The 117,887-nt window shown below is 41.9% G+C and overlaps 3 protein-coding genes across 3 annotated transcripts; 1 reads left to right on the top strand and 2 right to left on the bottom strand.

Moving 5' to 3' along the window:
• Window positions 1-6,305: 6,305 nt before the first annotated feature.
• Window positions 6,306-9,022, bottom strand: RPL37 (ribosomal protein L37). Its single transcript, XM_030969203.1, has 4 exons — window positions 8,865-9,022; window positions 8,072-8,207; window positions 7,670-7,754; window positions 6,306-6,420 (listed from the first exon to the last, which is right to left on the bottom strand). Exons 1-4 carry the CDS (start codon window positions 8,865-8,867, stop codon window positions 6,351-6,353), a joined length of 294 nt encoding a protein of 97 aa, XP_030825063.1. The 5' UTR covers window positions 8,868-9,022; the 3' UTR covers window positions 6,306-6,350.
• Window positions 9,023-23,409: 14,387 nt separating this feature from the next.
• On the top strand, window positions 23,410-46,442 carry C7 (complement C7). The gene is made up of 18 exons (XM_030969462.1): window positions 23,410-23,415; window positions 23,717-23,772; window positions 24,484-24,556; window positions 25,458-25,599; window positions 26,408-26,549; window positions 28,553-28,691; window positions 29,347-29,469; window positions 30,619-30,862; window positions 31,594-31,707; window positions 32,115-32,281; window positions 33,319-33,547; window positions 34,119-34,290; window positions 34,657-34,744; window positions 35,962-36,094; window positions 36,667-36,858; window positions 39,076-39,172; window positions 44,141-44,325; window positions 46,255-46,442. Exons 1-18 carry the CDS (start codon window positions 23,410-23,412, stop codon window positions 46,440-46,442), a joined length of 2,490 nt encoding a protein of 829 aa, XP_030825322.1.
• Window positions 46,443-61,368: 14,926 nt separating this feature from the next.
• C6 (complement C6) lies at window positions 61,369-83,830 on the bottom strand. The gene is made up of 18 exons (XM_030969461.1): window positions 83,801-83,830; window positions 82,121-82,278; window positions 81,152-81,308; window positions 78,798-78,942; window positions 78,031-78,172; window positions 77,048-77,186; window positions 74,911-75,111; window positions 73,021-73,261; window positions 72,244-72,366; window positions 71,094-71,260; window positions 69,893-70,118; window positions 68,542-68,713; window positions 67,512-67,623; window positions 66,943-67,075; window positions 65,784-65,975; window positions 65,159-65,249; window positions 63,468-63,709; window positions 61,369-61,550 (listed from the first exon to the last, which is right to left on the bottom strand). The coding sequence occupies exons 1-18, from the start codon at window positions 83,828-83,830 to the stop codon at window positions 61,369-61,371; spliced, it is 2,853 nt and encodes a 950-aa protein (XP_030825321.1).
• Between the last annotated feature and the right edge of the window lie 34,057 nt (window positions 83,831-117,887).

The following is a 117,887-nucleotide window of genomic DNA, read 5'->3' as shown; positions in this document are numbered from 1 at the left end:
TCCATTAAAAAGTGGGACTGAGCTCTTATAGTATATAAACCACAAATATAAAATGATTGTCAGCCAGATGTTTCTAGGTCACCTGTGTCACCTCATCAGCCTTTAGCTCAGCAGCTTTATTTCAGTTATCTGGATCATCATTTGTGAGTTCCTTTCTCGGGAGCTTGGCCACATCCTCATCAGTGCCAATTTCTGGCAGGAAATACTGTTTTTCACATCCTCAGGATATTTAACTTTGAACAGTTGAGTCAGGCTGGTCTCAGCATTCTTCAACACCAAAAGCAGCCTGACACCCCTCCTCCATCCACCTCTGATAACTTTTGCTAACAAGACAAAGTTTGAGCAGTTTTACCCAACTTAGAGCATCCTGCTATACTACAATTACATTAGTAATTGTAACATTACGCTACACTACAATAGAATTGTACAAGCTTTGAAGTGTATTTATAAGAATTATTTTGCTTGATGTTAGCTCTTTGACTTTAAAAATCTTGTACATCACAAGTAATAAACATGCACACAAATCAGAATATACAAACTAACAGTTCATGATCTGAGATTCTGGGGAAAAATATTTATTGTCAGGCTATCAAATTTCAGGGTAGGATTGGATAGCAATCTAAAATCAGGAAAAGAAAAATTCTCTTTTGTGGTGCAAAAAGCATTACTTTAACCTTTGGAAGCATGTATTGTAGTATGAGGAGAAAATTATGTGTTGAATATCGCACTGGGGAAAAAAAGAATGGATTAAGCCATAACTAGATGAAGAGGGAAAAATATTTGGGATGTCTGCAGAGCTTGTTAGTGTCTTGATACCAAATGATTGCAAGCTATTTTTGGCTTTAACTCAAGCTGCTGTCCTGAACATGACAATGAGAATTCAAAAAGCTCTACAGGTCTATACTATAAAATTATATAATTTCATGAATTACGAAGTAATCTCTTAATCACTTAGATACCAGAACATTTTAGAAAATGAAAATAAATGAGCTGTTAAAGTCAGACAGGAACTAGATTGTAGAAGCCATTCTTTACTTTTATATTTGCAGAGAAAAGTGAGTATTACCAAAATATTTTGTCCATTCGTACTGTGACTTTTATGCTTATATCACTGCATTCAATTTTACTCAAAGTTCTTTGTCATACCTTGAGCATTAAGTTGCTTTTAAAAAAAGAATAAAAGCATAAAATCCACAATAAAGTCTCCCAGCCTGAGTCAAATCAAGTATAATCTAGGCCAAGCCTTACAGTAAGATCACAATGGATTAATATTTTAATATTTGATACTTATGTACAATACATATGAACCTACACAACTACTTGAGCTTTACTCAGTGTGAAGGTAGTGATAAACACTTTACAACACTAATCAGCAGCATTGCTTCCTCTCTCGCCTTTTGCATGTTAGAGTCATGTTAGAAGATTGAGGGTTTTTTGGCCAACGGCATAACTTTAAGTAATGTATTGTTAGGGTGTGGGGTGCAGGTTGTCCTCTCAGAATAGCTGTAAGAACAAAACATACCAGAGGAATTCCTCCATGAATCTTTGAGTCCAACCTACTTTCTGATAACCTCTCCATTACACTTGAAAAGCCCATGCACTACTTTAAAAACACTTTTTCTATTTGTTTATTCACACTGGGCATGCCTCTACTTTTAAGACAGAATTTTAAAACAGAAAATTATTTCAAAGCTGACTTAATGATTTCTGTCAGTTATCTCCATAATCTTATTTTGAGACAGAAAATTGCTGCTAATTTCCCCTAGTACAGTTCATTTCTTTTAAATGCAAATTGTTTCTATATTTTCAATAATTTATTCCCACATGTGGGAAGAATCAAGGTACTCTAGTGTAAATAGAGCTGCTACTCTGTGGAAATACCCCCAGCACTGTGTTACCCAGGGTGTTACAAGTGCCACCAGTGTGGACACCCAGCACGTGTGCCCTTTGTGACACACAGGGAACCAGTGCTGTGGTTCAGGGACACAGCAAGGCTTTCCTGACACAAGTCTGCCCAGACACTGCAATGCCATCAGGGCCCTGGACAGTTCAGGGCCAGCAAGGAGACCGGGAGTGGTAGATGATGTAACAATTAGACAGTACAAGAAAACAAAGGATTGAAGACAAAACAGAAAACATTCTCAGCTTTACTAAGAATATGAAAGGGAGAACGTTAATGCGGGTTGTTTTTACTAGCTGGCATTAAGACTTCCTTGGCATCATTGGTGCATTTTGCAAATAGGCACAATCTTCTTGCCCTTTTCTCTTTGACTTCTGACTCTACATAACCACTGAATGTACATTTCTTCTGCAAGCACTCAGCACTATTTCCACTTTCCCTCTCCTCCCCCTAAAAGAGTGTGTTTTGCCCAGCTCTAGGCTTCTATCTCTTCTGCTGTTTCTAGCTTCTAAGTTGAAAACATTGCAGAAATCACACAGTCACAGAATGGTTTGAGTTGGAAGGCACCTGTAAAGATCCACTAATCCAACCTGCCCTGCAATCAGCCAGGACATCTTCAACTAGACCAAGTTGCTCAGAGCCCAGTCCAATCTCTCCTGAAACACTCCCAGGGACTGGGAGTATTATGGCTTCTCTGGGCAGCCTGTTCGAATGTCTCAGCAGCCTCATAGAAAAAGACTTCTTGCTTTTATATAGCCTGAATCTACTCTCCTTTAGTTACCCCTTGTCCTGTAACTGCAGGCTCTACTGATAGGTCTGTCCCCATCTTTCTTCCAGGTCTCCTAAAAGTATTGAATGGCTTCTTGGAGCCTTCTATTCTCCAGGCCGGACAATTTCAACTCTCTGGGTTCATAGGAGACGTGCTGTAGCCCCCTGAACCTTCTTTGTGGCCCTTCTCAGGGCATGGTCCAACAGAAACACATCTTTCCTGTTCTGGAGACCCCAGAGCTGAATGCAGCACTCTGGGGTGAAGTCTATAGACGGAAGGACAGAGGGGCAGAATCACTTTGCTTGACCTGCTGGCCACACTGCTCTGGATACAGCTCCAGATGTGGTTGGCTTTCTGGTTTCCGGGCTGCAAGTGCACATTGCTGGCCCATGTCCGGCTTTTCAAGCACCATTACCCTCAATCCTTCTTCATAGAGCATCTCTCAATCCCTTCATCTCTCAGCTGGCATTTGCCTTGAGTGCAGGACCTTATGTTTGGCCTTGCTGAGCATCTTTAAATTCACATGAGCCAGCTTGATCTCGTCCATGTCCTGCATGGCGTCCTGTCCCTTGGACATGTCACAGCTGGACCACTCAGATAGGGCAAATTCTCAGAGGGTGCACTCAATCCTACTATGTCACTGATGCCACGTTCACTGTGGGGGAAGTTACACTTTGACCTTCCCTTATGGCTCACATGCCTACAGAAGCCTTTCCTCTCCCATCCCTTGCCAGGTTTGCTTTAGCCACAGCTTGCCTTCCCAGCCCTATCCTATCACAACTGAGCAATGTCCCCATGCTCTTTCCAGGATACCTCCTCCTGCTTCCCTGTCTTTTTATTTCCTTCTTGCCCTTCAGTTTGGCAAGCAGGTCTTGACTCAGCCATGCTATTGGCTTTCCTTTCCTGGTTTCTTACAGATGGAGATTGAGAGCTCCTGCTCCCTGTGGAATGCATACTTCAAGATCTGCCAGCTCTGCTCCATTCCCATGCTGACAACAGTGGATTCCATGGACTACCTCCTAGAACCTAAGAATTGCTGAACTCTCCTGCAGAGGGATGCTCATGCAGCCTGCTGTTGTGCCAGGGAGCTCAAAGAGCCTCACTTAGGACCACTATTTTTAGGGTTGCAAGATGACTGACTTTAGTCCTCAGGCAGTTTCCATATTGGCCACCATCCAAGACAGTAATTACTGGAAATTTTCTGAAGTCTGTAACCATGTTGTTCCTCTCAGGCTATGTTTCAGGCAAGTAACATTCCTAGGCTACCAGTGGATGACTTGCTGTCTCTTGTCACCTTCCTTGGTTAGGCAACAAAGGTCCTGCTATGGACAGTGTTTCTAGTAAGTTCAAGGGCAGTTTTGGCGGGAGTGAGGGGGGTGGAGAAGGTGTTTGAAGAAATAATACATCACCACACAAGGATCTTTACCAAAGGCAATCCATCTTTCACCACTGTAGTCACTTTAACACCTCTGCCTTTAAGAAACCTTCATCCAATAGACTTCTAGAAAGTGAGACTCGTACACTGAACAATAGGAAATGTAATTTCTGATGTAATTTGGACTACACCATCTATCAGTCTGTAGGATGCAAAATTCAGACATTACAGACTGGGTATGACAATATTACTGGATACATAAAGTATACAGTAAGCATTATGCAGAGGTTCAATAGGTTAACACTCAAGTTAAAATGCTTAATGAGATTTCAACAAAAGATTATACACTGAGCAACCTGCAAAGCAGCCTTTCAATATTTAACAACACACTACAAAGAAGAGAAAGGCATCAAAATCTACTTCCTGTAAAATGCAAATATAACTGACACATGAAGTACACAATCCTTTCTGAACAGGACGAAAAAACCCACAAAAAAACTGATTTCCTGCCCCTCACCAAGAATTTTAAAACAATTGAGAACAGCTGTCAAAATTCTCATCCATAAAATTCATCCTTGCTGAAAGTAAAATTCTTCCTGAAATAAAGGGTTTCAGTTACTCCAAGTCATTGGAAGTTTCAATCACTGTTACCATGGTGTATTGCTTATTATACTAATGTTCATTTTCCAGGAGCAGAATTCATGAGAAGCTGATGGGTAACAGCAAGCAGCTAAGCACCTGCCCTTTCAATGTTTTATCATGTCGGCAGGTCAAACAGGCTGTTCAGAGCAAATCCCCAGGCTACAGAAAGATCACCTAAGACTTGTCAAGCAAGGGCTTTCACTCCCACCCATAGTCAGAATACCTGCCATACCACCAATCCAACATCACTGAAAGAGCCTTTCCTTAGAATCCTGCTAACCTGCTTTCATAACCGCCTTGAGTTTATTCTCAGAGAATAAGGACACATTTATGATTACTTCCTCCCTACATGTATTTCCCTATAATCACCAAAAACATTTCAGGGGCACTCCTTAGCCCTGGGAATACATGGCCAATACTGTGCAGTGTATTTTAAGAGCATCAGTACCACTTAACATTCCGACTTCCTCAAATGGACCAGTTGAATCTAGAGCAAGTAGAGCCAATTTGTTACATCCTACAGAAGAGCAGCAAATTACTTCTTCTTGTTTAGAAACAGCCCAAGTTGATAAGCTGAATTATCCAAAAATTCTATCTCTGTTTTAAAACGTAGGAAAATGCTGTCAGGCACTCCAATTTCACCTGGCTGAAAATTTCAGTGATTTTGAAGGTGACACATTAACTGCTGATCATACAGAGACAAAGCAATATTCTGCTTCTGGAAGTTCATGACAAAACTAAGAGCAGTGAGAACAGCCTCAGAAGCTTAAAGCATCTCAAGTTTTTCAGTTTCTAGTATTGTCTCTGCAAGGCAATCTGAAAGTCCTGTAAACCCTCACAGTAACTACTGCAACTCCCCAAACTATCATACCAGCACCTTATAATCACTTTCTTAGTGCGAGTTTGAATGCCAGTAACACACAACATAGGGTACAAATTCATTTATCTATAATTTTTATGTAAGTCAAACTGACTTACTGTCTGGTATTATTATTTACATGCAACACTGTTAACTCAGATCTGTTTATCAAGCTTTCCACACCAACCCCATCAGGCCATTCAGGCAATTTTGTCCTACCCACAGCAGATCTCCAACCCCCTGTATCTGCAGTACACACTCTCCAGGCTTGGGAGTTTCTTTTTGCCCAAGAAGCAATGATCCACACAGAAAGTAATAACTTTGTAGGCTTTTGAGTACCACAGAGCAGTGAAAAAAGAAAAGCACTGAAAATCCCTCTTTCACTAACGCCTCCCAGCACAGCGCATAACTATAGTTACACAGTAACTATTATTATAGTTACTACCTTCAAAACAAAATTCTGGCTCTCCATGCTACAGCATACTGAGATCAGAGGCACACAGGGCAAATCCACAGTACTGACATTCCACTTCTCTAGCTGGAGACCTCCTTTGAGTAATACATACAAGCCTCTTTTTTAGTTCAGTGCAGAGATTATGGTCCTTTTCAAGACAAAGGTGCTACCTAATAACTCAATAAAGGATTGTTTTAAATTAATCAGTTCAGAATTTATGTTTCAAGTATTTATGTATTTTCATGAACACTACATTTCAATGAGTATGTAAAAGAATGTAATAAAAGTATGTAAAAAAAGGTTGACAGACTTTCTGGTTAAGACCATTTATTTTAACAAATAGATGAGTCTTTAAGATGAACTGGAGGCTGCAACAGCTGCTCTCTTGGGCTTTGGTGTGGTTCCCTCACGGAATCCATTCCTGCAAATAGAAATATGGTTACCACTTTTTGAAAAGTTGATTCCTGCTCCAGGTTATTTTCTGACACTCATGTTTTAGATGAAGTTCACTAGCTTTTTTCAATTTATCTCATTAATGCAATGAAATCACTACAAAGTTCACCCATTCAGACCTTTTTTAAAAAAACCACATTATTAAAAATTGTCTTGAATAAGCAGTATGATTTTCATTCTTGTCTGCTGAAGTAAATTTGACCTCCTGAAACAGGAAGATTTCATTATCTGAGTGAACCCTGCAAATATAGCTCCCCTGCTGAATGCACATCTTAGTTCACACTCCTTCTAATCTGGCTAAAAGGGTCCCGTTTCTGTAGTCTATTGCTTACAAAAATCCTCTATGCCTCCAACCACACTCTTCAGCCCTGAGCTTGATTTTGGATGGCATTTCTACCTGAGCAACACTCAGTGGAAAGCAAGCTACAGCTGCACACTGGATGGTGTTTTATGGCTGCCACTGGAAAAGAATGAGCTAACCAAAACAAATTGATCCCTCAACCACACCCACGACCGAGACTTAAAAATCTCTTACCTTTTGCTATTAAAACCAATCTACATTTTGATGACATCACTCCTGAATTACATGATATCTTTCATACAGCATTCTTGTGCAGTGGACCAGAAGCTACAGAATTCCATGGGACTCACAAAAAACGGGAATCGTACAACACCCCCACTACCTCCCAAGAACAGCTCAAAAGTTTTGTAACAAGTCTTAGAAACTTGCAACTGAGGATCTGATGTGATAACTAATTAAATGCTGACTGAACTCTAAATATTAAAGTGAGGGACCAGATGTTATTCCTGTCCTGAACTTTTTTCTGAGTGAGCAAATGGGGACTGGAGTGCATTTTGAGACTTATCTCAATAAACCCTATTAAATCACAAATAAACAAAATACCACACAAATAATTTTTAAAAGTGAGGTTTTTACTACAATAACATTTATGTCCTGTACTACCTTCATTTGGTAAGAACATCTGAACTTTCTGCACACCTTTTGTCTTACCAGTAAGGTTTTTTTATCCTCAAAGGAGGATATAATGCAGACAACTACACAAAGCACATTATTTCATGACATACTTAAGAAGATTGTACTCCATTAAATGGTACTAAAACAAAATTAAAATATCAACTTTGAGTGGTGAATTTTGTCATTAAGTAGTGTCTATGCAGGATTTCACAGCATGTTAGTTGGTAATAAAATGTTATACCTGAACCGACGGTAGACCTTTTTCAGGTGCCTCATGCGACCAGTTCCAGTGGTGTTGCGTCTTTTAGCCTTTGCACTCCAGTTATCTAAAATATGTAAGTCACTGTTATTTACCTGCACCAAGTAATTTTGGTTGCATCTTACATTTGTATGCTACAATTATTCAAGCTGACAAAGAAAAAAAATCGACTATAATTTAAGTCAGTTTCTATGGAGCAGTACTGCATATTGGCTGGCATATAGTTAAATCATCATTAATTTGAACAAAGCTCCAAAATGCAAAATGACAAAACTGCAAAACGATACTGTAAAAAGTTTTCCTCCTTGACTGGAAAACAAGTCAAACTACTGAAGAAGAAACACGATTTTTTAAACTAGAGACAGTTAAAAGTTTGTTACTTACACTTTCTCTTACGCTTAGCAGGGTAACCACATTTCCCACAGGTCGATTTTTGCAGATGGTACGCCTTGGACCCACATCGACGACACAGGGTGTGTGTCTTATTTCGTCGCTTACCAAACGACGAGGTACCCTTCGTCTGAAAAGCATTTCAAGACATGGAAATATCACTAACACGTCCAAGTCACAAAGCTAAAACAACAAGCCTTAAAAACCGAGCGCAAACCGAGTCATATACATACGTCAGAGGCACATTCAACTCTAAACCACAACTCAGTTTAAACTACGAGCAGCCTCCATTTTCAGGAACCGTTGCCGCCATTCCTTATGCGCCCCCGTCCCTGTGCTGATATAGAACGGAGCCACGGCGCGCTTACATGGGCGCCCCTCTCCCCACACCCATCACCCTAAAGCAGCAAACTGCTCTCTCCCGACGAGAAGTGACTCGCTTCACACGCAGCAACCGCACACTCACCCTCGGCGAGCGAAACCCCTCCTGCTACGTTACCGCCCGGCTGCTCGGCCACGGCGGCAGCAGGTACGAAGCCGGAGTCACCGGAGCGTCCGCGGCCCCACACCGCACGACGGCCTCCCTGCTCTGCCCGGCAGCCGCGCCCGCCGCCAGCCCCCGGCCCCAGCCCCAGCCCCAGTCCCGCCGCCCAGCCCAGCCCGGCCGCGACACAGCGCGGGGCCTCTCCCCGCGTCCCGGCCTGTCCCCGCGGCGCCCCCCGGCCTGGCGCGGCGGCGGATGCCGGCGGATGGCGGCCGATGTCCCGAGAGCGAGCCCAGCACTCACCATCTTCGCCGGCCGCCAGCACCAAAGAGGCCGCGCCCCGCCCCGCTTCCGCCACAGCCCCGCGAGCGCTTCCGGGGGCGGCCGCTTGGGCGGCCCCGGGTCGGGCCCTGTGTGAGGGGCGGCTGGCGAGCCGAGACCGCGCCCGGTGTGAGGGGCTGCTGGGGAGCCGAGACCGCGCCCGGTGTGAGCGGTGGCTGGCGGGCACAGACCGGGCCTGGTGTGAGGGGCGGCTGTCGAGCGCAGGCCGGGCCCGGTGTGAGGGGGCGCCTGGCGGGCGCAGAGCCCGGGCGGGCACTGCGGGCACGGTGCGGGGCACCCTGGGGGTGCAGCTGTGCAGCAGCGGCCGCCGTGCCAGGCGAGTGGCTCAGCGCCAAGTCCTGACCCTGCTCGCACCGGCAGTCGGAGTTGCTTTTACAGAATCCAGACTCACCAGTTTTGGAGGAGATCTACAAGTCCATACAGTTCACCGGTCTGCCCAGCACTATCCCTGTAACCCTCAGCCCTTAAACAACATCGCCCAATGCCAAACACAGTCGCTTATTGAGCACTTCTAGGGAGAGGATTCCACCACCTTCTGAGTAACCAGTTTCTGGCCACCTGAGCAGTGACAAAATTTTTAACGTGAATCTCCCATCTCTCAGTTTACACCATTTTTTGTTCTCTTCTGTGTAAGCACAGTAGAAGATACCGGTGTCACCTCACTACACCTTCCTTTCAGGTAGCTGTAGAGAGCAGTAAGGTGTAATGGGTGAGTTTTTATGAGTGAAATTCAGGCACAGGGTACTCCTGCCTGTAATACACGACTTTCAAAGTAAGCTGCCTTGAAAAGCAGGCCCTGCTGCACTCTGTTTGTCCATGTCCTCCCCCAGACCCCTCCATGGTGCTACACAGTCTGCCTGAGATCAAAAGCGTTGCAATGGACATGGGCACAAAAAAGGGAAGTGGTCACAGCCCCTACCCTGAGTCCAAGAAACATTTGGACATTTGGCATCAGGACAATGCTCTAGATAAATTGTGTGATTCTTGAGGCTGTCTTGTGCAGGGCCAAGAATTGGTTGATGATCCCTGTGGGTCCCTTCCAAATCAGCATATTCTGTGATTCTCTGAAAATCTACTATTTAAATTCTCACATGCCTGCCTACTATGCATCTTCTGTAGACTTACAATCTATACATAATTTTATCTTGAGAGAGTTCATTTCAGGGGAAATTGGAGAAATTTATGTGTACCTTATTACCAGATCATTACCTTGTCATCTCAAACAGAGCCAGAAATTGATGCTATAGCCAGTTTATTTGTCTTTGATGGTAGAATTATGTAACTTGTCTCACAGTACTTGTGCAAGAATGTCTTTTTCTGGTAGGCTAGATGTCAGTCTTTGTCTACTGACTAAAAATGCAGCTTTTCCCAATCACAACTGTCTGGGCCCACCAGAAGCCAACAAACTGTGAGCCACCCTCCCACTATGAATGAGTTGAACCCCTGTGACATGGAGCTCATTGATCAGAAAAAGGGGTAGTCCCACGGCACAGTCCCCAGATTAGTAAAGCTGTGTCTGACTGGCTGCATTTTCACTCCTAGACAAATCATATTCATATGGTTGTCTAAATATTAGTTTGTCCTCATTTCTTTTGGAGTGCGGCCTCTTGTTGCATTCTTTTGTTGCTAATTTATGTAGTGGGAGGCCTTTGACTTCTGGTAAGGTTGAGGGATGGGGGAAAAAGCCATTTTGACTTCAGCAGCATGGCTTCCAGACCCAAAAAGGTGTGGCTTAGGCTATTCACTCAGTTCTCTCATTTTTGGGTGGCAGTTTCTCTTTCTGAAATAACAGAAATCCTTGCCTGTATTAATTTTACTTCACATGAAATTCAGACATTTACTCCATCCATGGTCCTGCAGTAGTTAAAAAGGAGAGATTGGTTCCAAATGGTAATTCATCCCACCTTAAATTAGGTGCCTGAAGTAGGGTGAAGAATTGATCCTTGGGAGGAACCCTTCTTCCATGAATTCTAAGAGAGAACTGGGCCCATTAGGCTGGGCACATAGGTAGCTGAATTTAGGTAAAATTAATTTTACCCTGACTTGACTCAATTAAGATATTTTATAGCAATTCTGTCTTCCTTACCAGAAATCAGAAAAGAAATCACTATGTTCTATGGATGAAGTACCATTCAGAAAAAAAAAAAAAAAAAACAAACCACTTCACTCAAATAGTATGAATACATCCTACAGGCTGAACTGAAGACATATTTCTCCCAGCGGCCTTGCTGTGTGCCTTTTATCTAGTGCGTCCTTTGCTCTTTCTTTCTCACTAAATCTCAGAAATCTGGAAGATGGCATGGGCATTGGACAGGTGCCATGGCAACAGTCTCCAAAGGAAGTATGTTGGTTTGGCTGCCTGCAAGAATATGCAGGAATTATTCCTGTACTTTGTGGGATAAAAATAATCTTCTTCATTTATTTGTCTTAAAACCTGTTCAGAAAGAAAGACTGTTGCTATTGTCATGCATTTCTCTTTAGTAGTCAGGAATACTTTTAGGGTAGAGAATGGTCAGAGCTGTGGCTGACCCAGTACCATTCCAGAAGGTCTTAGCCTGTGTGAAGTTCACAGGGGAGAGCAGAGTTCGTTGCCCATTGCTCAGAACCCACAGGCTCATGTACTGGCAGCTGCTGAGTGGCACCAGTCTAAATTCAGCACTGACTAATTCATGCTGCTTCTTTGTTGCATAGGAAGTAATCCAAAATTTAGAAAGTGACATGTCTGGATTTCAGAACTGTCTTTTTGATGTAGGAAACAGGAGTCTGTCACTGCAGCTGATATCATGTCACAGCTTCCGTACAGCAATTTTGGTCCAGACAGGTTTGTTGATGGAAAAAAATCCTTTGTTATGCCAGTAAACAGTGATCCTATTAATCTTCTAGGCTAGGGTTTATTAAATACCATGTTCTGCACCATGTTCCACAGCCCGGCTGATCTGGTTGGAGTTAAAACACTGAAGTAAAAAACACAGATATGCCTTTAGAAGTAAGGCTTAGAGTTAAGTCTAGTTCAAGGACAGGGAGACCAGAACCAGGACTGGCTAGGCATTAGAGAGGAAGGGGTTTGTGAGCCACAAATAATCTCAGTGGCATTTGTTTTGCTCAGGTTTGATGTCACGTTACTACATCACACCATCACTGGTGTGCAGTACAGCCACACACACCCTGTGGTGTGACACAAAACAGAGGACTTGAACTGGTTTTACTGAACTTGAACTGCTGAAAGGACTAGTGTGTAATAAATGAGCCACTGATATCCAAGCAAGTTCTGTCTAATGTCATCATATGGTAGCACTCGTTTGTGCACGTGTAGCACCCTTTGCTCAAGCAGGGATGAGTTAAAGGGATGGGAATAGTGACAATGCAACCTTCACATATAGATGTCTGAAGCTAGTCAGCACTAAATATTATCTTCAATTATCTTCTGTGGTGCAGACAAACTGAAGTCTTTATTCTTAGTGTGGTCTCGTAGATCAAAGGCATGCCTTTGGTATCCTCCTGAATATCAAACAATTTAACATAGGTAACAGCATCTCAGGAATGCTGCAGGAAAACTAATGAATTCAAGGGCAACATTTTCATGAGAGTTGGTTTGGTTGCCTTTGTGTCTGGTTATCATTCTGATTTGCAGAGGTAAATATTTCGGTTGGAATTAGTGCGGAAAACACTAATTATTTGTTACCTAGCAGGCAGAAGCAGCATAACTTCATCTGTATAATATCCAGATTCTTCAGTTTGAAAACTTTTGTACGTGAGTTTGAACCAGAAACATCAATCACCACAAGATGACAGTAGAGTTCAAGTAAAACCTTCCTACTAAAAAACTCTCAAACAGTAACAGTATATTAGGTTAATAAATTGAAATATTAATGAATATTATCTGTACAGTTCTTACATCTTTATGACAATAACAGAAAATTTTAGCAAACAACAGTGCTTATGAATAAGTCTGTTGTATCCTGCTAAGAAACTAATAAGCATAATAGAGAAGTCTTTCTGTTTGTTTAAGATGAAAATAAATACAAGAAAATTAAACAGCTGACATTAACTTCTGAAATTGCTTGTTAAAATACAGTGGAAGTGATAAAATTTTTTAAACAACTCATTATTTTTTAATTACAATTCTATGGCAGTACCTAAAGAGTACTTACAAGTAGGATGAAGGGAGACTTTTTACAAGGGCATGTAGTGGTAGGACAAGGGGGGATAGCCTTAAGCTGAAGAAAGGCAGGTTAAGATTAGGTATTAGTAAGAAATTATTTACTATCAGAACAGAGATACGCTGGGACAGGTATCTTGCCCAGAGAAGCTGTGTGTGCCATACTTGTAAGTGTTCAATACTAGGTTGGATGGGGCTGATCTGGTAGAACGTGTCCCTGCCCGTGGCAGGGGGGTGGAACAAGATGATCTTTAAAGTCCCTTCCAACCCAAACCATTCTGTTATTCTATTGCCACTCCTCAGCCTCAGAGAGAGAGAGAGACTAGGTAATAGCATTCAGACCACCTTGGGAGTAGCACTAATACTTGTAGATGATGGCAAAAGCATGACTACCATCACAAACACAGCAGGAAGAGCTCCCCGCCCATTTCCTCAGCTGCCCTTAACCTTTATCTTAAGAGTCGTTGCAGGGAGGATCCTGGTTTCTTCCCCGCTAGAAATCACACTAGAATCTTTCCTGTTCCATCTGTCTAGGGGAACAGGGAGAGCATATCTCTTCTCAGCAGAGGTAGGAACAAGCCTGGGACATGGCTGCTACACAGTGCAACAGAATTCAGAAAATCCAGAATTTTAAATTGACCCTATTTTTTGTTTGTTTGTTGGTTGGTTTTGGTTCTGTTTTTGTTTAGTTTTGATTCTTTTTTGCTTTCTATTTAATCTTATACTTAGATACAGTCCAAGGTTGTGGGGCTTTGTGGCACCAAATTCTCAGAGAGGGTTTCACTGTTTGCAGAGGTTGGATGGCAGTTCAGGCTGAGCACCAAACAGGGTGCATGCGAGAAAGTCACAAGTTCCTTTATAAGGTGACAGCCATTTACTTCTCAGTTCTGTAACAACAAAATGTTCTTGTTGGTATTATTTTGATTAAAAACAACCTTTCTTGATCTTGTCTTGTTTGACACTGCTGTCTTAAAACTTTATTGCAATATTCATGCAAAAATGTGTGCACACACAAGCCTGGAGCAAAATTTTCATTGAAGAGGTACAAAAAGCATTTGAGCTACCACCATCTGGTATTGTAATCTGAATCACATTCCAGGTAGAAATGCCTAGCTTCTAACCACGTGCCTCTTACATTGCAGCAGAAAATATTTTAGTGAGTTGTGAGGAAAATGTTTGTACCAGTACAGACTGCAAAGTACTGGACTTAATTGTCCTTCAGATGGTTCTGGAATTTTTGAGAAAAGGCCGGTCAAATGGTTGTCTGAAATGGCATCGATTTGGTGGATCTTTTAGTGGCAAGGCAAATAAGCTGGATGACCTTCTGAGGTTTCTTCCAGCTGTACTTCTGTCATGCTGTGATTTCACAAAAGGCCTCTAACTATAGAGACATAACTGTATCTCTAATCTCTAAGGCTGTCATTTTCTCAGAAAAATGCATTTGACCAATTTTATACTTGGAAAAAAAAGGTCAGATCTTCATTAATTCTACTTTCAAATTTTGTCTACTTTTCTCATAGTGGTAGCTTTTTTCTTGTGGTGGCTGGCCAAATAAATGCTATGTCCCCTTTCTTACATGCCCACTGACAGACCTTCATTTTAAACATCCATCCTTTCCCCGTGTTATGTAAGTCTCTGAATTGCATTTTTGGAGTTATTATATTAAACCCAAAAGATTTATTATTGAAAATTAATAATAATTATATAACTGAAGAGCAAATGTTACCTAGTCATGATCCTGCGATTAGCTCAGTAGGTCAGAGCATTGTGCTAATCACACCAAGGTTCTGGTTTTGATCCCTGTATGGGATAAGACTTGGGCTCGATCATCGTTGTGGGTCCTTTCCAACACAGAATAATCTGTGATACTTGTGTGTGTCTTTTTGTGCAGACACATACACAGATGGTACACACTTAGCTGTTCTAAAAATGTTTTCTTTCCTTTCTTTTGTACTAAAAAAATATCAAAACTTGTCTCACTTATAGCTAAACACAGCCTATACCTAGGCCCAGGCAATATGGTTGAAATTTGCAAACTTGGAAGCCGAATGTCTAAACATAACTTACAATGTCAATTCTTTTATATTTCCAAATGTTCTGTATGAATGATACATGGGCATAATCTTTGGAAAAATACAGTCTTGACTGGTTGGGAAAAAGACTTATCTTTCCTGCAGAAGTGTTAGGAGTAAAAGTCTTTGGCTCTTTTACTCTCTCAGTTTTCTCACTTTTTACATGGAATTAAACACTGGGCTAGGTATGTCCTTGGTATTATATTCCCTCCTTGTGTTTCTCAGCTATAAGTGTGTATGTGAATGACTATCTTTCATAATAGTCTGATTTTACTAAATGTGAATGATTTTACTTCTCACCACCCATTCCGTAGAACATGACTTGATATTCTCTTTCTGGAAATGCTGGAGAAATACAGAGACATGCCTTTTTACACTGCTTTCTGTCTCCCAAGGTAAATATTTAATTCAGTTTTACAGGACTCATCCAAGTTTGGCACCTGTAAGTGTTAAAAGAACTGCTACAGCATATACATCGTAAATTTTCAAATTTTACATGTATATTGCAATTAGAAGTATCCACCTATGTGAGTAAATGCAAAGCTGTCCACAAAATATAAGGTATCTGATTGTCTTTTGGAAAAATCAATTTCTCACAAATATTTATTGTTTATAAGTTTCAAGTTTTGCTTTAGATCTAATACTCAAGAATAAGCTCACTTTAAAGTATAAAAGCCTGTCACTTATTTAACATTTTTTGCCTTGTATGAATTTGTGGGAGTTGCTTTTCATTTTTGGATGTGAGACACAAGCTGTAAAAAAAAAGGCTTTGCAGTGGAACAGACAAATTTAAGTTTTATGTTTACTGAAGATAAAGGCTTATTCCTAAGTTCACTTTCCTTTTTCAAAATCAGTGTTGCATTTTATTATTTTCACTGGCTGAGAACCTTCCCTAAGTACAAATGAATTGCTAACAAAGGTCAGCTCAACTTTGCAGTTACAAATACTATCTTCTGTTTATTCTGGAATATTTTCCCTATATCAGGCATTTTCAGCTTTGCATTTACTGGAACTGAGGCGTACTGGCTCCATCAGGGAATTCCCCTAACACCCATGTACAATTTCCCTCTTACACTAATTCACTTTACCAAAAATAGAAGACAAATAGTGCATAACCTTATTAGTGTGTGTAAAGAGGACACAGAAAAGAAATGGAGCTTTTTTAACTTTTTCAGTTTTGATCACAAAATGGAACTTTCAATCCTGTGGCCACAAGACCTAGATGAGACTAACAAACACACGTACAGTCTTCCAGATGATGCAGGACAAACTCAACTTCTCTGGCAGATGGCGGAGACTATGCCAATATGTACAGTTTCAGATTTGGGTTATCCATTTAGTTAGTCCTTGTTAACTAATTGCACAGTTTTGAGCAGAGCTTGAATATACGTTAGGAAGATATGTAGCCAAAAAAGTGTCTGCTCAAGTAGGGAAAAATGTCTGAGAGAATGTTGCGCTGTTTAAAGGTCACAAAACTATGACAAGTCTAAGCCTACTTATTATATTTTAACAACAGAATAAATATGGTAGTTCTCCCAGTAGCAACATCAGTAATTCACTTTTTCTGCTCCATGTCTCGACCATTTCACAAGTTTGTAATTGAATTCAGTGCAAAACTGACCACCGACCTTTCTCAAGGTACCTTTCTTATCAATGACACATGCTTTTACATGGAAGTATTTCCCTGTCCTGGTGTCCCAGTTTAAAGCCCAGCTGGCAACTGAGCCCCATGCAGCTGATTGCTCACCCTACAGCAGTGGGATTGAGGAGAGAATTGGAAGGCTAAAAGCCTGCAATCTCATGGGCTGAGATAAAGAGTGTTTAACAAGGGAAAATGCTGTGCAAACAAGCAAAGCTAAATAAGGAATTCTTTCACAGCTACTCATGATCAGGCAGGTGTTCAGCCATCTCCAGGAGAGTAGAGCCCCATCATACAGAATGACTATGTCTTGTGAAGACAAACATCATCCTTCTAAATTTCCCCCAGTACCACCCTCTTCTCCCCTCCTTATGTACTGAGCATGATGTCATATGGTCTGGAATATCCCTTGGGTCAGCTGTTCCAGCTGTGCCTCTTCCCAACCTCCCACAAGGCCCAGCTACCTTGTCAGCATGACAGTAGGAAAAGCAGAAAGGGCCTTGGCTGTATGCAATCCCTGCTCAGTAATAATAAAACATGTTTGTATTGTCAGCCCTGTACTCAGCACAAATCCAAAACAGCCCTGTACTAGCCACTGTGAAAAGATTAACTCTACCCCAGCAAAAAACAGAGCACCTGCTTTCATTACTGTCTCAGAAGACCAAATATCTATTCACCAATAAAAAAGCAGAATTGTGTACCTCTCTTGCCAGAGGCCCTACAAAGGATGAATCAGGAAGCTTCCTTGTCTGTTGCTATCACAAACCTTAAATTTTATATTCTCTCATTGGAATTATCAATATTTATGTATTTTTAAAAAATAATTTATAAAAATCTCAAAGTTATTTGCTAGTTCTGAAAAGTTTGGAGATTGCTATTTGCTGAATACTTTTTTATAGCTATTAGAAGTTCTACAGAGCCTCCACCTATATTAAAAACACCATACTTTTGATTACTTTCATGATGGTCTTTCAGCCAAATAAGCACAGAATAGGATGTCTTAGTGGGGACAAGTCTAATCTCCAGAAATGAACTTTCTTGGAGAGATGTTTAGTGACATGTTCTCCACTCTCAGATAAAGCATTTCCTATTTTATATAACTCCAGCTAATCAAAACTGTTACATAAAAGTAATTGAATGGCTGGATAGGAAGAAGTTTTCTGAGAATTTTATATCTGGAAATAAAAAAGTACATCGTTAATATGGTCACAGTGACTCTGTGCTTCAGTCCTTCTCCTTTTGACTGAACTGCAAGTACAGAGAGAAACCAGAATAACTCACTACACTTATAAGATTGTTGTCAAAAAAAATAGCAAATGTTGAGCACATCTAAACTTCTCTGGGCTCAGGTGAATATCTGCAACTGCATTATCCCTTTCTTATTACTGGTACATGTTTTCAATTATCACAGTCTGATGGTGGTTGTATGCACAGCCAATCCAGAATGAGGGAGAGCCAGAGTCAAGGCTGTGTCACTTCTGCTTCTACACAATGCGCTGCATCTCTGTTGCCTCTATGAAAGTTTGCAAAACCTTACTTTATCTGTTGAACTTTGTTTCCAGGTAGAAGATATCCACAAAAGCTTATTCCAGGAAGTTTCACAGTAGCAGTTGGGGTTAATTACTGACTTCTCAAGTAAGCTGAGAAAATGAAAATGAATTTCAGCTGGTCCTAAAAATGCTGTAGTTCAAAAAGATATCCTAGTAAGATCTGTTTCTTTGAAGTCCTGCCTTCCTTTTGTTCCCCAACTCTCCTTTATAGGAAAGGAGACTTTGTTCTGCTTATTGGAAAACATTTTTAAGGTTTTAATTTCAGGATATGTGGAAATTTTCAGAGGAGACTAATGGACTTTGATGAAAGATTTTGTTCCAGGTTTGGTGCTTGAGGGATTTTAGCTTTTCAGCTAGTTACAATAATAAGTCTAGAATATATTCACTGGTTCAGAAAGAACCAGAAATATAAAAGCATGGGCAAGGTTGCTAATGGTTGATATTTGACATTCTATTCACTCTACAGAGAAATCAGAAAGAGATGATATTTTAAAAAGCACAAAGACCTCAGGCTAGAAGAGATCTGGATTATCAGTGTGAGATACTGCTCTCTCAGGCAGTCATATAAAGCACCTCATGAATTTATTAAACTGTAGGAATTAAACTTAGGGTAAACAATGTAGAAAAATACAAGAAAAAAAATTGAAATAATTGGATTCTTTTGAAAAATTGGCTTTCTTTGGGCCTGAGGAGTAATTGCTTAGAACAGAGTCTGCAGTCCTCCCTGTAGTTTAACCTCTAATACATACCTTTAAACACTGTGTGTGGTTCTGTGTCACTATTAGCACAAATGGAATAATACTTTCACTCTAGTCTGTTTCAAGTGACTCTGTGTTAGCATATTTAAAGTACTAAAATCATTATACCAGCCCTCTGGTTCAATAAATTCACCTTTTTATGTAGGTGTGCTGTTGCTGGACACACGAGAGCATATAGCTCTGCTGTAGACACAGCACCGCTGCTTCTGCACACAGCTGGCAGGTGAGCTCTCAGGAGAGCTTGTGCAGAAGCTGTTGACCCCTGTGAGCTCTGTGGACGAAATTTTCAGGCTGAGAAGGACTCAGAGTGGATCCAAGCTTTCTCCCAACCCTTGGTGATGAAGACCATTGAAAATCCCTCTCATGTTTATTAGCCATACTTTGTTTGCTGTCATCTCCCCAGACAGATGGTCTGAATCTGAGCAGTTTTTGTCAGCCTGAAGGTAGAATGTCTCAGGAGGCAAGTATCAGTAACAGTAGCAATGAAAGATAAATATTCACCTTCAACGAACAGCTATCAGGCCTGTCTAGGCAACTGATTGCTAAGATAATATGGTGCATTTGGATGCCACAGTCCTGTCCCGGGGAGCCCTTTGAAGCAGTGAGCACTATCTGCTAGTCTAGGATGAACAGAAACCAGAAGAATTTGGCAACGGGGTGGTTCGCTGGCTCTTGAGCAGATGCAGTGGCTAGCTGCATCTGCAAACAGAAAGTTCTCTTGCTCTCCTTATTTTCCCACTTTCCACCTCTTGCCCCATCTCTCTTTTCTGTGACTGTGTATGTTTTTACCCTCTCTGTGGGTCTGTTGCTCACCAGACCTTTCTGGGAGAAGACCAAACTCTTAAAAACAGTTCAAACCCACCCAGATTTTTTCCCCTGGATTTATTTTCTGCTTTTATGATAAATTAAACTGGCTCAGAGAGGACTGAAGTTGAAAAAGCCAGCACCAGACATGCAGAAGAAGCAAGCACATGGTGGTGATTGGGAATAAAAGCAGGCGAGGATGTGGAAAAAACAGAACAGTAACTTAATCTTGGGCAGATTCCAGCTGCAGAGTTTATTCACCATGTCTTTTGTTTTAAGATCAGAACATAACTTAAAGAATGGTAATTGTTTGTTTGCCCAGGCATGACCTTTGTGTATACACAGCCTGAAATGTCTGTGCTCTGGACAAGTCTCATATATTGCCACTATACCATTGAAGCTTTCTGAGTTTTGAATCCTAATAACTTGGGCTCTTTTGTTCTAACCCAGCTCTTTCAAACCAGAACCCTCACAGCCCTTATTTGTTTGGTGTAGTTTCTGCAGCATACAAATTCCAGTATCTAAGGCAATATCCTTCTACAAGGTCCCCTGAGAGAGAATCATTTGCATTAAAGTTAGCACAGCAGTAATGCTATTTGACATATTTCATGGCGACACATCCCAAGGCATTGTCATTAATCCCTGAAACACAGCAAATACATTAAAAGCAAAATAGGCAATTAAAAAGCTTTAAAAAAAGAAAGTGAGATTGCCTTAGCATACAGAAACAAATACAAAAACTCTCCCAAGTCAATTTCACAATTCAAAACCATAATAACAGGATGTTCTTTCTCCACTCAGTTGTCATTGAAACCTTGGCATTTGCAGCAGTCACAGAGCACAGACTGTCTTTAGGGCTGTAATACATAATGAACTTGGACAATGAAGACATGAGACTATTTAAAGCTTGGTAAACTATTGAGTAACCTTAGCATCAATCCTATAAAAGGCCAGAAGTCTACAGGGAAATATCATTGATATAATTATATTCTGGCTGACCTTAGTGTGAAGTAGAATGCAGACAATACCATTTCAGACTGTCTCTAGACCAGGCAGGATATCATTAACCCAGCAAATGAAGCATTGCATTAATCACTTCTGTGTGCTAGGACTATCTTTGATGCAAGACAAAAAGTGCCCTGGCTTATGGGTAACCCTTTGTGTGTCTCAAACTACTCCAGTATCAATCCCCTAAAACATCGGTTTTGATTCTAAAGAATTTATTTATTTTATTAATTCTAAAGGTTTATTTATGAATAACACAGTAGAAATGTTTAGCAAGAATAAAAGTTGCTCATGAAACAGTAAAATGGTTACTAGATTGTTGCCATTTTCACAAACAGTGAGGGAAAAATCTGCTTCCAGTTCTCTGTAAGTTGCACTCTGACCTTTGCTACTCTGCCATCAGGGGAAGTCATTGGGGAGCTCCTCAGTCAAGCCTTGTATTACAATTGATGTTATTGTAGAATCACATGTCAGTCAACCTGAGACTGTACTAGGTGTTACACAGTCACAAAATTCAAGTGTAAGTAGATGTTTATGCTATTGCATATTGCCTTAAGTGTCAATAACACACACAAAAATGTAGGAAACTATATGAATGGTTCAGAGCTTAAATGCTAAGTAGAAAAAAGCAGCTGTAAGTACCCTATGAAATGAAATAAGAATCAGCCATTCCCAGTCCCACTGCTCTAGAGGAGAGACTAAACACCCATCTACTGCAAAGCAGTGAAGTGCCATTTTTGCAGTCCTAGGAACAGCAAAATTCCAGCTCTGCCCTCCCTCTGGTTTGCATCATATTGGTTCAGTTTCTTTGCTTTTGTTACTCTGAAGACAGGATCAGGAAAAATCAGGGTCCTGTTTCCAAAGAAAAGAAGATAAAATCTTTAGGTTGAAGTACCTGAAAGTGTGTACTAAAAGGACTATTATACAGCATCTGCCACAGTAACATTTTTGTCTTGCTGAAATACTTTTTCTAGGAAGACAGTCTATCAATATAAACTCATTTGAATATGATAGCAGTACTAGTAATGATTTGACTACCTATTAATTGAGACCAGATCCCTGCCAACACACACACTTTCTTTGCTAGCTCTACTTGTCCTTTTTTTATTTACTTGCATGTTTTGTTTGGGACCAAATTACAGTATATCTTGGTCTTGAGGGTCATTATAGCTAATGATATACTTACAGAAAGTGAAATTGCATCTAAGCCTGTTTTAATAACAGCTGACTGAAAGATTAAGACATATGTCTGGATGCATAAAATATTTTTTGCAGTTCCTGTATTTTGGGCCAGCTATTAAAGGTCTAAACTCAGTTTTAATAATTTCATTTGTAGGCAAATGATCACTGTTAGTGTTGCACAAATTGGTCATAAACTAAATGAGAGCATAAGGATTTTGATGCGAAGCAATAAAATATGTACAGAAGTGTCAAAAGTCTGTGAATTACATTATCAAAGAGATTCATAGTTGCTAAACCTAAAAAGTCCCAAAGACAGGTTCTGGCTCATCAAAATTGGCTCTGAAGCATGGACATAATGTGACCCAAGATCTAGGCATCTTCTTAAGGAAAGCAGAGCATGCCAACAGAGTGCAGGGCTTAGAACTCACCATATTGTGATGCTATGACATGAAGCATTTAGTTTTCTGAGGACTGTGTAAGCAGTTCAAAATTGGTGTAGTAGCTGAGATCTAGTACATAAGGCATCTTCACATAGGGGTGCTTTTCTGTGAGGGCTTTATCTGGGGTCCACTAGGATAAATTAAGGTAAATTTCCTCAGCATTTTCTTTGGCATTTTCATGCCATTACTGCAATGGATCAGCTCTGAAAAGTGGGGAAAAAAAAATCAAAACTAAAAATAAGAGGACATGGCAGGATAAGGAAAGGGAAAATTAAGTGTTCTTATTTCTTTATGAGTCTCATATCTCCACAAAAACATGCAGAACCAGGCTAGAATTGAACAAAACTTGCATTCAGATCCATAAGCTGATTTTCACTGTGAAATTTGATATGCAAAAATCAGCATGACTTTGGAAGCGGAGAATGAATACTTGTGCTTAAAATGAAACCTTAGCAACATCAGCTTTATCCTAGAGCAGTTCTTCTGCTGCAGCCATGAATTCAGCCGTGGTGTAGTGCATGTGGCCTGGGATCTCTCAAAGGTCTTGTTCAGAGGAAAGAAACTATGACAAGATAAAGAAAAGATGATGCTTCTTTCAGTAAGTGCTCATAATTTTCTGCCAGCCCCTGTTAGTATATCCAAGCCTTGATTTATATGTCTTAAAAATACTGAGCGGCTCCCAAAGCAGGCTGTGTCCCTGGAGAGAACTAGATGGGTTAAGGTTAAAATTCCTTGGCAATATTCAACCCTTTTAGGGAAAGAAAAGCAGAGTAGCAAGGCAGAATGAGGAGATGAACAGCAACAGACAGACTGACTGACTCCTTTGGCTTCCAAACTGACAATTCTAGAAGTGCATTTTCCCTGGTAATTGCTGTATATCTGAGTATTTTATCTAACATGAAGGTAAGAAAATTGCTTACTTAATTTGTACTGATGAAGTGAATATGAAAAGTGCAATGAAATATTAATTTATATGGAGAAATAGTTAGCTGAAAAAGTAATTGGACAGCATTGCAAGAAAGAAGAAAATTTAAAATCAAGCTTGAACAACAAAGCTGAAAAATCTATGTGACATTTTCCTTTTATTTCTAAAGCTGACTAGTGTATAGATTGCAGAAACCTTGAACAACTGCATGACCTAAAGAAGGAAGGGAAAAGTAGAAAAGCAAAGCAAATTTGCTTTTACTTCCTTGTTTTTTTTCAGGTGCTGAGGATTTTTCTGTTGCTGGAAGTTTCAGGCTTCTTTCCTATTCTTTCCAGGTGAATATTTGTTTAATAAAATACATGCTGAAAGTTAAGCATATATAATTGTGGTGCATGATGTGAGGCAGGGTTTCAAGGGGTCATCAGGTATATTTCCTGGGCGAAATACACACTGTTTGGTGTCAGCTCTGGTGCTGCCGCCAGTGACAACAACAGTGAGGCATTATCGTGTCCTTTAACTTCTGCCCAGAGGAGTCAGCCACCCTTGGGGAAAAGGGTGCCCAGTGGTGGTGTGAGGCACAGCAATGCATGCCTATGGAACACAGCACAGCTTACTCCAAGCCAGCCCCTGTCCCAGGGACAGGTTGCACCCCCAAAACCTCCCATGGGAACTGGCAGTTTGTTTTGTTGCTGATCTTTAGGCTAGGTGTCTAGTTTCTTCTTTCCAATGGCCAGAAAGGCCAGGCTGGGCCTGATTTAATTCTTACACATGAAAAGCAAATCCAAGTGGTTTTATACATACCCCTAATTATTATTGAAAGTTTGCTCTGCCTTTTAGGAAAGTTTTGCACTCATGCTTATGGATGGAAATCCCTGATGATTTTCCTCTGTCTTTTCTTTTATTGTTGGTTTGTTATTTGGTTGGTTTTTTCCGGGGTGGGGGGGGAGGGGGGGGAGGGAGGTTTTTGTTGTTTGGTTTTTCTTTTGTTGTGTTTTGTTTGCTTTTTGTTTGTTTGTTTTTTAATGCAAAAACCAATACCGGAACAGCCCTTCTCCAATCCATTGCCGCTGGAATTCTTTTGGTCCTTGGTCTGAGTGCAATGGCTGTACTCAAAAACAGGTATAGAGGGACACATCTTTTCTGTATTCAGAACCTCATTAGCATATACTTTTCCCCCCAGTAATTGAGAAGCCACTCTAACATTAAATCCCCAAATCAGATTCTCAGACAAAATCCCCAGCAGAACAAGAAGGCTGAAGAGCCTAAGTCCTCTGGTCTGTCCCAATATGTTTCCTTTCAAAGCTATGATGTTCATGTGGTAAAATAATTTGTGCTCTTTTTATTTTGGTGATAGTTTCAAAAAGCTCAGCTGAGCTATCTGGTAAACACAGATATTCCTCCACTGAAGGTTTGTACCAATTTCACTGATTTTTCATTAGTGGCACCGTGCCAAGGGAAGAAAACTTGGTTGAAAAGTGTTACCTTCAATGAAAATAAATTGATGAGTTTTCCACTGCAACTCTGTAGATGTGCAAGACACTTGCATTTGATTTTCCTTCTCATTTACTTTGATGTTGCACCAATTAAGGAGGGATTAGTCAAAATTAAAGATGGGCGATGAGACAGTACTTACTATTTTTAGAAACAAAAACTAGCCCACTGGATGTAAGATTTTATCATCTTCCTTAATGACATTATTTACTTTGAAAAACATTAAGAAGTTCACATCAGGCATGGTTAGTCCTATTAAAATTTTTTTTAAAACCCACCTACATTTCTTAGCAGCTTTCTCTTGACTTCAGTTACATATTCAATTTTTGACTAAACCATGCACCAGGCTAAGGACATTGGAGACAAAAGTGTTGTCTTTCTATTAACTTGAGAGTTTGGTGGTAATACCAGATGTGGCTGTTCTCAGAAAAAATAGTGAATGTCTAGAGTAGTAGCAGTGTCTTCATAGTAGCAAACTATTCTGGCTTTGCATTTGTATTTCCGAAGTTATCCTTTGATTTGCATTCAGATTAGGAGACGGACAGTGGCAGTTTATGGCCAGTATGGGGGAAACCCCTGCTCTGGGCATACCTTTGAAACAAGACCATGCACCCCCACAAGGGGATGCCCAACAGAAGATGGCTGTGGTGATCGCTTCAGGTGTTTCTCAGGTACCATCCAAGACAATTTTTAATATTTTCTACTAATGAAGTTAAGAAAATAACCTTGCTATCTTTCAAATTCAGTAAATGGGGTAATGTATCTGCAGTGTTCTTTATCTACAGATGAATTTGATTTAGGTGAATGTTTCCTTTGTTTGCAGCCTCAACTATGCATGCTTTTACTTTTAATCTGGAGTGTTGCAGAGCATTGAAGATAATATGCTGTAGCCCTGGTACCCTCTCTAACTCATTCTGCCTTACTTGTTTGCCCCAGAGAACAGGTTTTTTTTCATTACAAAGAGGTAGTTAAGGAATGCAAGCTTACATTGATGTCTTGCAGCTGTTCTAGGCTATTTCCAAATATAAAATTACCTGGATTATGAAAACTAATGCTCCATAAAATGTATCCAAGCATCTCCCATTACCTTCACAGAGGAGCACATTATCTCATAGGTAGATATTTATCAGAGAGGACCATAAAAAACACGTTTTGGTGCTACTAGGGAGACAATCACAGTTAATCACCAAAGGGATTTGGGTCAAAGGGTGAGAACTTAGGAAGCAGATCTAGAAGTCAACTGTTTCACTGATATATCATAAGCCTTGAATGGCTATGGCTCTCTCAAGTGTGCTATTCACTATTTCTTTATGTCTACATTTAATGCTTCATAAGCCCTCATGGGCACGGTCTGTTCATCATGGGAGTGAATATGCTAATTAATGTAGTAGATTAATAGGACTTCTGCTTTGATTTTAGGTGATCTATTTTTAAACTAGCAAACACTTCTTTTTTCCATGCATGTTTGTCCTGATTTAGGTCAGTGCATTAGCAGATCCCTAGTGTGCAATGGCGATCAGGACTGTGAGGATGATGGTGCAGATGAAGATCGATGTGAAGAGAGGAAAACTGTATGTGATATTGACAAAACACCTCTGAATTCAGAACTTACAGGAGCAGGGTAATGTTCTGTGCCAGACTCAGTAGTACTGGTTCCAAATGCACTTACATTTTGATGTATTTGCAAGCTCTGGGTATACAGATAGATTTTCTGGGCCTATGGTAAAACATCCTATATGCAAAAGTGTTCAGTACAACTGCTTCCACCATGCCAGCGGTTCAGTGCAGAATGTACAGGTCCTTTGACCTGAAGCACTGAATAAAGGTTTTAGTGTTTCATTCCTGCCATTGAAGGACAGCTACTAAGATATTAAATCAAATTTCATCTAGTGACACACGATCTTCAGCATGGAAAAAATGAGCCAGCAATGTTTATTCTTTTTGTTCATTGCTGTTGAATTAAGCACTCTAGATTCAAATGGATTTCTGTTTCTACATCTAAACTGCAACCTGTCGAAATAATTGTTTTAAGTTTCTTTGGTGTTGATTTATTACTTGCTATGCTACACCTCAGATATAATAACCCTCCCCCTCTCCAGCCCCCTTTTGGAATGGATGCCCTGCTGTTCCTGTGTTGCAGTAATTGTTTGAAAAATAAAACTTAAAATCAGTTGAGATAGGTATAAATGTCTTAATCTATAGAGATAATGACATTGTCGTGGGTTTACAGGAAGCAGGTTTTCTGGGAATGGAGTGGCCAGAGGCCAATAGGTGTTCAGATTTTAAATTGACACCAGGCTTGGCCACTGAGGGTGGATGCGCCTCTGAGAACACAGGGGTTAGAAGCAGAGCACTCCCTTGGGCTCTCTCTTTGATTTCCGGCCAGCAAAGAGGCAAGGCCTCCCCTGCCCGGCTTCGAGCTGGGCAGGGGAGGGGAAAACCTGCAGCCCGGCAGAGGTAGGCCTGACCCCTCAGGATGGAAGGGTGGTGGGGGCACCAGGAGGCGTTGGGCAGCCCCCCCCAGGAGAGACAGAGGGAGAGAGGCCCCGAGAAGATTTGGGCAGCACCCCCCCCCCCCCAGCTAGAAGAGAAGTGGGGAGTGCAGCAGGGAAGGAGCCTGGCCGAGTGCAGGAGTTTGTTAACCCCTTCCTGGACAATGAAGACCTCACAGAGCATTTGGACCTTTCCCGGAGGGGAGATGGAGTGGATGATAAAGAGGAAATGGGCAAGAGAAGGACAGTTGGAGCAGTGAGTGAGGCTGGGAGAGTAAAGAAGAGGCTGGAAAGAGATGATGGAGTAGCTGGTTGCTGGACTCTTTTTGGTACAGCCATGGACAGAACCGTGCTTCCTCGCGACACAGAGGCTGCATGCAGGGGGGAGGCGATGGCTCAGAACTGAGAGGGTTCAGTTTTGGAGACCCCCCGGCCCCAGGGGGTAGACAAGTATGGGGGGGATAAGAGGTCCCGAGAGTGAGAGAAAACTGTGCTTTTTTTGGAACTGGTCAAAGCACCCTTAAAAGGACAACCCTCGAAGCAGCTCTGATCCATGCCCAGTGGTGAGAGCACTGGGCATGCAAGGAAAAGGTCACCATGGCCCCAAGAAGGACTCCTCTCCTCTTGATGGACTGAAATTGAGTATTTACAGGGTGATGGATGGAGAGTTGAAATTTGGAAGATGTATTGGAAATGTGGTGGGGGGAGGAGGAATGCTTTTTGTGGAGTTTTCATTTTCCAGGTGTGTGTGTGCGTGTGTGTGTGTGTGTGGTTTTTTTCCTTTTGTAGTTTAGTTAATAAACTTTTTTTTCTAAGGTAGAGGCCTGCTTTGCTTATTTCCTGGTCACATCTCACAGCAAACACCAGGGAAGTATATTTTCATGGGGCACTGGCATTGTGCCAGTGTCAAACCATGACAGACACGTTAATTTTTGCTGACAAATCAAGACCAACATTTCCCTTCAATGCTATAACATGCTGTGCATATTGCAGTTCTGCATGTATAAAAGTCTATCAGGTGATAACCCCATGGTTAATCAGCCTGTGATCATGACTTGCAGATACAGCACTCAGTTATAATGGCTCTGTAATTTTTGTCTCTGTCTTAATGACATATTTTTTCTTCTTGTAGCTTTGATATTATTACTGGTGAGACTAAGGGAAGAGTCATTCATACAAAAAGCTTTGGAGGGCAATGCAGAAAGGTCTTCAGTGGCGATAGGAGAGAATACTACAGGCTGAGTGAAAGTGTTCTCGCTTATAATTTTCAGGTATGTTTCCATTAAGAATAGCTTTGTATTTTACAGTCAGGATTAAAACTGGGAGAATGATGCAAATCTTGCAGGGGCCTTTGGCAGGTACACTTCCCTAAACACAGCTCACTGACACCTGTATGCTCTCTGCAGTTGCTTATTATTTTGAAATATAAATTGGTGTATAGCTTGCTAAAATAAAAGGAAAAAAAAGAGATTAATTTCTTAGATGTGATTTCTAAATCTCTCACAGTTAGACTGAATGTAAAGCTAATCTCCTTAGCATAAGCAGTGACCTGAATCACCCTAAGAAATGCTTTATGGAGGTGAAATACAGGGCTTTGACATGCTTTGTGTAGATCTTCCAGAAATGTTTTGTTTGAAGTCCGTCTCAGTGATTTGGTTTGCCTCACATTTATCAGAAGCATGCCAAACAATCCATACTATATTTACTGCATAGCGTAAATACTTGATATTTTATATATATATATGTGAATGCATTTCCATGCTTTTCCAATAGTGTGCAGTACTTTTGATGAAATCTAAAATGGATTCAGCCTGAAAAACACGTCAGCTTATTTTGCATCAGAAAGGTCTTGCTCTACTCTATACATTATAGTTTTTAAATCCTACATGAAGTTCTTCATAGAGATGTCTATCTTTCACCTTCTAGGTTAAAGTTCAAAATGATTTTAGTTATGAGTTTTTCAACAGCACCTGGTCTTATATGAAACAAGTAGAGAAGTATGAAAATTCAAACAAATACAAGCAGACAGAGAATAAAAATCAGCAAAAGGTATGTATAACTTGTCACTGTAGGTTAGTACTTTGCATAAATATTTTCATTCTTTTATGCATGTATTTTTGTAGTGAGAAGAAAATGCTTGTTTTATAAAAACATTTTTGTCACAAAGTGCATTACAGTAAATATCCCATAAAACCTTTAAAAAGAGATCACTAGTTTGCTTATCAATCCAGAGGAGTTGGCTGCTGTTTCTACTTCCTCCCTATCACCTATTTAGTAGTAATTTATTTATTTATTTACTATCTGTTTTTCTCCCTATTTAAGGAAGAAATCATTGGCTTCTTCTCATAATTGAGTTATCTTTTTGTTTTTTTCAAGTGGTTTATTGTCCCCTTTTTTTCTGCTCCATCTTGGTCAGTATAGTGGAGCCAAAAGATTGAAATACTTCTGTGGTTAAAATTAACTTATTTTATAATGCATTTTCCATTAGTAGAATTCCATTAAGAGAGAAATCTGATGTCTTTAACAGCCAGAAGGTCACAGTGCTTATGCCTTTAACTTATTTTAAAAGAAGCATTAGATAAATAATTTGAGAGTAATTTTCCGTTATGAAGTACAACCTCTTTCTTAGAGAAAATAAAATCAAGTAACAAATGTATGCATTTTAGGGCCCCCAAGCAGACACTAACAATGACATATTTTGAGACTCAGCATAACCAAGTTCAAAAGCAACTTTGCGAGTCTAAAGTGAACAGTATTGTACAGGCATATTGGATTTTATAATTAAGCAGCATCCTCGAAATGGCTAGAGCCCCTTACAACAAAAGCCTTACCTAGTCAAAACAGGGCGCAAAGAACAACTGTACCGCCTGTGGTGTGCTTTCAGACAAAGCTTGTTAACCTTCTTCTGCCAGGCTTCTGAAAGCCTTCTGGAAGCCACCATTATCTTTGAACAGTGAGATCTCACTTGTTCTTAGTACACAGGAGGAAAAGAAAGATGTTGCAGCAATTATAAATAAAGGTGCAACCATATTTCAGGACTTCAGGGTGTTCTTTTTGCATTTACTGTGTTGCTTAGACATATCTAACAGCTCTATAAAGCTGTTGGTTAGTTGCCAATAGAATGTGTGTGCCATCTGGCTATTAGGAGCCACTCTGATAGTCACATGGAGCATGACTGATGGCTTTTCCTTCCCCCAGAGTAAGCAGCTGATGGTTATTGAGAACAGTGTGGAAGTTGCTCAGTTTATTAACAACCGCCCAGACTTTCTCACTCTTGCGGAGCCTTTCTGGAAGGAACTGTTCAACCTTCCAGTCATCTATGAGTACAGCATCTACCGAAGACTTATTGAACATTTTGGGACACACTTCTTACACTCTGGGTCTCTAGGAGGACACTACAAAGTTATTTTTTATATGGATACTGACAAAATGAAAGCAGAAGGTAGAGTACTAGAGTGTTTGTTGCAGAAAGCAAAGTCAATAATCAAGAATAAAATTTATATGTATGTTTTTCCAGCTAATGTCTAAAATCAAGTAACAGACTTCTACTTCATTCTACAGAAAGTTCCTACATTCTCTTCATTGTCAAAAGAAAGACTGAAAAATGTGCTCAAATCACAGCATTTAATTCTAGATCCATGTTTGTGACCTGCAGTGCTCTGGGTATATGTATAAAAAATTATAGTCAGTTTAGGACCTCCTCAGGCTGAACTTGAATATAAATCTCAAAGAATGTTAAAGTTTAAAGGTTACATGGAGATCAAGGTTGAGTAAAACTGTGTAGAGCAGAAAAAATTACAGAGCAAACACCAAAATGGCACCTATAATGGTAATCAGTTGGAGCTGAGGTGAGAAAATAAATGATACTGTAAACTATTCCCAGATACACCTCGCACCTCTGAGCATTCATTCATAAGCTTTAGCAATGTATGGACCTTCCCACAGCACACAAATGCTAGTTAGTTTCCTCTTAGTTTAAGTGTAGTAAACTAGGAGGTAACTAACTAGCATTTGTGTTAGTGGGAAGATCCACACATTTCTAAAGCTTATGGATCATAAGCTTTATGATCTCTCATGAGGAGAGATCATGACCTCTCTAGCCAGTGGAAAACTCAGAAATGAATCCAACACACTTTCTGTGTACAGTGTTGTTAATGGATGGATTATCTGCAGGTGTCAGCATAACAGACTTGTACAAGTGTACCTCATCAGGCTGGAATGCACTCATTGTGAAAAAGAAGAAGACGGAATGCACCAAACTGGATGAACTCCTACGGACTTCTTCAGGTAAATGTTCAGTGGTGACTCACACAGTTGTCATGTATCCATCTCTCTTCTCATCCTAAATTGCTATCAAAATGAGGAGCAGGTGTTGATAACTTTGATGAATTCTGTCCTGATATGCTAAACCCAGACATCAAGTGTCTGGTTTAAAAGGCTCTCTAGCACTTGTCAGTTATTGCTAATGCTTTCCCAGAAAATAGCACTTTTCTGAGCACCCGAAGTTAGAGCTGCCAAGACACCTGGAAAAACAGATACCACCTATATATGATCAGTGTAGGCACAGGTGGTTGAATTGCACCAGTGAGTCCTTTCACTACTTGCTAGCAGAGTTTTTGTGTGCATTGTTTCTATTTCCATTTGTAAGCATAGCAACGCCTACATTTTATCTATTTCCCATCCTGAATCTGCAGGAAGCACTGGCAATAAAATTAAAGGAGACCCTTACATAGAAGGAGGAAGCCCAGGTGCTGTTGCTGGCCTTAGTTATCTAGACTTGGATAATCCTGCTGGGAACAATCGGATGTACACTTTGTGGGCTGCATCAGTGACAGACTATCCCAGAGTAATTAAAAAAAAGGTAAGGCTGTTTTCCTGAAGCAGAGGTGAGTAGATGGGATAACCTCAAGGGGAGAAATTAGTAAGCTTGTGATTAATCATGCCATGATCTACACTCATTTTGTTTTCAGATCACTGTAAAAAAGGAAAGTGCTCAGGAAGAAAATATTGTGAAGCTAATATGAGCAGGTGCATCACAAATCTAGGTCCATTGACAGGTCAATACCAGCCTTCAGTGACTTAAGTGGAGCTCTGGTTAGGAATAGAGGGTCATGTTAGCATTGGAGAAAGACCCAATTCGAGATAGCCCCTTTCCCAAAGTGCACATGGGCATGTCTGTGTGGCTTCCACTTCACTTGCCAATTTCTGCATATCCCTTTTACTTCTCCTTCACTTTGAATCCAGAAGTTTAGCATAACTGGAGATTCTCCAAGTCAGACACTTCAGAGCTGGGCATGGCCCTATTCACTGCTACCTTGTCTATGTCCCTTTTGGGAATCGCCCACATACTCAAGAATGGTATAAACTCCAAATATTTCTGTTGGGAAGTTTTTAGCTAAATGTAAAAGCATATAATATCATAAAGTAATCAATTTAAAGGCAAAATAGTTTCAATTTCTGTTTCCTTTGATCACTGTCCAATGAAATGCCATAGTGGCTCTTTAAATGTCTTTATTTTTTTATGCTGGGAACATCTGGTTGACAATTCAAGGATTCAAGTTCATTGGTGATCTGTGTTATACTTTATCTCACCTGCATTCTCATAGCTCAAATATGTCTAAACATGACTGATATACCAGTAGCTTTAAAGGATGCTTTTAAGCAGGACTGGCTTTTCATAAAAAGGCTAATATTAAATACTAACATAAGACTTTTGCTAATTGGCAAATTAGAGCATCTAATGTGCTAACTCCCATGTGCAAAAGCATATGTCACAAATGGTTTTGCGTGATGAAATGTGCTTATAAACTCTTATATTACAGTAATAACTATTACTGTAGTATAGTAATACATGTTTGTATTGTTTTCCTACTGTGCATGTTTTCCTACTGTGTGCAGCTAACACCACTATATGAGCTGGTAAAGGAAGTGCCCTGCTCCTCAGTCAAAAAGCACTACTTAAAACAAGCCATTGAAGAATATATGGCTGAAAATGATCCCTGCAAATGTCAACCTTGCCAGAATGGTGGTGAGGCAGCCGTGGAAGGAACACAGTGTGTGTGTTACTGCAAGCCTTACACCTTTGGAGTGGCTTGTGAGCTGGGAACCCTCGTGCAAGATCAGCCAGGTCAGCACTCTTTAAACCTGTGAGAATTTAGAAGTGGCAAAATGTGCTCTCCTGCTTCCAGAGTCTGTCTGTCACACTGCACACCCATGCAGTGGCTGCTGGGGTGAGACATCATTGCAAACAAACAGCATGGGGAGGGTTGTGCCAAGCCTGAGTCTTTGTTTAGCATGTCTAAACAGTCCTTAGCAAAGAACTGGTTTTGTTATTAGTGTTAAATACAGTGGACAATACTAACTGCTCAATGCAACCACCTATAAGTACATATCCTACATTAATTATCAATGACTTAAAAAAAATTTCCTTTTAAATTTTATACTTAGTAGTAGCTGGTAGCTATTTTTATGTTCTCTCAGACACTGATAATACGTAGCCTCTGTAGAATAATACCTATGTCAAAGCTGGGTAAAGATGGAAGATTAGATTTTTACAATCTGGAATTTTCTGTAAGGGCGCAGTTAGAGCCATCACTAGCTTTGAGCAGCCTGTGCCTTTAAAACCTCTCAGAGGGAATGCTTTAAAGAGAGAGTGGTTTAAAGAGAGTAGCTGTCACATTATACCAAACATTCCACAGGCGTTGTTGATGGACACTGGAGCTGCTGGTCTTCCTGGAGTCCTTGTTCAGGGGGAAGGAAATCAAGGAGTAGAACCTGCGACAACCCCTCCCCACGTGGTGGTGGGAAGGCCTGCCTGGGAGAGCAGCATGAAAGCAAAGCGTGTGAAGATGAAGAGTTGCAGCATCTTCGGTAAGTTATAAAAAATGGTTGGAGATAACTGCTGAAAGATTTAAAAATTTGTTTCAGAGGGGTGCATAAACTATTGAATTCAAGGAGATCATGTACTGAGCTTTAATATTTAAGTTGAAAGAAAATGAAATTCAGAAGCTGTGAATGTCATAGAAGATAAGGCTAGAAAATGGGGTAAGAGCCAGTAAACTTGACAGCATTCTATTTACCACTCTCTTGGATAGCCTGGCAGGGCCTGATTTCAATATAATCATGATATAAATGTACACATAATAGTCTTGAAAATGGGCTTCACTGAGGAGTGTAGCATTTTGAAAGGAAAGAAAACTAAATTCAAACTAAACTGTACTTTTGTTTGCTTCACAGCTTGATTGAACCACACTGTTTTGATTTATCCATAAATCCTACAGAATTTTGTTCACCTCCTCCTCTCTTAGAAAATGGATTTGTTCAAGTGAGTTATTTCTATTGCTCTGTTATCTATTCTATCCCTACCTGCAATGTCTTTTCTACAGTTAATATAGATGTTCACTTGCAAGTTTGTATTTCTCTTGGCAAGCTTAGTATCTGACCAAGTCAATAGCCACTCTTGCAGCATTTTTCACTGTCTGGTGTTTACATGACAGTATCCAAAACTATTCAAACTAAAAGTTAGATAAGACCAAAAAAGCCCCACCCTCAAAACCAGAGCAAGATCTTTGCTTCTCTGGATCATGGTACCTACACAGAAAAGTCATCTATTTGTCCTTTATTCCATATATGTATTAAAAATTTACTGAGCCACATAGATTACACACAAAATTACAACAAACTAGAGAGAAAAATGCTCAGTCATTCAGGAAGTCCATAACAAAATCATAAACAGATTTTAGGAATCTTCCCTCTGTAACTCACTATTCTGCTTTTTCTGGTGAAATGAAGACCTGGCAAGGTACTTGGCTCACCATTGCTTAGGCCTATTTTGACAGGGGGGAACTAATTCCTCCCTTGGAAGAATGGATTATGCCTTCTACATGTTATCATGCTGTCATAAGTCTCTTTGCTCAATAAATACATAAAAGGATTAGTTCAAAATTCATTAGTTGTCTTTGCACAACTGCAACCTACAGCAAGATCCACAATCTTGCCCTCTTTCTTTTGCTAGTGTTTTTTTTTTGTAACCAATAGTTGTCTCCTACATTGATATTTTTGTTTCACAAACTAAAGGTAAACCTGCAATTCATGGAGTAGTCTCAATTTTTCATAAGATCTCTCCTTAGAAGACAGTGTAATATAAAATGAGAAAAAACCTTTGTCTTCAAGTCCATGTTAACCTTTAGAAAGCTGATAACATGCCATCCTAAAAATTGGCAAAACCAGTGCAATCACTATGATCTCCGCCCAGGCCAAGGCTGTTCAAGAGCTTATCCTGCCCTGCTAACGTTTCATAACAGCCATATTTGCAGTTTGTTTATACACCATCAGGAGAACACTGTTCTATACCCCCTTTGATCACATTTAGTGACTTGATAGCCAGTATTGCCCCCGATATTCCAGACTCTTTCATCACTGTGTTGTAGAGTAGCAATACTACTTCTCACTGTCCTCAGCTGCTGCATTCCAGAATCAAAGAGTGCTGCTGGTAGTTCTTGTATTTTATATCCAAAATTTTGCCTGTTTATTTTCTTTCAGAATGCTGAAAACTCATACCCAGTTGGGAAAAATATTGTTTATGCATGCAAACATGGATATTCTCTTGTTGGTGATCCTGTTGCTAAGTGTCGCAGTAATTTACAGTGGCAAGTTGGAGAGAGATATTGCCAGGGTATGTCTAACTGATTCTTCTTTTGAACTACAGCTCCATTTCTGAATTCCAATGGAACATCTCAGAGCATCTGCTTTCCGTCTACAATATGGGGAAAAGACGCACCTGTATTTCCCAGTTCCCTAGATGCAATCAGGTCTAAACTGACTTCTAGTGTGAATCTGGATATTGTAATGCTGGATCAGAAACACACTCACAAAATCTAGTTTTAAGGCTATCTCTGTGTGTGCCAGGACATGTTTTTCCAGGGTCCCTTATGTGTGATATCCCTCTACTAGAAAGCTGTTGCCTAGTGGGAACTGTCAACAGAAACATGGGTCCTAAGGAGAGGGAAGCCCTCATAAAGCTAGGGCTGCACCTGCAGGCAGTAGGAGAATATACTGTCTGTGTGTCCCTAGTTCTGCATGTTTGACTGGTGCGATGAGTTAATATCCTGACTGATACATTTCTACAGGAAAGTCAGTTAAACTCACCATTCAATTTTTTATAGAATTTTGGAGAAAATAAAATACATGACTGCTTTATGCAATCCCCTGATTTACTGTGGCTGTCTCAAATGCCTCCATCCACAGAAACCGCTTGTCTCCTGCCTGAGCTGGAGGGGGGTTTGCAAGGAGAGCCATGGAAACCTGTGTACGAGATTGGTGAGAGAATAACTCTGTCTTGTCCACATGGCATGCACTTGGAAGGGGCACAGTCCATTTTGTGTGAGCCCAGCCTCAAGTGGTGTCCTGATGTGAAGACTATCCAGTGCAAGAGACCAGGTAAGCCACTGCAGTCCTCAAATACAATGCAGGAGTTTCTTTCCAGCTAAGCTTTATGCAGTTTAGATATATAAAGAGCTATTGCTGAGATAGTGATAGAGAAGCCATACTTACATTACCAGCAAGAAGCACAGAAAGCCCGGGGGTGTGGTCTGTTCAAACAAGATACCTGAAGGCATTTCATTGAAGTTTCATTAAGGCTTTTTGCTTCCCACTCCCTATTGCTATCGAGTGTTGTCACTAACTATTTTAAGAGATTGCCTGGGATTTATGCTGTCCCAAATATCTTTCACTTTTCACACATTGTATAACACTACCACCATATGAACTACACCTTAAGAGTTTTTCTATCTGGAAGCTGTTCAGTGCATCAGAGCCTCTTGTGAAAGAGGATGACAGGGTTGGGTGACTGCTTTTGCTGATCTGGCAGCCAGACAGCTGATATGAAGGAACTGGAAGCAGTGGGAAAATGCTGCTTTAAGTTCATGCTGTTTAAGCTCTAGTTTGATATGGGCAGGTAGTGGCAGAAAGGGAAATAGGCTATAGCTTCAAGCAGCTCTAAGTCATCTTTTCCAGTCATGGAAGACAGACAAAAATTTCTCTTGAGCACTGTTGTGATGCTGATCAGTGTCACAGAGGCACCCAAGCAGCGTGTGCTTCAAGCATACCACATCCTCACCTGAGGTCCCACATATTCACCTCGGGAGACCCTTGACTGGGGACAACAGGCACTGCTCCAGGAGACTAGGCACATCTCCTACATTTTTTTCTGTCCTCTCCTTATCAGCCAATGCTGCTGACATTGCCTCAGCTGCAGAAAAAGGAAGGTGACAGTCAGGCTTAGACTTCAAAAGGCAGCAGTCCTGTGAGACTGCTGGTGTAAGTCATCTGCTGTCATAAACACATCAACAGAAGTGTAGTGATTTCTGAAGGAATGGCATAGCTGTCCATAAATGGCTTGCTGCTGCTAAACTGCCAGAGCAGCAGTGCTGTTACCAGTTAGTTAGGCTTAGCTTCAGTGACTGATTTTCATTCGGTTTTTGTTTTTTTGCTAATATCATGTTCTCAAATTCCAGCAATAATTGGAGAGTTTCAAATGCTTCAGAAAGTAAAACAGCTTGTGCTTGGCTGTATGGAAGCATTGTATTAGCATAAAAGATAAAAAAAATAAAGAACAACAATTGGATTAATAACAGTTAAAAACTCAAGAAGTATGAAATAAGAAGGGTAAAAATTATGAAGATAAGTATTCACAGACACAATGGCATACATATGTTTGGATGGGAGTGCTTAGTCACTATGCAACCAACTACGCAGGGGATAAAGAAAATGCAGTGATTTTTGGTGAAAATTTCCCCTCTGCAGGAAGACAGGGTTATGCTTGCTATCTATATCATAATGCACTGAAATTCTTACTTTTTCTTTTCTTTTTTTTTTTTCTTCTTTGCTGATAATTTTTCTGTTTTGCTTAGCAAGTCAATCTGTAAGGGAGCTATTTTTTTAGGAAAGGCAATCTGTAGTACTGAATTTTCATGTTAGCAGGCATGCAATCTGAAAAAAAATCAGGATAAAACCTCCTTGGAAATTGTGTCCACATGGATTTAGCAAAATCTAGCTGTTAACATGCTACAGAAACTTATAAAGAAATGTTTTGCAAAATTTGGAGTACAACTCTCTACTTAAAGAATAGTACACCTGCGATCATGACAATTCCCCAATAATTTCTATTATTTTTATTTCAAAAGTTGATACAAAACTGAGGACTGATGATGGAACTTGTAATTTTCATTACCATCAGTGTATAAAGGTATTTGGGTTCACATGGGGTTTTGGATCCTTAGCTTTTCTAGTGACAACAGTGAAGTCAATAATTCTGAAACCCAATGACAAAACTGTTCCCAGCTATGATGCAGCAGTGCTAAATTTAGCAGAAACAAATAACTGCTGCAGAAATGAAATGAATGTTTTAGTATAGTACCTATCTCTTTCCATCTGGCTGGCGACCCATGGATAAATTACTGAACAGTAACTTTGCAAAGTGTATCATATCTTTTTAATATTGTTGATTACTTCCCTGTACTAGATACTTTTAATGACCATGTAGGATGTGACTTTATGTCATGACTATATAATTCAGTGCCTTTTAAACTCAACTGATAATTTCAGAGTAGATCTTGTTTTTCTGACCCTTAATATCTGTGTGTTCTTCTACTTCAGTGCCCAGTGTGAAAACAGAAGTGACAGAGCCTAAATGTCAGCCATGGGAGAAAGTATATCAGTCACAATGTGTGTGCAAAATGCCCTATGAGTGTGGGTAAGTTCAGGCTCAATTTGGCAATTAGATTCTCACTTCATTCAAGACCAATTACATTTCTTAAGTTTTCAGTCTATGACAGAGGAGCAAACCTTACTTACATGAGGAAGATACATACTTGGTTTGCTCTACACCTCAATCAATGTCCTCTTCATCACTTACCTGCCTTGTCAGAACTGTCAGTGGGTTTTAGCAGTGCTAAAATTTGGTTGGATGAGAGAAAATGAATGCATAATTTTGCTTAATCTGTGAAGCAGATGAAAAAAGATAAAATTATATTTTCAAGATTTAGAGGATTGAGGAAAAGTCACAATAGAGGCCCTTGGGACACAAACCATTAAAGCAATAAGCTAGTGAAATAAAGCATATTTCTTTTCACTGCTGAGAGACTAGGGGGTTATGAAAGGCACAGTAATCTAATTCATCTCACATTTACACAGCAGTTTTCACAGACCACTCATGTCACTTTTCCTGACTTCATAACTTACAAATTAGTTTGCTGTTTCCTGTTTAATCTAAGCCTATATTCTGCAATAAGCAATGCAGAAGAAATAATGTAAGGGAATGAGTAAGTCTCTCAATTCTTTGAGAGACACAAAAGGAAAAGAACAAAAATGGAGGAATAACAAGAAGACACCTGAGACCAAATGGCGCTGATGAACAAATGTCCCAATGAGTTCAGCACTCCAGCATCTGGGCGGTTTGCATAGACCGGATGATGTCTCCTATCAAGTCACTCCTATAAAGTGGGTGTGGGCTCTAGATATGAAATCTGGCCATATGTATGTGACTGAGTTGAGTAGTTTGGAAGCTTCAGGATAACAGACCAAATATGTCTTACCCATGTGTAATAAGAGGAAGAAACTGTGAAGATGTTTCGAGTGATTTCAAGGTAGAACTTTCAGTGGAGCATGGGTACTTCCCATCAGGCACACAGACCAAGAGTGCTCTCCATGATGATTCTGATTTTAAGACAAGATTAGCACTCTGAACATCTGAAAATTAAAATTGGTGAGCTTAGTTCAAATGCAGATCCGCTGGGTAGTTCCCTAGGGTCAGAGGCCATTGACCTGTGTGCAAAGGTAAGTGCCAGGTTTGTAATAACTCTGCAATCTAATGCTATTCCTGTGCTTAAACACCTAAATGCTTCAAGTAATCTGGTCCTGCTCTTTTCCGTCAACAGTTATTTAAAAGGATCAGCAACTCTCTTTCTGGTTTATGTATGTGTTGAGGTCAGTTACACAGAATACAGGGGAGTCAGAGCTAGGGAAGGCCCTGGGCAGAGTCACAGTAACATTTGCAGTTTAAATGAATTACATTTAGCTACGCATTGAAGCTTCATTTGTAATTAATCTACTACTTGCCTGTTTCTATTTTTTATAATTATGTTTAAAATTGTAAGAATATAGATAACAGTCATTTTTGTTACCTCATGCCATCTTTTCACTGTCTTGAAATAATGCATCTGATGATAGAGGGATAAACCATCAGCTGTCAAAGCAGACTAATCTTCCAGCCTGTTATAAGGCCATAGGAGTAAAGCATGTAAGCAGATCTTGGTCCAACCTTTCCTCAGAGAGCAGAATTAACTTGCTTTGTTTTGGCAGTGACTTTAGGCAGTAGCCTCTTCTCTGAAGAGTCTTTGGAGCAAGAAGAGTTCATGTGGTAATTCAGGAACACCATGGTTTCAGACCTCTACTCCATCCTTTCACTTTCCAAGAGACTAGCTACAGAGACTGCCCATAACAGCACAAAAACCCGAGAACAGGCTGGTAATTTGTCCCTCTTGGTGGGGTGCCTTAGGCTACATCTGTCCTCATCAGTGAGAGCAAGGGAATGATCCCTAGGCACCAGAGCAGCTAAATTGGTATAGAAATTCTTGGTAGACCTTTGACAAGAGCCAGTTCCTGTATAATTCCCAGGCACAGCTCAGGAGTGACCAGGATGAGAGACCATTCCAGTTCTGATGTAGTCCCCATCTTCTGGGGCAAAGAGGGACACCAGCTACTCTGTGTAAATTGTCCCTAACACATGGAAGGAGCCAGACCATGGTGTGTTAATACAGGCAGAACCTCAGCCTCCTGTAGCTGAGACCTATCTGCACAGTGAAACATGAGATTTGATAATTTTGAAGTACTGTCCCCTCTTTTTTTCTTCAAATTTGTTTGCAAAACATCTATGTCTCTCCTGAGAGTTCTTGGACTGTGTTACATTAAAACTTCTCATCTCAAATGGAATTCCAGGAAACTAAAATCATTCCCGGCATGATGAATTTTTCACTAAAAGTTTCCTACCTCTTATTGCAGGTGAAAGGTAGTGAAGGTAATTATGGACTTAACAGATATTATTTAATTTCTCACAATATGTGCTTTAGTAAAATATTGTTCTTATCCTTAACCTTATTTTTTCAGGTAAAAAGTATTGAATTTCTCACATTCACTTTACACAAGGATTATTCCTTGCCTCTAAAAAAATTTTATTGCAATGATGTGATATTCTCAGCCTTGGGAAATATCCTTGCTCAGCAATGAGTGCAAATTATTAATTTCTCTTATGAGTGAAGATTCTCCATCCTTTTCCTTATGCATCTTAATATGTTGATTTCCACTGTCTTTCTTCTGCTGACCCAGCTGTAGCAAATATGTAAATCACTCTCAAGACAGTATGAGGCATCGAACTCTAGTGAGAGTTTGGCAGCATGGTTCCTGAACTCCTTGGTTCAAACTTTGGCAGCTGGTTAAATCAGCTCCATTTCCTCTTTTGGGTGTTTCTGAAGTGGTGCAAAGCAGACAGATTAGTGCAGATGTCGGATCTCAATATTTTTAGGTAAATTAAGCTGTCTTCTCTGCAAGATTTTGACCTTAAGACTCAGATACTGAGATTTATCACTTAGGCAAGTAAAGAAGACATCTGAACAATTTTAAAAATAATAAAAAATTTAATTACAGATTAAATACAATTGCTTCCCCTGGAACTCACTTTGTTCTTTAAGAAGAAATATAAACAGGGATTTTTACTTTACTTCTGTCTGTAAAGATAACTCTCACAAAAAACATCAGGGTCCCACTATCTTAGAGACTGTGCAGCCAGATGACCAAACAGTACAATGCATGCAAGTGCACCTGTTTCCTTTATCAGGTGCTCCTGCTATATATCCCTGGGCTGTTCTCTTGTGCCTCAGAATAAGGGGGTTAACCTCATTCTTTCTATTAACAAAAGAAGGTTAAGGAAAATTCATGCAACAAACTTTACTAGAGATTTAGTAGCTGTCATTTTGACCCAGCACAGCAGTTAAGGGACCTCAACCTGTGTTTGAGGATGCTAACCTAAGTGGAAGATATAATACAGTTCATAAAAATATTTGGTCACAGGTAGATGCACCAAATTTTTCAGGCTCAGCTAATGAACTCCATGCTATATTTTAAATACCTTAAAGAGGCACTATGCTACAGATATTTTAAAATTTTTGTAAAGCCAGCTTTTCTACAAGGCTTCAAAGTCATCTTTTTAAGAACGATTCCCAAAGCTTGGAGAAGGCTGTTTTCCTTAGTGCCTTACTTATAGATCAAAACCCACTTCCTAATTCAGGGGGAAAAAAAGCAAAAAAAAAAAAAAGAGGAAAAGAAAAAGAAAAGTTACCTTAATGCCTGACCATTAAGTGAGTAAGGTTTGAGTTCTGGCATTCTTACGGGACTTTTCTCTTCCCTCCTCCTACAGGCATTCCCCTTCCCCTCAGTAAGCCTCATGGAGCTCATTAGGGCCATTTGCCTGTACGTCATCAGCCTCTTCTCCCCACCAAGCACCTGTTTAGCTGAGGTTGATGTTCAGAACTGGCCTATTAGATACCAAAGGTTTCAATGGAAGTGTTTGTGAGCTTAAAATGAGGAGCTGTGCTGAAAATTAGGCTTTGGGTTGGAATTTCAAAGCTCTCCATCCCCTGGGAGCCTATCTCTGCTCTCTGGTACCCTGTGAAGTCCCTTCCCCATGGCTGTAAAGTGCATGCAGGAGAGCACAGGCATGCTCTGCTCCAGATAGTCACTCTTTTGTTCATTCCGCACAAATACTGCTGATTGCATTGAGAACAAGTGAAGAAGCTAGGAGTTCGAGATTAAAACTCAGAAGTAATGGAAAGGGGTTTTTTTCCTCCCCTCCTACACTTGGAACATGAAACACAAATAATGACAGCTTCTTGGAATTGAAGTAATGGAAGGGTTTTTTACTCTCCTCCTACACTTGGATCATGAAACACAAATGGTGGCAACTTCCTGGAACTGTCCCCAAAGCAAACACCATTTAAGGTTGCCCAAGAATTATTATTACCACTTTTAAAAGCTCATTTATGTGGGTGTTAAAGCTCTACCTCATTTCAAGAAATAATCAATTTTTGGGTAATTTTTTTTCTTAAAATTTCAGTGGAGATGTATGTATATTTCCAGAAATATCTTTGGTTTCTAATGGTCGATTATAAGGTATTATTTAGTAAAAGCTGAGCATTTTAAAAGACAGCAGAATAAAAATCTTAAAGTATATTTGAACACCTAAAAATTAAGAAATACTTCCAAAATATTGTATGTGCATGTTTGTATATGTCATATATGTATAAGAAATGCTTTCTGTATGTGTACTTATGTTCATGCATGTGTCATAAATTAGAGAATAATTGAGATCTGAAATACTTTTAAGTAAAGTCTCTCTCTCTCTCTGCTGCTGAGGTCAATGGCAAAAAGATGGTAATATCCCTGTCCTTGAGATGGGGCAAATCTTGACTCTGCTGAGCATGCTGTAGAAAAGGAAAAAGTCTGGACTGTCTGTATGCCTATGTCTTGAGTTCTTTGCCGCCTCTTAGGAGATACTTACGTGAACAGAGAAGTTGTAACTAGACTCTGAATGTTTTCCAGTCTCTCAGCTGTTTTTAAGTTACTGAGATAAACCACATTTAAATAGTGCAATTCCTGCTTTTTTTTCCAGTCCTTCTCTGGACACTTGCGCTACTGATCAAAGAACCAAGAGAAACACACCTTTAACTGTTTGCAAGATGCATGCCTTGGAGTGCATGGGTAGAAAATACTCTCTGACTAATGCAGAAAACTGCAAAGTACCTCAGGCAGCTGAAATACCATGTGGATCATGCCGTTCATGGGAAAAATGTAATGGTAAGAGAACTTAAAAACTGTAAGCAAAATTGTTCATATGCCCAAAAGGATATCTTTATCCCTACTTACACATTAGTAGTTGGGCAGTTGGTCTGTCCTGGTATGGCATCTGCAGTCCCTCCCAGAAGCACCAGGCACTGCTAAGCTGGCTCAAATCATTAGCCAAGTCTTTGGTATCCAAACATGGCAGGCATCTCCACCAGAGAAAGAGAACCCTACAGGATATTGTAAAAAAATGTACTATGTACAGGAAAAGCTTATTCCTAGTCCCTGTTAAGTGAATCATCCTTTTGGTCCACTTTGTCCTCTGGGTAAAGCCCCTGCTGTACTCTTTTTCACTGGATCTACCTGTTCAGATTCCTTAAAACAGCAATTGCAGGAACTCTTACTGCCCACAGGAGTACCTAATCCTCTCCTGAAATTTGCCAAGCTGTCTCCCCAGCAGGATCCTGTGGTTAGGAATTAAAAGTCTTATTGTATGCTAGCTGGGAAAGCCAGTTGTAGGTTTGTACAGTTTGTTCACTGTCTATCCCCAGTTTCTCATATGATGATTAAAGGTGAGGTCTCTTCCCTCAGAGGAAATAGTTCCTGTTTTTTGTAATCAGTCTGCAGTGGAAGTTTTCAAATCCCTGATTTATTTTCCCTGAGTGTTCTACGCTACATTGCATTTAATGAAGGTTGCCAGGAATGGAAAGATGAACTAATAAATTAGGGTTTTAGAAGTGCCCAAGCTAGAGGCATGGTTATTGTCATAATTTGAAAAGAAAAAGGATTACTAGATAGGAGTTAATCTGTTTTGTCTAGCAGGGTTGAACAGACAAAAATAATAACAACAACAAAGTCAAAACTGTCTGTAGCTTCAGCAAAGGCAAAAAATTGCATACAACATCAAAAAAAAGGCACATTTATGAAAAATAAATATCAGGTGAAATCTTCTTACCTGAATGTCACTGATATAGCTGCACACATTTATTTATAGGAGTAGATCCTTTGATCTTCATGAAACTGTCTGTATGAAAATATAGATACCAGTTGTAAGGGTTTGCACGATCTATTTGTTAGTGTCCAAAGACAGATCTCTCATCTTACAAGTTACCTGAGCTCTAGAGTAGTAGATACATGGACCAGTTCAAGAAGTAACATCAGAGAAGGCTTTGAGTGCAGCATCTGAGACAGCTTGAGTAAGTTTTTCCCATAAGCATGATCAGCCTCTCCAAGCAGAGGAAGCCCCAGCAGTGCACAATTTGTTTCCACTTCTAGGTTTTTCACTGAGCCTGAATATCAGCTAATGTTACTGAAAGAATTAGGGAATTAGGTTAAGGAAAGAATGACAGGAAGCTTTGGGCTGGAAGGGACCAGTAAAGATCCTCTAGTCCAACCCCCTTGCAATCACCCAGGTTATCTTCAACTGGACCAGGTTGCTTAGAGCCCTGTCCAACATGGTCTTGAATGTTTCCAGGGCTGGGCTTTAACCATCTCTCTGGCCACATTGATCCTGTGTTTCACCACCTTCATCCTAAAAAATTTCTTCTTCGTATCTAGTTTGAATATGGTCTCCTTTAGATTAAACCCATTATCCCTTGCCCTAGCATTGCAGTCCCTATTAAAATGTCTGTCCCTATCTTACTTACAAGCCCCCTTTAGGTGCTGGAAGGTGCTATAAGGTCTCCCCAAAGCCCTCTCTTCTCCAGGCTGAACAATGGCAACTCTCTCAGCCAGTCTGTGCAGGAGAGGTGGTCCAGCCCTCTGATAATTTTTGTGGTTTCCTCTGATCCTGCTCCAACAGGTCCATGTCTTTCTTGTGAAAGCTGACCACCCTCCAGAAAATTGCTTTCAGTCTTACAGATTTCCTAGAAACGTTTTAGTCTGGGGGTTTTTTTGGTGACTTGGTTGCTATCCTGAGTGTTTTTCCTCTGTGCTTTTGCTTAGTGCCATCCAACACCTGTGTTTGTGATGAAGATGGGCTGTGTGAGGAGGGAGGTGCCCAGGTCTGTGCTGAAGTGAGCGGCTCTGCTGCCCATCGGACCATGACCGAGTGCGAGGTTGGGCTGCTCAGATGCCGGGGGGAGACTGTCACCCTTGTCAGCATAAGGCCCTGTGACACGCAGAGTAAATAAGATATGTTACACTTTATTTTGCTTATTGCTGGAGGATATGTCAAAATGTGTCAGCTCTTGGTCAGGGCATACTTTGAACCTTGCTCTGCCAAATGTAAGCTCTGCTGTGAAATCCATCACAGCTCATGAGACTCTGCATCTGGTCAGCTCTGAATCAAGGCTTGAGGCTCTTTGTTAGACCAAGATGCACTTGCCACAACTGCTGACAACAGAGCTCTTGCTTAGGCACTAGCCTTACCACTGCCAGATGTACTTTTTATTTCCATCAGAATTAAAAAGTATTGCTGAAGTGCGATTGCCAAAGTATCTATTTTAGTGATGGATTACTATGTCCGACACTGTCAATATGTTTTTCTTAAAGCCACACAAACATATGCTTGCAATGAGTAGATTTAGATTAGCAAAACATACAGACTAAGCTTTACAGAGTAAGTGGTATGATCCTTCTCTTTTAATAAAGCAGCTTCTTTCCACCCTACGCTACTCAGTTGAGCAAACAGTCTGCACAGAACTGAATGTGTTTTTGAACCTGATTAACTCAAACAGAGAAACAATATGCATTAATAGTAAAGCCATATTAAATTAATGAGAATACATCTATGCTTGAAGCTTCTTATGCACAGAACCACTTGATGAAAAATCACCATTTTACATTGTCATTATAATTATTATTATTATTGTAATGAGCTACACCTGTAAGCGCAGGTAACTCAGTTATATTTGTCACATGCATTTATGTTTGTGCCAAGGCTGGTTTCTTTACAGACAGTTGCACAAAGAGGCCTTCTGCCTTACCAAACCTTTCTCAAAGGCAACTATTAGAGAAAACACATCTTTACAGCAATGAAGACGTTCTGCCTGCAGTCCCCTTGGAGATACCACTGGATAATCTTCAAAGATTATTCCTGAATAAAAGAAGTCTCCTACACTCTTTTCTTACAGAGCTAAGCATTCTGTCTGGCATAGCTGGACCATGACAACTTTGCTTACATATTTCAAGTCCATTCAGGTACCCATGCTGGCAGTCCCATCCCTTCTGACTATTCTTGGATACAAACAAGGACAAAGGACTGGATAGCAAGTGGATGTTCAACCAAGTGCAGTACTATCAGCATGTATGATACGTATGTACGCTTTCAAAGCAAGAGATTTTATTTCTTACTATCAGCAATATAGTAAGATTGAACATCTCTCTTGTTTATCGTGTTTCTACCAGTAGTTTCCTTGCATAAACCTTACCATCAGCTGGATAAAGCTTTGCTTTCTTTAATGCTGTCAATAAAGAGTAAGCCAGAACAGGAGTGGCTTTCCTTGGAGACTGTCTCTTGTGGGGGTATCCATGTTGGAGGGGAAGGTTGCCACACACTAACTGAAAGGACCTCCTGACCTTTATAACCTTTTCCAGCTGTCTGGAAAATAATATCAGGTTGTGGGTTTTGGTTATTTTTTCTTCTTGAGCGAATAATAAATTTTTGTGAATAGCATACAGATAAAAATTAGTAGAATGAAATCCAAATAAATTTAGTCAGCTATTTTGTCTTTATAACTTGCTCTGGAGTAGTAAGTAGTAGTTTGTAGAGCACCCAGATGTTTTCTAACTTGATTACTCTCGAGGCTCTTGTCCACAATTTCTAACCTTTTTCTTGTGGCATTTGGCACAACATGTGATTGGACCATGAGTCTACTGGGTAGCAATAGCTTCTATATCTGCTCAAGGCAAGAAAAAAATCACCTGGAAATTTCCTGATAGATAGCACAGAGATATAGTGACTTGGTGATTCATGTCTTCAAACATAGGGAAAGGTGGAAAACCAGCACAGCGCCTCAAGAAACATTGAGAATTCCTGTTTCAAAAAACAATAAAGTTGCCAGATAATCATCTCAATACATCAGCAGACACAGCTCTCCATGTCCATAAAATAAATTAGTCTGAGATAAGGCAGCCAAAATATTAATGAAGGCTGCATTTCAGATGCTTCATGCGGTCCCTGACATCTCACTGTTTATCTGACCCATCTAAATACTTTTTCTCTCTCCTTTTTCTTTCTAATTATCCACTTCATCTTTCCCCCTCCTACTTCTAAGCCCAGTCAGCTCCTTCTCTGTGGGCTCCTCACAGACACATTTCTTCCTTCTGCTAGACTGAAGGTGTCCAGCAAGAATCTGCTCTCCTTTCTACTGTGATACCACATTCCTTTCCGCACCTGACTTGTGATTTCCCTGACACATCAGGGGCATTTCAGTTCCATCACCCCTCCTGAAAACCTGAGTACATCTTACAGCATTTTAGAATAGATATTATGGGCTTTTATTTGTTTGTTTTTTAACCAACTGGCTGGCTGCCTAATGTTGCATGAGAGGAAAAGTTAGATTAATTGGTAGAAGTTTTCTTCAAAGGAATATGACTATTCATTGAAAGAAAAACAGGTTCATGTTTTGTTTTGGACACTGTCCAGTCACACAGTCTGTCCAGTCACACAGTCATTCCTATGGTATGCATGTCTGCTGGCCACACTTTGTGCCTTTCAGTCCAGAAGCATCTCCAGTCACTGTAGTCCACCATACTGATATTAAATTGACAAATAAATGCAGGACATTTTTTCTTGGTAAGAAACCAAAATTGGATGAATGAGTGTCAGATGAGGGGAACAACAGGGGTTGTTCCATGGTTCCAATGAATCAATAAGCTTAGTAAAATTACCTAGCAGAGAGTGGTAAACCCCTTTGTTTTACCTGAATTAAATGACCATGCATTTTCCCTATGACAATGTATCAGGATACTTGGGACGAGTTTGATGTTAGATGACCTGAGCTTTGAACAGCTGTGACTGATTAAATTTATCTCAGATCAAGGTAAGCTAAACAGATCTAGGTAGGTAGGGTAAGTTTGTTATCCATACTGCTAAGATGATCTGAGACCAGTGACTTGGAAGATATCACAAACTGCTCGGTAAAAAGGCTTGCCTGTTGCACAGCAGTAGGTGCAAGAACAGAATGGAGGGATCTCTATAAAACAGGAATGCTGAAAACATTCCTCCTAGTTAACACTATTTGGTAAACATTATCAGAATGTGGGATGAAATTCAGCCTTTGTTGCTTTCTCGCAAAAAGGTGATCTGCTAAACAGCAGCGCTATTAAACCTTGGTTTTCTAGGAATTTATTTTTGGTGCAGATAATAAAGTAATAGGGAATAAGTCTGTGTTGTGTCTGTCCCCTTGGGGCAGACACAGGAGAGATCTTCCTCTCCCCACCTGCCTATTTTCATGAAAGATAATGAAGAATCCATACCTTTCAGATCTAATAATGCTTTACCTGTTTTTAAAAGATAAACTACAGATTCATACACTATTGAAGGGACCACAAAACTAGACTTCTGCTCAAATAACCATGTGACAGGCTCCCTTTGTGAAAAATGACAAGCTGGAAAAAGAAGGAGATGCCCTAGAAGTGAAGGTGGGAAGGATTCATCAGGACTATCATACAGCAGTAATGTCTGCAGGTTAAGCATAAGATGTGGAATATTTCCAGGCAGAACAACCAAAAAGCTAATAGAAACCTAAGAAGGAATAAAACTCTTCTGATATATTTTTTTCCTAACCTGGGAGCAGAAAATAAACATCTGCAGAGTTATAGGAAATTTGTCTGCCTGTACAATGACATGGGAGAAGCTTCCCAAATTCCTGCCAGATGGGAGTTCACCTGCATAGACAAGAATTGGGACCAGTGTATATCTGGAGACTAACTAAAGGATAGCATTTTGTGTTGCTGCTGTTGTTAAAGTAGTAATAATAGCACCAGTAGAGTGAGGTATCCTTTGCAAATCTCTTTTTCACTGGAGACTATATTTCCTCAATGTGCATCTCATGGCTCCTTGGGCTCATCCCCTGAGACCCATAGGCATCCTTTACCTTACAGAATGAGAGATGCATGAAGCAGGATGCGGTGATTCCCAAAGCACTCTCTGATTTGCAGCCCTGGGCAAGACTCTCCCAGGTGAAAACAGATCAGGAGTTTAGCGCCCTGCCAAAAGCAAAACACCATTAGCTGAAAGAAAAATGTTCTGAGGTAGAACATAACTTGGAAACATGAAAAAGCTGTCAAAAATAACATTTACATAATATAACATTTACATTTATATATTTTTCCCCAGATTGAGAAGTCCCTTTTCTCCCTTTCTCTTAATATCTCCTTTAGACAGCTTTTGCCAGTGCACTTCCACTCTTCCATCTCTTCTTGCAGGGCTTAACTTGCTGTTTCCCCTCGCTTGCCAGTCATAACCTGACAAAACACCATCGCAATTTCTTTACACCTGACAATTTTGCCAATTGCTTTCAGTCTGAGAGCTGTTGTATCACTTCTTCGTTCATTCTCTCTCCAGCCCAAATAGAATCTTCTTCAATAACCTCCTGCCCTGGTCTTGCTACCACCTAAAGCCATTGCATCACCACGTTCATAACGCTATTACAGATTACCTCCTTTTCCACCACACTCTGGCTCTGCCGCATTGCTCACTATGATGAGCTGCCACTGTAAGTAACAGCAGAGACATTACTGTGTTTGACAAGGGGCACAGGAACATAAACTGCTATCGATTTCTTTCTGTCTCTACTGCAAAACACAAAGGAGTTTTTTCTGACCAGCAGAAGGATGCTGTTGGCACACTGGATCTTCTGGCTTAACTCAGGAGACATGCTGATTGCTCAGAGCTCAGCATCGGGGACCTCTCCTGCATCTGTTCCTTAGGTGGCTCTTTTCACTTGTGGTCAATGGCCAGTGAGCAGAGTTCTGTGCTACAGCATGCAAAAGAAAACTATCAACTCACTTTAGCACTTATCTAAATAGACTTTTATTATGCAGCCTCAAAGAACTGTATTGTGTGAATATGCAAAATAAACTTTAGCAAGAGATAAGCAGTGGCAAACAGCTGCCAGCAGTGCTTTTGGTCAGTGATTGTTTAAGAAGACTTGATCAGTAGCTTCTGGTAAAGCAAAGTCATGGTTTTATAATTTACTGTTGACATCAATTACACTCAGACTTTTAAAGTGATTGTGTTATTCACTTTCTGAATAATTAAGCTATTTATGTTGATAGCTGAAGTTGCTCATACTACATGCATTACTGATTCCCACAGACAACTAACCAAGACAAGCAATGTTCTTTTATTTTGGGAACTATTACTCTGGTTATCAAATCTTATGATGAGGAGAGCTGCGTAAGTACTGGGACATACATAAAGCTGGTTATAGCATTCTACTTGTGCAGTTAGTCCAGGCACATATAGAAGCAAAGGCTGCTGCAAATCCTCTCCAAATAGAAAAAGATGCCAAAGCTGGCATTTCTTGAGTGAGAGTGCATTTATTTACATTATCTCCCAGGACACATATGTGTTGATACAGACCTGAAAACAGGATTGCCATCTTTATTTCACTATATACCATTGTTCCCAGAACACACATACTAGATATAGTCTTTCTCAGTATGCAAAGCTCCCACCAAGATGTAGTCAAACTTCTCCTGGTCTTTTGAACTCTGGTTGTAGCAAGAGGGAGAAGTATTGTGTCTCTCGGAAAATTTGGGAACATTATCTACAGAATAAAGAATAATACTCTTTTTATCTCACTACATTGTTTCTTCTAGCAGACTTTATGGAAACTCACCAATAAAGTCTCATTCTAAGACAACTGGATCTGTGGGAATCCCAAAGACTGTTTTAGGCTATGTATACTAACTATTCCTGCTCTTTAAGCTGTCTAGACAAGACAGCCTGGTCTGGAGACCATGTAGCTGCACAGGGGGAATACACTGGCTAGCTAATAAGCACTGAGGAGGTTGGCATGGATTAACACGAACACTGGGCAGTGTTTTGAGACTTCAGACATCTTTAAAGCTGTTAACAGGTGGCACAAATAAAGAGCTGGGGCCCGGACTAACTGCAAGGACTAACTGCTTGTGCTGTTTTGCTGCTGCACTCAAGGTTTTTCTCAGGTCTCGTTGATTTTAGAATGATAGGACAAATATCATGAGGATAAAAACTAAGCCAAGACACTAAGACATGTACTGGTGTTGGCCAGTGCTAAAGTGTTTCCAGTCCCTCCAGTAAATGTGCAGTTTTGCCCCTGTGGGCACACACATACCTGCACACACCCCTCAGGCACACCCATCAAGCCAGTAAGGAATGCAGCCACTACCCAGAAGTTTTTAGCAGGGCCCTGCAAGCTGTGTCAGCCAAGAAAAAATTTACATTTACGGGAAAACTCACTGCTTGTCTCACCCTGTTACACAGCAAATAAAAGTATTGCACAACAAATGTTGACACAGTAACTCTCAGAGGAATTTCACAGACAAAACAACCATGTGTTCACAGATGCTAATCCAATAACCCAGGATTTCACATGTATTTATTAAGAAATTATTCCCTAGCAAACAAAACCAAGGCTATGAGGTGATTATAATCTAATACCATCAGGTATTGTACCATGCAGGTTTTACTTAAAAGAGCTTGAAGACACATAGGGAATATTGCTTGAGGATTTGGTCAATACTGAGAAGACATCTTGGTTTCTTAAAATTTGTCAGCCCCTTTTAGACATCTCAGATGACTGAAACACTATGTCATACTTCATTTATACTCCAAAAACTGGAGCATTTCTCTGGACCTGAACTCTGGCCCTTTGGACTGTTGTTTGTCCCTAATGGACTGTTGTCCATCCTTAATGCATGCTAGGGAATTTCGTAACAGATATGGGCATGTGGATAAAGTAAATCAAGTCTAGGAATTCCTGGGAAAGAGAAAATAACCAGTGATTGTAACAGTAAACAAAACTGGACAGGCCTCATTTTGCAGTCCCAGAGGCAAAGGGATGTAGGTCTGTTCACATTCAGCCAGCAAACCCCACAAAAAACATTGTATTGCTGGAAACAGTTCCTGGCCCATGTGAGTGGTTTAGTTGGCCTAAAATGCTCTTCTGGGAGAGAACCAGCTAGTACAGACCAAAATCGCATTAAATAATTCAACAGGAAGGATAATCATGTACCACTTTCTGGACCCCATGGCCTGGTCCTCTTTCATTTTAGCAGCACAGATACCACCAGGCTGCTTGACAGAAGAGAGAAATGGCTGCAGTGTTATGGTGACCCTTCTCTGCTGCTTCTGGGAACACAGAACAAAAACCACTTCTCTATAAAAGTATCCTGAACTTAAACAAGCAATAAAATCTTAAATGCTACTGCTTTATAAAGTAACTGTTCAGAAATACTTCCAGGAAATTAGGCGATTGCTGAAGTCCAACTCTGAAGTGCTATTTATTTGCTAAATACTTTTTTAGCTCCCAAATTGATTTCATGAGAGGTACTTATTTGTCAGGCTCATTTCTACCTTTCAAACCTTTGCAAATGGAATCAGCAGGTCATTACATGCAGTACAAAGCTTTGTAACCTGAAATCATAGAACTTTTGTTAATCCAAGGACTGGCCATCAAATTGAGCATTGAAAATGTGGACCTAAATCAAGGCATTTGATAGTTATACAGAATCCATTTCCCAGTGGTAGCTGGTCTCCATCCAATCCTTACTAAGACTTTCTCTTTTCAATAGCCAATTGCCAAATGTCACAATTACAGGAACCAAGATGGAGAAAGAGAGGTTGTGGGTCATTGAGACATTTTCAATCAAGTATTGGGCATGTGGCTTCATTATCTTCTATTCTACAGCTCTGACAAGGACACAAGTGTCTCTAGAGCTCTGTGCTCCCCAAACCTGATAGAAGGCCCTCTTATTTTTACCTTCTAAAATCTGAAGAATGCCTGTTGAATCCAGCAGCCTGGCTGGTGTGGGTCATGGTTCTTTGTCCCTCTAGTCCTTGGACAAGATGTGTTTTTCTAATAGATATTTTTCCTGGTAAACCAAGATCACCACCTTTCTGTAATCTTATCTAGCTGTGCTGGGAGAAGCATTGATGGGCTTCAATGAGGTCAGGGCCTTCGTCAGTCCTGCACGCCCCAGAGTGGCTGGTGGTGTGTTCAGCGACTCATTTCTGGAAAGAGGCTTTGACAGTGACACATATGCCACCTCCTTAATATAACCTGGATCTTCCTGATTAGATGTGCCTCATAAACAACAATTGTGGAAATTGAGAAAAACAAAAAATTAAGTGCTCTCAACTAGTCATGGTTGATTCTGCTATAAGTTTCAATTGCCTCTAGCTGAGCTGATTTCCAGGAACAGATCTCATTTCTGTTTATTGCAGCTCTCTCTCGGGACTGGTAATATGAAGCTACAGATCGGCTGCTTTACAGTGCTGTGTCAGAAAGCCTTCCTGAGGTACACATAAACAGCCAGTGAACTGAGGAAACTGCAGATAATCAGCTTTATTTTCTCCCTGAGTGGGTTTTAACACATGGGTCACATTGACCTTAACACATGGGCCTGAAATTCACACTTGGTGCCCAGTTACCCACAATCACTTGTGTGATGATTTTTTGTAGTTGATTTCTCTGAAAAGTGAGGTATCACGTAAAAGCTAAGGCTCTTCTATCAGCTGCACAATTACACTGTACTCACAGAAGAATCTAATAAAAGAGGAAGACTGATTCTATTATTTAGCAAGGTCTCAGCAGTAGAGAACATGAGAGGAAGAAAGTCCCTGGTAACCAGGTTATATGCCCAGTAAAGAAAATATCATCGTCAGTTTGCTCTTGCTGACATGCTTTTGCTTTACAGATAAATGTGCACTTCTTCATCTTGCTGCGTGCCATAGGGGCCATGGCTCCCTGGGGATCCCCCAGGGCAGCAAGCAATACCCTGTTGCTCAAACCAATCACAAAATCATAAACCGCTTGTTGTTGGGAGGCTCTTTAAAGATCTTTTAATCCAGTCTCCATTACATGGGCAAGGATATCTTTTGACGGACCAAGTTGTTCAAAGTCCTATCCAGCCTGAGGTATTCACAATTTCTCTGGGCAACCTGTTCCAGTGCCCCACCATATTCACAGTAAAAAATGTCTTCCTAACATCCAATCTAAATCTGCCCTCTTTCAACTTGAAGTCATTTCCCCTTGTCCTATCACTACATGCTCTTGTGAGAAATCCCTCTCCAGCTCTCCCGTGGGCCTCATTTAGATACTGGAAGGTACTATAAAGTCTTTCAGAGGTCTTCTCCAGGCTGAACAGCCCCAACTCTGTCAGTCTTTCCTCACAGGAGAGATGTTCCAGGACCTGATCACCTTTGTGGCCTCCTTCTGGGTTCATTCCAACAGGTCCACTCCCCATCCCACACTCCGACAGCCAGGCAGCTCCAGCCCTAAGCACCTTCCTGAGGATGGCGACAAGACAAGGCCAGCCTGGTTTATTGGTCCATGGGCAGGGATCCCAACCAGCAAGGTCAATGAACAGGAGGAGCACGACCTGATGGCCTTGAGAGGCTGAAACAGTTTCCTGGGCCATGAATAGATGGGGAATTCCCATGAGAAGCTGGTGTGGGCCATCAGTGTGCCTGCACCCCTCATGCCCTAATGCTTGAGATACCATATGTGGTCTGGGTAAATTATTTCCCAAGATAAGGAAGATGCTGGGTGAAAGGCTCTGCTATCCCACAAATTATGGAAGTAATAACTTCCAAAGATAAAATGGCAATTTTTAGCAACAAGGCTTAATTAAAAAATGAACAAAGTTTAATATCAATTCCTGTCTGCTCTGGGTTTGGTTATTGCAGGTCCAGGAACAAGCCAGGGCTCTCTGGGTGATGAGCTGGGCAGGATGCACAACAGCCACCCATCCCCTATCCCTGTGCTGCTCATGGCTGGCTGCATCTCATACAGACACCTTCATCTCTTCCACCCATGTGCAAATAACTCTGGCTGGTTTCTGGCTAACAGAACATGCGATGGGAAGGATGCACAGGCACCTCGTTTGGTGCTCAGCACCCTTTCAGGAGCCAGCCTTAAGTTATCACAGTGCTGAAGCCCATAGCAGCTTTGGTCTTTTGTGGATGGAGCCAGTTATTCCTGAAAAGAAGTGATAATTGAAATAGTGCTCATCTGGAATACTAATAATTTGGTGCTGGAAATAAAGTATAAATTAAATATCTTAAACACATACTCTTTCAAAAACAGGAGTAGGAAAGTTTTATCCAGTTTTGGAAATCTATAGCATAAATATTTGTATTTGTCCTAGTCACCTCCTACCTTCCTTCAAAGTCAGCAGAGGAAGACAGGCATGATTAGGACATGACTCACCCAGCTTGAGGTGTCTAAGACAGAAATTCTGTCTTCTAAGGGTCTGTTTCTCTCCTCAACTGACTAAAAGGAGAGCCAAAGATTATTAACTTGGGTGCAGCCATACACCTTTTGGGGCCATCTCATTTGTGATAATCAAGGAATGAAAATCAGCTTGTTCAGATCTATCTGCATTGGAAATCTTCATGGCAACCCACATATAAACACACAGCCTAGGGAGCTGTTCAAAGACCACCCCTTATAGTAAAATTGACATCTGTGAGCAAAAGTTTCAATAATTTAGTTAAGCTTTGGTTTTAAAAACATGTCATTTGTGGCATCTTTATTCCATAACCCTTCATCAGTGAAACAGAATTGTTTCTGTTACAGATACAGTTGAAGCTTCCTTTTTCTGAAAAAAATTGCCAAAGCTTACTGCTCAAGGACATCTGGGTGAGGAGAAATGTGATGGACTTTTGCTCCCTCTGAATACACAACTGAGAACGTTGAGCTGGAACTATCATGAATGCCACAATTTATACTGCTGCTGGACATGCATCCCTGCCCTTTCTGGAGTGCAAATCTGAGAGTGCAAACCTGAGAGTGCACTGGACAGCAATGGCCTCTGCCAGAACTTACTGGAAAAACACTGGCTGAGATAGCCTCTGATTTATCATTCACTGGGAAAGTGTTACTAGCAAAACCACTGGTGCCTATTTTCTACTGTGTTTACAATGTCTAGCAATTTTGCATTTAATAGTTTTATTTTGCACCAAAATCTTAAATCAAGAGATAATTACCACTCTCACAGCATCTGAAATATAAAGACACCAGGATACAAACATTTAATACCAGATGTTTTCATATTTGCAGCAAGGAACAATAATTGCTATAACTAAGCCATGGCTCATCAGCAAAAGTTTGGCAGTTGATATTTAAACATATATATTTGATTTACCTTCAAACCCTTGAAGAAAACTCTGGATTAGCCCCTTCTGAGGTTGCATAAGGATAAACATGAAAACAGACACTATTCAGTTCTCTTCTATGTTCTCTCAAATTTTGCATTCTACATTACAAGAAGTATTTTTATGGAAGTATTTATATTTATGTGGTGAGACAAACAGCAGTGCTAATTGTCCAGCCATTGAATCATGCCTCAGCAGTCTCAGTCCCTGGTAAGTGTATCCTATATACATTACACACACTTTTGCACTAGTGAAAAATCAGATATGTTGGAATTTGTATGGAAATTTGTGTGGAAAGGCTCATTATATGTATTTTGAATGATGCTTCCTCTCTAATGTTAAGACCAAATAGATGGGTTTTTTCTGTGCAGTTGAGAAGCTGCATTACTAAGAAATATGTCCTTTGAGAATTGCTAAGGTCTCTGTGACCTACGTTACCCTGACAGATACACTTCAGGTTTGCTGTATCCTCTCCAGTTATAAGTTATGACCCCAGGAAATGGTCCATCAAGCCAGGTATGTTACTTGGAGCTTACAGTGGCAAAGGAGGGATCCACAGTGAACCAGAAAACTGTCATTAACTAATATAAGTCATCACTTCCAAGAAAAAGACAGATGCTGCAGGAAATATTAAAGAACTTCAGTCCTTGGTCCAAGGGTTGGGGACCCCTGTGACAGAGCACAAGAGCAAACCCAAAGTCCTTGTGAAGTGCAATGCAGACCCCACTGAAGCCAACAGTAAAAATCCCACTTATTCCAGCATGCTGAAAATCCTCTGGATTCAGTATATGGCAGAATCATCCCCTTATTAGTGAGTGGCAGATGATGTCTCCATTCTGTGCTGTAATGTTCAACTGCAAAACAGAAATTATGGGAATAATCCCCATCAGCAAGGGAGAACAAAGCAAATCTTACTGCGAGCACTTGCACAGCGCACAACCACTCTGAGACCAGAGGTGATGGAGAGGTGGGGGCAGTCAGAGAGCACCTGGCTGCCTTCTGTTTACCAGGAAATAACTTCATCTGACAATTTATCATGGTTAAAAGTATCAGGGATAAAAAATTCCCTTTATCAGAAACTTTGCTAGACAAACTGGAATCAGAAGCCTGTAATGAAAGTCTAGTATTAAGGTTAGAGGATCAGGAGCAAGAAATCTTCATTGTTTGTTGGTGGTGCAGAGAGCATACACAACCATTCTGAGTGATTCTTTCTCCATAGAATGCAAACAGCAGGAAGAAACAAGGGCACTAAAAACCTATCTAAACATAATCAAATTTGCAACTCATTCCTAGGTCACCACTAGGGTATTACTATAGATTTTCAGCTGGAGGAAAAAGCTATACAACTACAAAGAAAAGACTATCTCAGGCTTTTGCAATAATTTTTACTATAAATTTTAAGCAAGAAAGCATACATTTATTGTGTTTAGCATCAGGATTAATTTCTTCTTTTTCTTGAGCTCCATCAAGTTGACACTAGCTGCTGCTTTAGGGAGCTTGACAATATCCCAAATGTGTTTCTTTGTAGGGAAAGGTAACCACTTCACATCCAGCCCACTCGCAGCTCCCAGGTGATTTTACCCAGCCTCTAGCAAGGTTTGACACTTACACATAGGGCAGGTTGTTCAGTAATGGGCACTTCTCAGGCATTGTGTGACAGGTGAGCAACTGGCTCATGTGTCAGATGTAAAGGATTGTAGTGAATAGAGTCACATCAGAGTGGCAACTGGTCATGTATGGGGCTCTTCAGGGCTCCGTCATAGGCCCTGTGCATCTTCAAAAGCAACTTTGGATGCAGGACTGGAAGGGATACTACATCTACAGATGATACAAATTTCGGAGGAGAAATCCTTAATGAAAGGGCTGGTCAATCATCAACATTACGAAGTTCAACAGGGAAAAATGTTCAATTCTGCACCTGAGACAGGGCAATCCTGAATGTGTGGATAGACTGGGAAATGAGATGCTGGAAAGCAGTGCCATGGAAAGGGACCTGGGGGTCCTGATTGATGGCAACATGAACACGAGCCAGCAGTGCCCTGGCAGCCAGGAGGGCCAACCCTGTCCTGGAGGCATCAGGGACAGCATCACCAGCCAGGCAAGGGAGGGGATTGTCCTGCTCTGCTCTGCACTGGGGCAGCCTCACCTCCAGTGCTGGGAGCACTTCTGGGTGCCACAACATAAAAAAGACATGAAACTATTAGAGAGTGTCTAAAGAAGGGCCATGAGGATGGTGAAGGGTCTGGAGCGGAGGCTGTACAAGGAGTAGCTGAGGGCATTTGGTCTGTTCAGCCTGGAGGAGGCTGAGGGAGACCTCACTGCAGCTACAACTCCCTCATGAGGGGAAGAGGGGGCACACACTGATCTCTGCTCTGTTGTGACCAGTGACAGGACCAGAGGGAATGGCCTGGAGTTGTGCCAGGGGATGTTTAGGTTGGCTTTTAGAAGAACCACCCTTCTTCACCCAGAGGGTGGTTGGGCACTGGAACAGTCTCCCCAGGGCAGTGGTCACAGCATCAGGCTGTCTGAGTCCAAGAAGCATTTTGACAATGCTCTCAGGCATATGGTGTGATTCTTGGGGTGTCCTGTGCAGGGCCAGTTGGACTTTGATGATCTATATGGGTCCTTTCCAGCTCAGCAAATTCTATGATTCTTTTCTATGATTCCCTGGGGTTTTTTTCCTGATTGTCATTGTTTTAATGTCTGTTGGTAAAGAAAGAAGCGGAGTTCAATTTTCCCCTTCTTAAAAGGCAGATTTATACTCAGATTTGTGAAATTCTGAGTGCTGAGGAGAAAATTCTAGTTGCAAGTGCTCAGAAATCATGATTTGTGACCAAGAAATGCTGGGGGCATGGACCATGGCTGGGCTGAGGTGCTCCATACAATTGCTCTCAGGTTTGATGCTGATCCAGGTATATGCAAGGAATCTGACTGTGATGTATTTCTGCAGACTCCAAGTACAACCACTCCAAGTAGAAACACACATTGCAGTAGGACTCTGCCCAGTGCATTGCTCATTAAATATTTATTTTATATTTAAAGTACAAACATTTTTAATTCACGCTGAGGGGTACTATAGAAATTCACCAAGCTTTAGGCTTCAGGCTTTCTGCCTAAAGCTGAAACCCAGTGAACAAACACAGAAAGCAAACACCTCCTCCCTTCAGCCACTCCAACTAAAAATCACATCATTTTGATGAGTTCACTCAGTCATTGTGTAATTGCAGTTTTCAGTGTTTGGTATTGCTCCTTCCATTTGTACCATGACTGCAGGTAGCTTCTTGCTACCCCTTCCCCATTTGATGTCAGAAGTGGTGCTGAAGTGCTTGCTCTGTCTCCCTGTGTGATACAGCAGGTACTCAGCCAGTGAGACAAGAGTGAACAGCAGTCACAAGCACAAGGACAAAGCAACAAATGGCTGAGGAAAGGAAAAGTCTCATCCAGCTCTAGGGGAGACCAAAGGCAATATTTCTTTTTCTCCCTTTCCATTTGTTCCCCTCCCTCTGTACATTCCCAGAGGTGCCAGCAATGACAAGTTACACCCTTATACCCCTGAGCCCAGGTCATTTTCAGACAGAAAACGTCACTGCCACCCTTCTCCCAAAAAGCTGTTAAACGAGCTGGATATTTTTTTCTCATCCTTTTGTTTTGATCCACTTATCCTTTCATAACCAACCAAGCTTTTCCGTGGGTGGCTCAGTTTGCATTTGATGCAATGATCATGGTGCGTGCAAAGAGCAAATGGGTTATTGTAGGCAGCTCCCCTGCTCCAGCACCTGCAGTTTGACGCCAGCACATTTCATGGCTGCCAGCATGCAGTGACTGACTGTCCTCCTCCTCCCCGTCGTCTCCATTTGGATGCAGTGAGGGCGGATCTCTCCTTTGGGGCACTGGTAAGGCATCAGGCAGGAGCACTGGGTCTTTGTATCTGGGAATGAATGTGTGGAAATATAGCAGCAAATGCGATGACTAAAACCAGATTTTATACTTTGATGACATTTCAAAGTCCAACAGGGAAAAACACTAGTGGATGTTTGTGATATATTAGCTACAAAAAGCCTGTAGTGCATTCACTAGATGGTTGGATATTAGGAATAGAGGCATAATCAGCTTTGTGTAACTGTTTTTTCAGCAATGGCCCATATAAAAGGAGAATCGATCTAACTATTTTTATCCACTGGCTTTCCCTGACTTTTCTTCTAAACAAAGATATATTAAGTTGACTTTCTTTTCCCAATTATCCTTGAACACAATCTTGCTATGAAATGGAGTCTTAAGGTCCATATTGTGTCAGCTCCTATTTCATTAAAGCTCACTTCATGAATACTAAGCTACCTACTGCTGGCCTGTGGTAAAGCTCTGTCCTGCTGGTTATTTCATTACCTATTTCTGATCTAATCAGGTTCTGACTCTTTATATTCTTTCCCAGAAACTCCCTAGGCAGAGTTTCTGCCTTCAGTTTTTTATAGCATGAAAAATGTGTGCTTTCCTCCATTTAGCTTCTTTCATGGTACTGCAGTATCTTCTCTGCAGCATGTTCTGTCCCTGTATTGATACCAACTACTCACTTTCAAGAAAAACAAAATATTAATTTCCTAAATATTTGTGCACACTCATGAAAAGTGGACTTCTGTGGAGATGGTAAAGAGTCTAGTTCTAATCTCTTGAGCACCACACTGACAACTAATCTTATTTCTTTTTCTCCCCTTTCTCTTATTTTTCTGAACAGAGCTCCTCTGTAGGCTTTCAAGAGGAAAACACTGAAGTGCTGGCACAAGACCCAGCTTGAAGACACTTGCACAGTGGAAGCAGAACTAGGCTTCTTAGAGGCTCTGGAATAAGTAATTTAAAAAAAAATACCACCTTTTCCCCAGGAGCGCATGATACCTACAGGTTCCACCAGAGCATGTCCATAGATGGACACACCTGGTCATGCCCTCTGCTTAAGCCCACAAGGGACAACAGGTCATGCAGTAATTTTACAGCCATATTTACTTCAAATTCTCTGCTGCAGAAATCTTGCATCTTCAAAACAGAGGGTTAGGATTGCTGCACACTGCTGTTGCTTTATTTATCATTAAGTACACCAGGTGTGATAAAAATCAGATTTGTCTCTGGTAGCAAGGGACAGAGTGAGTGTGTCTGTCACTCAGCCTTTACCTAGCAAAGACTTGATATGAGCAGAGCCAGTCAGCACCTCAGACATTTACAGAAAAACCTACTGCTCATATCACCTGGTTACACAGTAAATAGCCAAGCTGCACAATATTGTTTAGAAAATAATCCTCTTAGGTTTTTTTACCAGCTTAGCTAGTTCATTAAAACTCTTGATAAACACAGTTTTCACATATGGGTATTTGCAAATTTTGCCATTAAAATCCCATTAAGCCTGATGGCCCCAGTCTTGCTTTTGAAGTAGTATCATGATTTAATTTCCCAATTTAATTATATGTTATAGAGGGTGTGGCCCAAATTAATTCCTGAAGTACAAACTAGGAGCTAGTAACCTTACAAAGAATGGGTGAAAATATTACAAACTACATTTTTTTGTGATTAAAGATTCAAATGTTAATTGTCCTGAAAAAGGTATCTTAATTCCCAAGTTCCTCTAGTGGCTTTCTAATGGGAAGTAACAACACTACACTAATTGTGAGTAAAGAGAAAAAGCACATATCTAAGTGTAACCCTAGGTAGCCGGGACACAGGACTGACCACACTTTCACACTCTGTGTGCCCAGAAGGGCCACAATATCTATAAATCCTGAAATCCTGTTCTTGGAGCAGTGAAAGTCAGCACATTTTAGATCCAAAGGGATGGCTGAATCTCACCATTCAGAAGTCATACCTTGACAATCCTCCCAGTCATAGCAGATGTCATAGCCACAGGGCTCTTTCTTCAAGCTATTTGCAGAGAGCTTTGCCCTCTCAATAGCCCAGTCTAGGTTGGAATTACCATGGCAAGGACCAGCATGCAAGAAATGAAATGACTGCACTCCAAGGCACATTTCAGCTGAGTACTGACAGCTGGGCTTGGTCACATTCTGTTCAGAAACAGCATGTAACACACAGATGTCTTCTGAGTAGTGGCTGCCCAAAGGAAGAAAAGAAAAATTATTTTAGCAGGCTACAGAACAAGTCCATACTTTTAAACAGTACATCAGCATTGGATGAAGCGCAGCAAAGCCATGGCCAGGCTGGAGATTCACCTAAAGATCTAAGGCTGCCCTAGCACTGCAGGACCTGGACCTGATAAAACAAGCGCTGTGAGATGGGGAAGCTTTGGTCCTATCCAACCATTGGGAGGTGAGGGACACATGTCTGTACGGGAAAAAGGAGAGGCTGTTACCTCCACAAGGATGTGAATTTCCACTGGGCCTGGGTGGCTTTTCTGAGTTCATGCATCCCTGCAGCTGTGTGTGCAACTTTCTCTGACACACAGGTGTCTTGGGACCAAGGGCAGGCAAAACCAGTCATGTGTCTTGTAGTTTCCTTTTTTTCTGTATTGCTCTTGGTTACCAAGTAAATTCATTCCTTGAAGGTGCATGCATTTCCAAGCAGCATCATTTTTTGGAGCTTAGTCATTTTCCAAAAAGAGGATCATAAAATCATAGAATGGTTTGGATTGGAAGGAACCTTAGAGATCATAGTTCTTGCATGCTCCTCGTGCATGGTTATGACATTGGAGAAATAGAGAAGAAGAGTTTCCAGAGGTCTCCAGGAGAAGAGAGCAGTGTCGATTAAAAGGATGTGCTGTGGTGTCTCATTACAGTAATGTAATTGGGCTCATTAGAGAGAGCGTTGCCCACAGATCATGGGAGGTGACCCTGCATATTAACTCAGCCATGGTGAGGCTCATGTGGAGAGCTGTGTCCAGTTCTGGGCTCCTCAGCACAACAGAGGCATGGAACTCCTGGAGCGGGTCCAGTGGAAGGTTACAAAGGTGATCAAGGGATTGGACTATCTCTATTATGAGAAAAAGCTGTGGAAGCTGTCCCTGTTCAGCCTTGAGAAGAGACAACTGAGAGGGGACCCCATCAGTGTCTGTCAGTGTCTGCAGGGAGGAGTCAGAGCAGGGACCGGGCTCTGCTCGGTGCTGCTGAGCCAAAGGACAAGAGACAAGGGGCACTGAGAGGTGCACAGGAAATTCCGCCTGAACATCGGGAAGAAGCAGATTACTGTGGGTGGAACAGGGGTGCACAGAGAGGTCGTGGAGTCTCCCTCACTGGAGACACACAAGCACCACCTGGACACAATCTTGTGCCGTGTGCTCGGGGATGGCCCTGGTTGAGCAGGGAGGTTAGGCCAGAAGACCACTGGGGACCCCTCCAACCTGACCCATTCTGGGATTCTGTGATTTTTTATTTATTTCATAGGCTACAAACAGGACTGTAATTTGAATACAGAGGAACAGCTAGCTAGTATCTGAATAGAGAGTGGTCTTGATTTGCAGTTGTCTTTTCCTGCTCTTCCTGTTCAGTGTCACAATGGCCTCTTGGTCTATCATTAGAGAAACTGATTTCTAGTTACAGCACTTACCCACAATCTTCTTCTGGAGACATACAAACACACTGAGATCCAATCTGCTTTTGTCCTGGACTGCAAATACCTCTAATTTTGGTTAGCACATCTGAAAAAACAAGTGAGAACTACTGTAACTAGTAAGGAGTGAACAGAAATATCTTATACTCCTACCATAAAAGCTAAAATGGATTTATTTCTATTTGTCCTAAGTTTCTCTTTTCAAAAGCTCCCTGGTTGGCATGATACAAGTATTTTCATCAGTCTTTGTAAAAATCACTGGAAAATAACAAGAGCAGCTGAAGTTTCAATAGAATGCATTTTCCTACTTTGCTTTCATGAAGCCTTGTTAATGCAGTTGGGGTTTGGTTTGATTTGGTTTTGATTTTAAGCAAACAGTTGCAGTGTCTCAATTTCATTATTAAAGTTTACAGTACAATGCATCCAAAAAATCTGAACTTAATGCAGAAGTTTAGAGCGGAAATTCTGTCACCATGGGAGACACAAAGGAAAACTAAAATTAATGAACAGCTGCTATATGTCTTAAACCCAGTCATCAGCCTTCTAGTTCTAGCTCGCTGAAATAAACAGTACTGTTAATACCAGCACTATGGAAGCAGTAAGTATCAGCAGGCATACTAACCTTTTTCACATGTAGTAGACATCATAATAGGAGGTGTCCAGGACAGGTCTTCCCCACAGGTATACTCTGTGTGACCAGTGACTATAAACCCAGCTGGGCAGCTCAACTTCATTGTTTCACCAATGTTGTACTGTTGCTTAAATGGGGAAATTGTGACACTCTCAGATATTGGTGGCCTGAGGCATACTGAGACTGTAACAAACAATAAAAAAAAGCATAATTCTAGTTGGTTCAATGCTCTGTGGATATTTACAGAAAGTCATAATGCTTTGTCTGAAGAACCATATAAAGACACTCAGTAATACTGAACATTTTTCTGACATTCAAAACTAATAAAAATTTAACGTAATTAAGTCTAGAAATTTTCAGTGCACTGTCATAGTCTTTAAAATATTTTTCAAGTAATAACTAAATAATGACAAAATGTTTCTAATGTATGCCAATAAAAAAAATAGTAAGAAAATGGCATTTAACAACATATTTTAATTTTTCTCTTGTAAATGTAAGAACGTCAATGGCAATAGAAAGCTCATAAGTATATTCAGGCACTTCTATTTGTTAAAATGAAGACTAAGTCAATGAAATTATACCAAGTTTTAGAAAACTTCTGGAATCTCTCTTGTTAGCAAACACAGACTGATTCTGATCTTTAATTCTTAACTGACCTATAGATCCTTCGAGGCATTGATTTATAGTAGAGATTTTCAAGGCAGCCTGGGAGGTCATGGTTAGAAACATATCATCCATTTAATATAAAATATAGTACACAAATTTCTGTAGGAATGATTTCTTCTTCATAACTGTATCAGCCTAAAGATATCTATGTCAGTCTGAAAACAAAAGGTGAATCCTTTTGTAAAAGCTATTTAAAACTAAAAAAGCAAAGGATCTCGCAGCATCCATTTGTGGATTTTCTATTGCACTGTGTATTACAATTTCCTTACAAAGCACATAATAGTAACACTTCTGAATTGAAAGAGGAGTGATGTAGTGACTCACGATGTTTTTGCCATGTCTACATTAAATACCTTCTTAAAATGCTATCTTTTCAGATATGTTAGAGATTTGTTTTTAAAAGACCTTTATAAAAATCCCTTTTGTATGTTTTCTCCCCCTTCTATTTTGTTGCTGTGCATTTTGTTCATTTTCTCTTTCTTACGTTGGCACTCAACATGTTGCTGTGTCCAGGTTTGATCTGGCAGGCACCGAAGGTATTGGTAGCCAATGAGGCTATACCCACTCACACAAGCAATTTCAACTTCCTCCCCAACAGCATAATGGCTCTTTTCACTCTTAAAAAAAATTTAAAAAAAAACATTTAAGAAACCCACACCAAAAAGCTCTGAAAGGATCTATGGTAACGAGACTGGGCATTGTCAAAGGAAACAATAGCAAAATCCTGATAAGATGTAATGAATGCATGCATTTCCTACTCTGAAATATGAGTCATCCACTCACCAATATAATGATAACTTTTTCCAGTTGCAGTAACTGATGTCATGGTTACCAAACAAGGATTCAAGGACCACTTCAAATGAATTTTACCTTGATGTTTTTTCAGTTGCTGGTGTAGTGTGGTGGGCTAGAGTCCTGCAGCATTCTTTGAACACAGCACTTTCACTAGCACAGTAGCTAGATTGGATATCAGGCACATACAGCCGAGAAGCTGCAAAATTTCCAATCTCTGCAACTACTACACTTTGCTTCTGTATCATTTTTCATGCTCACCCTGATAAAGCCGTACTCTGGTGGGCCTGGCCTAAAACATCCAGACTGAGGTTCACCAATCAAGACATTCTCCTCTCTCCTGGCTTCATCATCATTTATACAAGGAGCACCTCTGAAAAGTGAAAATTTGCTGTAAGGCTGTGTCTTAAGCATTCATGTCACTAAGTAACCATGGCAGAATGCCAGGAGAGTTGCAAGTGGGTCATGTCATCTTCCCCCTTCAGTTTTGTTCTGTTAAGTAAAAGATGGTGGACAAAACTGCAGGTTGATAGGGGGGAGAGCATGAGAGCAGTAAAAAAGTTCTGAATATATCTATCAACATAATTAATTAAAGATTTTTTTACATCAAGAAAGAGGCAGTAAAGAACAACATAACAGGAAATTTCTAGATAATCCACGTAATTCCTGTTGCCCCAGGCAGTGATTAAAGGTGGCTGGTCTCTCATGGTGTCTAACTGAGTAACAAAGAACTGTGGAGCCCACTGCTTGTAACCCTCTCCTATTCACTGCGGAGAGGAAAAAAACCTGAAGCCTTGGGTTTAAAGATGAAAAAAACTGAGCCAGTTTGGGGCTAGGATTTGAAGTTGAAATCATGCTAAAAAGGTACATCAGGCATACTTGAACTTGAAATATGAGAAAATTGGTAGCTTCATCCAAACTCTCTCTCTGACTGAGTTCAGATCTAAACCTCTAAGAAAAGAGGGGATAGGGAAAAAATAGAAACAGTGAACTCCAATGAAGAGAAGAAAAAGATTTTCCTTGACTTTGGAAAAGAAGCCACAAAAAGCATCAAACAAGATCTACAGGTATACTTTAGTATGCAATTCATGAGCAATTTTTCTAGGAATAAAAAATCAATAAATCCAAATGTGAAGCAAATTGCAGAAATTTTCAGAGTTTGCCTTTTCTATACTCCACCAAAGAAATTGAGAGGGGAAGGTTGTCTGCTATTTCTCCTTGGTAGTCACAGAGCCACTCTGGAGTGCTCCTTAACCATCCCATGACTAAGGAGATCTTTTGACCTTCTCACCTGTCTGTGAACACAGAGATATAACAGTCTTCCTCTTCTTCCCTCTGCCCTTCACACGGCTTCCCACCATTCATTGGGGAGGGGTTATTGCATTCCCGGGTCCTTCTTCTTTTGAAGGAAGCATCACATGGACTCCATTCAGACCAGCAACCCCATTGGCCATCAACAGCAACTGCAAGGAATAAAAGAGACACCATCTTTTATTGGCAGACCAGTACCATACACAATATTTACTTTAAGGCCACATATGAGAGGGATGATGGTAAATTCATATTAGCCATTTTCAGAAAATTTAAAATTGTTAAGTTTAAGGGAATAGATTGCATCTAGAATGTAAAATTTTTCAAAAGGTGTCCAGTCAAATTCCAGCTGCTTCATAAAACCCAAAAATACATTTACCTTTCTATTTTTGGCTGCACGTAACAGTAAAACTCAGAAGCAGCATATTTTATACTTTCATTGCACTCACAGATGTGTGTGTTTTCATGGTACTTACAAGTTTCTTAGATAGGTCATTATTTAATGAGTTTTCAAATAAATCTGAGTTCTAACACCATGTCTAAGCCCAAAATCTACATCCTATGCCAGTTACATTTAAAGATTACTATTACTGTTTTCTCTCAGACCCTGGCATCTATTACCACCATGAAACATGCGTAATTTTTTTCTATGCACACCCTTTCTTTTCTGCATGCAATAGACTGTCTGTATCCATCTCTGTCTTTGGTTGTTTTTTTCTTTCAAAATATTCCTCCATCAGGGCCAGATAATGAGAACTGTACCTGCCTGAGTGACTTTAACTTATGTTCTCTTTTGATTGGGGAATATAAATATATACAATGTCTCCTTTTTTTCCCTTAGGTATGGCACCAGTGCAAATTTAATTAAAAAATCTTTTTGCATTAAATTCTTCTTTAAATTTTCCAGAATGGTGATTATATTCTCTCTCCTTATGACAACTGAGTTTTTCTTCTGAACTGTAGTCAACAATTTTTATGTTCATTACCCACTTAGTCTTAAGCATAATAGGCTATAGGGAAAACTAGCAACGTTAAGCAATGGATTTCTTAATTTTTTCCATCAATTATCTTTGATCTCAGCTTCACCCTTACTGCCAAATAGCTCACTTCGGATTACCTTAATTATGTAGCTAAGAAATATTTTACCATGCTTTGCACTGTCTTTGGAGTCGTGCCTATTTTTTATTTGTAATCCCTACATTTATTCTTATGCTTTTTGGACATCACCATGTAGCAATGTGGATTTATTAAGGGCAGGTTACGGCAGATCAGCCCCGACGAGGAGACTCCCGAAGGCCCAGATTTGCAGGCCGCCGCCATGGCCCCGGTACCTGTGGTGTAGCCAGGAGCCCGCGTCTCGCAGTTGGCGCCGTAGGTGCCGGGCGGGCACAGGCAGAGGCACCGTGTCCCCAGGAGCACGGCCCGGCCGTTGTTGGGGCATGGGGCGCAGCGGCACGGGTCCAACATTCCCGCCAGCTCCCTCAGGGCCCTCCGCAGGTGGCGGCGCTTGGTCTCCGCACACGGCACGTTCCTCACCAGCTCCACGATGGGCGACACCTGGCAGAGAGCTGTTCCATCAGCAGGAACCAAAACACAGCAGGCCCCTCACCGGGGAAGGCAGAGCTTTTAAAGGAGCTACAGCTTAGGTGTGAAGCTGTATCACACAGGAATTGTGGATGTTTTAAAGGAGCACAGCAGCGCTATATATATATATATATATATATATATATATATAATATATATATATATATATATATATAAATTATGCTGTTCATAATGCTTTTAACTCCCCAATTTAGGAGTCTGTGACCCAGGGCAGAATCAACCAAGTGGGATACTATGTCCTAAAATGCAGGACACTCTCTACCACACATCAGATCACTATGTGCTGTAGGGCTTGCTTGCATCCAGTCCCTGTCATGTCAGACATCCCTCTGTTGCCTTCAGGAGTTCAGCAGCTGCAGCAGGGTGTGGTCAGCAGATCCCTCATGGATCCCATCCCTCAGTGGATGCTGCATTGAGGCAGATTTTGCTGTTTGCCTCAAGTGCTGCTGAGCAGCTGCTGTACCAGCTGGGAAGGGAGACAGCTCGGTGCACTCACAGCAGCACCAGCATGCTGCACTAAAGGACCAGGACAGAGATAGAGAGCATTGCTGTTTTATTTCAATTTAGGTATGTGACACACTTTGCAACCTAGGCCTGAGACAAGGGAATGATGCCATGTGCTGTTTTCCTGCACAGTAACTAACCCCTGCCTATGCCTGAGCTCCAGCTGGCGCCAGAGCAAGTAATTCACATTCCTCACTCTTAATCCCACTGTCCATGCACAATGCAAAACTGGTGTGCCTTATAAACCAACATGCATAAGAAGCTGTCCTAATAAAAGTTCTGTATGTTTATGTTATACTCATATTTATGTACATTCATATCAGACACATCATCATCCCTCTTTACAGGAAAAAAATATCTGCACAGCTCTATAAATAGCAGTTAGTCTTTGCTATCTCAGTGTTCTTCTTGTTTTTCTCTTACCTCAAAGTCAATCACCACAGGATTGTCCTTTGTTGACTCCAACCAGTCTGTGAAGACTCTGTGTCCTGGAAAAGCCCCCTTTTTCTCCCATGCCAGAGCTGCTGCATACTCTGACCTGCCACCTTTCACCAGGGAAATTGATCGCTCAGCTGACTCCAAAATGGAACCTGAAAGATGATTTCATTACAGTATTTTCAGACAAAGTCTTCCAAAGACAGCATGTGTGACAACACAACTATAAGAAAAAGTATAAGAGGATATTAAAGAATGTACTAAGATTAATTTTCTGAAATTGTCCTTGAAAAGATGAAGTCAAAGCTCAGAAGAGCAATCCCTGCCTGCTATAACAGAAGCCTGTGATAATATTCCAAATGAAAGTGTTTGAGACCTGAACCATGGGGATATCCAGAGTGTAAGACAGTAGTGGAAAATGCAGAGGATGCAGCAGCCTCCTCTAGAGCACACAGCATAGTAGGAGGATACCTCTAGAACACACTGCATGGTTGGTTTAGTCCTGGCTGCAAACATCCAAGTAAGATACAAATCAATTACTGAGGACAAAAACATGGTGGAAGTGATGAAATTCCTATCCTTAGTGATACAGAACATGACTCTTGCCATCCTCATGGAAAATGCACCAGCCTTCTGCAGTTTCTGAGACACATTTCTGGCACCCCAGTACCTAAATGTCTGCTTGGCATGAGGAAGGTGGGAAGGAAAAGTCAGGGAGTGTGTTATTGCAGCCCAACTCTCTCAATGAGCTCTGAGCAACCCTTAAAGATCAGGGGGTGAGTCATAGACACAAATTTTTAGCTTTGCTCATTTTTCAGTTCAGCATTCTTGGCCCAGGACCTAGGGTGAGGGGTAGTGTTTGGCAGATCTGTGACCAGCTAGAGAGCCAGTGACACCAGATCCCCAGTGATGGCACTCCAGAGCAGAGAAATAGCACACCTACATCATAATTTCTTTTGCAAATGAGAATATGTTTTCAGTGCTTGTGTCAGAGCCAGACAACGAAACACTGGCTGCTCTGACAGTGGTAGAAGAGCATTTGTTGTTCAACAAAACTGAGGGTCACTTGGGGCAGCTAAGGGAAATTATATCTCTCCAGGTAAGTAACAGGACATGGCCCTTTTCTCATCATGGTCACCTTCATGTGTCACAGTCATCCTGTTTGTGGTGCATCTGGTACTGACTTTCTTTTTCTTCCTGAAGAACACACGCCGCGTTGTTTCTGTTCGGACACACTCTGTTGATTCCTCAACTGACAGGCCTAGAAACACCACAGAGCAGCATCTTTATCAGCACAACCATGATACATGGCAGGCACCATGCCCAGGCTCCCACACTGAGGTGAGCCAGCAGCTTCCCAAGCTTCACTGCCCCACATGCAGTGTTGGACAGAGGCGTGCTTCAGCTGCCCTCCCATGCCCATACAAGTTGCAGCAGTGCCATTAATGATCATAGCTTTTAACTTTAGGTTTCTATTTTTGTGGTGTTGTCTTTTGATTTTGAGAGTCTAGCAGTCATGGGAAAATGTTAAAGTAATTTCTAATCCAAACCATCAACGTTGTTGACTGCATCCCAAAAAGTACCCCTTATACGTCTCAGACCTCAGTCCTATAATATAGGAACAACTGGAACAACTTTTCCTGGTAGCACCTGGTCTTGGTCTGAAGGTCTTAAGTAGTTTCACTGAACACAGTGACATTTACCAAATAAGGAATCTCCTGAACTTTTCAAATACAGTGTAGAGCAAAAGTTTCTTCTTGCTCTATATGTAAGCAATGTGAGTAATTAATGAGTCTGTGAAAGTCTGAAGAATTTTTTGCTGTTGGAGAACTTACTCTGTGGTGTAAGATCTAAAAACAGCGATAAGAAAAACTGTTAAACAAATAATGATATTTTCTTGTTAAAGATTACATACCCGAGTTCTGCAGTTCCTCCGAGCTATACTGGTAAAGAATATCATAGGAACCACCCATCTTCCCAGAGGTGTAGTAATGAGTGCCAAATTCATCAAATATTCTGCTGTATAAAGCATAGTTGTACTCCAGGGGCAGATGGTTAAGTGCTTTTAGAAAGACATCTGATAGCTGCAGATCTGACTGTTTCATTGTGAAGTTTGCAACAGAAATTACTTTATGGACTCTAATAAAGTTGGAATTCTAGAAATAAGAAAAGGGGAGTCAGCACCTTCAGAGGGAGGTGAGTGCAGAAACTAGAGAAGCCAAGATTATTAATATCTTATTTATACATATTTTAACATATAGGTCTGAATGAGAAGTCCCAAAGCACAGGAATATTCCTCTCTCCTTTTAAGTGATCAATATAGCCTTCTTTTTTCACTATTTAAGGAAGTGTTGCAAATTTACTTGTAGACACAAGCACACCTCTACCTACAAACACTCACTAATACAATTTATGGAGACAGAGATAAAAATAGAGGCTTCCTGTCTGATACAATAGATAACACAAGGAAGACCCAAGGTAATAATCCTGCTGTGGATTTATTAAGAAAGGATTTTAAACCATGTCATCTTTAGCCAACACCAGACTAAATTATTGGTGGGTTTCTCTGATTTCACAGAATCATGGAATGGTTTTGATTGGAAGGGGCCTTAAAGACCATCTAGGTTCAACAGCACTGCTGTGGGCAGAACCAACTTCCACTGGACCAGGTTGCTCCAAGCCCCATCAAACCCAGCTTTGAACACTCCCAGGGATGGGGGATCAGCTTGTCTAGGAAACCTGTTCCTGCACCTCACCACCTTCCAGGACAACAATGCTGAAAACCAATGTGTACCCAGAATAACATTTCTGTTGAAAGTTTAACCTAAATTAACATTTTCATAATTATCTCTGGTCTGAGCTTAAGCCAATAAGAAGCCACTGTTCCCCCAAAATAAACTTGCCAATTGTGCAAGAGACCTGCCTGATGTGTGTATAGGGGATGAAAGTGCACTGGTTTCCAGCAGCTGGAACTTCAGGATAGTTGCATTTAAACTAGAAGCAATGGACTGTTCAAGCAATCAAGTTACTTAACCATTAGGACAAGTGAGAAAGGCCTGCAGCAAACTTCCATCATAGGAAATCTTAAGACTAATATTTCCACAGAAGTTTCACTGTAATTGCATTAGAACTCCTGGGTTTCCAAAGGCCTTATTTTCATTCAGTCCTGTGGCCTTTCCCATGCAGAAATGCAAAAATTAGCCCATCATTTACTGCCATTAAGTTATAAAAATACATAATCTTTTACCGTACTAGTATTCATTTGCTTTGAAGGCACAGAATCTTATGGGAAAAATGTTATCTGTTCTGAGAAACTTTTTCTGTGGGTGTGTTATTTCTGAGATTATCTTTATGACTAAAATGCATCTTGGCATTTGAGACTCCAACATGAGACTTCAATATGCAAGTCAATTACCAAATAAAAAAATAATGTAGATTCATACCCAGTACATGCATATGTATAACATTCTTGAGTGCACGTCCTTTATTTTTTTGAGTTGTCTGCTGCTGTTAGGTATTATGCTCTCTTAATCTATAATTAGGATAGGGGAAGGAGTGGTTTACCCAATATGATAATGTCAAATCTATGCTTTTTAAAAATGGAATAAGCCTATGTTTTCGGTACTAAGTGCATTACAAAAGGTATGTTACAACCCGGAACACATTGTAATATCAGAAGAGGATTTTTTCAATAGCTAATTCTAGTGGGCCAATGTCTTGATAGGGAAAGTAGCCTTTGGCAGCTCAGTTCTGAAATGAGCAGACACAAATCAACTGAAAGAAACTGAAGGCAATATTGAATTACCTTTTCATATGAGGCTTCAATAGCTTTCTTGAAGGAGGAAGACGATGTTACCTGGACCCGTGTCTTTTTTGAGAATAAAAATGGGATTCCAGAAGAATGTTTACCACTATGAGTGGATGAACCACTGTAAGAAGCGACGTGACTCAGGGGAGTTAAATCTTTGTAGAAATCTGATGTTACATCATCCTCTTCATCGGTTACCTGGAAATTCAGTAAAGTAAAATGCATTTGCATAAATTATAATATGAAACAGAAAACTATTAAGCAAAGAATTCTTGATTTTTTGATGTTTTTTAATGGAAAAAATATGGCTTGATTATTTGAGATGTGAAAGTAAGCTACACAAAAGAGACTGAGAAAGGCTAAGAGGCAAAATGAATACAAGCTAAGAACCAGACTTACTAATAGTTGTTTATACAACAACCACAAAAAGCATGTAGCACTTTCTTCTAAAGCTTCTCACCCCTGGGCCCTAAACCTTAAGAATATTTTTCAACAAGTTCCAACACACTTTTAAAAGAATTCCAGACATACATGTTGTGTCCACATCATGACTACTTCCCAGCCCCTTGGCTTCTATATTGTACACGACAGAATTTGGTGCTTCCTGACCTTTCTTCTCAATATCCAGCTAGAAGAATGAATAGGGTTCCACAGGAGAGTCTCAGAGTATGCTTGGACTGTTAGTACTATACTGCATGATGGATTGAAGGCAGACGAAGAGCAATTGTGAGCAAACCTGCTGATCGAGTTGGTAAACCTCCAGTGGTGGTGTTGAGCAAAGCACCAAGACAAAATCAGCATCAGATCAGAAATTACTTATTTCCCAAAATCTGGGAAAATCCTTGTGTGCTTTTGAAAAATTAGATTTTTTTCCCCTCTTCTAGACCTGTTTGCTTAATAGGGCTGCTAAGGATTTTGGGAAATGAGGTGGCCCATTCTCCCCCCACCTTCTAGTTTTCAAGAAATCCTATGCTTTTGCAGGAAAATAGACTGGAGTTCCAAGAAGGCCCAATCCAGTGACCCTTCTATATGAGAAACTGCTCTAAATGTTAAAAGGTAAAGATGCACTCCTAAAGGTGAGTTTCACAAACCACTGACAGTTCTGCAAATGGACATCAGTAACTTAATGAACTTTACTGCCTATAGACCTGGGCAAACCAAAGGTTGGTTTTCCCGTCTGAATATTTCTGCAGACAGTAATTTTTCACTATTGTTGATAAATCCTACACGTCATGGCCAATTCAATTGCACTTTCTGTGAAATGTAGCAGGGCGTCCTTTTTTCAGTTGCCTCTGTAAAGTAATCCTAAAATCTCACAACACCTGTGGCAAAAATAATCAGTTTTCATCCATTAGTTGGGCTTTTTTTACATCCTGTATTTTTTTTTCCCCAATGCAGCATCTACTGGCTTCAAACAGGGCCTGCTCATATGTATACAGCCAGATGTTGTGCCCCAACCACAGTATTCAAAGCATTTTCTGAATGCTAGTGTCCATAAAAGAGGTATTAGTGGTTCCTAGATTTTTTATTAGAAGGTTCCAGGTTCATTTTGGTCATTCCCCATTTGGTCCTGCAAGCCTCCTCTCCAGGCTGTGTGTATTTTGCCCTCCTGCTTTCCAGGCTCAGTGCCTGCCTCCTTTCCTTGCTGCACTGTGGAGGGGCTGAGCAGGGAACAGGCAGGACTGAGGGGCTGAAATGGCTCAGGAAGGACCTGGATCCCAAGGCTGCCGGTGACAGGAAGGAAGATGGAGTCAGTAGCTGCAGACAATGGCTCTTCAGGTACACAGAGGTGGTGCTGGACTAAGCTTTGGAGTTAAACCTCTGCCTAGATGATGTCTGGCTAGGAGAAGACCCTTGGTACCAAGTTGGAACTAAATAAGGTTGCAGCCACTGGAAGCAGGAGAAGCTCAAATCAATCATATTGACTCTGATACATGGTGCATTGAGTTAACACAGATCTGAAAACCATGAGTGGAGTGTGAGCGTTTATCCCCTTTCCACACATCAACTGAAGCATGTCCAAGCCTCACCAGATTGAGAAGTTTTGTTCTAAAACATACAGTACTACCTAAGACTAATTTGGACTGTGATCACAGCAAGAGTTTTACAGCTGGGAGCTGCTGCTTGAGAGTACCTGAAACCTGACAGCCTCCAGATTCGCAGGGACACGGTACAACTTCCTTGTCTCATTGCGCTTCACCGTTGTGCATCGCCCTCCATTGAATGAGTTGCCAAGAACTTCCCCTCGGCTCTCTCCTGCGAAAATGTGAAATCTAAAAAAAAATTTATTTCCAGAGATTAAGCTATTCCAGAAAAATATATGGACGTGAAACTTTTCATGGTATACAGCTGCAGTGAGTATTGTAGATACGATTGAGAGCATGAGCATCTGGGTCTTGTTACTGCTTTGAAAGGAATTACAAGAACTTCTCATTCACACTGAATTCACCAGAAAAATGCAGTATCATCAATCCAGTTTCCTACTTTCCAGCCGTGCCTAACCTTACTGATAACCCTAAAGTCAGCATAAGGCAGTCAGTCTTAAGTGGGAGCCTGAAAATGTTCTAGGAAAATGAACTACTGGTTCTCTATTTCTACCATAAGTGATGTTACTGGACCACACTGAGTTCAAAATTCAATTAAAAAATGCAAGTCTGCTAGGGACAAGCATCCCATGTTTAGGCTTTATACTGCTTTAATTAATAGTGTGCAAGTAGTTGGTATCCTGTGTCTGTCACACAGACCAACAACATCTGTAGAGGAGCACCCTCAAAATCTCTGAAGCACTTGGCGTGATGTACAGGTAGGTAATTCCATGAGCTGGAAGTTGCCCATACATGCTCTGGTTGCTGTAGGACAAAACAAATCACTTGGGGACAGTGTTCTTTGACATCTCTTCATTTGGTCTACCAGCAGTGCAGAGCAGGACTGGAAGATGCAGCAGGCCAGTCCTAGTCTAATTTTTTGGTTGTATTTTTATAATTTCTTGCCAGTTTTAATTTGAGAGATTATATGCTTTAATGAATGCTCTCACATGCTTACTGGGAATTATTTTGTTCATGTAAATTAGTGAGGTAACAACTAAAGCTTACAAAAAGATTAGCAGAATTGGCTTACCCACTGCCTATTAATTGCACACCTGGGATGCTCTCATACTTTCGGTTACACACAGTCTTTTTCCTTCCACAGTTTCTTTCATCAGAGTTGTCCCCACAGTCATTTTCTCCATTACATTCTAGTGTTTTTGAAATACAACGACCTGCACCAGAGAAAGAGCAGCAGCAGCAAAGGTTCATCATGTCTAAATGCAGAAAAGGGCAATCTTGTCTTTTTCCCTTGCAACGGTGTAAGCTTGCCATAGATGTTAACACTAAATTAGTATAAAGCCAGGATTATCCCAATTAAGAAATTATTATTTCAATTCTGTGAGTTTTGCCTTGTTTCAAAGCTGCAAAGGCTTAATTTTAATTTTGGCAAAAGGATATGTGGATAAAATTATTTCGTTTAATCAGGTATATTTAAATTGAAGCAAACAAGAAATAGCCACAAGCCTAATAAAAATAGTGAGAATTTATGTTCAGACAAACTCTGCAGTTATATTTGTATATGAAAAATTTGTACAAAGAAATATAATTGGAACAGTACTACTGTCCAGTTATCATGAGCATAGTGACACCCCTGACTAGGGACTACATTTTAATTACTTACAGAAGAAACTGAAAAGATAAGCTGTTACTAACACATATAAAATCCTCACATAAGCTTTTCTCCCTGGTCCATTTTCCCTGGAATTTATGCACACAATGTATGAATGTCTTTTGCCTCACTACCTAAAATTTGACTGAATGGTAATACTGCAGTTACGCAATGGGGATTATCATTACCACTCTCACACCGAAACTTATTCTTGCAGTCAACTTCCACTGTGTTGCAGAGCTTGGCTGGGAAACATGGACGGGAATCCACCAGTGGCTCGGTGCAGTCCTGGCCCCCAAACTGGGATGGTCGCAGGAGTGGCCGGGTACGGAACTGAAAGGCAGAGGAAACAAGCCCAGGGCTGTTTCTGTGAGCTGTTTGTAGCTAAGTCCCACCCCAGGCAGAGCCACACACATCTGTACTGCTTAAGCTTTATCAGAGCCACAGCCCTGAAGGAAATAATCACTCATTCTGGTTCTTCCATTCTACTGCGCCATCATCCCAGGTGAGGCAGGCAGGGAACTGGTGTCCAAGAGCCTCATTAGTCTCGATGGAGCACAAATTATTCAACCGCAGACTACTTGGTCTACGCCACAAAGGAATCAGAAATTCCATCCCTGTGTCTTCAAGATATACAGTAGGAAATTATGTGAGAACAGGCTTACAGAGATTTTTCCTGTTCTTTACCATCTCTGTTGAATTAGAAATACCCTGACAGTGACAACCCAGCTGGCTTGACTCCCACATGTGGGACCGCTTGTCTGAGGAGAACTGGATGACTTGAAAGGGCAAAAAAGCTTTTCTTGAAAGTTTCTGGGAGCTCATTTGAGTTTTCTTTCCCTGACACAGCACCCTTAACACAAAACAGTAAAATTGGAGGGTGGTAGACAAACCACTTCAGATATATTTTCCACTCCACTTCACAGGACTTCTGGTGAGACCTGTCTGCATGTGCCTGAACAGTTTCTCCTCTAAGAATTTTTCCCACTGGAAAAGTACAGTCTCTTGCAGACTTCCCTCCCTGTAGACAGACCCTGGAGACAAACAGAGCAGGAAGATTCTAGTGAAAATCAGTAACCAAGTGACTCTGAGGGGAGAGTGCAAAGAGAAACACCAGAAAGTTTTCAAGCTTGTGAGAACCATTCCTTACACTTCATATTAGTTCCATAACATCACTTGTATAATTTGTCAGAGCTTCCACTTCTTTATCCCTCCCCATCAATGAGAACTTGCTACACTAAGAGTCTTCACTCTTACACTGTAAGCCAGGTCCTCCATTCTCCTGGTTATTCCTATTTATAAATGACACAAGCAATGATCTTTATAGTTTGTAGGGGAAAACCGACCACAGTCCACAAAAGCCCCTTTTTGTTTTAACAAGCATATATGTTGCATCAATACTTAAAACTAGCAAAAATTAATACATTTATATGGATTGAAATCAGTCCAGTTGAGAGGAACACTCCCTTTCACATCTTAAAGTTTTCTGTCTCCCAGTTTCTCATTGATTCTCCATCCTACTTACAACCCCACAGGCTGGTTCACCTCTCACACATAGAACTGCTTTTTTGTGCCTTTCTCACCCTATTTGGGCATCAGAAACTTAGATATTTACATAAAGATATGATGTCTGGCAGATTATTCAGGGTTGGTTTTCAGGCATGGATTTCTGAAACCAAGGGGTATATGCAGAAAGGGGTTTTAAGACTCATGGGCTGTGTCTGTACAGAACCTCAGAGCTGCTCTCATGGTCAGCTTCAAAGCTCATGTCCACCAGCCATACAATTACCCCACACAATCTGCTGTCACTTCCCGCTATCCTCTACAACCTTACATTTGACAGGCCTTGGTTTGTTTAGGTCAAGTACACTTTAACCTCTCTACTGCCTCACCTAAAGGTGTACCATAGTCAACAGAGAAAAGCCAAAGAGGAAAAACTCCATCCTGGGTGTTTGTCCCACAGATATTAGCACATCTACTTGTGGAGGTGGGGGGGATTTGTACATGCTATGAAGGTTCAGGGAATGGTGCTCTGTGTTTATTTACAGCAATCTCAAACTGATCCTGACAATCAGTGTAAGATACAGCCTGAGAATTTCTAGCCAATAGCACTTAGGATTTGTTGACGCTTTTCAAGAGATTATTTGATTCTATTTCTCTTGTCTTTAGAACATACAGAATGTTATGGATAAGCAAAGATTCTGTGACTGTCTCCTGCTTAAGCCTACATGAACACTTTACAGTTTAGTTGATTCTTTATGTGAAAAATTCACCTTTAACTATGGCAGTGGAAACTTTGAAGCAAGTTTATGATAAGCATCACAAGCAGTCTCATAAATGGATTTATTCTACCAAAAACCCTTTCTGGTTTGATCTATTTATTTAAACTTGTTCTCTCCAGCTCCTACTGTATAATTCATAACCAATTTCCCTTGATAACTTAAACTCTCATTTTCCAGATTAATTGCTGTAAAGTTGAAACAAAGAGATATCCTTAGCATAATTTCTTGCATTTAGCCCATATAATGCGTTTTCTACCTACTTGTTTTTTAACACATGGGTCACATTCTGACCAAGGGCCAAAGTCTCCAAGGTGACAGTTGACAGGACATGTCTGCTGGTTACATGCGCGAGATTCTTGCTTTGTGCACAGCTGGTCACAGAAGTTTTGGCTATAATATTCATCCATTCTTATTTGCCTAAAAAAAGTAAAAAAAATATGCTAAGAAAGAATAGACAGACTGTAGGTGCTCTCTACTTGTGGGTGAAGGCTGACAAAATTGTTTGAACCCAGCTAAGAAACCCTGAGAGATAATATGCATTTGCAGAACATTGATTACAAGAAAAATCCAAATATGCCTTAAGTTAAAAGAGCAATTCTTTTTGATTATTGTCACTTCAGATGTCCCTGAGGATAGCTACAGACAGAGCCAGGAGGAAAAGAGGGGATTTCTCGCAAGTTTAGGCTATACCACAGTGCTGCATCAAATTTGATGGTGCTGAATCTTTATTTGACATCATCTGTTGTCATAAAACTGATGGAGCAGGGAGGAAACTTGGAGCTCATTCCTGCTGTGGCATTGTGCCAGTGCAGGGCCCCCAGAGCCTCCTGTGTCCTCAGGGGCTGAACACCCACAGCATGCTGCCAGCAAGGCCACTGTAGGACCTGGCTGTCCTCCCCTCATTCCATCTATTAGCAGATACTGGTTTGCTTGGAACCACTGGCTCCTAGGATTAGAATGGTTTGAGTTGGAAGGGATATCAAGGACCATTGAATTCCAGCCCTCCCTTCCCTTCCTGCCTCACGGACAGTAATGTTCTAGATACTAAATTTTGTAATTTTAAAGCATTGCAATTAAAAGATGATCTATTTATCTGATAAACACTTGAACATGACAATTTTTCTCAAATATATTGTGGAAGGTGGAGCTTTGGACATGGGTGCCACTCTCCAGAAGTGTTCTTTTTCACAGAAAGTAAATGCAGGAGTGGTGAGGTGGCTTGGCCCTACCTGTGCCTGGTCTGTGTGCCGAAATTGCAGGTCTGTGAGCAGGCAGACCACGACCCCCATGGGTAATGTTCACAGTAGCACCCCTGGCTGCTCCCAATCACCAGGCTCAGCAGGACCAGGAGCACTGGCACAGTCATGCCCATGGCAAAGGTGTCCACCTACATCACAGAGAAGAGCAACAAAAGCTCAAGAAACCATCACTTAGTTATGCCACAGTTCTTACACAGACGTCTCTTTTAAAATGCAGAATCTATAAATCTGCTTCAAAATACAAAGGTGCTAAGCAGGGCACCTAGCAAGGGAGAATCATGCATGACAGACATAGCAGCAATTCAGTCAATACTTCAAGGACCAGAAGTCACAATGGGTTTTTTGACCACTTATTTATCTGGAGTACTAACATAATTGTGCATTATTTCTGTTTCAGAATTTGCTTATAAATTATTTTGAATTTGACAAATAAAGATCTGTTATTGTTCTTCATTGCTTAGAATTATCCTCAAAAATATTTTCTAGAATAGTAATAAAAATATGAGAGTGCATCCTATACAGTATGTAAAACAACAAACAAGAACTTAGACTAGGCAGCCACGTCTATTAGCCTGTTACCAATTAATTTTCACATGCCTATAAACACTCTTTGTATAAGCATTTTATTGCAGTGAATTCTCCCTTCTCAAAGTTTTGACTGGCCTGCAAACAATCACTATTCAAAGCTCATCTGAATTTTCCACCAGCAGTAGAAAGACAACGTCTCACCTGTTTCTCGCTCCAGGGGTCAAACAAACTTTATTTGCTGAGACAGAAGGTTATAGGCAGTGATTAGGAAGTAATAATACCTGGTAAACTAAAAAACAAAAATCCAGAAAAAATATGTATTAATTGAAAAATGCAAATCTCATTATGAGCTTGAATCATAACTAAATCTGATAGGCTGTTACAGTAGAGAATTATAAATTTGGTTTACGTCAAAAATCCCTGCCAAATTCAGCAGGACATTTAAAAACCAAAGTATTTATTTCAAAACAATATTCCAAAATACTTCGTTTCCAAGAATTTGAAATTTATTGTGCAATTGTTTTTTTCTTTAAGGTTTTTAGCCACATATGCTATTATGTTTTTTATACTTTGCCGAGAAAAAAATGAAATTGCATCAAATCCAGCCATTGATTCCTCCCTTAGCAAAGAAAGGCAGTAGGTTTTCACACTGTTGTGCAGTAAGAACTTGCAGCACTTTTTACATGGAAAACTCATGAATGAACAAGCCTTTCAGAGAGATTTAAGTATAATGGGATACAAAAAGGATAAGACAGAGGAAGTAGCAGTCTTGCCAGTGAGAAAAACAGATATTTTCTTTTTCCATACCTGACTTCCTGGCTTCTTGCACCCACAATGCCAGCTTGGAAAAGAGATGAAGCGCTACACAACAATTACTTGCTTTATTCCATCACTGTGCTGTACATAGAAAAAGACTCTTTATTCTTATCAGTGAGCAAAACACCAACCCATCAGTGCATCAGAAGCCATATAAATATTAGCCCATGAGAGAGTAATTAACATTTTAAAGAAATAGAACAAACCCCACAGAACACTTTTCCATAGGTCTTGTAACCTGTGTGCATTGAAGCCAACAACAGCAACAAAAAAGTCCTCCTTTCTAACTTACTGTAAGATTGTTACCTGAAAAGTCAGTGTATGTTGCAGACTCATGCTGCCCTGGTGTGGTTTGCTGCAGCCTTTCAAAGGAAAGGCCAGAGGCTTTGTTTGATTTGGTTATGTTTTAATGAAGGCAAATTGATCTGGTGGGAGGAGCGCTCAGAACAAAGCGGCCTCTGCACCTGCACACCCAGGGAGATGTGTTTTGCAGAAGTGTGGAGAACCACCTCTGTGTACAAATGCAGCTGCCCAGGACAAGCCAAGAGGAATCAAAGTATATTTGCATCAGGCCACAGTGGCTCAATGCACTGCAAGTCTCCTTGTACTGCCCCAGGGAGCTGCACAACCTCTCTGCCTTCAGTCTGACAGCAGGAAAGTGACAATTTGGTAAGAAGGCTCATGCTTGTAACTCATTTCTGCTTTCACAAGGAAACAGGAGACAGAGTCCAGGCTCAGGCAAGACATCTGTCTGCTGCTGCACCATCTCCACCAAAGGGAGGCTCCCAGAGAGAGCAAAAGTGCAAATACATTTGAGGTTATTTACGGCAGTTTTCCTTTTGCCCTCAATGGCGAGATCTGTTCTCTGGCCCTGGGCAAGTGCTACCAGCAGACAAGGACTGTGAGCCTCTGTCCTGCAGCACGGGCACCACCTCACAACTGAGGTGCCAAGGCAGGGATTGGAATGCTAAATGAGAGAATACACGCATGCAAAACAGGAACAGCAATGCCAAGTACAAAACAAGGAAGTCGTTTGCTCTAAAAAAATAATCATGATATGAAATATTGAATCCCTCACCTCCCAAATAACCAGCAAGGATTCCATGCAGAGGGCAATCCTACATTGGATCCTCTTGACTCCATTGGACTGGCAGAAATAAGCCAAGATGTCAGAGTCCTCAAAACATGTTTCTCAATTTGTTGGGATCCAAGGTCATCTATATCCTTGAAAAAAACCTCAGAGCTTCCTGCATAGCTTTATTTTCCAGTTGCCTTTGCAGATTTTTCTTTTAATTCTGAGCTTGCCAAGAATTGTTGTTACACAACTTGAGCACAAAATTAGCAAAGTGATGTTCTGCCAGATCCTTATTACATTGTGTAAACTTGTCATAGGAAATCAAAATAGTCATCACTGGCTCTATCATTGCTGCTGGGTGGGATTTTTAAAGTTATGTGAAAAATATTGTGTTCTACCCTCCAGAGAACATCTTCTAAACCTCAGTACTCACAGCTCACTGAGGGCAGCCCCTCCAGCCCCAGTGGGACCCCAGGAGATGCCTGGCTTCTCCCAGCCTTGCAGAAACAAACCACAGCTGTGAGCTGCAAGTCAGTGTTCACAGTACATAATGCAGATGGCTAAAACCTTCTAGTTGAGAAGCTATTTTTTTCACTTCTTCATATCAGGATAAATAAGAGTTACTAAAGAGTTATTACATTTTAAAATATTACAAGGGAAAGACACTTCACATAGAGTAAAAACAGTCTTTTACAAAAGCAGTCTTATGAGAAAAGCCATTTGCAATTAGAGAACAAGCTCACAGACTAGCACCACACTTAGCATTAACAGAAATGTTAGGTGGGGATGGGCACAGGTAGACCTGACACCAAAGCCAGGGCTTGAGAACAGCACAGCTGCATCTGTATTGAATGCTTAGATGGGAGGTCATGTAAATCAGTTGCCTGAAACTTAGAGGCCGTGGAGCAAAGAGTGCTGTGTGGGCTTACTCACTTTTTGCAAAGCTGCATACAGCTGCTGATGTGCCCCAGCAGGCTGTCAGCTCCTCTGCAAGCTGGCAAGGGGATGAGACCAATGAAGGGTCTGGGCCAGAACAACAAAGTAGGCACTCATGTTGTCACCAAGGCGACTAAAGAAAGGAGTTTTTCACAAGCGTGGCAGCTCACTGCCTGTCACTGAAGGACTGCTCTCCCTTTTATACCTGTTTCTCAAAAATTTTGTCTACAGGGTATCCTCAAAACTACCTCACTCTCTGCCCTAGATGGAGGTTAGCACTTGCATAAGTGCATCTTTCCCTTAAACCATAGGATGTTCAAGGGCATCTTAAACAGTGCGCAGTACCCTAGTGCTTGTGTTCACCTTCTGTCCTGACAGTCTGCTAGAGATAGAAGCACTTAGAAATTCAGTCAGCAATATGGCAAATGATGGCTCATACAAACCAGGCTACCTTCTAGAACTGATTTTCAACAGAAAAGCATCAACACTGAAAGATATTCTCATATCTGCTGTGCTTTACTGAGCCTCAAGTCTCAAGTTCTGGTGCAGTATTCCCTAAAGACCAAAGCAACAACACTGGAATGAAACTGGGAGCAGTCCAAAGAGGTCAGGTTATTGCCCCCAGACTTTGGAAATGTCTATGTACATATTCATGGCCTCAGTTTCATTATTTCTACAAGAACTATTTATCCAGGAGAACAAACACATCTCTCCATCTCTGCTGCAATGTCTGAATAAAAGATCATTTTTCAAACAATGTGAAAATATTACCTCAAAGAAATTCAGTGAGTATTCTGCCTGACACTAGCATTTCTAGCTGGGTTTCACAAGGTCATGTCTCATCTGTTTCATCCTATATCTAATTCCTCATACTCAGAAAAACTATGTTATTCTCCCAAGTCAAAGTCAACCTCTAACTCTCCTCTTAGAGAAGCCTGTGTTCTCACTGCAAACCTCTGCTGAAGAACAAAGAATAGGTCTGCAAAGGGGAAAGAACAGAAGGTAACAGAAAGGAAGGGGGCAAACACCGCAACATTTTCTGAGAGATAAGAAAAACAAATCAAACAGGTCTTCAATTTAAGTGACATCTCTAGCATTTTCCATATTTCTTATGTACAGAGATGGGAAAAGATGTTCATCCTGTCCCATAAAATTTGTGTCTGTGGACTGTCACCACCAACCTTCAGTTCTTCAGAAAATGCATAGCAAGAGTTTAGTGCACTACATCCCTCATCTCACACTGGTCTTAGCATCAGCTGTCTATGTTCTGACAAAATCTGGAGTTTTAAGAGCATAAAGGGACACTATTCACTAGACATTTTTTCCCCTCAAAATCTTCCTGAAAACAAAGCACAAGAGAAATCTTCCCCCCCTACACAGCTGATGAAAATTTACTATCAGGATGAAGCAGGAGGAAAATACACCTTGCACTTAATTGAATAATTCAGAGTTGTTTTTCCTCCATAAATGCCCCCGATGAGAAGGGATATTAAAAAAAAAAAGAGAGACACCTTTAAGTAAGCACAAAGGCTATCTGAATGGCTTCAATGCTGAAATGCTGAGATGTTCTGACACATCCTGTGGCAATAAGAAAAGTGACCCATAGAACATCCTCTACCCTCTGTCTCTCTCTGGGCTGTCTGAGGACAGAGGTGGCAGTGCCACTGGCGTGGCACAGCAGTGGCAGGCAGCCCTGCATGCAGCCAGGCATCTGCCACTTGTGCTCTGCCTCACCAGGGATCCCATGCCTCTGCCTCCTCCCTGGCTGCCCCTGCAGAGCTGAAGGAGGTGTGGGATTGAAGAGCAGGGTCGAGAGTTGGAGAATCAGCACAGAGAATTCTGTGGAACAGCAGCACCTGTGAAGAAAAACTATTTATGTCCAAGGATTGGACAAGCAGATTCAGGTTTTATGAGGCAGAGTTTGGAATCAGCTTCCCTCTTCAGCTGCTTTGTTGAATGAACAAAATCAGGCATTCCTTCTGTTATGCAGAATTTTCTGCTTACTTGAGTTTAATTAATAATACAGAAGTTTCTGCCCTCTTGCTTGTACCCCATAGTAATGGTTGGCATGGAGCTAAGGATGGAAACCCCAGCTCAGGACCTTCCCTTGTTTTCAGAACAATATTTCATCGCTTCTTTAGGCCACAAGATACCTGGAAATTAACTTAAAGCATCTCACTTTTAGAAGCCACATTGGATTTTATCCCCACTGAGCGCCCAGCAATGCCTCAGGCAGACAGAAGCATGACTACAGGCCTACCCCAGCCCAATTACAGCATAAACACGTTCCCTTGAACCAAAAAAACATCTCTTCTTCCTGGGCCTGAGATGCTTAAAAAGTGGGTTTCATCTATCACACGGTGAAGGACCAAAATTATGGAGAAAGTAAATCCCAGGTTCCATGCTTGTAAGGCACCTTAGCAGCAGCAGAAGGGACTGGAACCAACCAGAAATGCTGCAGACAGGCATCCATCACTCAGTACTCAGCCCCCTCACCTGATCATGAGGGGTGGGTGGAAAGGCAGCCACCCTTTGCACAGTAGCCTGCCTTCCAAACCTGCCTCCAAGGGAGAAGGAAGCACCAGCTGAATAAGAGTCTGAGCTGGTCTGTGCCAGGAGAGAGTCACTCATCCTCCATAATACTGCCTGCAGTGGAGAGCACCTGCTGCACCAAAGCAAGGAGCCTGCAGCAGCCACCGCTGCGAGGCCACAGAGGGATGAATGCAGGGGAGGGATGGCAACATTTTGGCCACATGTTCTTGTTCTGCTTCATCAGCCTGGCCCTCAGTTCATGTCTGGACCGTGAGCATCACTGCACATGAGCTGCCACCACCACTTTATCCTAAAGCGTCTGTCACATGGCAGTGTGAGACCACAGTCTCCCATTTGCAGTTGCTGCCTAAATTACTTCCATCACTGTTGAAGTCATTCAGCAAATTAACTCTCTTGATACCCACTGGAGCACGGGAGTGAGAGAGGGATGCTGAGGTCTGAGACAGTGAACAAGACCAGATTTGGAATCGCCGAAACATCCCCCAGCAAGATGTGCTGGATGCTGCATCTGTGCTTAGCTCTTCTGTGAGAAATGGCACTTCTGGAGTGCTCACAACAGAGCTGTGAGGCACTTGTACCCCATGGCTTAACAGATATTCTAGATAAAACACAGGATAAAATACCTGCCATTCCACACAACTAACTCAGCTGGACTCAGATGTGGGATCCTGAGTACCTGCAGGCATACCTAAAGTGCAGGAGGCAGCTGACTTCTCCAATGTCATCTGCAACATCTGTCAGCAGCAAGGAAGCTGCATACTGCCTGCCTACAGGCTTTGGATGCTCCCTGGGAACCACCTCTCAGAAGCTGGGACAGCCAGGCTCTGTTCCAGGCCTCTGGAATTACACCTTGCAACTGCAGGGGCCATCTGCTGTGCTGGCTTTTCTTGCATGGGGACAGAAGGCCTAATAATGTGTCTATATAAGGCAACTACTAGAAACTGAAATTTGCCTTTACAGGTTCCACAGACTCATTTCAATTTACTTCCAGACAGTTTGCTGGTAGAGCTCAGCTTCCTGAAAGAGGTAATGTTGCTGAAAACACAGAAGATTGGAAGATAAGATCCTGCCTGACAGAAAAACAAAGGGACAGAAAAACTTCAAAAAAGAACAAAGCAAAGCAAAGCAATAAAGATCCTTGATAAACAGTGATAACTACCATCAAACAAGTCTAATAATTATCAATCAAAGAACATCACCTTGTTTGATTAAAACAGCATCTGAAAGCCGCCTCACTGGGAAAAGGTGGAGGGAACTGGGTGCACCCCTAACCTGAGCTCCTTCCCAGTGCACCCATTCCTAGCTCAGACTGTGTGCAGAAAGTCGTGGTTCTCTGGCTCTGCTGTTTTCTCCAGGGCCAATCCTGGGACAAACTTCCTATCTCTGCAGAATCTGAGCCAGTCAGCCTTGCCCAGGATTACCAGCAGTTTCCATGAGGCACAGAGCTGTGGTTTGTGGCTCTGTACAGTTGTTTCACAGGAAACAGTTGACATGTGCTGTGGGGTTCCCTTTTCTCTTAGATATTTCTCAAATTCATGTAGTTCAGCCCATGAATGGGGCCAGTTTGGCATTCATCAAAGTCCTCTCCACAAGCGCTTTGTCCCCAGCCTGGCACGCTTACAGTAAGGCAGCCAGGCACACTACGTTGGTGCTAGATTTCTGTCATACACACAGGGAGAAAAAGAATAAGAATTGTATCTTATCTTATTTAGGACAGTAGCACATTATCACTAAGGACAGGAATGAACAAAGCTTAGGAAGGAAAAAGGATTTTCTTTGCTGCAATGTACATTTCTCACATCATAGAGGCCATGTGCCACGTGAAAGCTCAATCCTGCACATCTGCAATGTGTGAATGACCTTACATCTCCAAAGAGGCTTTTTGGGTGACTTGAATCAATTAAGATACGGAATGGCACAATAACTAGTGAAATTCCTCCAGCTCTACTGAAGGCAAACTTCACCGCTAGGGAGCACCAATAGACAAAGGTTTTTAGAGCTTTTCTGTGTGAAATCAAACCACGACTATAAACTACAAAATGCATTTAACAACGTTACAATAAATATTTTAAATTGCAATTTTTTATAACTACCCACTGAGAAACTAGATGAATCAGAATTAATGGGGTAAGAGATTTTAGTTTATTTGATCACTAGGCAAGTCCTGTAAATGGACACCTACTAAGAGCTCTGCTGATTCATTTCTGCAATTCATGGATAATTTTTTTGAAGTTTCGGTATGATTGGTAACTTTATCATCATAAAAAACCCCATAAATACCAGGCAATGAAGGAATCTTTCTCTACCAGAGATGAACTTTCTAGGTCAAATCCAAAGTACATTGCAGAGCCAAGAGAACAAACAGCTTGTTTTTTCTGTGGCAAATCAAGATCAGAGGTGCCTGTCAGTGTTTGGCAGTGACTCAGAGGCAGATAAAGAAAATTCAGAGCTGTAGCTCAAATCCCAGTTCACACAGCAGAACTGCCTGACCAGAGATGCTTGCTAACAGCTCACCCTGTACACCTTCAGTTCCTTTTCCTCTTCCTGGCACCACAAGCTCTCCTTATCCTCTCTTTCTGTCTGAGTTGGACACAAAACATCAGCGTGGCTGTAAGCACCTGTGCAGAGTGGGGTGGCATTAAGGACCTGTCAGACTGTGCTCTGGCTGCTCTGGCTCTATCTGTATGCTCCATCAGCCAGGTGGCACCAGGGTGTTCGGGGGCCTCACAACAATGAAATGGAGACAAGGGCTCAAGTCAACAGAACTTTTTCTACTAAATGGCTTTGTGGATAGAGATCAAAGCATAAATTAAATCAATCATTAAGGTAATATTTCAAATCTTATCTTCTGTTTCTGACACAAGAAGATGGGATTAGGCTTGATCATTCAGGGACTCAGGAGGCACTCAAGTTGCCAGTCTTCCTAGTCTTCATTCTCCCCAACAACCAGGATGTGCACCGTTTGGGACACAGCCTTGGCATGCCTCAGACCAATTCCCACAAAACAGAGGAGGTTCAAATGGAGGCTATTCTATGGCCACTGCTCAAAGGGAAACTCCTCTGTGTTTGAAGGCATGGACATCCTCTAAACAAACATGCTCATGCCATAGCTGTAAAAAGATGGGTGCTGCAAAGCTCTACAGGCCTGATGCAGTGAATGGTGGCACTCTGAGCACTCTTGTGAAAGCTGTAGTGCTTATTTCATGGAAACTAGCCTGCATTCATCAAGCCTGCCAGGATAGCCCCTCTTCAGTTGGATTAAGGCTCTCTTCATCAGTGGCATGTCATTTCTTACCTTGTCCTTCCCAACAGTCACATCACTGTAGTAAATGTGCTCTAAATATCACAAGAAGGCATAATTGAATTCAGTAGGAAAGCTCCTGCTCACTTGTATATTGCAATGACACTGAAGGTGACATTCATGATCACATATAGAGGGACAGCTTCTGTGCTGTGGCGCTGCTGGGCTGGCCAGGGGTGCCTACCCCAGCTGAGGATGCCTTAGTCCACCCGAGCACTGTGGGTTTGAGGCAAATGGGATTGGAAGAAGAAGTGGGGCAGCTGAGGAGAAATGAAACTGAGAACAGTGGTTGCATACCTGATTTATGCTTGATACACTCTCCAAAGCTGGATAGGAGAAACCATACAGAGGGTGAAAGTCTTGAGGGTTTTTGGGCATTGTATGGACACAGAAAGCAGAAATGAAACAATGCCCTATGTTGGTAGATGATGCTTCCCTTTTACAAGGGAAGATCATACAATACAAGAACTAATTCTAATTCTTGTTTTAGGATCCTGATTTCTGACCTGCCTTTATAGCCATAGCACCCATGTAAAGGTCTGCTTTCCAAAGTTCTTGTGAGCCACACTCTCAGTGGAACAAACAGATAAAGTTTGGTGTCAGGCAGGAGTGCATGAAAGGAGCCCTGAGCTGTGAGGGGTCCCAAGGTCTCTGTGGCAACTCTGCTGTGATTTGACCAGTGGTATGTCTGAGCAGACCTAAAAATCAAACCATGGCTCTTGTCAGCTGAGGTGCAAATGCTTATCAGGCCTCATGAACACTCTTCAGGGAGATGTTCCTCTGGCTGGTATGTATGTGACCCAGCCGACACATTGCAGGGCACTGCCAGCTACTAGAGAGCTAAAGATCAGCCTCAGCTTTGCACAGAGCCTGTGTCTGACAGGACTGCCTGCCCTGCAAGGTCCCAGAGCCAGCAAACAAACAGGGGGTGAACTGCCAGATGCACATGCAGGCTGCTGACCTCTGCTCATTTGCACTCATGTGCTGAAATAGCCCTGCATGCACCAGCACACCCTGTTTGTAGGGCTGCTGACCATCAGGCACAGCATCTGCTCACAGTTAGCCTTCTTCAAACAAAGCATTATGCAGATCCTACTGCATTTTTCCAAGGATACGGAGTCCTCTTTACTGCAACCACCCCCAGGGGAAGAAGGGCAATGGACTAAGCTCTCTGCCAAAGCTTTCAGTTCTCCTGGACAACTCCAAGTCCCCGTCCCAGCAGCAGCAGGATCTGGTCCTGGAAACAGGCTGTGTTTCTAGATATCAGCTGCTGCAGGACAGTGCTGTTTGCCCAGCCCTGCTGAACCTGCATTTTGAAAAAGGCCTAGGTGAACAGGAGGCAGCCCTGACCTGGTGCTAATGAACCCAGTCACAACTGCATCGCTATAAAACTGTTTCAAAACCATTCAGCTCAGATGAGATATTTTTGTTTCGCGCTGGTGCAAGTGGGAAATGTTGAACTCTAATGTGCCTGCAGTGATTGACAGGCTCACAAGGGGATCCAAAGATATCTCACTATCTGTCTGAGACAGCCTTTAAAGTCGAGCTTACAGTAGTCAATCCTTCTTTAGAGACTTAATGAGTTTAACAATCATCCCAATAAACTAACACTCACTTTACAAAAATAAACCCAGAGGGCAGGGAGTGAATTCAGGTAGGTTTCAGCCCCCTAAGCAAGCCCCACTGAAGATGAAAGATAGTTTATGGTGTACCTGTTCTGCAGATAAGCAGAAGACTTGAGATAATTCTATAATTATATGTGTGCCCTTCTCTGGAAGCAGTGGCTATTTTCATACCTCAGCCCAATAAAGGAAATGTGAGAGGCATCTGTGCTGTGTTTATAGCTCCATTAGCCTTTCTTGAACTGTAAATTACTTGGCAGTGGCTGAGACAAAAGGGAAAGGCAGGGCTGGATTGCAAATGAAAAGTTTGAAGTTCACAGCTAATTAAAATCTTTCAGATTTTACTGCCTAAAGTTATAGTTCCTTTGAAAATTTACTCCATAATTATAAAGCTCATTAGAAGAAATCAGCACATTTAGTATATGTTTAGTTGTAGAACAGACTACTGTAAAACACACTTTTGCATATATTTTCTTTATTACCTGTGAAAAACGCCAATCACTTGTTTTCAAAATTTTAAAAGTTTAATAGTAATAAAAATGGTTATAAAAATAGTAATACAATCAGAGTAATAATAATTTGGACAATCGAGATTTAAGACAATATGAGACAATAAAGACAAAGAGTTACGGACGTCCGGGTACCTTTTTCCAGGCAGCACGGGCCCAGGAAAAAGGACACCCCTCTAACAAAAGGAGTAATCTTTAGGAGCAATAGCCTGTTGCATATTCATACACTTCATACATGATGCATAAATTGCATTCAAACACACGATCTTGTCTGGTCAGTGTCAACTTTTTCACCTAATCCCCACAGCGCCAAAGAGGCTGGACGGAGCCCATCTCTTCTTGTTAGGAAAGCAATAAATACTTCTCTTCTGAAAGATTTAGGTGTCCTGTGGCTCTTATCTTGCTGCGAGTCCTCTCTTTTAAACAAAGCATCTTATATAGCATAGTCTCTATTTTAGCAATTTTTTATAACCTAAAACTATACAGTACTTAAGAGAATTAATACAGCATTACTTGCTAACACAACACATATAATATTCATTTTAATATTTGCGAAAAGCCAATCATAAAATACATGCATTTCTCACATTACCTTTCAACTGTGATCATTTTCCATGGCAATCTTAACTCTTCTCTCTTTCTCACTCTTCATCAGTCAGTGAATAAACGAATGAGTTCAGGCTCTGCCTGGCACAGTTGAAATTTTCAGAGAGAAGGGAGTTAGGAGCAATAAATTGTACTCCCATTTTCAGCCCCCTGGTTTAACCACAATGACGACACTAGGAGAGCATAAAGGCACAGCCTGTGAGGACCAGTAGCAGGAGGCACAGTGCTGTAATGGCATCTGGAGCATTATCTGTAGCACAGTTGTGAGTAATTGCATTAATTGCCTTTAATTACACTCTGTGACCTGAAGCAGGCTGCTTCCAAGAAACATGACACAATACTAATCACGATGGGTTTAGAAAGTAACTCGAATAAGAATGTGGTTAGATCTTTGCAATGGAAGCTGCAGCTGGAGCGACAGGGATCTGCGTGCTGAACTTGTGTGCCTGTTTCACAGGTCACCATGACAGAAGCAGAGGATGAGGCAGATTTTTCTTCATAGAGTGAAACCTATACAAAGGGCAAATCTGGAAATGATGCTTTGCTTTCTTTTTCATAAATGTGACCTTTTTCTTCTGCCATTAATGTCCCTGTCCCTATGGAAAATCTTTAGAGGTGATGGGTTTTCTGCAGTTCCTGCTGGATAGTAACATCTTTGCCATGGGCACAATGCAAGTGGTAAATGACCACAGCTTTCCACAAATCCTGAAAGGATTCTTTTTCTCAAAGAAAGGATTCTTTTTCTTCAAGGACTCTTTTTTTCCTCAAAGGATTATTTTTCTCAGCTGTGTCCCCTTTTCAGTTGCAGTTTTGCAAAAGATGAATAAATGTTTACATGTACGAATTTTATCATTGAGGCAAATCTGTTCGGTGCTGGACAGAACTTCCTGATGAAAGACAAATGTCCATGGAGGAATGGCATTAGAAAGGCATTCTCTAAGCTCTCCAGCCAAGTATTGGGATGGCCCTAAACTCCCAGTCTGACACCCAGAGAGCAGAGCTGGGATGTTTGCAGGTGCACACGTGCCTCAGCAGGCAGACAGGCTTTCAAGGTGGTCTGCTGGTGGAGCCAGCATCACTGTTTCTGTCACTCTCGTGTTCTACAGCAGGATGAAGCTGCTGGTGTTGCCATGCCACCTTTACATCACTCACCTGCAATTATGGGAGCTGCACTCTTCTCCATGACTCAGAATGTTTTATTCATGATCCATTTATGGTAAGGCAAAGCACAGGGAACTCTGATGATACTGGAACTCCTTTGCATGCCAATGGCAAGGGTTTCAGCTGTGAGTCCCTAATTCTCATGCCTTACACTGACAGTGCATGTTTGAAGGAGGGTTGCATTCTCAACCTGCTGCATGTGCATTTATCTACTTGTGACCTGCATGCAGAATGCACCTGGCAGTGTAAATTTAGTGTGATGCCTCAGTGTGCAAGGATAACTACATGCATGAGTGCTTGAACACCTGTATGAAGATGGAGGAAAAAAAGATTCACTGTGTCTTTATGGTTCAGGCAGTCACCTTCCCACTCTTCCCATCAAGTTCTTCAGAGTGGTGAGACCCCCAGGCTGATCCCCAGCTTGGCTCCCTCTGAGCTGTGCTGCACAGCCTTCCATACCCAGGAAAATAAAGGGGGATCTAAATTATGCCTGCTCATGCTGCTTTTTCCTCTGCAACAGACACAGCTGGAAACACATACAGTTATACTGATTAAGAGAGAAAACCAGCTTCTGCCTTGGCCCTCACTGGGAATATTCCTGCTGTCACAGGCTGTCCTTTCCCCTGCCCAAGGTGTCAGTAGGTCCTTGGTGAGTCCTTTTTGAGTTTCTGATATTCAGCCTTACCTGTATTTTGAGGAGTTCATTTTGAGGCGTTCATTTTGAGGTGTACATTTTGTTTTGAGGTGTACATTTTGAGGTGTTCAAGACATGGATCCAGCAGGACACATTGTGGTTTTGTTAAAGTCTACCCATCACATGATTCATAGTTTTACATTTATTTTTAGTTGTCTTAAAAATGTATTGCAGGTGGCATATGTATATATTTATAAAGGAACTCAGTGGTTATATGCAAGTGCCAACAAACATAACAATCAACTGACAGCTTGACCAGGGTCCACATAATTCTTCTTAACTCCTACTTTGGAAGCAGGAGGCAAATAAAGGAACTTCAAATCCCCAAAAACATCGTTTACAAGTAACTGAAATCTTGACCTTTCTAATTGTTTTCAAAACCAAAAAAATCATTCCAGAAGCCAGCAGCGAGTCTCTGACTCCCTCAACTGTCCCTGAAAACCCTAATCTAAGGCCTTGCTCCTATTGTCATTAAAGTAATTAAATTAGTGAAATTCAAGATAGGGCAGCAGAGGGAAGTGTAGTCCAGACAACCAAACACTGGGTTAGGAACTAGAAATTACAACACCCAGTCCCATACCTCCTTTTCTATGTATTATGCCAAGTCACTCACTTTTCTTGCCCTTTTCTTCATCTATTTTTAGACTCAGGGGTTTATTCACCTACTTAAAAAAAGATCTGTTCATCTCTGTGTCCCCTACATGATCTTCAAGTTATTAATTTTCTTGGATAGAGACATCACTGACAGCCGGGTCTGCCTCTCATCACACATTTTGGAACAGCCTTGACTTCCCTTTTCACTGCCTGCACCTGCATGAACTCACACAAGAGATAAGAGAAGACAGTGCTGTGCAGGAAAGGGGAGTATACCATGAAGGCTTTTGTTCTGTGCTTTTAAACCTCAGGGACACAGGATGCAAGAAATCTGCTGATGGAGGAAGCTGCTGAAGATTCAAGTCCACAGTGCCCTCCGGGATTTAACTCCATGGGAAGGAGGTCTCACGACTAACGCGGCACACTCAGGCCCCTGGTGCGCCATCATTGCTAACTGCAGGCATTTTGAGGTTTGCTTTGCCACCCACACGTCCTGCACTAACTCCACCTGTTCCCAGTGTTTGGGCATGGACAGCCCCGCTCCCAGATTCTTTATACATTCACAGTGCATAACCAGCACAGCTGTAGCACCCATCCTTCCTTGCCCAGAGGGTAACATAGCAATGACTGCTGCCCCTGTCCTCCATGGGTCCCTTGCTCACCAGCCCTCCATGCAGGCACTCGATCCTCTCTGCACAGAGCCTTGGCACCACTGGGCTGCCCTGGCCATGGGTTCTCCTTCACTGGCTGCTCCACTCTGCCATCGTGGCACCACACACTGCATGTGGGCCTCGTGGGGATGTCTGGAGAGGCTACCTAGAATAGAGGCTAGGCAGAGTTGGAAAATAAAGTAGGTATTTCTTGAAAGGCCTTCAAAGATACACCTTGGGCACTGCAGGAGCCTCATAGAGGCTACAAGAACAACAGTCATCAGTTTTCTCAGACAGATATAAGTTTGGTCTACTTGCCCATCAGAGGTTAATTGTCCAATTACAGCTTCAGGTAATTAAGTCACATTTCCCCAATTTGCTCCCCCCAATTCACTTTTGTTTATACTTTTTGGGCCTGAGGCTGAGATGATGACCTTGATTCCCATCTGAGAGAAGATTTTGTCTGACCAAACTGTGAAGAGAACTTACTAACACTATATATGAAGTTCAGAGTTATACACTAATGCAGTACAAGATATGAAAAATAGAGAAGATAAAACTGAAGGCATCAATGGTGACTATGAAAGGGTATTCCAAGATGGTGGGTTTGGCTATACAGGTTCCCATTTCAACATTTGAAGTCAGTCTTGGTGAAAAACCTGGAGCAAGCTGAACACTTACTGCAGCATCAGCATACTGCAATTGCCAGCCACACAGAACATTACATGAACACTTGCTCAACACCACCTTTGCCCCTTAAAGATAGTCATAATGAGAGGGTTTTCAGCACTGCTAATGATGGTGAAGAAAGCTGACTGCATCACTGCAGTAATTTAGCCCAAGGGAACCTGTAGAAACAAATGAGGCAACACAAATCGCAGATTTGCTTCTTTTTTCTGCTATTCACCCTGGCCAACAAGGTCATGCAAAATATCTTTCATTTCATTACAGGCAATTTGAGTCATTAACATCAAGCTGACACTGTAGTGTTAATTCTGTTCTGCAGAGGTAAGAAAATGGCCAGTGACCTGAATTTTGCATAAACACAGTGAAATTGCAATGCTGCAACCAAGGTCAGTTCCATCTCTGGGTATAAACAGGCTGTTCTTTCAGACAAGGATTAGAAAGGTCATGCTGTATTGGGTCTGACTGAAGTAAAGTTCACAGCCCTTACAGTGCTGTGCTCTGTATTGGTAGCTGGGTGGGTGTTGATAAGAGATCGGGGTTTTGGCTACTGCTGAGCAGAGCTGTCCCTCTGACATCCCTTCCCCCGCCAGAGGGGATGGGAGTGGGCAAGGTCCTGGGAGGGAACACAACCAGGCCAGCTGACCCAAACTAACCAAAAGGATAGTCCTTACCATATGGCATCAGCTCAGATATTTAAGCTGAGAGGAGGAGGAGGGGGGGGGCATTAGTGAGTTTCCAGTGTTTGCCTGCTGGAGGAACTGTTAGCGTGCTGAAGACCTGCTCCCCGGGAAGTGTCCAAACATCGCTGCTGTTGGGAAGTAGAGACTGATCTTCTTCCTCTAGCTCCTGCACACCCACATCTCTGCTTGTTCCTTCCTTTTTGCTATAATCAAACTGCCTTATCTCACCCTGCTGATTATGTTCCATCTTATTCTCTCCCCTGTCCCAGTGAGTGGGCACCTGGCACCCAGCCAGGGTCAACCCTCCACACAGGCTTACAGGAAAGGTCGTAAAATGACACTGGGAAGAACAGTAAAGGACTCTTCATTTTAAAATTATTTTAGAATCTTGTGATAGTACTGGCTAGATTTTTTTTTTTATTATTACTATTAAGAAAATAAGAGCAAACCAATCGAGAAGCTTCTCTGTTTCTGCCAGACAGACTCAATGAGTGTAACAAAACACAACTATGAAGAGGAGGGATTAGTAGAGCAAGTAGGAGCTGGAGTTGGAGAAGCTTATGACAGCAAAGAGGACCACATTCTGTGTGACCAAGCTCATGAAGGAATTTTATTTATTTTTGAACAAGATACATAAATAAAAAGGTTTTGTATCACCACATTAATTCAGCTTCATTTTTCCTTGTGAATGAACTAGCTGACATTCAGCTTTACTGACAGGAATTTGGTTTTCTTGTTCTGACGACCATAAAATCCTGGTGGGAGAATTAGAAGAGTTGGGGAAAGGAAGGATCCATGGCCAACAAAAAAAAAAAAAAAAACCAAAATACAAGCTATCTATTTAAACATGAACGAGTTGATGTCTCATAGTAGCTGTGCATATAGATTGCCCTTTCTAGAACCCTCACAATCTGACTGAAATGAAAGGTGATGTAATACAGAAGTTTTAGGAATACTAGATTAAATAAAGCAAGATATCACCAAAACTGTATATGTTGCATTTGTAAGACACATTTAGCATGGTGCTGTACAAGAGGGAGCTTGTGCTGAATATCCTCCCAAGAGGAATCACAACTTACTTGGTACAAATATAGCCTTGAGCATGCGTGCATGTTTATTATAGCCAGGCTCACTGTTTTCTGCCTGACACAAGATGAGAATGCTGAAGATGTGCTACTATAATATTGATTTCATTTCTGAAATGTCACTTGAAGTCTCACTGCCCTATTCACTTAAGAATTTATAAATATGAGCAGTAACCAATCTTTTTCAAGTTGTCGGGGATAGCCATGAAAGACAGATCTGTAAGAACTCATGGCAGAATGTTGTTAGCTGCACTCAGGAGTGTGATTTGCAGACCCACCACCACTAAGGCACTAAATTGCAGTGTTTGCTTCTCCTTAGGGAATCATCCCTGAGGGGAAGCAAACACTGCTATTTAGTGCCGCAGTATCCAGTGCTAAGTTCAGGGCTAACGCATGGTCAGACTGTATGGATCAGTGTAAGCATTATTGTGTTTTGTAGGATATGGCAATATCACTTTTAGGTCGCAACACTGCTCAATCAAGCAGCAGCTTACAAAACAAGACATGCCACCCTTAACAGTGGGTGGCACTGGAAATAAGGCAGTGAGCACTTGTAGAGCAAGTTGTGGACTTCAGGACAAGACAAGCATGTCTTGCGTTTGGGTGATGCAGGATTTTGAGGTGATGTAGGACTTTAAGGGTTGCTGACTGCTGTAAAGCAGAAACTCATCTTGATTTAAGTCTTGATTTGTTCAAGTACCACACAAACAGGTTTCCATGTCTGGCTGGTGGCACTAAGGTAAATTGTGCCCACAGCATCACAGCTGCTCACATCACACATTCTTTGTTTGTCAGAAGCCCCTTTCACCTGATTTGATCCTTGAGCAACCCTGTGAAAGGAATTATCACAGACTGATGCAACCAAGATCCTCTAAATGCTATCAGAATTGCGTGCATTTTGGTTTCACAAGCACAGTTTTGGGCAGGGAGAGGACAGAGAAGGAGGGGATACTGTCCCAAAAGTAGATGTTTTCCTGTCCCTTCCCATGAAGAAAAAAGTCCATGCTAGTCTTTAGCAAAATAGAAGAAAAAAGAAAATAGAAGAACAAGTAGAGATGTCTGAGGATGGCTCAGTTCACAATAAGCCACTGCAAAATTCCTGTAAAACTATCAATACCAGTGAAACAATCTTCTAATGGAAAATGCAGGTCAGTCTGACATGAAGTATTTTGAACCACTGGTGATTCCCAAGGGGATGGATTCGGTTTGATTAAACATAAGTGAGACATAAACACAGATGAGACCCAGACAATAAGCTAATACATGTGCTGCTTCAGTAACAGCAGCAGGACCTCATGGATTTTATAATTACTATGAAGTGAGTCTTTAAAGGATGAGATTTGCACAAGCCCCAGCTTAGTCTGAAGAATGAGCTCATTACAGAGTCAGACATCTCTCCCAAATTTCCTGAAAATTCTTTCAGCAACACACAAATGCTCAGATCTGCATACTTCATCACCTTCAAAGCGACAGGATCCGTGTAGCATGGAGACAGTGTTTCAAAGGAAGCATTCTTTCTGCCATCTGAACACACAGCAGCAGCACAGGGGCACCTGGACGTGCTGCGGAGCCACGCTGGTATCCTGACATGACTGGGAGCTATCAGGAAGGTGTTACACAGACAAGAGAGCCAGCTGCTCCTTTGAACACAAACTTTGAGGTACAGTGAAGAAATACAAGAGCCATCTCCGTCAAATATAGGCAATTAACAGGATCTCAAATAACACAGCTTAGATACAACAGCGAGCCGAGGAAAATGCTGCTTTTGAAAACAGCTCGAAGGCATAGAAACTGACAGTAATTTTGTACTTTAAAACCTACATAGTATCCTTTGCAAAATGATGCAAAGCCTCCCCCAGCAGAAGGGGAGGCTTCTTCTTCTTACCCTTGGGCAGCTGGGCATGTGAGGGACCCCAAGCCTCCACCACTGCTGTCCCCAGCTGTTTGAAAATTCCACAGAGAAGCTCCCACCCCCGGGGCTTTATGCTTTTTCCAAGTGAATACAAAGTGTTTGCAAATTAAAGCATCCGTATTATCTATTGCAGAGGTATAAATGCCTATGAGGCAAGCTCCAAGACAAAAGGGGATAGCCAGGGCACAACCCTACACCAGAAATGCTGTAAGAGGCAAGCACAAGACAACTACCCCTTAAAAAATTGCACATGACCCCAGACAGGGTATGCAAATATATATCAGAATCAGCATCTGCTTGCAGAGGGTTTTCTGTTTGGAAGGTCAGTGTGCTCTGAACCATCTGTCCCAGAGGTTTTGTACAGCAATTCAAGGAAAGATGGATGAGAAAAAAACAGTAGACCAATATGTTTTGTCCTCTCTTCTCCTTTACTCATCTGAAGCTACCCATCCCCTTTGTAATCACAAAATAACAACATGAAAGTCCCCAAAACCATTTTGTGCCATTACAACTTGTCCAGTTTTTAGGAGAGTATGGACTAGAATCAAGATACTCTATTTTCCACATCTATCAGTATTTAGGTGTTCCACTCAACATAAAAGAGCCCCAGGAGGAGAGAATGGAAGAGTTCAGACCAGTTGGCACACAGACCTGCTCACGGGGAGTTGCCTGGGGCTAAAGCCCAGTGATTTTGTGTCACAAAAATATTTCTCTAACATGAGACATGTTAGCAACTTTGTGTTGAAATAGTATGTGCTTCTGGAAACAAACTTCAAAACAGAAAAAAAACCCCCAAACCAACCCCAAATCAATAGATAATCTTGTAAATTATAAAAACACAGGACAATTCCTCTTTGAAGTAGGTCCTCTCTATCCTTTAAGAGCTCACACTTATGGATGGATGATACTTAAAGGGGCACAATCACTGTTTCTTATTTTCTGAGACAATAAAATATATTAAAAATAAAAATACATAGACTTGCTGAGAAATCTTTGTAAATATGGTTTGCTTCAGCTCCTTAACATGGCTTTTCAAAAAAAAACGAACCAAGTTCTTGCAACTCAGTAGGATAAATTCCAAATGTACCAAAATGGCACTCAGATCATTATCATGGTATTTATGACTTGCCTTTAGGTAAGAGAGAACTTCTACAAACCTGTGAATAAATCCCATTTATATTTATTAATAAACAATTTCTGGACATGCATGGGCTCCCACCAGACAAAAAAGAGCAAAAGTTAATGCTGATATTTTGCCCCCATGGAATTCCACTGAAACATTTTCTTCCACTCATCTGATCTGAGCAATGCTAAAATGCCATAATAAGAGCTGCCAGATATTGCCATGACACACCACTGGTTAGCAGCATAAGGGTTTTGTCCTATTTTTGTCCTGTTTTTGTCCATCAGGCCCAAGGAAGAAAAGAAAATAGTGCCTTGCAGCAGTAGCAGGTCCATGCCTTTTGTTTCAAATGAAAAGGGAGACATTCCAGTCTAATTCTCTATTATTCTACTCAGAGCTATGGAACTAAGAGTTATTACAAAAATTGTGAGCATAATTCTCCAAGGTATTTATTTTATTTTTCTTGAAGGTCAAGAGATTTCTTCTGAACATCTGTGAAAAGGACCAATTGAAAAAAAAAGTAGCAGGGGGTTTACTGAATAATTTAGTAAAGTGTATGCAAGTTCTCAATATCAGTAACTTGGTTTTTCAAATTAAGCTTCTTTTTTTACTCTAAGAGTTGTATTTATTTAATCCAAAATCTTATCTTTATTGCACAAAGAGAACATCAGAGGAAAAGCTCCTCACAGCTCTCCTTTGATAAACATTGTGATTACAGACAAATTAAAGCACTTTACACATACATATTTGCTAACTGCAGCCTTTGCACAACTGATGCTTTCAACATACAGAAAGAACAGCCCTGAAAGCTGAAAAGCAGCTTCATCACAAATTGTTGATTTACATTTCTCTTTGTCAAGTCCTTTTAGCCCTAATTGAGGACTCAAGGTTTAATTAAAACTAAAGCAGAGAGAAAATGACAGACATTTGAGACCAGCAGCAGCAGCAGCAGCCATGTTTCCCTTCTCACAAGCAAACAACCCAGAGATGCAAATGCATTTGCATTTTCTTTATCTTCTATTTCTGGTTTAAAATCACCAATTCCTCCTAATCAGGCTAAACTGCAGCCAAATTTTATGAAGTCAGAACCATTTAGCTGAACTCTTAGAAACTTGAGGTCCTATCTGATGTGTGTTCCACTAGACAGAGTGGATGGGCAGCTGAGGGCACCAGCTCTTAGTAAATTATTGCAAATAAAACCCAAAAGCCTAAATTTTTGTATCTTAAGTATGCTGTAATGGCTGACTGGCTTTTTCATGATCCTCTTCTGCAGTGAATGTAGCTAGCCTCAGTCCTTGCTGAAACATCGAGTGTACTTCAGCCCTTGCTAGCAACATGTGGTATAACAGCCCCCATTAGCTTTCAGCAGCCCTGACATCCACAAGCTTGGCCTTGCTGCCTGCCAAAGAGGGGCAGCTAATGGCCCTACCCTGTACCTCCCACTCAGCTTTGAGCTTGCAGGCTCAAAATCACAATGTTCAAAATTACAGTGTTCTAAATCACAATGTTCAGACTATGTGGTCAGTTCTTACAGTGGTACTGTCAGATTTTGCAAGATTTTTGAAAAAGCTTCGTCCTGCCTTCCCCACTACACACAGACCAATTATGCAGATGTACAAAAAGTTCCAGCCAGGTTTAGCTTGCTCATTTAACTGTGGTAGCACAGAGAATATAGATTATATGATTTTCTTGCAGGCTGTGTTGTCTGCACAAACAGATGTACGGAGTAATAATCCTCATATTACCAAAAGAGCACCTGATCTGACCATATTAGAGTTTTAGTGATGCAGTAATTCAAGTAGGCGACATGCTCATCTCCAAAATGTTTGATTAATTGCAGCGGTGCTATTTTGTGCAAGTCCATGAATTGTGGGTATGATTACCTGTTTGCATAACTACATGGTTAATCACCCCAAAGTATTCTGTGTGGAAGCTTGTTTTTGATCTGGAAAAGGCTTTCATAGTCCTTGTTTCCTTGAACATGGAGCAGGAAGACGCAATAGCTTGTTAGATTGGACTGTGGGACACAGTGTGGATGAGTTTGACACCAGGCCTGTGACAAGCTGTGATTCCAGCTAATGAAGTGCTCCTGGCTCTCCACCCTGCTCCACATTATATGCACAAATATTTATCCCACAAAACTATTGTCACCCAAATGTGGGCTGGGAAAATATCCAGGCAGTCTTATGGAAATCAGCACATCAAACAGATGAGCAAAGGCACAACAAAATCTTTTCCTCCCAGGAAGTGTTTTCACCACCTGATAATCCCATCTAGCCAAGGGTATTAGGAAGGATTAAATATGGAAATAAGTGAAGCTGAAGTATTCTGTGACCCAATGATAACAAATCAGAAGGCTGCTCAAGGGGGCACTATCCAAGCAGAGCTTATCTTCATATGCAAATATGAATTAATTTTTTTTCTATTAATCACTAAACAAGTGCTATCAGATTCTGATTTGTGTGAAAGATTACCTTATTTATTGTGAAAAGTAGTATTTGTTTCTTTCTGTTAGGAAAAAAACTGCTTCTAAGCACTCCCCCAGCACCAAACTATTCACAGCATAGGAATTTTGTGAGATGAATCCACTCTCTGTATTAGCAACCTGCAACAAATTCATTGTTCATGAATCTGCCTAATCTTCCTTTGGGATGATGAAAACATTCAACACCCATCCCAGTATCCCATGGTAAGAAGTGTTGTGGTGTAACTACCCAGCAGGTGAAATCCTCTCCTTATGTCTCTCTGGACATGCCTCTGGAAAGATTCAGGCAATGTCTCACCCTATTGCTTGTGAGACTGTGCCACTCGTGGTTTGATAGCCAGCTGCGATTCCTCCCCCTACCAGCCTCATCTCCATCCAAGGAGTCCTGACTTCATCTTTCCTGAGCTGGAAGTTTGCTGTAACTTTGCTCATCCCTGTTGCCCTGACTGAATCTTTTTAGGCTGCCACGTGCTCTTTAATACTGGCTAACCAAACTGCGCTGGTATTGCTGGTGCCTGGATGAACACATAATGGTGTGGTCTACTTTGTTCCTATCTCTTTCCCCATGATCCCCGCTGTGATTTGCTTTTTTGACTGCCAAAGCAAATGAATTTTACTGCTTCATTATTTAAAGTTTGTTTCAGTGCTGATGGTAATGGTCAATAGAGGATTGAAAGGTAGACCGAGGGATGACAAATCCACATTTCTCAATAGCCTGGAAAATAGACTGCAGACATTTGCTGTTTGTATTCACTGTTAATTGCATATTTCATTTCAGTTAAAATATAAAAACAGACACTTATTCTTGAAGCAATCCCAATGGGATTATTAAAATGTACTGGCCACTTTGGGAGCATGCAGTGACTCCATATGACCAATAAGGTTTAAAAGCACACTCAGAATGTTTTCTTTCCAACAGCTTTCACTCTTTCTATTTCTCAGTGCTTTAATTGGAGGAAAAGCAGAGATGTATTTTATAGGGTTGCAGATGCATGACACAATGGAAAATAAGTTTGTTCAGATTTTGGGTCAAGTGTTTAATGAACATGGGAAAATCTTCCCATTACTGCAGGAAAACAATGTGGTGATTTTTTGTTAAGAAACAAATCCTCTAAAACCTTTTACAAGACCTCTGATAACTTGTGTCAGATGACTGCCAGGTTGATGATAGAGCACTAGGGAAAGGTGAAAAGTGGCAAACCCTGACTGCTGTCAGTGCTCTTGGCCACAGCAGGTCACACCTTCCTTGGGGCAGGCAGGGCTTGGAAATTTGGGAACAAGGAATTCATTCAGGTATCACGCAGTAACATGACTCCCCCTCCTCCTGGATTTGAATGCAAACTGAGAGACAGGTTCCACTTTTCTGAGTTTCTAGAAAAGCAAAGCCAGAGGACTTAGACTGCAGGCTTTTTTTTTTTTTGGTGCTCCTAGGTAGGATCTATCCTGGCTGTTTCACCAGTGTGGCACTTGACATATCCAAAACACAGCCCAGCTCACACCCTCAAATTCTTCCTTGAAAACTTTACAAGCTTCAGAAATGTGATGGCTACTCAGGGAACAGAAGTGGTTTTTTCAGACAATAGTGTTGCTAATGAGGGTAGTGTTTGCAACCCTGGAAACCGTACAGGAACAAGGAAACAAAATGTATCTGCATAGATGGCACGACATTAATGGGAAATGAGCATGTGTATCCTGTAAATTGAGCAGGAGATTTTTAAAACTCGCTTCCTTTTAATCAGAATGCTGTGAGGGAGCAATGGCTAGCAAGAAGCACTGCAAACTCATACCTGCCTGCAGATTATTGTTCAGTCTTTAAGTTTCTTTATTTCCTTGGTTTCATCTGGCTCAAATATTTTTGTTTGAAGATGAAGGTACTCAGGTAGGTCTTTCAGGCCATACTTTCAGGTTGGGATGAATCTGTGTGATTGTGATAGAGACAAAAGAGGGTTGGGTCTTCAAGTGCATCCTCCCCCTGCCCAATAAACCCCCTCTCCCTTTCCAAGGCCTCTCATGTTCAGTGTAGTTTGTCTAAGGTGGGAACACCGGGGTGGGTATTGCAGGAGGAATTGTCTGTGTGACTGCACAAGCAATATATTCCAGAGATGGGGGAGCTGAGATGCTTGCATTGACTTTGGCGCACATTGGCCTGCTGAAGGGTGATGCCTGTGTAACTTAGACCAAATTTACAAGGTGCTTATATAGCTTGAGTTATAAGATATCAATATAACTGGATATATCTACATAACCTGATATCAGTACAACCTAAATAATGACTTTTTATATATCTATATAACATGATACTTATATAACCTGAATCATAACTTTTTATATCTATATAACCTGAATCATAACTTTTACACCTATCTAACCTGATATAAATAACTTTGTACACAATGTAATGGCTAGTATAGGGTTAACTAGTTACTTAATGCTGAATAGACAAAAAAGAAGAAAAAACTCACCAGGTGGATAGCTTTAGAGATAGAAAAGTGTGGTACTAATGAGAAATTGGCAAGTGCAAAGCCAATTAGCCACAAAACAATGAATTTGGTTAGGACCAGACAGACCAAGGAACAATGTAACTGCGCATGCTCTGAAGACAAAGTTGAAAAGTTCAGATGTGACGATGACCTTGGAAGCCTTCATCAAAGACCCCCGACAACCCCCTAAGTGGGAAGGCATAAGTGCAGTGCAAAAGAACAGTTTACAACCATGAACTCATACTATGTAAATTAGTTCTGGCATGTATGTGATGATGTTGTAGTGACATAGTGATGCTGAGCAACACTTACTGTATAAATGAACCACAGCACTAGACAAAGGTGGGTGAGTGTTGAAGATTGCATGCAAGATGTTTTCCATTACCATCTGTATGGCTGATTACCTTGTCAAGTGAGCAGTTTGCCTTATCTCTCTCTTTGAATGACCACATTCACACCTTCCTCGGGAGGGGACCTGTGCTGATAACAGACTATTGAATATCGGTGCATGACTGATAAGAACTATAACATCCCATTGTGAGATGCTCCGCCCAGAGGGAGGAGCCAAGCACTGCTACCCCATATACTCCAAGATTCTGAAATTGCAGTTTCAGTTTATTTCTCCACGAGATTCCCCAGAGGAACAGCAGCTACCTTTTCCTCCTGGATCTTCAGAGGAAGACTACATCCTTCTCTACAGAACCCCCTTGCTCCAACAGAACCACACCTGATACTTCAGAGGACTGCAGCCACATTTTCAATCGGACTGCCACCAGCACCCTGACCAACAGGGTGTCAGGTTGGGTTCTGACTCTGTCAGTGTTGTTCCAGTGGACTGTATTGTTTATTTTATTCTTTTTATTTCTTCCCTATTAAAGAACTGTTACTGCCTGCTCCCATATCTTTGCCTGAGAGCCCCTTAATGTAAAATTGTAGCAATTCGGAGGGGTGGGGAGGGTTTACATTCTCAATTTCAGGGGAGGCTCCTGCCTTCCTTAGCAGACTCCTGTCTTTCCAAACCAAGACAGATTTTGGCGCCCAACGTGCGGCTCGAGGGCACAGAAACCAAAAGGGAATAACAGTTCTTGAGTAATCTAACTTGGGTGTGTGGCTATAGAAACCTCATTAAGCGACACCATGTGGTCCAACTTGCCCTGGTTTGGGTGGCACGTGATCGTGGCTGTATTTCTCCCATTTATAGGCCCTTATCTAAACATGGGTCCTATAACCAAGGCTACTGTGTCTGTTATCCGGTTTGTGTTATGGGTGAATAAGGTGAGGAATTCATGGATTTTTAACTTCCTCTGGAAAGCAGGCACATGGATTCACAGCTATCACACATTAAGTGTGTGTTTTTGGGGTTACTTTAATAATGGAACCTGCTGTAAGGAAATGACCCCAGGCGAAATCTTCTCCCAACCCTTTAGCCATTTCTTTGGGTCCACCCCACCAGTTTTTGAAGGGTTCAGATCCACTTTAAATATTAATGATATCATACAGTGGCTGGTGTTGCTGATAGGCCTGCTCTATTTAGCATTCAGAGAGAAGGGAGACTAACCTGGATAACTACCATGACACCTACCCCAGAACCTAATACGCCTCCAGAGTCTAGGGATGCTGCTGCCCCAGAGCCTGCCCCTGCCCCACAGTCCACCCCAGCTAGGGATGCTGCTGCCCCAGAGCCTGACCCTGCCCCACAACCCACTCCAGATGTGAACTACCCAGATTGGGTGGGGGGTTTGGTGAAGGAGATAGGCCAGATGCTGAAGGAATACACTTCCCCAGCTGGTGAGAGGTCTTCCCCCCACCCTGAAGAGGGAGAGTCTAACAGTGCAGCAGCAGCAGAACCCACAGATGTTACAACTGTCCAGGCTCCAGCTGAATTGCAAAGGCAATCACAGCCAGCAGCAGTTGCCCCTGTAGAAACAAGGAGATCTAAGATGAAAGCAGAGCACCCAGATAGGGGAGGGCCCTCACAAGCCACAGGGGAACCAGAGGTTGCGATCATCACCGAGTCCCTGACATACGAAAGTCTCCGTAATCTGCACAAAGACATTGTACGACGGGGACGTGAGGCTTATACAACCTGGCTACTTCGGGTCTGGGATCTTATGGGTACAGGTGTCCAGCTGGATGGTGGTGAGGCAAGGAATTTGGGACCCTTGACCCAGGACTCAGGTATCAATCAGATTTTTGTAAGGGAGCCAGGGTCCCTTTCCCTCTGGGAGCGGCTTTTAATAAGTGTCAGAGAGAGGTTTGTTCACAGGGAAAGAATGCAGAAGCACCACCATAGAATGCGCTGGAAGACTCTTGAGGAAGGGATCCAACAGCTGAGAGAAGTGGCAGTGTTGGAGGTACTTTTTGGGAGGGATGGACAGCATGATAATGACCCCGACAAAGTCAGGTGCACAGGGCAAATGTTGTGGACCCTGGCAAATCTAGGGCCATCCCAATACACCACCTTTATTGCAACAATTAATGCTGACACCAACCGAGAGACAGTGGGTTCTGTGGCCAACAAGCTTAGGAATTATGAAAGTATGATTAATGGCCCGATGCAGGCTCATGTCTCTGCCGTAGTCCAAGAACTCAGAGAGGAGATGAGGGAGATGATGAGGAGGAACAGTTCCCATATGGCACCAGTGCGAGTCACAGGCCCCAGAGTCAGAGCCCAACGTTCCCCAGCTACAGAAAGAGGGTACACCCCATGAGCTGACCTGTGGTTTTTTCTGCGTGACCATGGGGAAGATATGGGAAGGTGGGATAGAAAACCCACTTCTGTCCTGGCAGCACGAATGCGTCAACTCAAGGAGGGAAACACTAATCAAGGGAACTCCAGTAAAGTGAAGGTAGCCTCAACCTCCCATGACCGAGCTGCTGAGTATGATCTGTCAGATCCCCTGGAAGGCACCTCTACCATGTATACCCAGGGTTAGAGGGGCCCTGCCTCTAGCCAGGGAGAGGTACGGGAAAACCGGATTTTCTGGACGGTGTGGATCTGATGGCCTGGCTCATCAGAACCACGAAAGTACAATGCCTTAGTTGATACTGGTGCGCAGTGTACCCTAATACCATCGGGACATGTGGGGGCAGAACCCATTTCCATTGCCGGGGTGACGGGCGGATCACAGCAATTGACCCTGTTAGAAGCCGAGGTGAGCCTGACTGGGAAAGAGTGGAAAAAACATCCTATTGTGACTGGCCCAGAGGCCCCGTGTATTCTGGGCATAGATTTCCTCCGAACGGCTATTACAAAGACCCAAAGGGACTCAGATGGGCTTTTGGCATAGCTGCTGTGGAGGCAGAAAACATCAAGCAGTTGAACACTTTGCCTGGACTGTCAGAAAGCCCATCTGCAGTAGGACTCCTGAAGGTGGAAGAGCAACGAGTGCCAATTGCCACCTCGACAGTGCACCGCCGGCAGTATCGGACGAATCGAGATGCTGTGATCCCCATCCACAAAATGATCCGTGAGCTGGAGAGCCAAGGGGTGGTCAGCAAGACTCACTCACCCTTCAACAGTCCCATCTGGCCTGTGCGCAAGTCTGACAAAGAATGGAGATTGACTGTGGACTACCGTGGCTTGAATGAAGTGACTCCACCGCTGAGCGCTGCTGTGCCAGACATGCTGGAGCTCCAGTACGAGCTGGAGTCCAAGGCAGCAAAGTGGTATGCCACTATAGACATTGCTAACGCATTTTTCTCCATTCCTTTGGCAGAAGAATGCAGGCCTCAGTTTGCTTTCACCTGGAGGGGTGTGCAGTACACCTGGAACTGACTGCCCCAGGGGTGGAAGCACAGTCCCACCATCTGCCATGGACTGATCCAGACTGCACTGGAAAAGGGTGAGGCTCCAGAGCACTTGCAGTACATCGATGACATCATTGTGTGGGGAAACACGGCAATGGAAGTATTTGAGAAAGGAGAGAGGATCATCAGGATTCTGCTAGAAGCCGGCTTCGCTATCAAGAAGAGCAAAGTCAAGGGACCTGCCCGAGAGATCCAGTTCCTGGGAGTTAAGTGGCAAGACGGAAGGCGTCAGATTCCCACTGAAGTCATCAACAAAATCACCGCGATGTCTCCACCAACTAGCAAGAAGGAAACGCAAGCTTTTCTGGGTGCCATAGGCTTTTGGAGGATGCACATTCCCGAATACAGTCAGATTGTGAGCCCTCTCTACCTGGTCACCCGCAAGAAGAACGAGTTCCACTGGGGCCCAGAGCAGCAACAAGCCTTTGCCCAGATCAAGCAGGAAATCGCTCATGCGGTTGCCCTTGGCCCAGTCAGGACAGGACCAGAGGCGAAGAACGTGCTCTACTCTGCAGCCGGGAACCATGGCTTGTCCTGGAGCCTTTGGCAGAAGGCGCCTGGGGAGACTCGAGGCCGACCCCTGGGATTTTGGAGCCGAAGTTACAGAGGGTCTGAAGCCAACTACACTCCCACAGAGAAGGAAATCTTGGCTGCCTATGAAGGAGTCCAGGCTGCCTCAGAGGTGATTGGCACGGAAGCACAACTCCTCCTGGCACCCCGACTACCGGTACTGGGGTGGATGTTTAAAGGGAAGGTTCCCACCACCCACCACGCCACTGACACTACATGGAGCAAGTGGATTGCTCTTATCACACAGCGGCGCCCGTATTGGAAACCCGAATGCGCCCTGGGATTCTGGAAATAATTACAAACTGGCCGGAAGGTGAGAACTTTGGTCTGACTGATGAAGAGGAACAAGAACCAGTGACACGGGCTGAAGAAGCTCCTCCATATAACCAGCTGCCCCCAGAGGAAATGCGCTACGCTCTTTTCACTGATGGTTCCTGTCGCATCGTAGGGATGAACCGGAAGTGGAAAGCAGCCGTATGGAGCCCCACACGACAAGTTGCACAAGCTACCGATGGAGAAGGTGGGTCAAGCCAACTTGCTGAACTCAAAGCTGTTCAGCTGGCCCTGGACATTGCTGAGAGAGAGAAGTGGCCAAAGCTCTACCTTTACACTGATTCATGGATGGTAGCCAATGCTCTGTGGGGATGGCTAGAGAGGTGGAAAAAGGCCAACTGGCAGCGTAGGGGAAAACCGATCTGGGCTGCTGATGAATGGAAAGACATTGCCGCTCGGTTAGAGAAGCTACCTGTGAAAGTCCGTCACGTTGATGCCCATGTCCCCAAGAGTCGGGCTAATGAGGAACACCGAAACAATGAGCAGGTAGATCTGGCAGCAAAAATAGAGGTGTCAAAGATAGACTTAGATTGGCAACATAGGGGGGAGTTGTTCTTAGCTCGATGGGCCCATGATGCCTCAGGTCATCAGGGTAGAGATGCCACCTATAAGTGGGCACGAGACCGAGGGGTGGATCTAACCATGGACAGCATTTCTCAGGTTATCCATGACTGTGAGACATGCGCTGCCATCAAACAGGCCAAGCGAGTGAAGCCCCTCTGGTATGGTGGGCGGTGGTCCAAGTACAAGTATGGGGAGGCCTGGCAGATTGACTACATCACACTGCCCCAGACACGCCAAGGCAAGCGCTACGTGCTGACCATGGTGGAAGCCACCACTGGATGGTTGGAGACCCACCCTGTGCCTCATGCCACTGCCAGGAACACCATCCTGGGCCTGGAAAAGCAAATCCTGTGGAGACATGGCACCCCTGAGAGAATTGAGTCAGATAATGGGACTCATTTCAAGAATGGCCTTATCAACACCTGGGCCAGGGAACATGGCATTGAATGGATATATCATATCCCCTGTCATGCACCAGCTGCCGGGAAAGTTGAACGGTGCAATGGACTACTTAAAACTACCCTGAAAGCACTCGGGGGGGGGACTTTTAGAAATTGGGAAATGAACCTAGCAAAAGCCACCTGGATGGTCAACACCAGAGGGTCCATAAATCGAGCTGGTCCTGCCCAGTCTGAACCACTGCACACAGTGGATGGAGATAAAGTCCCTGTTGTACACATGAAAGGTATTTTAGGAAAGACTGTTTGGATTACTCCCACCTCAGGCAAAGATAAACCCATCCGTGGAATTGTTTTTGCTCAAGGACCTGGTTGCACTTGGTGGGTAATGCAGAAAGATGGAGAAAGCCGTTGTGTACCACAGGGAAACCTAGTCTTAAGTGAGGACTGTGTGTAAGGTTTGGGTTTTGTTTGTTTGTTTTTTTTTGTGATACAGATGGAAATAGGAAAAGGGGTGGATAATGTTGAAGATTGCATGCAAGATGTTTTCCATTACCATCTGTATGGCTGATTACCTTGTCAAGTGAGCAGTTTTTCTTATCTCTCTCTTTGAATGACCACATTCACACCTTCCTCGGGAGGGGACCTCCGCTGATAACAGACTATTGAATATCGGTGCATGACTGATAAGAACTATAACATCCCATTGTGAGATGCTCCGCCCAGAGGGAGGAGCCAAGCACTGCTACCCCATATACTCCAAGATTCTGAAATTGCAGTTTCAGTTTATTTCTCCACGAGATTCCCCAGAGGAACAGCAGCTACCTTTTCCTCCTGGATCTTCAGAGGAAGACTACATCCTTCTCTACAGAACCCCTTTGCTCCAACAGAACCACACCTGATACTTCAGAGGACTGCAGCCACATTTTCAATCGGACTGCCACCAGCACCCTGACCAACAGGGTGTCAGGTTGGGTTCTGACTCTGTCAGTGTTGTTCCAGTGGACTGTATTGTTTATTTTATTCTTTTTATTTCTTCCCTATTAAAGAACTGTTACTGCCTGCTCCCATATCTTTGCCTGAGAGCCCCTTAATGTAAAATTGTAGCAATTCGGAGGGGTGGGGAGGGTTTACATTCTCAATTTCAGGGGAGGCTCCTGCCTTCCTTAGCAGACTCCTGTCTTTCCAAACCAAGACAGTGAGTTAGGAGGAGAAATCCCACTCACCACCAGGGCTGCAAAACCAAATACCTGCTCTATAGACATCGATCTGTGGGGATTTATTTCCAGCCTTTTGGGCATCGAGGGTATGAAATGCTGCTGGAGACTGGAACAATTGGGTCTTCCAAGATTGCAGGCAGCTTCTGTGGGCATATTTCTCGGCCAACCCCACCCCCACATCCCCCTGCCCCTTGCCAGCAGGGATGCCTGTAGAGTTTATCCAGATTGAACACTTGCTATTGGATGTGTGAGGAAAAGCACTAAGAGCCACCATGCTAAACTCAACCCCGTGTTTGATGTCCCTTCCAGATGACCAGCTCCTGCTGCAATTTGTGCCACCCCCCACATGCTCTAGTCCAGTAGCACTACACTGTCAAGAGCTGCAGATTTTTACCCATCTGTGTGCATTTGGGCTAGCTTTTAATAACCATATGAAAATTTGGTATCACTTCCAACATTTTAAAGAAGAGATAGAAGATTTGTTTATTGATACTGATCCAAAGTAACAGCTACATTTACTGTTTAGTAACCACTTAATCAATGGTGAAAATGTAGTCTGTGTACTGACCAATTAACATGTGCCTGTTGGTAAGACAGAAAGAAGTAGGAAGACATTTTAAGCAGCAGGCAAACTTAATTCATTGGTTTCTGCAGGGAGACACTGAGACTTGCTCATCTTTCATGGCCTCTTCTACTGCAGCCCTGCAGCCTTCACCTGGGCCAAGTGAGAGGTCACAAAGAGTAGGAGGGCACTGTACTGGGGCTGCGTTTGCCTGTGACACAGTAGGAGAACTGAGCAACAGAAGTCTGTCCTGGAAAACAAAATTTCTGGGCTTGTTAGGAAGAAAAAGTAACCCAAACCTTAAATTTCAAGCTTGTGCCACGCAGAAAGGCTTTAAGCTTTTAACATGCCACGTCCAGCTTTGGCTGGAAGCTGAGCTGCTGGCCCTGCTCCTGCGTACAGAGCACTCTTGCTGGGAAGTTTTCTGTGCCCAGTTCTGAGGGGGGCCCTGCACCCCACAGGAGACACCAGGGAGAAGTTGAAGGGACTCCCCTCCTCACTGCTATGTCCTGGAGCCAGACTCGGGGCAGCAGTCAGTCTGCTCCACTGCTCCTGCAGGCAAGCTTTTGTTTGCTTCGATGGGCTGTGCTGTGCTGGGCAGTGATTCGGGATTGCCCAGGGGACAACGAGACAGGCTGGCAGCCCACAAGGGCACTCCCTGTGTTCCAGGCACCCCCAGGGCACGAGCCTGCAGGCTGCACAGCCAGCTCCTGTGCTTCGCTGCCCGGGCACACTGGGGCTGGAGCGCCCCACTGGGGAAAGAGTAGCCAAGAGCCCGCTGCGTCCCTGGCAGCATGGACGCTCACAGTATGGACAGCATGGACACACCATGGACAGCATGGACACACCATGGACACACCATGGACAGCGTGGACACACCATGGACAGCATGGACACTCAAAGCATGGACACACCATGGACAGCATGGACACACCATGGACAGCATGGACACTCACAGCATGGACACTCAAAGCATGGACACACCATGGACACACCATGGACAGCATGGACACACCATGGACAGCATGGACACTCACAGCATGGACACTCAAAGCATGGACACACCATGGACACACCATGGACAGCATGGACACACCATGGACAGCATGGACACAGCATGGACACAGCATGGACAGCATGGATACACCATGGACACACAATGGACAGCATGGACACTCACAACATGGACACTCAAAGCATGGACACACCATGGACACACCATGGACATATCATGGACACACCATGGACACACCATGGACAGCATGGACACACCATGGACACAGCTTGGACAGCATGGATACACCATGGACACACAATGGACAGCATGGACACTCACAACATGGACACTCAAAGCATGGACACACCATGGACACACCATGGACATATCATGGACACACCATGGACACACCATGGACAGCATGGACACACCATGGACACAGCTTGGACAGCACAGACACTCTCAGCATGGACACACCATACACAGCATGGACACACCATGGACACATCATGGACACAGCATGGACAGCACGGACACAACATGAACAGCATGGACACTCTCAGCATGGACACACCATGGACACACCATGGACATATCATGGACACACCATGGACACACCATGGACAGCATGGACACACCATGGACACAGCTTGGACAGCACAGACACTCTCAGCATGGACACACCATACACAGCATGGACACACCATGGACACATCATGGACACAGCATGGACAGCACGGACACAACATGAACAGCATGGACACTCTCAGCATGGACACACCATGGACACATCATGGACACAGCATGGACAGCACGGACACAACATGCACAGCATGGACACTCTCAGCATGGACACACCATGGACACATCATGGACACAGCATGGACAGCACGGGCACAACATGCACAGCATGGACACTCTCAGCATGGACACACCATGGACAGCATGGGCACAGCATGGACACACCATGGACAACATGGACACACTGTGAACACAGCATAGAGACTCACAGCATCCCATGGTATTGCAGAGTCCCTACAATAACCAAGTCAAAAGGACACTCCCAGTGCAATGCCCCCACGGGGCAGTCCATGTACATCCCTAACATAACAGCACAGCCTAATTTATGGCTCCACCCCATGACCCCAAACTGTGCTTAAAAAGCCTCCCACATAAAAAGCCTTAAATGAAGCAATGAACCCTAAAACAAGAATACAGATACCGGAGCTTTATTAGATGTTTCACTGGATACAAAGAAACTGGATTTTATATTACTTTTTTTACTCTAAATACACATTCTTGTCATAAAAATTCACATTTGCTATACAGAACTGTAGGCATTTTTAACACAACATTTATTAAAGTACCATTAAACAGATCCTAAAACGAGAAGGTGCAGCTCTGTGAACCTTTGTGGGCACAACACACAGGGAGCTCCATGTTCTCAGTGTTACACAATCATCCTTCCCACCAAAACGGAGACAAGTCATTCAAATGCATTAATGCTCACCGGGAATAATAAGGCTTCTGTACAGAGACCCTGAACAGTGTCAGGAGGCAGTGTGGCAATAACATGCTAAAAATCATCACCTAGATGATACTAAACTACTGATGACTGAGGCAGTCAAAAATTTAACTGTCCTGGCAAGCCCATATAATTTTTCTTTTTCTTTTTAAAATTGTGTTTTCAACCACGCATTTCTATTTTCAGTAATAATAATTACAAATAACTCCAGGATTCTGCTTTAAGGATCCCCGCTTCACAGCAAAACTAATTGCAGCTACT

Source organism: Camarhynchus parvulus, chromosome Z (assembly GCF_901933205.1).
Source record: "Camarhynchus parvulus chromosome Z, STF_HiC, whole genome shotgun sequence".
NCBI classification, from domain to species: Eukaryota; Metazoa; Chordata; class Aves; order Passeriformes; family Thraupidae; genus Camarhynchus; species Camarhynchus parvulus.
This window is presented reverse-complemented; position numbering and strand designations above follow the sequence as displayed.

What these genes read in the sequence shown, in the direction of transcription:
- RPL37 (XM_030969203.1), bottom strand. An exon ending in TGCTAAGCGTAAGAGAAAGT is followed by an intron (nt 7,755 to 8,071) that starts GTAAGTAACAAA and finishes TACATATTTTAG; the next exon opens with ATAACTGGAGTGCAAAGGCT. An exon ending in AAGGTCTACCGTCGGTTCAG is followed by an intron (nt 6,421 to 7,669) that starts GTATAACATTTT and finishes TTCTATTTGCAG; the next exon opens with GAATGGATTCCGTGAGGGAA.
- C7 (XM_030969462.1), top strand. An exon ending in AGAATAAAAATCAGCAAAAG is followed by an intron (nt 29,470 to 30,618) that starts GTATGTATAACT and finishes TCCTTCCCCCAG; the next exon opens with AGTAAGCAGCTGATGGTTAT. An exon ending in TAGAAAATGGATTTGTTCAA is followed by an intron (nt 34,745 to 35,961) that starts GTGAGTTATTTC and finishes ATTTTCTTTCAG; the next exon opens with AATGCTGAAAACTCATACCC.
- C6 (XM_030969461.1), bottom strand. Translation starts at nt 83,830, where the DNA reads ATGAGTCTGCAACATACACTGACTTTTCAG. An exon ending in ACCCATGTGTTAAAAAACAA is followed by an intron (nt 78,943 to 81,151) that starts GTAGGTAGAAAA and finishes TCTGCCTTTCAG; the next exon opens with TTCCGTACCCGGCCACTCCT. An exon ending in TCTCCAGAAGAAGATTGTGG is followed by an intron (nt 63,710 to 65,158) that starts GTAAGTGCTGTA and finishes TCCTTTGGGCAG; the next exon opens with CCACTACTCAGAAGACATCT.